At 40.2% G+C, this 144,179-nt stretch overlaps 2 protein-coding genes and 1 long non-coding RNA gene across 5 annotated transcripts in view; 1 reads left to right on the top strand and 2 right to left on the bottom strand.

Moving 5' to 3' along the window:
• The window catches only part of ABHD3 (abhydrolase domain containing 3, phospholipase), a 24,413-nt gene extending 11,491 nt beyond the window's left edge, over nucleotides 1–12,922 (bottom strand). For both annotated transcript variants that reach the window (XM_084220385.1, XM_084220386.1), the window contains exons 1-5: nucleotides 12,557–12,922; nucleotides 10,859–11,022; nucleotides 8,011–8,193; nucleotides 6,269–6,314; nucleotides 3,312–3,424 (exon numbers count right to left, since the gene is read on the bottom strand). In XM_084220385.1, coding sequence (XP_084076511.1) covers nucleotides 3,312–3,424; nucleotides 6,269–6,314; nucleotides 8,011–8,193; nucleotides 10,859–11,022; nucleotides 12,557–12,703 — 653 coding nt within the window. In that variant the 5' untranslated portion in view covers nucleotides 12,704–12,922. The remainder of the gene's footprint in view (nucleotides 1–3,311; nucleotides 3,425–6,268; nucleotides 6,315–8,010; nucleotides 8,194–10,858; nucleotides 11,023–12,556) is intronic.
• Nucleotides 12,923–24,284: 11,362 nt separating this feature from the next.
• Nucleotides 24,285–102,348, top strand: MIB1 (MIB E3 ubiquitin protein ligase 1). Of its 2 annotated transcripts, none has more exons than XM_084218407.1 (21): nucleotides 24,285–24,759; nucleotides 34,145–34,316; nucleotides 37,018–37,147; nucleotides 38,919–39,023; nucleotides 46,222–46,288; nucleotides 47,083–47,287; nucleotides 48,760–48,943; nucleotides 49,293–49,437; nucleotides 50,564–50,697; nucleotides 51,707–51,814; nucleotides 55,567–55,764; nucleotides 58,169–58,320; nucleotides 76,271–76,403; nucleotides 76,783–76,869; nucleotides 79,589–79,750; nucleotides 84,539–84,720; nucleotides 85,929–86,121; nucleotides 88,322–88,400; nucleotides 90,009–90,095; nucleotides 91,237–91,337; nucleotides 95,899–102,348. In XM_084218407.1, exons 1-21 carry the CDS (start codon nucleotides 24,531–24,533, stop codon nucleotides 96,037–96,039), a joined length of 2,994 nt encoding a protein of 997 aa, XP_084074533.1. In that variant the 5' UTR covers nucleotides 24,285–24,530; the 3' UTR covers nucleotides 96,040–102,348. The 2 variants fall into 2 exon arrangements, with proteins under 2 accessions (XP_084074533.1, XP_084074532.1); XM_084218406.1 differs by having other exon boundaries at nucleotides 90,009–90,122; nucleotides 95,899–102,347.
• On the bottom strand, nucleotides 61,917–68,575 carry LOC311163035. Its single transcript, XR_014616747.1, has 3 exons — nucleotides 67,881–68,575; nucleotides 66,255–66,502; nucleotides 61,917–62,117 (listed from the first exon to the last, which is right to left on the bottom strand). It is a non-coding gene; the product is annotated as an uncharacterized lncRNA (long non-coding RNA).
• Nucleotides 102,349–144,179: the final 41,831 nt, after the last annotated feature.

Genomic DNA, 144,179 nt, shown 5'->3' with positions numbered 1-144,179 from the left:
GTCCTACAGTTGTGCCTAGTACACCTAGAAGGTAGTCACCTAGTCAATGTATGACTCATGAAGTTTACTTTCTCCACTATCAGAGAGGAGCAGGGCGCACTGTGTAGGGTGTGAGTAGGAGTGCATTTAGAAACAGAAATGTACTAAAGGGAGGGAAAAGTCAAATGATGCTTACTCATGGAACAAGTATTCCCAAGTGTTAGTAAGTTTCACCATCTTACAAGCTCCTGGTCTTCCAGATGTGATAAATCTGATCAGAGTGCCTGACAAATGCAAGCTGCCCCTGGCACACCTGCCTTACTATGAAGAAATCTTCTGAGATTAAGGTAGTGCCATTACCTCACCTCACGCATAAGAAAGAACATAGCTCTTCTTTAACACAAAATATGTGAAGTCTTGGATAATGAAAAAATTAAAGAAACAAAATTATGACCCAAAATAATGGCTCAGGTCTTGTCTTTCTGACCAGTTGCAACTTACAGTCTCTACTGCTAATGTATACTTGAGTTGAAAATGGGGGGAGTTCACAAGTATCTACCCTTCAAATGTAGAAAAAATAAAACAGCCAAAGAGAGTAAAACAAAAATACTGGCAGAAAAGCTCCAAGTCTTACATTACTGCCTGAGACCATAAAGTTTACAACAAGCATTTTAACTCCAAATCTTCAACACAAACAACTTCAGTTGATTAGTAACATTAAGATAGCTCTCTAGATTACCACACTCTGTACCTTGGCTCACTGTACTTCAGGAGACAGCAACCTGTAGCAAAGACATTATGAACCAGCCTTCCATCACAGATACTTTATCCCTCTGCACTACCTACCACATCATAGGATGGCAGTCCAATAAACCAACCAAAAAAAGTTGCAGTAGCAGAAGCAGCACTTCTCTAACAGAATTCACAGAGAATATGCGGTAGAGAGAAGGCATGGGGATCTTTATGTTACAAAATGAAGTCCCTTTCCACAATAATACCTACAGAAGATAGTAGAATAGGTGGGTTTTCATTTACATTTATATGTCTGTGAAGTGAGCATCTGTTTTAATTCTTAACTGGGGCAAATCTGTCTTATATAGATTATCTGACTATTCAGAAAATTCTGTAAAGCAATAGAAGATAAAAAATTCCTGTAAGCTTAAGACAAGTGGATGATTTTTGCAGTATGTCCCTGTTGAGATCTTTGCTCCTGCTTAATTTTAAATGTGCAATGCTTCAATTAATTTTGAAGACAGGAAACAGTTCTCATGTAGATGATTATAGACTATTCCAGTGTTCTGTACAATTAAGCATATGCTTTCTGATTTTGGTTCAGGATTTTAAAAACATATTGGAAGGGGGAGGTGGAACACCTTGCCTAAAATTGCCCAGTGGTGCTGGTTACATATAAACCAGGTACACAACACAGATTCCCTGTGCCATTGTAACAGACTTTGCCAGAATTTTGGATAAGCCAAGGACAGAAATGACACTAAGGGCTGATGTGGCCTTTTGTACCAGTCATAGAACTGCCAGCTTCTACCACACTTTCAGCCCTTCATAATTGCCAGGCACAGGGAATTGTAGCCATCCCAGCATCAACTGCCACAGCAAGGCACAAGCAGACCAGATTTCTGGAGAGTGTTGACGACAATATTTTGATATACAATCAAGGACCTAAATAGGAAAAATATTCTGTGGATCTGCTATTTATATGTAAGGAAGAACTAGTCAGGTAGAGAAGATGCAGAACAGTCTTGGCCACTGAGATTATTTTATAGTAGATTTTTAAGATGAGAAGTAAGTGGGTAAGGTAAACAGCACAATTATAATACTGGAGAGAGCTGGCTTTCATTTACCCAGGGATCTGGTTGGCAAGATCTTACATTAGATGGCCCTGATGAGCAAAGGGGACTTTAAGGATAACCAAACATAAAGCAGAAGTGTGATACATTCTCATATGCAGGAAGTTGAGCAAGAGTAGCAGAAGACCACATGGAGGAAAAAAACTCTTCTGACTAATTTCAAGGAGGAAGCATCCTTAAGGTGGAAGACAGGTTGTCTACCTGGGAAGACAGTCATTGCCCAAGCATGTAGGAATGCACTTAGAAAAACTGAAGTTCAGCTGGAGCTGGAACAAGCAAGGGATGTGGAAGACGACAAGGAAAACATTTCTGCAGCAAGAACAGCTTCTGTAAATCTTTTGGTACAACTCAGAACAAACAACATTCCCTTCTTTCCCCTCATCAGTGAAGCCAGTCATCTCTTCATAGAATGCAATCAGATAACCTGGCCATGTTTTGTCCTTGATGAAAACAGTAACCATTATTCCCCATATGCTTGGAAATGGCTCCCAGAGGTTATTCCCAAAGAACTGAAGTTAGGCTGACTAGCCTTTTTCCCTCATGGAACCACTACTCAACAGAACAGGGAACCTAGTGACTAAAGATTTGTGAAAAAGCAAAAAATACCAGTCTTGAACAAATATGTATTTATCTCAAAGCTCCTACAAGTCATTTATAGATTCAAGTCAATATATAGTAATATATATTAATATCAATATATATGGGCTGTATCTGTCCATCCCCCACAAAATTTATCAGAGAAAAGGGAAGTCTAAGGAAGTTACCACTGTGTCTGCAGCATTCCTAAGGAAAATTCTCCTCTGCTAGGATTTTTGTTAAAGAGGCTGCTGGAATATTTCTGCTAGCTTCTAGCAATGTTGTTTTTTTTTCCTAAGAAACTGTGCTATCATTGTCTGTTCTTACTGTGCTTTCTGGAAAGAAGCCAGGACACAGCAAGTCTTAATACCACATGCTCTACCAATCCATATCAGTTTGAACAACAATACTACTTCTTGCTTCTGAGCCAGACAGAGCAGATATCCACACCTCTTCCAGCCTAACCTACCCACACACTGCAGAACACAGAGTGAAGACAAATGTTATTGCCAGAGGTTGCTATGAAACATGGTGTATTAGCTCAAGATCCAATTTTATATCCCTCTGTTCTGAAGACAGCCTCCTTAGTTTCCAAAGACTGTATTGCCTACCTGTTTGGCAGTCAATCTGCCTGTCATTTTTTCCTGTCTTTCTCCACCCCCCTCCCCCCAGTTTTAAAATGTTAGCCAATTTCAACCTGCCCTGACACAGAGGCAAAAGCCTCAATGATACAAAGTTTCTAAAAGTCTTCTGCATGTTAACTGTTGAAGAGAAACCCAACTTGCTTACAGGTCAATAAGCAATGCAAGTATTCCAGAGTAATAATTTACAATCAGGCTACACCAGTCTTATGATCACAGATAAGCTGAAGCTTGTGTTACACAACCTTACCCTCCCATAGAAACACCTGCTGCCATAAATGGAGCTGAGGGGTGCAAGCTGTGCACATGATGAATAACAGTCTCTAAGTCCTCTGTGTTAGCTGCACAGTAAGTCCTTGGTGTCTGTAAGGAATCAAGAGGGAAAAAAATGCCATCGTAAGCTTTTGTATTATCCTTTAAGGACAAAGCAAACTGAACAGTGGATCATTATATAAGAAGATAAATTTAGCATTTATTGTGAAGCTGCACTAAATGGCAAATAGAAATCCAGAACGTTTCACAAGAAGGTGAAGGAAGGAGTTATACTTGTTATCATTACAAAGTAAAAGCAGTGACAGGTATCTTCAGTATCTGCAACCTCCAGGTCATTAGACAAAATCTGAAGAGAGAACAATGTGCTAAACTAGACAGAACTAGATCAGAACTAGATAGACACTGATATTTTTAAAATACCCCAAGGAAATGGAAACATTATAAAGGCTGTAGTTTACAGAAAAGGAAGTTATAACAACAATTTTACTATATTCACCCACATTCAAATGCAAATTAAAGCATTAGATTTCAAGTTCTGTCAGCCAGCATTTGAAAACTAACCCATATTTAGATTTCACGTGCAACACAACCTAATAAACTGATAAATAAATCCCCCAGTGTGGTTTACCTGATTGAGCAAAGTATTCTATTAACTAAAGCAATGAAACATATATTATCTGTTCTTTATCCATCATTAGTGTCTCCTTAAATCCTGAATCAAGACTTGGAATGACTTCTGCTGGCATCAGGTTGGGTAACCTCTTAGGTAAGATTTGGTTAACCACTTCCCTGCTATTGAAGGAGAAACACAACTTTTGAGCCTCCCCTGCATAGATACCGAGAACAGTCCAACCTGAGGGACTATCTGGGGCAGTATGAGGGAGACAAGTCCATTTAAGCACCATAAAAATCAGTGACATGAGTTTTTTTCTAATAGTGTTGTCCAGACCTCATCTACAGAGAAATAAAGTTTTTAACTTTAGAGCTGCTAGGAACATGTTAGTGACCTGGACTTAACTATAGGTACTGACTGAACTGCCAAAATTCAGTGAGACATTAAAACTAAATATAAAAATACATAACTATGAGTGAATGGAACTTTTCTGTTGCCTGAAGGAACAATGGATTTCAAGGGTGTTTTTTTTAATTGCTTTCAGTTAAACTGCCTGGCTATTTGTGGGTGATTTTAACAACACTAGACTAATTACTTAGAACACATTTAACAAGAATATTGAAATGTTGACGTCAAAGATGAGGAAATGGAAAGAAAAGCTAAATCTAGATAATTAAAACTGAAGACATTTTTAATTTCCATTTATGTTGCATTTCCATTTCTCATCCACATTAATCACTCTTCGCTGTTTAACATCCTATTAATTATAAACAGTGTGAATGTGTTTTATTTTAATTAAATTGTCAACCTTACAAGGAAAAATAAATTATTTTTGGTAACTAGCATCTAATGCATTCTAAGTGAAAGTGTATTTGTTTAAAATTTATAAACCTAAAGATATATCATCCAAAGATATATCATCCATTTTAAATTCAGGTAATTCCAGACAGTTTAACGTTTAGCTATTTACACTTTGTATGAAGATATTTTAAAACACCATCTTAGCTCACAGTGGCTGGGGTCAATATGATATTTGATTATTCCAGAGCAATAATTCACAATAGCTTTCAATAATCAATGAGTACAGTATTCTTTAAGTAACTATTATTTGTTGCAAATTTGAATCTATCTTTAAAGTGACTAGAAAAAGAACTGCTTACATAACTAATTTCTACTGTAGTGCTTAACTATGCTTCAGACTCATTAAGTAGGGATTTTATACTAAAGTGCTGAAACCTCTTTGCAGAAAATGTGATAATTTTAGCTGGTTTGCTGCACCACAAGAACTTATAAAGCTTAAAGATGTAAATCCGATTACAGTAAAATACACACAATGTATCCAGACAAGGGATCTTTTCTCTAAATGATTCAGAAATTCATCAATAAGGACTTTGTGTGTGACAAAACTGCTTTGTAGATCCATCTCCAAAAGTATGCAGAAAACTACTCTTAACATGGCAATATTTGCATTGAAATACTTTATCTGATTATGGAAAAACATTCTGAGCTTTTTAAAGTTTGAAACCAGGGGATTAAAAAAATGCTAAACAATACCATGTATTATGCACATTCATTCCAGCTGCAGAATTGTCAACAGAACGCATATGAAAAAACAAAGCTTATTCAGCAATATTTCATCATGCCTTGTCCCTAAGCTGCAGAAAACGTTTAGCTTCAACATTTTTTCATCTGAGGAATGGCCAGTTATTTCTAAGCAAACATGATATGTCTGTCCCAAAAAAAAATGTCCTCTGTAGCTGGGTTTGTGTCATGATTGCTGAGAAAAATACAAGAACGCATTTAACTTTCAGGATACATATATCCATGTAAAGCTGGTTCATTAATTTACTATACATGTAGCATGGATCAATTTTAATGGCACACCTTTTTAATCATATCAAAAATATAGTTTAAACCGGGAAAGAAATTAAAGTGGATTATATTTGGGTATTTAAGTTAAATCAATGGGAGAAATTGCAATTATTGAGCAGAGATGTGCACATTTTAGATACTGTACTATTTTTGGAAAGAAAATATAAGGATTGTTCATTTTAGTGTTACAAATATTATTAATTGAATAATTTCCTAAAATGAAATGTTCAGAAAAAATTGTGTATTGACCAGCTGACCTTCTAGGTTTTCAAGATAAAAAATTAATACTGGCACATGATTGATCTACCAGACGGCTGAATTATCTTCTCTGCATTTTCAACCCATGTTCTGAGTTTCTCTCATTTAAATCCAACTGTACAAATAGGCACAAATTATTTCATAATTACCACTTATAAGTGAGAGATGTTTATCTTAGAAGTCATCCTTACCAAAAGTTCCTCGCCAGCAATTCCCCGATTGTTAAAAACCACGCATCTAAAAATTGAGACAGTAAATGCAATTGTGCACATTGTTAATTTCACCAAAAGCGATAATTTAGCACACAAAAAAATGAAAATGCATAAAGAAAAATAAGCCACCTCTATGAATAAGTTCAGCACATAAATATTTACAGACTTAGAGATCCTAGAGGCTGACCTGTGTGGAACAAACTTTATACCAAAATGGAGTTCACTGAGGTCAGTGGGACTATCAGAGCTCTGTGATTTGTCGAGGTCAGACTGCAGGATGAGAACCCCAAGGCTTAGCTGAAGGTGGTACAGACATGTCCTGCCTGCACTCTGCAATGAGCTCTGACAGTGCAGGGCCCAGCCTACAGCTGTGCTCTGAAAAAAGAACGTCAGAGATCCGTGTGTAGACATCCCCCAAAGCTACATAATTCTATTAAATTGGAAGAAATGAGCCAAGTCAAAATGATAATGACAGCTGGATCTAAGTTGCAGGTTCTTGAGAATGTTTTTTTTTTTAATCTGGTACAGCAGAAGTTTCTGGTCTCTCTCTGTTGGTGGGAGTCCCTGAATCTTCTAGCAGTATTACCATGATTTAAGATTCCATACTTTCTCCATAAATATTACTTTTCTATTGCTCTTCTACCATCTCACTGAAATAATTTTATTCAATAATATAAATAGTTAGATGGGTTAAAGGCATGAAAGAATATTTTTTAAATGTTTTTATCAAATGTTGCTATTTAAAAACAAAATTATAGCATTCTCTTGAAATCTGATCTAAAGCTCCACTTCTTAATATTCTACCTTCCTCCCTTAGGGGATGAAATGCAGATAAAACTTCCAGTGTAAAAATTAATAGTAACAAGTTGTTGAATTTCAAGGCTTTTCTCTGATATTTTTACTGCTAAGTTTTAAGGTGATTTAAAAAGTACTTTGAGCAATTAAATACTTTCCTAATATAGTAGTTTTCCAAATAGAGAAGAGACAGCAAAATATGTAGATAAAAGTTAATATATACATATTCAAAGAACTTAACTGGAGTCAGCACCAGAAGCCAATCTGCAAAGACAAAATCTAATATTCCAAATACAGATCCTGGAACAATGACAACTTATTTTAATGCGCAGCAGCAGCAATATGGTTACATAAAGGAGTCTACTCATCAACTAATCCACTTATTTTACCCAAATCTGACCAGAAGCTTTAAGAATGAAACGAAATTACACAGTGACAATGAAGAGGTGACAGACCCACTCAAACACCATCAGTAACTGTAGGCCAGCTCTCCTTTCTGCACCAGGAATTTGAGGCTGCTGAATCAAGCAATTTTGGCATTCAGAAGCTGACCTCCTCCAAGGCCTACTGCCAGCAACCCATCCACACAAGTCTTCTTGGAGCTGAATAAAAACCCTTTCTCTAGAAAGTGTAAAGATTACCACTTAATATAATATAATAACTTAAGCAGCAGCAGAAAAGCCCTGTGCAGACTTAGCTGGCGTTCACTGTAATCTCTGGGGCACATCTGTAGATATTAAAACAGCCCTTCCAAATGTACTGCCTGTTATATAATTCCACTATGATTATTATTGCTAATGATACTTTCTTACATAAACTACTGTATTCAGATCTTATTTGCCTTAGGAAGGCATCTGATACATATACATACTGATATTGGATCCTACCAGAGGTGGCAAATGAATAGCATTGAAAAACAACAGTACCTATATCCCAGTGTCTCGCTTTGATGGATCATATGAAGAATGTAGGATTCCTTGCTTGTTCCTGTCAGGCCAGGCAATAACAGGACAGTGGGTCTTGTGCTGGCATCCGGATAGTATGAGCTGTCATTATTATCAAACCAATCCAACGAAATCTGTCCTCCATCTGCTGTTTTAATGAGCTCACTGAAAGGTACATTTTAAGACAACACTGATTAGATTGAAAAATACATACATGCTATTAAGAGTGCTTGCAGTTTACAAATTAAGAGGTATGAATTCTGCATTTTTCATTATGTTTTAATACTCAAAGTGCCACCTGATTAGGCATGTCTGCCTTCAGAAAGAGTTACACCTACAGCTGACAAGAGTTAGAACAGTCAATTTGCAGGGTAATTCCCGTTCAGTAAATGAAGACAGTAAATGAAGACAGTAAATGAAGACATGGCTTTTCATAAATTGCTGCGGATGTACTGGAAGCTTGTAACTAATGGGATTTTTGGCACTGCCTTGAGTTTTGTACAGGCATTTTTGTGTACTGTAGATTTCCTTTGAATCATCTAAGAATCTTTTGATAGCACACTGGGTAATGTGATAAGCATTTATCACTTTTTTTTCCCCTCTTCATCTAAAGAAGTAGAATTTATAATGGATTGTTTTAAACATGCAGAACACAGACACACACTAACGCATCTTTCACCCCGTATCACTACAAACTGCTAGAATGCACTCTTATAGCATATATCTTAATAATGCAACAAATACTGTAATATCTCAGGAAGATATGCATGCATTAAACAATGACAAAAAAGTTTCATTTTTTTTTAGAAACATACAAATCTTCCCACTTCCTGGAAATTTGAACAATTAAAGTGCTACTTTACTTTCATAATTTAGAAAAGTAGTTATCCAAATAGAGAAGAGATAGCCAAATATGTAGATAAAAGCTAATATATTCATATTTGAATGGTTTGAGGAAGTTGGTGTGGAAACTGCTGAAATGTAAGCCTACCTAGCATTTGATTTTTCTTTTGAAATTCTTGGTAGTGACTATTGCAGATTTTAAAGGTGACCAGCCTAGTCGGACTCATTAGCTCAGCTTTGCCCTTTCTCAGTAATGGGAAGTAGATGCACTGCTAGTGAGTACTGCCAACACAATCTAAAATGGTGCAAAATAAGCACTGCTCCATGGAACTATGTTTCTTTTCTCAAAACCCTTGAAATAAAACTGTACAAGAAGGACTAGAAGAAGTGGACATGGCCATACCACTGAAATGTTTCCTAGTTACTAAAACTAATGGAAGCTGCTAAATGCTAAATCTATTCTACTGTGCAAGCAGAGCTGAAACAACTTGTGTTGCATCCAGGTTCCGGCGCATAAAAGTCCTTCTCCTTAGGTCTTGTGCCAAATGCCTCATTTGCCAGACTAAGTCTCATTTCTGTGTAAAAGAGATCAGCTGAGGACAAAAAATAAATATAAGGGATTTTTTCCCTCTTAGAATGAGGGAAATGTTGCCTCTTTAGGCATGCCTCTTAGGCATGAAAGAACACAACAAAAACTCCACAGGTAAAAGTTACCTGAAAATCCCAGAAGTTCTGTATATTCAAAACAAGGCTGAATGTGGCCATGCTATGGTTAAGGTACAACATGTTCGTTTAATGGACAGATACAGTGACTGCATGATCTTTGCAAAATTATGGCATTTGAACACCAGAATATTTGATAAGCCAAGTAACTGCTGCCATACAGAGGAGCGTCTACAGGCTGCAGAAATGTGTTGACAGGAACTTCACAAAGTTCCGTGAGGGGAAGTCCAAAGTCCTGGGCCTGGGAAGGAACAGCCCCATGTACCAAGAGAGGCTGCCCATCTGGAAAACAGCTTGGCAGAAAAGGACCCAAGGGTGCTCCTGGTGGACATCACATTGAACACGAGACAGTAATGTGCCTTTGCAGCAAAGATGGCCAAAAGTCTGGAGGCTGTGGAGGCTTAGGAGAACTATAGCCAGCAGATTGAGGGATATGATCCTGCCCCACTATGGTGCACTGGTGAAGCTGCACCCAGCCTCTGAGTCCACCACTGAGTCCAGCTCTGGGCTCCTCACTCCAAGGCAGACATGAACATACTGGAGATAATCCAGCAAAGGACCACAAAGATGATGAATAAATTGGAGCCTATCTCCTATGAGGAAAGGCTGAGACAACTGGGACTGCTCAGCATGAAGAAAAGGCTCAGGGGGAACTTAGCAATGTGTTTACATACCTGGAGGGAGGGTGCAAAGAGGATGGAGCCAAGCTCCTTTCAGTGTTGCCCACTGACAGAACAACAGGCAATGGGCCCAACCTGAAGCATGGGAGGTTCCCTCTGAATATCAGGAAACAAATTTTCAATGTGAGAGTGTGCCACCGAGCACTGGCACAATTTGCCCAGGGGTATTGTGCAGTCACTATCCTTATGGAAATCTAAAAGCTATTTTGACATGATCTGGGGCAACTGGCTCTGTGTGACCCTGCTTGAGCAGGGCAGTTGGAATAGCTGACCTCCAGAGGTCTTTTAAGACCTCATCCACTGTGTAATCCTGTGATGGAAACCTATATCATCACCTATATTTCAGTACTACAAAACTCTGAGCTAAAATAGGGCCATTTGGGAACACTGACTTCTCAAACCTACTTCATATTGAATGCATGATAAAGGTAGTTCCAAGTCTATGATGAAGTTGTAAAGGTGGGCATAAAGCAAAAAAAAAAAAAAAAACCAGGCACAAACTTGAGCAATGACAGGGGGTGTGACACAGAGTAAGAGAGCAGCTGGATATCAAATCCATCACTTTCCAGAATAAAGGCACTTACTTCCTGTACTGTACTTGGGGTCTAGATGTGATAAAGGGGCGCAGGAGCGTCTGTACCCGACCTTCCCAGCACCAAATCGTGGGATAGTAAGTTTCTGTCACAACAGGGCAATATTCCTCGAGAAAGCGGCAGAAACGGTCGTTGCTTGCCACCAACTGGGGTTTCTAGGAAAAGAGACTACAGTCAGACATGGGCATTGTTCTAAAACAAATTAAAAAAGAAAGAAATAAACTAATAAAGTTTTTTTAAATCCTCTCTCAATGAACTAATTTATTTCATATAATAATTTGCTCTTACCTTTAATGGTACAGAGAGAAGTAAACAAAAAACAAACAAAGTGCCAAAATGCCCAAGCGAAAAGTGAAACCCATTAAGCATAATGGATTCCTTACCCATTTCTAATAACATACTGATGTATCTCTAATTTTACCAGCATTGTATCTTCACTGACAAATTAAAATCACATTGTTTCTTAGTAAACAAGAAGGTTTTACCAAGTCTGTTTACTTGGACCACACAGAAATGACATTTAATTCATGCATGCACTTTGACCGCAGTAGCTTTTTTAACCTGGTAGGACGCTTTTCCTCCCATCTCATTTTCCAGTACACAAGTGCATCGGTTCCTCCTCTCTAATAATGCTCTGCATGCAGACAATTTGCTTACAGTTTCCATTTGTTTACCAATTAACATGGAAAAGTCCCTGTATTCCAAACATCTCAGCTTTTACCAACTATATTTCTTATACCTCTCCGTCACAATGACTCCTCAACATACAAGCATTAATAGGACAATAACACATGCTTTGAGGAAAACCATTCCACATAAACAGCTGTAATGGCACATCCTCCCTTCGTTTTTCTCCTCTGATCAAAATCAAGTACTCTCTTCTCTATGAAAAGGAAGGCTATGTTCCCAGCGGTTCTCTGAAGGACTGTGGCAACACTCAGGTACTCGACGGTCAAAACCCTTTTGATATGCGTATTTTCAATTGATTACGCATTCAAGGAGGCGCTCTCACCAGGGGGCCACTCCAGATCTCGTCAGGCTCACTGTATCCAAGTAATTTGCGATTGCCTAATTCATCGGTAAAAGTACTGCTGATGAGATGCCCAAGAGTGCTCCAGCCTCCACAACGCTGCCCTGGTGCCCCCAGAGGTACTTAAGACGGCACCGACGGGGACACAAGGGTAGCAAAACTACTTTATCGCTTGCACTGCTGGTGAACCAAGTAGGTCGGGTTTGTTGTGGAGAGCAGTCTCCTAAGCTCCCTTTCCAAAGCATGGCACCGGGCCAAGCTCTCCAACTGGTACAAATGCATTTTGGGGACTGCCGAGGCCGGAGCCCCTTCCCGTCCCAGAGCGAGCAGGACCGGGGGAGCCCTCCCTCACCGCAGGCCGGCGGCCTCCGGGGGTCACCGGCGGCCCCTGCGGAAGACGCAGCCCCGGCGGCCGGGGAGGCTGCGCTGCCGGGCCCGTGTGGGCTTCGAGCGGGGTTTCGGCCGACCGGGACCCCGGGGCGGCACCTCCAGGGGACGGACGAGGGATTTGAGGACAAGGCGGCCGCAGAGCCCTGCCCCCCCAGCCATTTCAGGTGCGATCCCCTCGCCTACGGGCGGTGGGTCGCGGTGACCTTCGGGACTGTCCCCATCGGCGGGACACCTGCGGAGCCCGCCCGCCCCGCCGCCCTCCCGCTCACCTTGGCGATGCTGTTGAGGTAGTAGCAGGCGTAGGCGACACCGAAACCCAGTACCAGGGACAAGCCCACGCCGGAGCCGAAGAACCCCACGCGGACCTGGCTCTCCAGGTAGAGGGAGAGCTCCCTGGTCAGCACCTGCCAGTCCATCGCACACGGGGGACGGCACGGCAGGACACCACACCCCGGCTGCCGCGGGCGAGCCCACCCCGGCGCCGAGGGAGGAGGAGGAAAGCGAGAAGGAGGAGCTGACGCCCGCCTCCCGCCGCCGCTGCCCGCGGCCCGCTCCGCGCTGCAGCGCCGCCCCGGGACCGCCCCCGCCGCGGCCACCGGGGCCTGGGCTTGGAGGGGCCGGGGCCGGGCTGGCTCGCAGCTTGTCCCGCCGCGGACGCAGTCCTGAGTCCGGCCCTCCCACGGCAGGTGGCATCTCGGTGCTCCTTTGGTGTCTCCTTGCCCTGTCGCTTTGCCGGAGGGCAGGGAGGGCATGTGGGGGTGAGATAGGAAAGGGATCCGTCCTAAACCAGTAAGGAGCAGCTGATGCAGGCGTGTGGGAACTCAGTCACTGCCGGGCAGGGAAGAGGGAACATGGGCTTCCAAATGCTGCAGTGGTTAAAAAGCAATCTCTCTCTAAATATTTTACATGAGACAGAAGTGTGCTACTGCTCTTCCACTTATCACTGCTGTTACAAGGCATTAGTGAAGACCAGAGAGGAGTAGAGGTATCTCCAATTCCCAAGAGAATTTCGGCCAGCTCCCTTTTCAGCTGTATGGATTGGAGGCCCTCGTGTTTGCTAACTCAGATGCTCCCCCCTTCAGCTTCATAAAAAGACGCACAGTATCTGCGTCTTTTCCTTGGCAAAATCCTAGGAGCACAGCTGATAACACGAAGATCCTGGAGCTGAGCATCTGCTATTTGAGATGCATCCATGCACCACAGTACACAGAAGTACTTTCCCTCTCCTTATTTTATGGCCCAGCTCCATGAACTGCTGAGAGAAGACAGACGTTGCTCAGTGAGACTCTTCACTTCTTACCTTATCTGTGTTTTCTTACTATATCCAAATTTCAAAATTTACAAAACAAAAAAAGAAGAAGAAAATGTAACCACAGAAAAGGAGATGTGGCCTTTTTCACTTACTCCTCCTAATTAAGACAGAGCTTACCAGAGAGATTCTGCTTTGACGTAAAGCATCTTGGTCCAAAATGTTCTTGTGCACCATGGAAAGACTAATAAGAGTCTATTGCAGAGATCTGAAGAAATTTTAAAATACCTATTCTTCCTATACAGTCAGCTGTCCAAAGCTGAAAAGAGTATGGGAATTGGTAAGCAGAGGCAGGGATGCTCTGGGGCTTAGTTTTTTTCCCCCAGAGCTGTTACAAAAACAGGAAATCGAATGGATGGAAACCTACTGTCATCAACACTGCACTTCCTCTGCTGATGGAGAATAACCATACCCAGGTTTTGGTCCTGACTTGCTGGGAGTGTATGCTGTACACCCCAGATAAAAGGATTTATCATGAAGGAACACTCCACTGGGAGAGCTGGAGTAGATAGCTCAGTTAGAGAACATGTTGGCTTCATCTGCAGTGTGAACTTAGGAATCTTCAGAGACAATAATTTGGCTGAACTGACAACTAGATTTTAGGATGCAGAGGAACCTGCTACATCTGAAGGGGGAACTAGTTTTGCTTGCAGCAGACTGTTCTGTATCTGAGTCCTGTCCTCATTAAGCTGAAGAATCCTTGAGTCACCCAAAATCTAGAGAAAAGAAAAATCCCAAATATCTGAGAAAGAAGAGTCCTTGGGTCTAGAAGGCTTCTAAATGCATTTCCACTCATTGACTGAAAACTGGAAGGTGTGGCTGTTGATAGTTAGAGAAGGCCTTTGAGTCATACAAATCCAGTAGTTTAATGACTTGATCAACAATCAAGAGAGATTGAATGCCTGAAAAAACATCCTGACTCAAAGGTTGATGAGATTTATCTGGTCTTGGACTTCGACCTACCCTGTGTTGGTTACTCATGGGAATATCAACAAGGTCAGGCACATGTGACTTGCTGCTGGCAAACTGAAACAAATGACATGTACTGAGAAGGGCTGCGGGGTTTGGGTTTTTTACTATGTAAACATGCTGCTACATTGACAACAGCAGAAATGTTAATAACTCCCTTCTGCTTCAAGCAATTCCCATCAGATCCTCCAGTTCTGGTGTTGGGCTTTTTAGGTCTTTAAAAGGTTGTCCTTTGTCCTACAATGCATTTTGCAGAGCTGATAAAGAAAAGGCTGTATTGTGCTCATATCACGACCACTTCCAAGTGATTGAGTCATTGCAAATTTTGCATGTGTGCATGTGTGAAAAAACTTTCAGTGAAAAAACTGAGGTCGTCACTATGGTGTTTTGAACACTTGCTGCATTTTTTTTTCAGAGAAGGAGAGTCCACATTCCCAGAGAGAGTTCCTGTTTGCAATATGCTCTCTTCTCTACAAGTGCTTCATAAAACGACTGCCTCAACCCACTACTAATGGATTATAGATTAAGCAGAAACGAAAGGGCGCAGGACTGTTCTTTCATATTGTCTCCCAATTTATCTTGCTTGAGCAATAGATAATAATTGACGGAAGCAATTGAAGAGTCACAGTCTGATTTGCTTTAATCACTAAAAGTCTGCACTACGTTTATGCTATCTTTTGTTTAGGGAGGTGGTTCTATGATCATCTGGGGCTTGGGACAGAATCATTATGTTCTTATTGACATTCCAATGGACAGTTGCAAGTTGGCCCCACTGCAGTTCTCTGGAATGGATTTCAGTGCAGTACCTCTGAGGAGGGGCAAAGTGACTTTTCACCTCAGAGCTCTAAATCCAAAGTTCTGTTTGATTATATTCTTTTAATGTTTGTTTAACTTTAGTATTCATCTAACAAAATGGGAAAAATATCTTTGTGTCAGCATAAACTATCTTGGGATACTTAAAAAGTGCAAAGCCCATGTATAAAATACCTGAAAAGTTTTCCATTAAGGAAAAGGCATCCAGTGTGGGTGATATTTATTATCAGCAAGGGAATGGGAGGAAAAAAGTGCATTTGAAAAATTCAATTCATCATTCCTCAAGACCTCCTCATGCATATTATTTATTTGTCTTTCCTTAAAATATGAATGAAGTCAGTGAAAATGCTCTGTGTTGGAGGCTCTTCAAATTTCAGATGGAAAAAGCCAGGCTGTGTTTCTACTCTCAGTGCTCATGAAAAAATCAATAATTGTGGCATTAGGAAGGGCTGCTTCTGTTGTCCCTTTCTTAAGCTTTGCTACTCTTACTATTATCTTCATATTCCAATGCATCCATATATTTTTCTTCCATGGTGGTTCTCTTCATTCCATCAAGGAGTATTTCTCCACCCTTCATGATGGTAAAATTGGAAGGAACAAAGGATTCAAAAAGAACTTATTAGGACATATTGGTGGATGAGAAACTCAACTTGACCTGGCAATTGCTTGCAGCCCAGAAGGCCAACAGCATCCTGGACAGTGTCAAAAGGAGTGTAGCCAGCGGGGAAGGGAGGTGATTCTCCCCCTCTAATTTTTCCTTGTGAGAATCTACCTGGAGTGCTGCATCCAGCTCTGGAGTCCTGAGCACAGGGAAGATGTGGACGTGTTGGAGGGTTGGAGGGCCACAAAAATGATCAGAGGCGTGGAGGTCCTTTGAAGACAGACTGAGAGAAACGAGTTGTTCATCCTGCAGAAGAGAAGGCCCTGGGGATACCTTAAGGAGCCTTTGAGTGCTTAATGGAGGGCTACAAGAGAGCTGGAGAGGGACTTTTTACGAGGGCTTGTAGTGGTAGGACAAGGGGGAATGGCTTTAAACTGGATGAGGGTAGATTCAGAGATTTCAGAGAAGCTGTGGATGTGCCATCTCTGGAGGTATTCAAGGGCAGGGTGGGTGAGGCTTTGAGCAGTCTGGCCAAGTGGAAGGCGTCCTAGCCTATGGCAGGGGGGTTGGAACTAGATAATATTTACGGTCCCTTCCAACCCAGACCATTCTATGATTCTATGATAATTTATCTTCTTCCCTTAACTATGTTTCCTTTAATTAAATGTATGTCAATTCATCAGGTGTAGCAGGTATTTACTCTCTGTTTGGGTGACTGAAGATACCTTCAACAGCTGCTGCAACAGGAAGACTGCTCAATATTTGTCTCCCTTGGGATGACTCTTGCAGGATCTGATTTACATCAAATCAGCTCCTTGCCTTTGACTACAGCTAGCAAACTGCTAAATACAAAATCATGGTTAATAGAGGACTGTTGAAAGTGAGCAACTATATTGAGGACATTTGTCTTATCAATTTTTTTCATTAAAAATATTAACGGAAGCTGCTACAGAACTTAGAGAATTTTTGAAAGAGCACAGTTGAACTGGATGTTGAATCCACATTAAATTTCTTCCTGTCTTCAAGGAAGATTTATTGCAGTAAAGCATTCTCAGTTTTATTTACCTACTTCATTCCTTCATAATCACTTCAAAGAAGTGATTATCACAAAAGGATAAATAGTTGTATTTCACACAAAAGACCAAAATATCTTAGAACACCTCCCTCCAAAATGAAATAACTTCCATATACATTTGGTAAACTCTTTTTCTATGTACATCAGCAGTATGGCACCAGCTGAATTCAGTGGAGTAAAATAAGCTGAATGAATCTTCTTCCTTTAGGCAATTTCTTAGATTTTCTTTAGCATGTTATGAGTGAAGATTATTTATAAGAATTGTATACAAATGTAATTTTTAATTTTTAAAAAATTTCTAGCCATGTTTTAGATAAATACAGATTTCAACAAGTCTGTCACAGTGTACTTCAAATATTACTTCTTAGAATTTAGGATTACATAATGTTGTGACTGGAACAAATTTTTTATGACAAAAAATATGACACAGAAAATTTCTTATGACATAGAAAATTTAGATTCTGCTTGAGTTTGTTACTATTTTGGAGGATTGTTAAAATTAAACAGAGGTATTTTTTGGTACTGAAGTAATTTTTCAGGCATTACTTAGTGCATATTGAATGCCTTTGTACTACAAGACAAACCTGTACTTGACACAGGACAGTATATGCACACGATTGGCCCCATTGATTGCAACAAAAATTATCATGCACATAAAGTAGGAACATTCTTAAAATATCTTGATGAGTTGTGGAGAGGGTTTATTTTCCTATCAGTCTAAAAATATGACCTAGCTGGTTCTGATTACATCTTAGAATTTCAAGTAAGTACTTTCTTTACAATCTTTGCAATCAGGAAATGTAACACCAGGAAGAAATTAATCCCTCCTTGCAATGCATCACCTAATTAAAAAATCATCTATAAATTAAACAACAATATTTGGCTAAACCCTTGGAAATATCAGGTAAGTATACGTTTTTGAATCCTCTAAGGTGTGCTAAAGTATGAGAATTTGTATAGATGTGCAAACATCAGTATGTGGTATTGTAGTGTGTATGCCCTAGATTGCTACATAATTTTTAGGTATTTTATTTTATTTTTGAGTATTTAAAACTTCAGGATTAACTTCGCAGGTTTCTTGTTTTCTCTCCACTCAAAAGAGCTCAGCACAGTAAAACTTAAACCCTTAACCAAGAAAGAAGAATCCAGATGCTCGTTATTATTATTATCCTAAAACACTTTTTTCAACATGTTGAGGTTTTTAGCTACATACATACAAAAAAAAAAAAAAGTCTTTTTTAGGAGATCTTCATAGGATTGCTTCTGTCTCACAGCAGGAAAATGAAATTATGTATTTTTATTCTATTCTTTTCTAAGCTGTTTTTCTTTTCTAGAAAATAAATAAAACTCCTTAGGAAAAAAATCCAGTGTCATAGACATTGTGGGTTAATACATCTGTTCTAATTAACAGTTTCATAGAGGATGTCACTAGCATAGTGAAAACCAAACCCACCAGAGCAATTTGCTCTGGTGCATGACAACTTGCTCACTACCTGACATTAAAAATATTTTAATCTACAGAAACTAGGAAAAAAAATCAATGCCAATTATTCATGACATTTTTGAAAATTGAGGAAGAATATTGGATTGTGACGGGGTAATGATACTGGTAAACAAAGCAGAGGAAATAAAGAGTGCGACAAGTGAAGACGACAGGCGAGTTTTAGCATTAATGAGATGGTTCATGGCCACGCGATGGCAGCAGAGGCTGCGGAATGAGGGTTGTTTTTCACTAAACCACGGATAAACAGGCTATGCCCTGCAGTTCCTAACTGATACTTCGGGTTCCAGAAAATATACATTATGTACATTTTCACGTGGCATGTTTATCAGACCAGAAGTTTCTGTGGACTGGGGCTACATACTTTTCATCACAAAAAAAAAAAGTTTGGGGCAATTTTTTTCCCAGTAAGACAGTATTTTTTATCTCATTTGCCAATATTTCTGTCTTCCTCAGTTACTTGATTTAGTTACACAAAGAATAGATAATTTCAATAAAAGCAAGACAATTGCTTCCTTTTTCCTCACTTTTTTCCTATTGCTTTTGTCCACAGGAAAGAACTGTGATAGAAAATCCCTTTTGGGCAAAATCAGCAAATTAAAATCTAGAATGCTTTCAGTTTTCAGGAGGAGGACTAAAAAAAACATGCTTGTCCTAAAATAAAATCTTGAACTAAGGAAGCAGAATTTTTTGACTCAGATCAGTATAAATTAATAAGCCCTACCTCTGTAATTTAAAAAGAAAACTTCAATCTGCTCATTGTATCCAAACTAGATGTACTTTCTCAATCCATAAGCAGCTATTTATATATATATCCTTCATATGACAAGTTCTAAGAACTCAAGATTTGTGCAAGATAGTAAAAAAAACCTCGCAACTCTACAAGTTAAAAAGTATCTTTCCAATAAGTTGAGATTTTTTTCTTCTGAAATGTATAAAAGCAAGACTTTCCTATAGGATTCTTTCCTGCAAAAGGCACAGTCCCCTTTCTGTGTTCCAGACACCACAGTTCCCTTTCTGTGGTCTGTTTCCATTATGTGTTCCAGATACTACACTGCAAGTTCAGCTTTAATCAAAGAAGACAGTCCAGGAAAACCTCCATCAAAGCCTCTCTTCAATCCAGGCAAATACTTATATTAGAATTTCCTGCTGGAGCATGACATTTTGCAGATCTGAAAGGCAGCCAGGCAGAGTTTGGACAAGCAGCTTTCTCTATGGCTTTGATGGACAGGAGCATGGGCTGGATGTTCTCCAAAGGAATATTTCCTGTGACTCTATGAGAGTTGTCTTGAGAGTTTCCCTACCCTTCAGAAGGGTGGCAGCTGCTCTTACAGAAAGTCACTCTTACAAAAGTGTTTGCTTTCCAACAAAACCAAGGAGGCTAGAGGGTATGCACAGCACTGAATTCTGCACAAGCCAGAGGTTTTCTCTCTTGGCCCCTTACTGGATTGCTCCAATATGGCAGAAAGTGGTGAGGAAGACCATAATCACCAGCTGGGGGATTGAGTCAGCAATATACAGAATTTTGGGTAGCCAGAAGAGAACTTGTTCACTAGCTCTCATTGCGCATCCAAACTCTTGCACTGGATGAATATGAATGAGTCTTTGCAATTAGAGAGTTGCCTAAAGCACTGTGGATTCCCTTCCTCCAATCTCTGATTCAACTGCTCTGCCATGACTATCTGAGGTGCTCAAAGCAAGCACTGTCTCACAGGGCCAGTAACTCTGCAAATAAGCCTTTCACAGATAAGCCTTGCTTGCTCATGATGCAGCACTTTAAGGCATTACTGCTCTGCCAGTCTGAATAGTGGAAAAAACCCCACAGTCCCATTCTTCTACTGGTCCTAGGTTGGATGGGGGGTATAATTTTTAGATTGTAGACCTGAAAAGCAAAGAAATAAATTATTTGACAACTCTAGTACTGACGGTTTAGATGGCATTTTCCCCCACAATCTGAGGACCGATAGATTAAATTACCTGCAGAGTGAGCACATGGATTTACAATTGTTAAACCAATTTGATCATGATACAGCCACACATCTATTGGCTGAAGGGAAGACAGTGAATGCAGTTTTTCTGGATTTTAGTAAGGCTTTTGATATTGTCCCTCACATCATCATTTTGGACAAGTTATCCAAGCATGGGATGAGCTGGTTCACAATGCACTGGGTGAAGAACTGGCTGACTGGCTGAAGGACCGGGCTCACACAGTTGTGGTGAATGAGGTCACATCTGGCTGGTTACTGGTCAGCAGCAGTGCTCCTCAGGGCTCAGTTCCTCTTCTCTCTCTTCTCTTCTCTTCTCTTCTCTTCTCTTCTCTTCTCTTCTCTTCTCTTCTCTTCTCTTCTCTTCTCTTCTCTTCTCTTCTCTTCTCTTCTCTTCTCTTCTCTTCTCTTCTCTTCTCTTCTCTTCTCTTCTCTTCTCTTCTCTTCTCTTCTCTTCTCTTCTCTTCTCTTCTCTTCTCTTCTCTTCTCTTCCTTTCTGTAAAATGGCTGTTCTGTGCAATTAGGGGCAAATGGAAGTTTAGGAGATATGAGATGCTCTCAGCATACATCAGGAGAAGAAAACAGTCCTATTGAGGGACCAGATACAAGCTAGAGACAACTGCAAATCTGTGTGCATTTATTCTGTGTACAACCAGCCAGCCAAGGAGCTAACTCCTTCTGCCCCACAAAAGGCCTCAAGCCTACAAGGGTTTTTTGCACCTGAAAAATGAATATGAGTTCTTTCCTTAAGGTGTTACAGTGGGTAGTTTCCCAGTTTCTAAAGAAAATGCTGACACATATCTGAAAATGCAGTGTCTGTCACTTTTCTTATCACAGTATGTTAATTGGATCCAACTTCCTATGGAATCTCTATCTTGTTTATACTTTTGCTTTTATTTCTTATCTTAGTTCAGCTTCTTTTCAAAACTCAAAGCTCTCTTCTTCCTCTTGCTATTACATTCTGATCCTTCTACCTACACCCTTCTGTGAGTCTCCAATAGTCTTCTGGTCCTTACTCAGAATTAGATTCTCTTGCTTATTATTCTAGCACTAATGCTGTTGTATAATCTTGTAGCTGATACCAGAAAAATATCAAGATAGGATCACTAACTGTCCAACTTAACTTGAAAATCTTTCCCTAAGGCTGTATCCTTTTTCTATGCCCTGATGTCACTTTTTAAATCTCCATCTGAAAACAGTATTTACTGCTTATTTTGAAGGCTAATTCAAATAAACTATTTAAGAGCTGAACAACTTTTTTTTCTTTACTAGTTGGTGAAACAGGTGCACAGAATATGGAATATAAAGTATGATTCAAAGAGATAATACAATAAAATATTTGGGATTCTGGAGAACCAAATCATGTAGCCAATGACAATTTTGCACCTTCCACAACTTTGTGACCATACAGGAGTACAAATGACAGGAGATTAGAGTGCAAAAATTAGTCATGTACTCATTGGCATGTGAATGCATCAGCCAGTCTATCCAGTCTTTATTTTCTACCACTCAAATAAAACAAGGCTCTGTATTTTGAGCTGGGAAAGACCTCCCTGTCAGCTATTGAGGGAGCAATCTCATTCAGTCCAATAGATACTGGGTTCCAGTTATTACTTATGTTCTTGTGTGTCTAAGACACCTCTGAAATGATCCAGGCATCCTTAGAGATTCTGGTTTTTGCAAGTAAGTCATCTGATAGAAAAAGCAGGTGAGTAGGAGGAAAGGCACGGGTTATTGTGATAGAAGAGCATGACTCGTCAGAAGGATGATTGGGAGAGAAAAAGCTCCAGGATAACATCTACCCACATGCATTGCTGCTGAACTGCAGCAGCAGCAGATTCTCTTAAGGTCTGTAATTTAGGATTTGGCCTTTGTGGAAAAAATAATGTAAGGGATGAACTTCTCAGATTCTCTCCAGAAGAACTAATTCTGATCTCAGACTTTATTAGTTATTTCTGGCATACCTTTCCTGATTACAAATAGCCTTTTAAATCTAACTGTACCAGAGAGTAATAGAAAAACATGCCCTGGGTTATCCTTAGGCATGTGTGAAATTTATATTTGTCCATAACTATCAAAGCACGAAAAAGTAGAATGAGGCAGATGGGCAAATTTTTCCCAAAAGAGCCCAGCTAGATCCTTTGACACATCAAGAAACCTCCAGAATTTCTGGGAAATCCTGCCATGTACCAATGTAATAAGCTAGTACAAGCTGAGGGTAGCTTTTGTTCAAGGAGGAGAAGCATCTGCTATAAAACCCACACTGCCTGGCAACTGTGCGGTATCTGTTGGGCTTCAAGGTTTCCACTGCAGGAGCAGAAATCAGACACTGCTTGGGATTGCCTATTGTCAGGACACATCATCATGTTTGAGGTAACATTCTTTAGCCTTAGCAGGGGTTGAGAAGGAATAAATTATGGAAGGAATGTGGTGGCCTGGTGGTTACATATTCATATTATTCTGCTGTGTTACACCTTCAGTAAAAAACTACACAAAAGAAGTCAGGAGATGACCTCATAGACTCTTCTAGCTGTATTAATAACCACAAAGGTGGAAGAAAGAACAGAAACAGTAAAAATACCCACAACATAAGGTAGCTGGGCTGCCTTTTTTCAGCCATATCCCTGTTAACTAAGAAATAGTTTTCTTTTGTCTGTTTCAGGCTTGTCTGTCATTTAGGATAGATGCTTTTAAAAAGACAACATAAAAAAAAAGAAGACACAAAAGCAATGGAGGACCATTTTTGAAATGAAGAATCATATTGTATAAAAGATTAGCAAGGGTGTGTGGAGTTAAAAGAAATCCTAGAGTGTCATGAGAGTGCTAACAAAGAGGGTCGTTCATAAAGAATTGCATTGCAGATATTGGCTAAAGTTTGAGCAGGTACATCCCCTGTGAAGGATCCTCCGAGGTGGGAAGGTGGAGGTACTGATTCCTCCCTTTGGCGGACTGGAGCACCTGAACACCAGCTTAAAATGCTCCTGGGTACAAAAGTATGGCCCCACCAACCTCACCTCGGTAGTACACAATCCTCACATCCACAGTTTGAAAAGAAAATGGGACGTGAGGACACAAAGTAAATCGAAAATGAGAAAACCAGTACGCAGGTTTAGAATCATAGAATTGTAGATTCATAAAATGCCCCATCCTTGGAAGTGCTCGAGGTTGCGTTGGGTGGGGATCTGAGCAACCTGGTCTATTGGAAGGTGTCCCTGCCCATGGCAGGGGGTTGGAACCAGATGATCATCAAAGACCTTTCCAACCCAAACCATTCAATAATTCTATGATTTACCTAATGTAGATCGCTTATGACTTAGTTGATACAATTGATTTGATAATCCCTCTGCCACTGAAGCATAGGCGATAGGAGCACCTTGTGGATGGAGAAAGACGCGGGCGGTTCGGCCACCGCATCATCACCTCAGGGCCGGGCGGGGCGGCGCCACAGCCCTCGGCGGCAGGACGCCGCGATTCCAGAAAGAAGGGCCGGGCTGAGGACCTGGCGGAGCCGGGGAAGAACAGCCCCGGTTGGCTCCTCTGCTCCCGGCCCTGCCCTCGGGCACAGCCCCGGGGCCGGGCCGGGGCAGGGCGACTGCGGCAGTGCCCGCCGCGGCTCCGTAGGGGGCGCTCGAGCGACGCGCCCGCCGCCGCGGCCGCGCATGCGCAGCGCGGCGGGGCGTGGGCGGGCACGCCGGTCTCCCTGGAGCCGGCGCAGTCGCGGCCGCAGGTCCCGGATGTAGCGGCGGGAGCGGGGCTGGCCGTGGGAGCGGGCGGGGGACGCCGCTGGGGCCGGGAATGGGCGCGTAGGGAGCGAGGAAGGAAGGGAGCGAGCAAGCAAGAAAGCAAGCAAGCAAGCAAGAAAGCAAGCAAGGAGAAGAGCCGGACGGAGATTGCCGCCCGGCGCCCGAGGTAGCCGCCCCCATCGGGGTCCCCCTCCGCCGCCTGCGGGCTGCGCGCCCCTTCCATCCGCCCCAGGGCTCCGCCGCCGGGATGAGCAGCTCGCGGAACAACCGGGTGATGGTGGAAGGAGTCGGGGCCCGGGTGGTCCGCGGCCCGGACTGGAAGTGGGGGAAGCAGGATGGCGGCGAGGGCCATGTGGGCACCGTGCGCAGCTTCGAGAGCCCCGAGGAGGTGGTCGTGGTGTGGGACAACGGCACCGCCGCCAACTACCGCTGCTCCGGGGCCTACGACCTCCGCATCCTCGACAGCGCGCCCACCGGTGAGCGGGGAGGGATGGAGGCAAGGCACCTCCACCCCCACGGCGCCGGGTCCGGGGGGCAGCACCCCGGGGTGCTGGGGGGTCCCGTCCTGGGGAGTGGATTGAGCCCTTCCTTCCCCTTTTAGAGGTGCGCCTTTGCCTTGGATTTGGGCGGGGGGAGCCAGGCTCCCTCCCACTCCCCGGGCGTGGGTGTCTGTGCGCGTCCGTGTGTGTGAGTGTGTGTGTGTGTACACGCAAACTTGGGACAAATCTACATCGCGGGGCCGCGGGGACAGAAGTTCTCCCGTGTGAAAAATGCATATTTTATGATTGGCTTTTCGCAGATATTAAAACGAATATTATATGTGTTAAGTTAGAAAGTAATGCTGTATTAATTCTTTTAAGTAGTGTGTTAAATATAGTTTTAGGCTATTAAAAAAAGTTAAAATAGAAACTATGCTATGTAGGATACTTTTTTTTTTTAAAGAAAGGACTTGCAGCGAGATAGCGGCCACAGGACACTTAAATCTTTCAGAGAAAAAGAATTTATTGCCCTCTTATCAGAAGAAACGAACTACTCTTCCCGCCTCGAAGGCGCTGTTAGGATTCAGAGGAAGATGACCAGACAGAATCCTGTATTTGAATGGAGTTTATGCATCATGTATGAAGTGTATGAATATGCAACGGACTATTGTTTTTAAGGGTTAATCCTTTGTTGACGGGTGTCCTTTTTCGGGCTTGTGCTGCCTAGAAAAAGATACCCGCACGTCTGTAACTCTTTGTTTCTATTGTCTCAAATTGTTCTAATACAAATTGTCCAAATTATTATTACTCTAATTGTGTTACTATTTTTATAACCATTTTATTCCTATTGAATTTTTAAAATTTTAAAAACAAGTGATTAGCGTTTTTCACATCCCGGGACTGCTAAATTGGGGTAGATAAAGCAAAAGTGATCTGCCACAAACAGCAGGCTCCTGTTGTGCTGGGGAGGAGGTGGAGAGAGGCAGCCGAGAAGGTGATATATCAAGGTTTGGGTTTGCTTTCACGCCCCGATCCCCACTTCTTGAATGTACATTTCGGAGCAGTTTTGTAAAATCCTGGCAGTCATCCTTGAATCAAGCATAGGGATAATTGCAGAAGAGATGTGTACTACCTTTTTTGTAAAGGTTATACTAAGCGGTTGAAATACTGTGGTTTTGTGCCTGTAATCTACACGTTGCCTTTTATCTGTATTGCCAGAGCTGCTGTAAAATAGTAAAGGTAGTGGGACGAAAAGAAGTGCATGAGTTCATTCTTTTAATTACTTAGCTGCTTGGTATTTATGCTTTAAATCCTGTCATTTTGGACAATAGAATTTGATCTGCACTGACATTATGCGGCAGCATTAGTGTTGCAAACACTGCAGAGAAATGTTCATTTTAGCACCTGTTTTTACAGTGAAAACTCATGCAGAAAAATACAGATATTGTTAAGTTTCATCAGAAATATTGTGAGGTGACTTGGGCCAGTCAGGATTGCCTCAGTAACAAGGTGTTTGCACTGATTTGTTGAGGCGCTTGAGCTGTATTCTTTTGTAATATGTCTTTCATTTAGAATGTGATGGAGAGACTGTCTTTGTGCCAGCTATGTGTAGTGTTACAGCAATGAAAATTATAGCAGTACTTAAAGCTAAAAGACTTTTGAGGAGACAGAATCATGGAATTAATTCTAACTAATTACAAAAAACTTTGCTAAGGAAAGAACCCCAAATATTGCATGGTTACCCTTTGAGATGGATTTAATGTTTCAGTGACTGGGTATCTTCCTCTCTGCTGGCATCATGATGATGATGGTTTTTTTGAAAATCCTTTTGTAATGGACTTTAAAACAAGAAAGAGGAGTCTTTCAAGTTGCCAGTCCTTGTCTTGCAGATGTTTATGCTTAGAAACTTTTACCTGTGTTTGATGTCCTGTAGAAACCAGTGGGACTGCTTCTGCTTAGAAGTGAAGCATATGCATAAATGTTGCATATGAGCCTTGAATGCTCATTGTTCAAGCCCTGCCTGACATATTTGCAAGCAGATGGTGTCCTCTTAACTGTTTCTGGAAGCCTAGACTCAATATTCAGTTTTAAAACTGTCATATTTTTATTTCCGTTTCTTGCTTGATTCCTTCTGATTTTAATTTCTGTTTATACTTTTGTGTTAGAATTTTAAGTTCTGTTCCAGATAAAACTGTGTATATTGTGTCACACACATTGCTGTTGTCAGGCTTAGAAAAATGGTATTTCTCTTCCTGAGGTTTCTGGCGAACATCATCCTCATCCTCATGGAGCTGTTGTGTGGAAGTACCCAGGGTTGCTTTTTGCTAGAGGGAATTACTTTTGAGGTCTTTATTCCCTGGAGCTAGGAAGAGTAGAATTCTGTAAAGTAGTTGTAACAAAAGGGCAAAGTTAATAGAGTTAAGGTGCTGTCAGTTTGGACAGAAGTCCTCCGTTTACTGCTGATTCACGCTGTAGTCTTGTCCAAGTCACTTCCCTTCTTCACCTTTTGGTAATAATTTGTTTTTTCTCCATGGTGGTGACTGTCCATTGTTTAGAGTAAGTGACTGACTTTGAATGATAGTTTGATACTTCTCTAGGGACATTACTATAAGTGAGATTAGGTAACAGGAATTTCTTGTGGTAGTATTAATGATGATGTTGAGCAAGGAAGTCTTACAAAGCATGGGGTGGCTTTTTGTTTGACGATACTTAGTGGAGTGTGTGTCATGGCTCTTATAGTTTAAAATGAAAAAAATTCTCTGGTTCATGAATTTACAGTCACAATGTAAGTCTGTAGGGAAAATAAATACAAAAGTAAAATAGTAAAAATAAAAATTGGTTATTGCTGGGAGTTCTTTCTATTACGTATTCAAAACTAGTCTTGGTTGTTAAGTTCTTAGAAGTGGTGCTTGCAGCTGGAGTTGCTGCTTTAGGTTTGAGGCCTGTGCAGCCAGGAACAGTAGTGGTCCATCAAGAACTTAAGAGTTTTATAAAAGTAATGTTAGAAGATCATTCTAAAAAAGGCAAGTTGAGTTTGATTAAGGTATGTGCATATATATGTATGCCAGAACTATGCTTCATACACTGAAAAGATAAACTGTTCTTGTCTTTCAGCTGTTGTAGGCTATTACCAGCATTGTGACATTATGTTAACATCTTAGAAAATTTTCTTAGCCTTAGTGCTAAGATACTAGGATGGTCTTCTTAAAATAAAAACTCATTTACATGAAGAATGTCTTATAGACTCTTTGCTCCAGATGTAGTCATCTGGGTCATGAGGGACTTGTGATACAGAGTTTGGGGTTGTTTTGGTTGTGTCTACCAGGCTTGCCATATTAGCTGCCCTTTCCTGTGGTGATATTTACATTGCCCACATGCTTTAAGTGAGACAGAGCACTTGAGAGGGATTGGTAAACCAGGGGTTTGGAAAGAATCAAAATTTCACATGGAAGTAAAACTTCAGGTAGGTCCTGCGTAGCTGGCTCCTCAATGGAGAAAGTGGTCAGATGTGATAGTCAGTATGCAGTGTGGTTGTTCAATTACTTGCAGATAAATCCCGTTTTTTCTATGAAGTAGACTTTTGCCAGGATCTACGAGTCTTGAGTGTCCCTTTTTTTGTCAGTGTTCTGGAAAAGAATCAGGCCTTGTTTTCTGAGTTGCTGAAGAGAAGCAAGAAAGTTATAAATCCAAGCTTTTTATTTAGAAAGGAAGGCAGCCTTTTACCTGAGTCAAAGGCTGGACAAGTAGCACGTTTGTAGAGAGCACATCTGGCTATGTTCACATAATAGCCATGAGCAATACAGAAACTTTTTCTGTTTATTCTCTTTCTGAAGATTAGCTTTCTATAGAGCAGAATTCATTTGTCATTCATTTCCTTTTTTATACAGTTGGTTCAAAGTAACAATATTATTTTCCTGCTGAAAGAATTTACCAAATTGTGTTTGAATAAGGGGAGGTGGCGGAGGGGTTGGAGTCAGGAAATGGAAATCTTGATACAGAATTATCCCCGAGCTGGAGTGTGCATCAGTGCAGTGTGAAAAACATAATGTGCTGTCTTTTGGTAATACTGAAAATCTTCTTCTGGTAATACTGAAAATCTGGGTGTTATCTGCAGGAGATGAGTGGCTTTCTGTATTGTATTATTAGGTTTTTATACCTGAAAAGGGGCATAATTGATCATGAAGTCAAACATGTCAAAACATTTTAAAAGACAGAGCACCCGTGATTTATCCTGCATATTTGTTTATTTGTTCTTGCTTTTAGAACATCAAATGTAATCTACAGCAAGTTGTCTTTGTCAAGATTTTTTTAGTGGCTACATGTAAATATCTACAGGAGCCCTCACAAATTTAAAAAATTAATAGCTTCCTGAGTAGTGGTACTTGGGAGGCCTGTTTTTTTAAATAAACGTGTTCTTTGTTCTCCCTGCCCTTCCCCCATGTCTCCTACACGATAATCCTCTCCCTTCCTGTGTATCTTGTGATTCCCTTACCAGATAGGACACATGCTTTAGCAAGTCTGGCATTTTGTATCTGTAATAATAATTGGTCAGCTGGCTACTTCCAGATGGTGTATTTAGTAGATGAGTTATTTTTGTGGGAACACTCATTGGAGTTTTCGTGCAGTTTTTCAGAATCTAACTGGTTATCGCTAAGTATTTTTTGGTTTCAATTTACCTGAAGTCTGGCTGTAATGTAAAAATGGTCTGGGGTGAAAGAATAGGAAGAACAAAACATTGTTACTGCTTTTTAAATTGGGGTGTATATAACTCAAAAATTTGAGTTGTTTATGGTATCCCTTACCTGATGGTAGTATTGTCATTATGGTATGAAGGGATTTTAGTTCATTACAGTTCTGTAGAGAGTAATGACTCCATTGGAAACCAGATTTTGTTTGTTCTGAGAAGTGAAGTCACTGCTGGTGTCTTCTGTTTAACAGTGAGTGAATCTGGATGCCCCTTGTACATCTGATTTAACTGTTAAAATCCTTTTATTGGACAGCTGTATATTGCCATCTAATTATTTGCAGTACAAAAAACCTATTTGTAACCAATTCAAGTAGTAATTTGAGCAACACCACTTTTATTTCCTTTCACAGCTGTAAGAGTGAGCATGGGTTTCAAAAACTTGGGAAGGGCTGTAAAATTGATGTATAAATGAGTGGTGACAGAGGAATGGTGGGCTAGGTAATCCAGGGAGGATTTGGGAAGAGATGAGAAAAGTGAAAATAAGGTATGGCTTTCATATTAGAAAACTTAAAGTCAAATAGTGAAAAGCATTAATGACAAGTGCACGTCAGGAATATTAGATTTTATGGTATACTAAAGGTGAAGGGACATGGGGAAACAGCCGTTATTTGAAAGTAACTAGGCATGGTCAAAGTACCCTTCTCATTACCTGGTTTGTTTTGGTTTTTAAAGTGTATATGACCCAAAATCTGTTTCATTTTGAAATAGCCTTGTTCTAGAAATTTTGAAGAATATTTAGAAGATTAATTTTTTCATTATCTCTTTCTAGAGAGCCAGAGTGCTCTTTTGGTGCACAGCTGGTCAGCTGTAGGCTGTTTTTTGAATTTTGAAGTTTTTATGGCACTTCAGTTTATTCCAGTAGTTTAATGAAGGCTTTCTTTCCTAATATAAACTTTGTAACATTTGTGTTTCTCAAGCTTTCTTAAACAGGAGGGGAAGAGTTTATGTGGCAGATTTTGTTTTTGTATTTTAGTCAGGATTTTACTTTTGCTCCAGAGCCTATGCTTGATGCAGTCTCCTGGTTGTTCTTCCGTACTGTGCTTTAATTTACATCATGGATGGCCTGGGAGTGCATGAACTGCTTTTGCTTTTTGAAACATGTTTTCCCAGTGCTGATGAGCCTTCAGTCCACTGGGGTAGAACCAAGCTAGTCTGAAACTCTGGACATTATGTCTCCTTCCTTCCCCCTGAGTATCTGTAGTGCCACTGTCAGGTCCTCAGTGCTGAGTTTTGGTGTGTGGATGGACACCTCAATGATGCAGGTTGTCCTCGTGCCACCCATGGAGGGCCACGGTGGAGCAGGGACCCTCACTGCAGCACGTGTGGGAGCCCATGCTCAAAGAGTGTTTTCCTGAAGGAATAAAGCTTGTGGAGAGGACCCATGATGGGGCAAAGGAAAAGCTGTTATGGACTGACCCTCTGTTCCCCATCTGCACCAAAAGGGTTGTCAGGCATTGGAACAGGCTGCCCGGAGGAGTGGTTGAATAACCATCCCTGCAAGTATTTAGAAGATGTGTAGCATGGTGCTTAGGAGTGTGATTTAGTGGTGGTCTTGGTGGTGTTAATGGCTGGACTCGATGGTCTTCAGGGCTTTTTCCAACCAAAAAGATTATGTGAGTTTAATCTGCCCTGAGAAGAAGCAGTGAGATAGAGGAGTTTGGAATGAAGGAATGCAGTTGTCTCTGCAAAGACTGTGAAGTGTAGGGAGAAGGTGTTTTAGTTTTTGTTTTCATCACCATCCTCTTTTTTTTTAAATTAGCTATAAATTTTCTCCAAGTCAAATCTCTTTTGCCTGTGATGGTGATTGGTAAATAATTTCACTTTTAGCTCGATCTAAGCTGTTTCATTTTGTTTTCACTCTTTATCCTGTTGAGGAGGTAGAGTGAGAGACTGGTTGGGTGGACACCTGACAGCCAGGCAAGGTCAACCTACTACCCATGTTGCACCTATAATATCTAGTTGAACTTAAATTGTTTCAATCTTCTTAAACACATACTATTGATCTAAATAATTTTGTTTGTATTATGACCATGAATAAGAGTTTAGTATCACATTATGTGATCAGTAGTAGTTCCTTGTTTTACCCTTTTTTTTAGCAGATGAAGTTCAAGGTCTCTTAGTCCACTGTCACCAGAAGCATACAAATCTGCTTCTTCCTCCAGATCTCTGGTGCAGTGGTTAGACATTCTGTAACAGGATTACTTGCCTGCTCCTGCCCTGCAGTTCTTTGTTTCTCATGGAAGTAGTGTTGAGCAGCACCTGAAAGAATGGGATTGGGAAACCAGTTCAGCTGAATATTTTTCCTCCTGGCTGTTTTCCAGCCTGGTATGTTTCTTGATGCAGTTTGCATCCCAGCTCTGCAAAAACTTTTTACTAGCATAATGGAAAAAATGGAGCAGCATGGTCAGGTGAGGCATGCACTGAAGTGGGTGTTGCTGCTGGAACCATGTGTCAGGGAATGCATGAAGAAAGGCCATATCTATTAGGATGGTGTTTAAGGATCTTAGGGATACAGAAATGTCCCTTTAGATCAGACACTTCAAGTACAGACATGCACTGTTCTTTTTCTAAGTCCCAGACACTGTGGTCAGTAAAATTACTTGAGTCAAATATCTGTACAATTTTTTTCTTGATCTTTCCTAAAAAAATTTGCTGAGTTTTGCATAGCTGTTTTTGCCTCACTGTCAAGAAGTGTTTAGTTTTTATTTAATTTTACAGTGAGATGACCAATTCTGTATCACATGATTCTTGATTATACCTCTCTTTTGCCATTTTCCCTGCTGTTTGGTCATGTGGAAGAATCCTACAGCACCCAATTCCTTAGTCCTTTCGCATCCAGAATAAATGTATTTCTTGGCCAAATGCCTTCCTAAAAGTTCAGCAGGCATTAAAAAAGAATATAATCAAGAGATGTGTAGCTTCTGTTTCTATGTGAAATACAAATTTTGCAAGCAGTTAGAAATAACACCAAAACAAATACTACCTCTCAACCCCAAGCACTGTAACTAGTTAGTCTTTTTAAACAAGGTGATAAAAACATTTGAAACCAAAAGAATAGTAAAATGCTTCAGTACAATCACTAGAGGAAGAGAGACCGTGGTCATACTGAGATTCAGATGATGGACTGCAAATGTGTTGCAAAGAATCTTAAGGGGATCTGGTGATGCTTAGTCTGGAGAAGAGAAGGCTCAGGGAGATCTAAAGAGTGTATATAAATACCTGATGAATGTTGGAAAGAGGATGGAGCCAGGCTCTTTGTAGTGATGTCACTTGACAAGGCAAGAGACAATGGGCACAAATTGAAATCCAGGAATATCCACTGAAACAGAAGAAACAGTTTTTTTCTAGGGATGGTTGTATGTGCTGTGTTGTGGAGTCTGTTCTTGGTAGTGCTCAAAACCTTGACTGGATATGGTCCTCGGCAGCCAGCTCTAGTTTGCCTTGCTTTGAGCAGTGGTTGTTGGAAGAGACAATTTCCAAATGTTACTTCTAACCTCAGCTATTACGTGTTTCTGTGAAATGATCAAACAAGAAGGCATTTCCTTCAGTTTTGCCTTTCCAACTGTTGATTTTTCTTTGCTACAGATGGCTCAGCTGTTGGGTGTAAGTGACTAATATCTTTATAGTGAATTTGGCATTCATTTCTCAAAGCATGTCTGCTGGAGGGGGCAAAATCCATTCTTTTTCCTCACTTAATTTCAAATTGATCTGGGATTTTTTTAAGGGGAACGAATTGGGAAAATTCTGTGTTACTCTAGCTTCTTAGTGCTCGTTTTTGTCTAGTGCTACAGATTAAATGCTAGTGCTTCTCTCTTCTATTGCTCAATTTTTTCCAAACGGCAGAATTTTTATTTTTTTAATAAACTTGTGGCTGTTCACTGTATTTAGAATGGGTGGATGGAAACTCTGTGACTGATCATTTTCACGCTGCTGTAGCTTGGCAGAGCTGTAAAGGCTAAAGTCTTGGGATCAGTTTTTGTGGAAGGCTTGGCAGAGGTCATGCTGGTGGGTTATATCTGGTCTGTCTCTGGCACATTCTTTTAAGAAACAAAACCAGAATAACAGTAAAATGCTTCAAAAATGGTAACAGATTTTCATAAAACTAATGGCATCTATCCAAGAGAGCTTAATTTTTTCCTGTATAAAAAAGAATAGAGACAAGTGCTTAAATTTTCCAGTGTACAAAGTGTGTAAGTCAAAGCAATAATTTTTAGGCTGCCACACACAGTAGCCTTTGTGATATAATGTGTGTTGATAGCTGTACTCCAGAGATAAAATTCTAGATTGCCCTGTGTATTTTGATAAACCCATTTCTGACCCTTTAACTTGTAGTTAAAAGATTTCTTATTCTCTTTTTCTCCTTTGTATAGATGGAAGGAAGCAGACATAACCTTCTCAGCTTTTTAAGCTGAGAGAAGATAGAATGTTTCAGGAACAGAGAGCCAACCAGAGATACGAGGCAAAGTCCACTATCTTTTCCCCTCAGTGATACGGGCTGATAGGGTATAAGCAGCAGCCTTTCTTTATCGTTGAATTTCTAGTATATGGTTTCGAGTTTTAATGATATGCAACAGAAGTCTGTGTAGTGATGGAGCAAAGTTTTTAGGTTTTTTTTCTTTTGTTTTCCTTCCACAGGTATCAAACATGATGGGACTATGTGTGATACTTGTCGACAGCAGCCTATCATTGGCATCCGATGGAAATGTGCTGAATGCACAAATTATGACTTGTGCACAGTTTGCTATCATGGGGACAAGCATCACTTGAGGCATCGTTTTTACAGAATTACCACACCGGGAAGTGAAAGGTAAAACCTAACTTTTTTCTCGTGAAATCAAGTAGAAACAGGTATTCATGGTTAACTTTGAGACTGAACATTTGGTTACTGAAATTTGGATTAAGTAAGAAAGTGGCTTGAGGTTAGATTCTGTTTCTTGCCCACAGATAGCTAGCATAAGTCTTTGATTCTTGGAAAACATGGAAATTTTAGGAAAAACGGAGTACAGAAAAAAGTTAGGATATGATTATTCAGTTTTGCTTAATCTCTATGAGGCTTTCCTAGCTTTTGTGTTCTCATATAGCAGCTTTAAAACAAAGGCAATTACCATTATACTATGTGTAATCACAAAAAGATTTGTCAATGAATTCCGAATGTGAAGGTTTAGTTAGGTTCAGTAATGGTGTGGACAGACTGAGGGAAAATACCCTCCTTGAAGGTTGTGGAAAACAGAATGATTTGGGAATAAGACCTTGGATTCCAGCTGCTTAAACTGCTCACTACAGGAAGCAGAGAAAAGATGCTATGAAAGGTTGTTCTACTCTTGCCTTGGTTTTCATGTTCTTAAGCATCTGTTATCATCTCTCAGCGGAGGACTCTGAACAAAATTGCATTTAGTGTGTCCTTGTATAGGTGTTCTTGACTTTAAATAACTTGTCTCAGTCCAAAGCCCCTCTTTGTCATGATTTATCTACCAGTTAAGTGAGAACAGTGATATTTGCCTGCTGCTAAATACTTGGAGAGCTATGGAAAAAGACTGTGTAAAGACTACACACTGTGGTGTCACCTCCATGATGTTTCCTGAATGGTCTTTCATTAAATCATCAAAACCTTTCTTTTTTTTTTTTTTTTTTTAAAGATATGGTGCTCATTTGAATGTGACATGTGTAAGACAACATTTATATCTTCTTGGAGAAGTTAGATTTACAAGTATGCTGTAAATTAGTGGTGTGCTTTAATCAGTTATTTTACAGTTAAGGGAAGTGGCTGGAGCACATAGCCTGAGGTCTCAAATTATGTCTTACAGGGTCTGTGTTTACATTCTCAAGTGCTTGCTTAAAGGTTTTAACTGTGCCTTAGATGCCCAAGTCAGTGGCTTAATCAAAACATAAGAACTTTTTGTTGGTTGTTTTGTTATGGTTTTTTTTTTGTTTGTTTGTTTTTGGAGACTCACACCAGTAGTTTTAGGTACCAAATGGCTGTCATAAACTTACTCTCAATTGCAATGTTGAATGCAGAACAAGAATTAGAGGTTGGACTTCGAGATGCTGTCTTAATGTACTTAAAGGGGAATAGGAGACAAAGAAGTCTTGTTGCTTTTGAGAATGCTTGCCAGACCTTTTTTCTTTCTTAAGCTGAGGTTTCCTTTGTAGTTTTAAGAGGTTGGTTATGGTGAATACAGTACAAATTTTAGTTAGTTTTAGTTTTGAAGATAGATTGTACACTGTGTAAAATATTGCTAGAATTTTTTTGCATCTTGTCACTTTCTTCCTTTCTTTGTTTACTCTCACTGAGCTCTTATCTAGAAAGTAGCTTCTTCTGCCAAGGAGCTGTTTCTATTGGATCAAGCTTAGCTGAGAAAAAATGATGTAAGTTAACTATTTTAGGAAGGAGAAAAGGGCAAAACAGCGCTGTTGAATTTGAGGGATGTCTCACTGGAAAAACGGCAAGAGACATGTAAGAACGTTTTGATGAAGGGAAGCATAAGCTCTTACTGTTTTATTTTCGGGTCTGGGATATTGTATGGGTGGCATAATAAAGTAATGTATGTAGCTTTTTGTCTCAGTTTTGTAGGGTTCAGAACTTCTTAAGAAGCTTCTCTAAACAAAATTACTTTGTGTTTTTGATAACTTTTATTTTTCTTAGGTTTTATTTTTCTTAGGAAAAAAAGACCAATATTTTAATGTGATCTTTGCATTGGTTGTAACAGTTGAACTTTTTCCTTGTGTGCCATCTGCTGGATGTTAAAAGTTAGCAGGACGCTGAGAAATTTCCTGAAGTGGTCAGGAGACATTCGGAATGTCAGCTGAAAAATTCTTTTGTCTGGCAACATGTTCCTGGCATGAAGTAAGAAGCCTCATTACAAGAAAATTGATAGTTTTGAGATGATTATTTCTATTATTTCTAGTTAAATAATCTTGACCCTTTCTGTTTAGGCTTATCTACTTCAGTCCTGTTGAAGTCAGAAGGAAAAGAAGAGGTGTGCTTTAAAAAAACAACATAATATGACTCAAAAAATGGATGCTACTATATTGACTTAAATTTGCTAAGAGATGCTATAAAAAATGTAGAAAAACTGAGAGAGGAGGGAAAAGAGATGCTCTTAATAACATAATTCTGAATAAAAGTGACAGAGCAGTTGTGGGACAGAAGTATTGGCTCAGAGTGCATCTAAGAGAAACAAAAATGTGTTTATATGGCTCTGCTTGTCCTTTAATGATTTTAATGCTATACGTACAGATCTATATGCAAGCATTTACAAGATGAATGCTGGTAGTAGGAAATCTGGAGAAAAATTGTTAGAATTAAAAAAACTAATTATAAACATTCAATAAATCAGATTTTTGAAGTTTGTGGATTTTTTTGTGTACTGCTTTTGTGATTCACGCACTGAAATCTGCACTTAGGAGTTATTTGTGTTTTAAGATGCTCTCCTTCCCATCCCCAAAGATTTGTTTTGGACTTGGTTTATTATGTTGACATTTGTGGGTTCTTCTTTTAATAACTTCAGGGTATTGTTGGAGTCTCGACGTAAATCAAAGAAAATTACAGCAAGAGGAATCTTTGCAGGTGCCAGGGTGGTGCGAGGAGTTGACTGGCAATGGGAAGATCAAGATGGTGGCAATGGGCGTAGAGGAAAGGTAAAAATAAAACTGGTTTAAATAAGAAGCTGCACCTCTTTTTGCTCATGTAATGGCCTCATTGGCCTTTTTAATTGTAGAGCAAAAATACAATCATGAAAGCTCGTGTTTGATTTGTCTGGGCACTTTTTAATCTTGTTTTGTAATACTTAAGCAGTTTGAAAGAGGAGGGTGTGTACACCATAGCCAGTTCTTTTACATTTTAATTTACAGTTTTTACAATATCAGCACAGAATTTTTTTAATTCCTAATTTTTTGTCATTGTTGTCTGTTTAAGATTGATTTGTAGCAACATTGAGATCTTGAGCATCTATCAGCATTACTAGAGAGCTGGTATAGAAACTATCAAGAGAGCTATAAAGAGCAGCCCTTTCTAGTCATCACTGCATTCTGTAATCTTACTGCTTGTGGGCCAGCACGTTTGTGTATCTCTTGCTCTTGGTTTTCAGCGCTGGGTTTTGTTTTTCACATAATCATTATGGGGATTTCTCCACTTTAAAATTAAAAAGCTTAGCAAGTTTTGTTACTGGCTTAGGACAGTCTAGGAGTGCTTTTTATGCAATGCTATAGTAAAAATATTTCTATTTATTGAAAATTGTATGGAATGATAAGTTACTAATCATAACATTTTTATATTTTACTTCTACAACTTCATTTACCTTGAAAACTGATGAAGGTTTGTTTTAAGTATGAAACTTACAACAGGTAGTCTAAAATACACTATGACTTTTATCACCAAATTTGAGAATTGGATGCCCTTGTATCTTGGCAACCTGGTGTTTGTTGTTGAATTTATTTTTAATGCACTTAAACAGCATTTAAAGAAAAGTGATATTTAGCCTATTTTATATTCTTGTTTAGCTTATTTTATATCCTAGGCATTTATGGAAGCCTTAGTACTTCTGGGGATTTAATTTTGAAATTTACTGAAAGGAAATAGTAAGTCTAAATCTCTTAAAACAAGAGATATTTAAGTACAGCTTTTTTTCATGTCGATTATTTACCCTTTCCCATGTCAAAATACATTGAAATCTCGGAAACTTTGCAAAGTAAGAATCTTATCCTGCAGTCTGCTTTGTGTACTAAATTTGTATTAGAGAGATTGTTTATCTGTACATCTGAAAATGTATATAAATGCATATAAACATCTTGAAATATGGAAAGGTAGGTCGTAGCTAGCAGAAACATTGTTTAAATAAATATAAATAAGAGTGAAAGCAAAATCTGTAAACTGATTTTTTTCCGTTTTTTAAATAATGGAAGTGTTTTCAGAATTTGGTCATGGCCTCCTGATTTCAGAAGTGTCAGGGAAAGACATTTTTACTCTCCTTTTGTACTGTTGTTAAACATACTGGGTCTGGAAATAAAACTTTGTCTCTTAACATAGTGCACAGCCGCCAGGCTAATGCAAGATAAACCAGACATATTGAAGCAATTAGGATAGTTTTCATTCTGTTTTTCTTAGTTAAATGCTGCTTCTGGTAAGAACGTATCAGGGCAGTTCAGATTTTGTTCCCTGCTTGTGTAGTTAGATAACCTCCAAATATACAAAAGAAAAATAGGCCTACAAAGTATACATTCAGACTACTGTCCTAGTACACCCAGGGAACATTTGCATCAAGCAGAAAACAGCTTCAGAACAAATTTTATGAGGTTTAGTAAAACTAGAATATCATTAATTATTTTGAAGAGATGAGTAAATTTTAAAGTTCAAATTGTGCTTCTGAGTGTTTGCTCTAGAAATAATTTTCTTATTTTCACAACTGAATAGGTAACTGAAATCCAAGACTGGAGTGCGTCGAGTCCACATAGTGCAGCATATGTTCTTTGGGACAATGGTGCTAAAAACCTTTACAGAGTTGGCTTTGAGGGCATGGTAAGTATAAAAGAACACAAAGGGTAAAATGCATGGTGGGGGAAGGGCAGTAAGAATAACTTGTGCTTTATGGTCCTGCTTTTGTAATATGCTTTGTCAGTTTGCATGCTGGTAGTCAGGTCATTGTGAATCCAGCTGTAAGGGTCATGCATATGTATTAGTAAGGAAGTCTGATCTGGGAATTTATTAAATTTGGATAACTACAAGTTAAGAGCTGCTTTCTGCCACAGTAAATATTTGCATCACACACATTTGTCTTTCTGTGCTACTGTTGTGTTTAGATTAAAATTCAGAAAAGAACAACAAGCATAGTTAAAAACTTTTTTAAAACCCCTGTTTTTCAACTCCTGAACTCTTCAGTTGACTTCAAATTTTGATGTGATTACTGCAAGATTTGCAGTTTTTAAATTACTGTCAATACTTGGAATGCTTTTGAGAGCAATTTTATTTTTGCAAATGGAAAGGTGTTGAATTAAATTACAACCTTAATTTGCTTTAGCACTAAATTTTTCTGTTTCCTTTTGAAGCTTTTCCAGCAGCTTCTTCAGCTTTAGAGAGAAAATGGGTCAGGCTCTAGCCTAAGTGCCTTCTGTTGCTGGGTTTTCTTATCCTAATGTGGGTCAAGGAAAGGTTACTTTGATTATCAGCTGCTTAAAACATCTTAATTAGCATTTTCTCTGCATGATTTTTGTTTGATTGTGAAGGGGAAAACCATGTTAATTTAACATTGAAGTGTCATCTTGTCAGATGTGTAACAGTAATAAAATGTTAAACGATGACCTGTTACTTTTTTGAATGTAAACTATTTGACCTTATAGCCTCAATTACAGCTAATTTTTATACTTTAAATGAAAATAAATACCACTTTTGCGGTAAATACGTATTTTAGTGTTACATTTAAAAAGAGTAAAGTAATTTAGTGTAGGTCAGCTTTTCTGATGCATAAAGGTCTTAGGGGTAAAATATGAGTCAGTATTAAGTTATGTGCTTCATGGTGTCCCCCACTTCTAAAGAAAAGTCTTTATATACTGGCAAAAACGAATGTATGTTGTATTTTGTAGTATAACATTAAATCAATGTTTGGTGTCTTCTCTCTTGTGATACATGGAAAGGTAATGGTTACAAAATCTAGATAGAACGAGATACAGATCAACTGAATTTTTTGTTGTTGTAGTTGCTATAACTTCAGTTGCTATGTTAAAATTTGTGGACTACGTATTAAAAGTGACTACATAATAAAAGTGCTGTGGAATCATTGAAGATTCCTTCTGGTCTCATGAAAAAAGTACATTTGAGATAAGTTACATTCTGCTTTGAAATAGTTATTCCCTTAAGAAAAAAAAGTTATTATTTTTAAATCAACTACACTGTGTTTCCCAACTTTTGCCACCTTTGAAAATGTTAAATATTTCTAGAAAACTCCATTAAGTACTGCAGCTGTAAATTTGGAGGGGTGTTGGTGGCCCTTCACACAAGTTTTGTAGAAATAGAAATATTTGGGTAATTTAAAAAAAAAGCCTGTTAAACTGTGTGTGAGACTATGTATATAGATGTTGTTTTTAGGATAATAGACAAAAAAATATGTACATGTGGATGTATAGAAAGCATAATTGGAGGCTGTGTAAGTAGTGCTTACCTGATTGTAATCCATTCCTATACTAATTTCATCTTTGGTGTTTTCAAAAAATGCAATTTTCACTTCAGACAGAATGGATTCTTGAATATCTATGAGAGTCATTTGAATGTAATGCTTAGTTTTAGAACTGATTAATAATTTGTTAAGTGTACAATTCATTATTATTGTTTACTACTATTTATGTAGTGTTATGTAAAGCTGAGACTGTCAGAAAGTTCGCATAAAGTTGGGGCAAACTTGTTTTGGTACTCGGAAATTGGTTTAAAATGTCCAGAGAATGTGGAATCAACTGTACTCAAGAGTGTGTAGCCATGTAAATACAGCTGGGAAGAGACCCTGACTTGCAGATGGGTAACACTTGACTCATGCTAATGGGGCTGATTAAAGAAACACAGCTCATTATTGTAAGTCAGTGCTCTTGTTTGATAGCTTATAGGCTGCATCTGGTCCTCAAAATTAATCTATCTGGCCTGCCAGCTTTGGAAAGATGAGGTTTGGCTAGTGGGGCAGCAGGTGCTGACTGAAAACATGCATTTATTTCTGGTCAGATACTTGGAGGTTTTATTTGTGTATGCTGTGTTTAAATATGAAGTGGCTGAGAAGTGCATCTTGCCTCTGTCTTTTTTTTTTTTTTTTTTTTTTTGAAAAGTCTGGCATTTAAGTCTGGGAGTTTCTGTTGCCACAGGTCACAAATTCCCAAATTGAAATCTGTATTTATGATGCTGTTAGGTCAGAGAAAATGTTTGCTACATCCTCTGTAAGAATGAACTACTGTTGGCTTATATGGTTTGTTATGCTACTCACATTTCTTACCTATATGTATTCAGAGTCCTGAGCCAAACTGACCTGTCAACCAAATAACCTGCTTTGGGCATTTTTTAATTTCTAAAAATGTGTGAACACATCCTTTTGCAAGAAAGAGAGGTCATATGAAATTAAAAAGTTAATGGGAAGATTGCAATTTTGCTTTTGGGACTTGTGGCTGGATTTTATTTCTTCATATGTGAGCTGAGGATGTAAAGCTGGCGACTTTCCTTGGTTTTCAGTGGAAAATAGTTCCAACTACAGGAGTGTCCTAAATCAATTTCGTCACTTAGGAATCTGTTCCTTTCAGAATTTCTTTTCTCTGTACTACTTGCCTTTTTTTGCTGCAATTAGCCCCTCCTAGTTTCTAGTTTTGGAGGACTGTGCTTTCATCTGCATAGCCTCTGAAAGAAGTATCTGTAGTTGTCATCCATCATTGTCACAGTGATACGTAAGCCATCTGTGTTGGTGTACTTTTTTCCACAAATTCCAAATAGTGAGTGCATAAGGGAAGTTGAGATTGCCTGCCTCTAGGTGATTGATAATTAATGTCTGTTCATCAACTTTTATTTGGATTACCCATGAAGTTATTATTTGAAAATGCTCTAGAGGATTTTAAGAATTTCTTGTTACCAATTCCTTTTTTTAAATAAAAGCAAAGTAAATATCTTGGTATACTAGGCATTGTATGTGAGTGTTATAAAATAAATGCTTTCCACTGTAGTTACAACTGTCGGACCTGTAATGTCAGTCAAGTCTCCAGTTCTCTGATCATTTATCTTGTGCATTTATTTGCATTTGTCAGCAGGCTTTGTTTTGCTTCCTTTTGATGTAGCCACATTTCTCCTGTAGTCTCAACCAAGTCAAGTTTTTCATCTTTCTGTGTTGCAAAGAAAAATATTTCTATTAAGGAGAAAGGTATTTACTGATCATTTTCTAATTTTATTTATAGTATTAACTGACAAGGAAGACTGTGTCTTCCTTTAAAAAAAAAGTTACACATGCAAAGCTTTTATAAGTGCCTATAATGAATAGTAAGTTTACAAACTTATTCACCCAGTATTCACCCAGTATTTGCCTGAGGTCTGGTTTCCTCTTTAAGAAACTGTTATTATTGCTTTTATGCCTCGCACCTTTTTGTCATTTCAGTCACTTTCTCTACCATCTTCTACCTTCTCCATTTGTTGCTTCACTTTTCCCAGCTTCTTGAAACTGAGAGGGATTTGGAGTTCATTAAATTTGAAACACGGCATTTCTTATAAACCTTTAGCTAAAACATACCAATTTATCCTGTCTCTTGTTGCCTGAATCTGGTGACCGAGCAGCATGCATTGAACTTTTTCCATTTGCCTCCAAAGTGCTGCTTTCCTTGCCAAAAGCTGTTGTGAGTTTAAAAGACTTAAAGTGACCTTTACTGTGTGTATTCAGTGCTACCTTGAACAACTGCAGTTGTGGCACTATTCCTGCTGGTGTATCTGTAAGATCAGTATTAATTTCTCCCCTGATACTTGCTCCTGATGTTAGATGCTGCATCAGTGCCTCTGGATCAAGCATTCCTCTTTCTCCCAGCAGCACAGCTTGTTTTATTACCAACTCTGTAGATCTTTCCTCCCTGGTATTGATGGATGGCATTCCATATTGATTGGAATAACTCAACAGTTATTTCTGTAGTCAGCTGCTCCTTCAGCTTTGTTTTCCTCCTCAAGGTCGGGGATAATGGTGCTTTTACACCATCTGGCAGCACTGCTGACTTTGGTCTACATTTTCTCATGCTCTGAAGTTTTATGAAGATGAAATTGCTGCTGTTTATTTCAATTGGTATAATTGTATGGTATGTCAAAGTAAATTTACTCTATTTCCTATTTGACCGGGCAAGTCGTGATCTCTGTGTAATAGAATCACATACTGGTGGAATGCAGATTTTTAGGAAGTTGAAGTGTGGGTGCTAGAAGACCAAAGTTCTCCATTGTAGGCCAAGACCATTATTACCCATTGCTCATGTGCATCAGCTGATCTGCAAGTGGTGCAGTGCAATGTCTGATCTGCATGCTTTTCCTTGAGTTCTGATTGATTGCCTGCTTAACCGGGCTTTCTGTCTCTAATTGTACGCAAATTCTGCAAGCTCTGGCTTATTTTTCTATTTCCTGAAAGAATCCTACTTGGGGTTTATGAAATGATTTCTCCCTCAAGTCATTGTTGAAAAGCTGATTTGTTCATCTCCACCATGTATTTACATTACACCCAGCCTCACAGTCGTTACTTCTTTTTCTGGTGGTGTCACTGTGAGTCTAAAACTTGTATTCTAACATCCATTGTTTTGGTACTTTCCCTTTTACACTTACACGTGCCGTCTCCAAACAATCTGCTATTTTGATTGATTTTGAAGTCTCAGGGAGACACATAACTTTTAGAAATCCCAGTGGGGTTCTCTGAAGTGCAAAGCCTGGTGCATCCAGACTCTATCCATGTGTGTTTTTGCTCCATGTGCACTAGGGGGGGGCCTCTTGCCATGCAGTACTCAGAGTAGTGTGACCAGGAGCTTACCATCATCCCTGATTTTTTACTTAAATTACTTGATCAGGAGAAAGCTTATTTTCCTTCTCTAAGAGGTATAACAGCTGAGTGGTAGAAGGAAAATTGTAGTTGCTTACCCAGCTTTTGTGGCATTGAAATACAGCTAACTACAGTTTTCTGCCTTAAAACTCCAGAATCTTGTTTGGGCTTGGTTATATTTCAAGGCATTTGCAGGCCTTTATCATGTTGATATAGTACTTTTCTTAGTAGTGCTGTTTGCCACGTTGCCAAAGGCACTCTGCTTATATACAGTATGTGTTTGTTTTGTACTATCTTAATATCTGTCAGTGTCTTATCTTTCTGTGTGTTTTGGGTCCTCCATTATGTTGTTGAAGGCTTCTGGGAAAGAAGAAAAAAAAAAGCCACATTCCCTTGCTTTTCTGCTATAGTTAGATCAGACTCTTGTTTTATTCTTTAGCAATATAACATTGACTACATCATGTAAGAGAAAGGAAGACAGTTGTGAAGCTGAGGTTGGACACCAGTCTACCATTTAGTTTTTCAACCAAGCATATAATTATACTCCACAAATAAACTGTGCGGGTCACAGTGCAGGCAGGGTAAAATACAAGTGCAGGTTTCTGAGTTTTGGGTTTTTTTTCTATAAAATTTAGGATACTGTAACAGGCTTCCTAGTAATGTCAGCTGCGAAATAGTAATTATCCTTTTAATGAACATTTTGTTTCTTCCGCTAGGTTTTAGCCGTCAGTCTGCTCAGTGCATTAACACTTGGTGTAACACAAGCAGTCTTTCACCCTGATTTTGCCTGGCAGGGAGGCGAGCCTTTGGACTCTCCTGTGCTCTATTCTTAGTGTTCTGAAGAATGTGACAGCAGCTCTTGCATGTGCACCCCTCCTTGTCTCCTTCACAGACAGCTGGTTGTTGCCTGACACGGAGGGCTTGTATTCAGTGGGTGATACGCAGTGCTCCCGGGCACGTTCAATCTCCCTCGTTCCGGGGAATGAATGAGTTTGCCATCTGGGATGGGCCGCCGAGCCCCTTTGTCTGCGGCCGAGCTTAACCCAGCACCTGCCCACCGGGTGGCAGCATCCTGCCGCAGGCCTGCTGCTGCTGTGCTGAGCAAGCTTTCTCTGCTTTCTCAGGGGATTTGAAGAGCGGCTAAAATCTCATTGTTTTCCTCTGGCTGTCTTCATCATTTTTCCAAAGTGATGGTGCATTCTTTGTAGATCAGGACATACGCTGAACTTTGTATTGTTTCTGCTTACCAGTTGCCAAGGGTGGTATTGTGCTCATCAGAGCCTTGATGATTTGGAAGAGTTCAGAGTTTTCATTTTAGTCCTTTGCAAGAGGCCAGTCTGTCAATAAATCTCGGGCAGGGGAAAAAGAATTGTTCAAGTATGTTTAGTTGTGGTTAATTATATCATTACTACCACCTGTCTCCTACTTCCTCCCCCATGCCATAGAATATTCTGACACATTTTGCAGTTCCTGATCTCCTTCCCAACTTATTTTGCACACAAAAATGCCCTTTGTTTAACGAGAATTGTTTCATAAGGAACAATGGCCGATGATAGCTATTTGGAATTAAATATTACACATAAAGGAAAGGAGAATTATAGAAAATCCGCCGGCTTTATGAGTAGGAGTTGGTTACCACACTTGAAGCTTCTCTTTCTCATAATATGAAACAGTTTTATGAAGGATGAGCTTTAAAACTTTTCTCTTTAAAAAGAACATGTTTAGTTCAGTGTAGTATTTTGTAGGCTTTTTTGAAGTAATACCCTTCTGCATATTCTTAATTAAGTTTTCATTTTATAAAATCTGAGTGACAAGTTTTCTTCCAAGTTAAACATGTTGGGAAGAGTGGGCAGCACTGGCAGGCATTAAATTATGTTTCCTTGCTTGTGTTCACAGAACTATTTTTTAAAAGGAAAAATAGCTAAATAGAACAATGCAAAGATGCTCTGTGTTAATTCCTGTCTTTGAACAAAAAGTTTCTCATCCTTTATAGCCTCTTGTATTTACAAAGATTATCACAGTCTTGAGAATGTCAAGGCTGATACAATGTCAAGTTTGGAAAGTATTTGACATTCTGTGCATCATGGGACATGTTTTTTGTACGCATAATTTTCAGCCTTTCTCAATTAAATATTTCAGTTCTAGTTTCACTGACCTGGAGACTCGGTCACTGAGGACTAAAGTTTTCTCAATCTCTCTCCGTAGTCTGACCTGAAATGTGTTCAAGATGCAAAAGGAGGCTCTTTCTACAGAGACCATTGTCCTGTGTTAGGTAAGCTGAAGTAAATTCATGTAAATTTATATTAATTAGACTCACTCTGGATTTCCCTTTCCTTTCTAAATGTCATCCAAAAGTACTGTCCTTACTAGTGAAATGTAAATAGTAACATTACTATGTACTAATGATAAATTGTCATGCTTTTCTAAATTGTATTTGGTATCAGTGCACCAGGGGGATGGCAAGGGAGCTTTTAAGTGTTCATTAAGTTATAAATTGTGTTGTGTCTTGTGCACTATATTTCTAAAAAGCCAAACATAGCTGTTCATTCTTACAGAACTGGCTTAAATACTAAGAGATGTAATAAATCTAACTCCTTGCACAAAAGCGCTGTTGTTTTATTGACACCAGAGCTTTTATGTGTCCTGATGTCTAATACCATATCATAGCTTGTAAGATCCTAGTTAGAGCCCATAGTGGAACTTGTCACAAGTATTTGGCATTTGCCAGTGTCACTGCTGTTTGCCATGAAAACTCAACAAGAAACACACAGTTCTGTTGCCAGAGGTTCCAAAGGGTTTTTTTTGCCTGTTGGCCACTATGGTTGCAGAGACATTGGTGTGGAGTCACCATCCCTGGAAGTGTGGAAAACATGTTGGTAGGGCACTTGGAACAGGGTTCAGTGGTGAACATGGTGGTGGTACTTGGTTGGTGGCTGGACTTGAAAATCTCAAAGGTCTTTTCCAACCTTAACAATTTTATGAGTCTCAGAAATTAACTTTTGTTCTTTAAATTGCTTGGAAAATTAGTATGCTGATGTAAACTTTTTTTTCCTTACTTCCTTTCAGGTGAGCAAAATGGTAACAGAAACCCTGGTGGGCTGCAAATAGGTGACCTGGTAAACATTGACCTTGACTTGGAAATTGTGCAGTCTTTGCAGCATGGTCATGGAGGATGGACTGATGGCATGTTTGAAACTTTAACAACAACCGGAACGGTTTGTGGCATCGATGAGGACCATGACATTGTAGTACAGTATCCAAGTGGCAACAGGTTTGTTCTATAGCCCTCATCACTGCTTCTCACAACCTTCCCTTGCCTTAAGTGATTGTGATTACTTGGTGCCAGAAGCTTTCTCTTCTTTTTTTGTCTGTTAAGATTTCCTTCCAGATGAGTAATGAGGACTTCACTTTGAGGATGCTTTAGGAATCTTGGAATTTTGCTGTGCCTCTCACTTGTGAAAATTTACGTTCAAAATAAGAAATTACGTTCTAGACTGTATTATTTGCAAAATGCAGTGTTTTAAGCAGTAGCTTCCTTTTTAATTAAAAACTATCTATCCCATGGTTTCAAGAGGCAAGGTAATAGCAATTCATTGTGGGTTTTCAGGAAAGTAGTTTAAGAGGACAGGTGACAAACTTCGGGGGGGATCTTGTCTAAACTAGAGTCACCCTGGCACAATCCATATCTAGCCTTTTATTATTCAAAGGAAACTTAGTTTATGTAAATACAGACCAAGAATAGGAGGTATTGGGGAAGCCAAAACTACTTTCTGCAAGCAGTTTAGGTTTGAACTGTGCTTAGCTCTGTCCATGTTAACAAGACTCAAACCCAGCTGTACAGTGGGGTTTGAATCTAATATGGCCGCATGATTTTCTGTTCTCTTGCTCTCAAGTATTGGACTTAGCTTTAAAAAGTAGCAGGCGAATGGAATATCATTTCAGTTGTATATGGACTTTGACCTGTTCAGTTTGTCCAGAAAGAATTAATATTGTTCTGTTCATTTGAGATATCCCTCAAGATACTGTTTGCTAATATTGCAGAGTAATGCAGAACAAAGTAATGCAGCTAAAAGGATGCAAGTGGCTTTTCTTCTGGCAGTCAGGTCAGCAGAGTCAGTGACAGGAGCTGCTCTGTCTTGTGGTCTCCTTCCTGATGAAACAGTATAGTCCTTCTAAATCAGTAAAATTTAAACTACCTATTGGATAGTTTGATTGAAAATTGAGGTATATCTGGGACATCCATTTAATTGAAAAGTATTGTTATAACTTAACGTTGCATCTTTTGACCTGTGGGGGGAAGGGCCAAAACTCTGTGTTCTTCTTATGTTGTTTCCTGACACTTCAATCCTTGTGAGACAACTTGGATCTGCTGCTTTTCAACCAGTTATTTCCAATCCCTGTAAAGATAAATTAACAGTATAGCTACTTTCAGGATTTCTATAGCAAATATATAAGATATATAAGCAAGCTGTCAGCTTGCTTCCCCTTAGGCAGGATATTTCTTAATTGCCTTTACAAATGTTTATCTCTGAAGCTTATCCTTGAAATTAATTAATGAGCCATAATTAATGAATTAATGAGGCAAGTTTATGGACAAAAAATGGATAACAACAAATATAGTATCTGTAGTATCCAGTTGCAGAAAGTTTGTAAGCATACAAGCAGAAAATTACCCAACAGATAATTTTTAAACATATTTCACTTTGTGTGTTTAATATCTTCTTTAAATGATTCATTGTTTAGGTGGACATTTAATCCAGCTGTTCTCACCAAGGCCAACGTTGTCCGAAGTGGAGATGCTGCTCAAGGTGCAGAAGGAGGAACCTCTCAATTCCAAGTGGGAGACCTTGTTCAAGTATGTTACGACCTGGAGCGAATCAAGCTTCTTCAGAGAGGTCACGGAGAGTGGGCCGAGGCAATGCTTCCAGTGAGTAGCTGTGTGTTTGCATTCACAGCATGGTCAAGCTTGTGCAGTATTTCTAGTAATGTACCTGTACATTATTGGTATGTACCTGTGTTATTGTATTGTACCTGTACAGTATTGGTAATGTACCTGGAGGCTGCAGCAGTCTAAAAGGGATTTTCTTCTAAGTTTTCGTCAAACTCAGTGTAATACTTTATCAGGTGCAGTAGTCTGCTTACCACATGAAGCCTATATAAAAGTAGTAGTGATTGTGCTGTCAAACAATAGACTTCATAAAATTTATATAATATTAAAAATAAAATATTTAGAAATCTGAATGTTTTATTTGCATTTGATGTTTTCTTTAATTCAGACTTTAGGTAAAGTTGGTCGTGTTCAGCAGATCTATTCAGACAGTGACTTAAAGGTAGAGGTTTGTGGGACATCTTGGACCTATAATCCAGCAGCTGTCTCGAAGGTGGCATCAGCAGGATCTGCTATAAGTAATGCATCTGGTGGTAAGTTTGAAGAATAACTAGTAATATTGCCATATGTATGGCAAGTAATTGTGTTAATTAAAAAATTGTTATTAGGTATTTAATACATTGATTATATGCAAGGTTAATAATAGCCTTGGAGTTTGGGTAATTGAAGTTTTATGTGAGAAAGATAGGAAAAAATCTTGCAGTCAATATGGAGATGTTATATTGATCAGGTGCTTCTGTTTGGTCACGGTGCAGGTGTGTCTGGAGGTCTACTTTAAAGACTTCAGAATGATTGGGGGGGACATCGGATTGAAATAGGGACTGAGGCATGCAGAGTGTCACTGGCAGTAGCAAGCAGCCTCCTTGTTTAATAGGTGGTTTAAGATGGCAGGCAAGGGATCTGTTGCAGGTGGTTATTTATTATAACTCAGGATATTTATTTCTTAAAATTTGTCTTTAAATTTAGTCAGACATCCTGTGACTAATTACAGTGGGATTTTTTGGTCTCTATGTAATCACACTTCAATTTTGTTGAACATGCTGACATTCATATAATAACAAGGCAGAAAGACTGTCCAGCGTGTTTTGTGTTCTGTTGGCACTTTTCAATTGAAACTAGAATTTTTCCTTTTTTTAGTCATAGCTAGTTATTCTTTCCTCTTCACATATTTGCTTTAATGCCAAGAAAACTTTTTACATAGTTTTCTAGATTTTTTCCCTAAGGAGGCATAGATGCCGTGAGTTTTCTCAATAAAGAACCGAGTACAGTGGCCATAAAACTATCTAGAAGAGTAATACAACTTAGTCTTCCAAATCACAGAAGACCAGCTATTCCTAATGTTAGAAAGTCTGTAATAGCAATACATAAGTTCACATTTTTACCTTGTCCCACACTTTTATATTTTGCAGAAGAAAAGCTATTTTTGGTTCAACCATCTTTGTTTTGAAGTGTCTAATGTGGTAGTCTCCACTGCCTAAAGGGTACTAGGGTGCAGCTCTTATTTCAAACTCAGTCATTTTACAGCTGCTATTTTATGGTAGTTTGTGTATTACTATGTACATGGCCTTAGAAACAAAACAAATGTAGCTGGGTTTTTTTTTTTCTGTTCTTGTGTAATTAGAATTGTAATCTTAGTCGTCCTTTGGTTAACAATTACAGAGAGATTGTCCCAGCTATTGAAAAAATTATTTGAAACCCAAGAATCTGGAGATCTCAATGAAGAATTGGTTAAAGCTGCTGCCAATGGAGACGTTGCTAAAGTGGAAGACTTGCTAAAGAGGCCAGACGTAGATGTGAGTGTTTGGTTTTGGGAGTATCTCTTTTGTGGGGCCTCTAGTACTAAAGGAAGTGCAACTGTTCTGAATACTCCTTGCCAGTAGGTAGTGTGTCATCTTAGAAGTAATACAGCTAGTTCCAGTATCTCTTCTCCCATTTTTTGTCCTGTGAAATGTGTGTGGGCTTTGTGAACACAGAGCTGCACATACTTTCTTCCTGGACAGATTTTGTAGTCTTTTGTCTGCCATAAATTAAGATACTTTTCAGCCTCTGGCTGCCAGGGTTGGTGCAGAGAACCAAATGTTCACAATTACTGAAGGGTCTTCAAATTCTTCTTTTTTCAAGAGGGATAGAAGGAAGGAGGGTAGATTTTTCAGGATGTTTTTGCTGTTGTTGTGAGTTTGTTTTGTTTTATTAAAACTCACAAGGTAGATCATCTGATCTGTGCTCTGTCATATTTCTTTTACCAACTTGTCCAATACTGAAAAGTCTAAAAGAAAATGCTTAGTAATTATAGGATTCCATTTATAGAACATATTTTAAAGTTACAGTCTTTCTCACTACAGTAGTAGTAATGCTTGCAGATAAGAGTCTGAACTTCTTTGGTTCTCAACACTGATTTTTAACATAAGATTTTACAAAACATGGGGTTTTGTTCAGATTCTCTCCTGCTGTTGCCATAAATTTGGCAAGGAAGTTGCATCGTAGAGCAGAGGACAGGTATAAATCTGAGACTTGTTCTCAAAAATCTTGCCTTTGCAGGAGTCACCCAAAGATGAATGTTTTTAATTCAAGTATCAATAATGTTTGTTATAAATCCATTTCTTCCTCTTTCCTTCAGTCTAGCTAATACGGAAATGAAATAGAGAAGCCCTAGGTGATCTATATATGCTAAGAAGGCATCTTAAAATTGTTCATTTGATTCAGTGTTATGTGTGCTGTTGCTTTAAGTTTTCTACTGCTAAACAGCCTCACAGGTGTGTACGTGTGTGTCTTGAAACTCACCTGCAAGTGTTGGCATTTCAGGTGAATGGGCAATGTGCTGGACACACAGCTATGCAAGCTGCAAGCCAGAACGGCCATGTCGACATTTTGAAGTTGCTTCTTAAACAGAACGTGGATGTAGAAGCAGAGGTAACATAAAAATTTCGAAATATGCTTTGTGTGTCCTTAAACTTTGTTACATGCATAACAATTCTACTTGACTTGCCTTCTTTCTAAATGCTAGAATGTAAAACCACTTTTATTACTGTGATTGTGACTACTACTCCTATTAAATTAGACTCCTACTAACAGTATTATAAAGGGTCAATATCTAATTCTTTAACACTTCTTATTAAGTGAAATATAACAACTAATAGGATAGAGCTATGTAAGCCAGCATATGATGAAGCCCCTTCTTTCTTTCCTTTGGTTTCATTTCAGTGGTAGAATGCAATGGGAACTCTGCCTGTGGCATTGAGGGGAGAAAGATGTTTATAGATGCTGCATCTCCAACTTCAGATGCTTGCCATGCTTCTTATATATACAAAGTTGAGTTAGGAGAAATCTTTCAATTCTTAACTAAAACAAGTTTAAGCAGAAGGTAATAGCAGTATCTTTGGGCGGAAGCTACCAGCTCTGTGTCCAGTTTTTCAGTGCCTTTTTTTTAAACCTCACTAAAAATGGAAGTTTAGGTTTAAATCTCTTCTTTAGGTTTTTTAGAATAATTTTTGTGAGAATTACCTATCAGCATACTGTGATATTTGCATTTTGATTTCATTTTTACTTAATTATTTGCACAGAATGCACTCTGATATTGCAACCGTTTCTTGTTTTGCACAAGGCAAGAGGCACGAGAAGGATCTGTCAAATTTGATTTATTAAGAATAAAAACTGAAGACTAGTGGAATGCTGAGAAATTAATTGTGCACCCGGTTGTTGTTTGCATAACAGAAAAATAAATTCACATGTGGGCATTAGCATTATATTGTGTTTGATATACAGAAATTAAAGAATATTAAAACATTAATTGGAATTAAAATTATTTTATATTTACAGACACACCATTCATTTATAAAGCTTTCATGCTGGTTTAGATTGATGCAATACATACTTGCTGCAGTCTGATTTCTGTGAAATAACTTCACGTTAGAAGTAGTGCTTTCACTGCAGTACAAAGTAAATACTGGTAAAATTAGGTTACACTGCTTTTCATCTGTACTGTGGTGTTCAGAGCTGCCATGTTAGTCGAGTGGTGGACTGAAGGGAGGGTTAGAAGCATTAAAGAGGTAGGTAGAAGCACCACTTAAACAGTTTGAAGACAATGCACCTGGTAATCCGTTAGCACTAGAATTGTGAAGAGTTTCATGTTTGCTCAGGCTACAGAAGCATCATTATGCTAGCATAAAAAAATTGTCAGGGATTTTACTTGACTTTTAAAGCCATCTTCACTTAACTGTGTTGCTGAAGTGAGGATGGTTTTCCCACTTGATTATAATTGCCTTGGTTATTATAATATTAATAATTTTCATAATATTAGATTTGTATTTATAGCTTTCAAACTTTAAAAATATACGCTGTTTATCAATATTTTTATATAGATACATACATACATATATATATAATGTTTATAAACATAATTGTTTATAAAATGCAAAGGTCAGCAGAGCCATCCCATTAAGCAGAGAGCAAAACTAGTAGTAGTCCATTAACTTCACTGTTGTGGTCTGAGGAATGGAAGCAATGAATAAAAATCCTTACTTTCCTTGCTTTATAGCTAAGCTGGGTATTTTTACACTTAAAGTCATTACTTCAGACTATATACTTTCGTGATGACATTTTCTGGGAATATCCTCATTGTTGTCTCCTTTGTTTTTCTCTGATGTCTTAATGTAGATAAAGTGGCCTCTGTTTAAGTCAGAGAACAGTTGGTTATTGGCATAGCTCAAAAACCCTGATGTAGATATTGCATAGTAAGAATATGTAACCTTTTAGGCTGAAGGCCTTAATGGTTGTCAGTTATTATATTAACAGTATTATATTATACTGTCAGCATGTATAGAAATGTAGTGCTTTTTATATTTAGATTTATATCTAAATGTAAATGTAAGTCTTAAGGACAGATGATTTACTAGCTGCTAGCTTTTTTTAGATTAATTATTGCTATTGGGTAGGATTTAGTTTCTGAGATGATTTGTTTTGATGCTGAGCTAAAAAAAGGCCTGCATGATGCTGGACCTCTGCTCATTGAAGTAGGAATTCTGTACATTAAGACTTAATAAAATCAGGCGGCTGTGTCTCAGAATTGAAATATGGTAAAACTAAAACATTCAATAATTATATGGGGTTTCATCCATAAATATTTTGGTGTACTTTTCAGACTGCAAATATGAAAAGACAAATTATCATGCCTCTGTGAAACCAAGTGCTCTGTAAATACAAGTCTTGAGCAGTTTAGGACTATTGACACACTCTTGATAAATTTTGCCTCATAATGATCCTTTTAATCAGATGAAAAAAATAGAGAAGGTCCCCTTTCTGATCCTTTCCCCTTCCAAATTGGCAAACTTTGGCTTGTTTTGACTGTTGGTTCATGTTAGATGAGCCTGAGAAGGAATCCTGCAATCTGAGAAGGCAATTTGGTAGCGTGAGTTGATTTGGAAGCAATAAAAGTATCTTTTCAGAAAGCTGTTGAAGCTGCTATGTAGTGCCCTGACATTTTTGAAAACCATATCCATATTTTCAAAAAGATACATTTGATAATTAGGGGATAAGTCTTCTTCCACCATTTTAAATGCTGTAACTAGTCTCATTGTGCAAATACAGTTTATGCTAAGAGCTATTAATTTTTGCATAGGTTTAAAATATTTTAGAAATGTGCGATATATAATAAAAAGTACTTTGAAGATGTTGCTGAAGAAGCAAATTGATGAGAAACCTAAGCTCACTCAGGAGAGGCAGTGAGCCCTTGATCAGTCATGACTTTATTTTACAATTTTCAGTGTTTCTCTGTTTTCAAAATTTAATCCTACAAATGTATGGTTACATTCAACTATGCAGAAATACCCAGCTAGAAACTAGCTTATGGAAGTTATTTCATCCTGTAAACTTCCATTCTACTTCTGTCTTTTGTATACTGTCATTCATGCTGAAATCACTTGATTGATATTTTAAAATGTTTCATGTTGTACAGTCAACTTCTATGAATGTTAAAGTAGCCTAAACTTCAAATTTGACTTTCACATTTTGATTCTCGATTTGTGTGAAACTGAAACAAACTGAATCAGAGTTTTAATGCTGTGAATCATCAACACAGAATCAGAACTTCTAGTTAATGTCAGCATCAGTCAAAAATTTCTTTTGGAAAAGGTTTATTAAGTGAAAACCAAGACAGATAATAAATTCTAATAAATACTAACCTAATTACATGAACAAGAAAATACTCATGTCTTGCTCTATGGTTTGGAATTCGTAACACTTCCCAGGTTACAGGAAGAAGTACCCTGGGATATTAAGTGTACTACTGTTTGGGCATTGGTTTTCATCTGTGGGGTTTTTTGGTTCTTTTGTTTTGGGTATTTTCTTAACAGTGGTTGTTTTGTAGTAGCAACCCAAATGAAGCCATTTGAGTTTGATTAACAAACCACACAAAGATTCAGGGCAATAGTTATATATGATATAGAATATCATATGTTTTAGAGCATGTGTCTTTATATATGAAGTGATTCTTCATCCTCTATTGCTGCAGTTTGAGCAGTTATTTAATTGGGTATTTTAATGGTGTCGTGGTAGTCTCATTTTTCTCATTACATCAAATATAGACAGTTGTTATTTGAAGTAATTTTCTTGTTTAAGTTCAAAGGAAATGTGAAATATACCAGGTTAAATGAATGTTTCCACTTCAGGACAAGGATGGAGACAGGGCTGTCCATCATGCAGCCTTTGGTGACGAGGGTGCTGTGATTGAGGTTTTGCACCGAGGCAGCGCAGATCTGAATGCTCGCAACAAGCGCAGGCAGACTCCGCTCCATATTGCTGTCAACAAAGGTCATCTGCAAGTTGTCAAGACTTTACTGGACTTTGGCTGCCACCCCAGTCTCCAGGTATAGTAAATTTTAATGGAGGGTCACTTTTCAGCTACTGAATTGTGTGATTTGCTGCATGTAGGTGATAGAAAAATTATGGTAAATGGGATTGAAAGGAACAGAGATTGTAAAGTTCTCTGTCTCAACCTTTACCCCACCATGTGATCAACTGTAACAAAAATGCTGTTCAGTCTGTTTGTTTTCTTGACAGCTGGATTGACACCTGGTTTGTTCTATAGTTGATGCTAATTGGTATTTTCGTAGTTTGTAGTTATTTCTAATTGTTAACTTTCCTTCCTGATTAGTTACTCCTGTATTGAACCCACAACTCTGTAGAGTTTAGCAGGCCGACAAGACTGTGGAATGTTTTGTTAAAAGAAGCCTTTTATTTTTTTTCCCAAAATAGATTTATCATTGATAGAGCTCTTTAGTCTGATTCACTTTCAAATATTCAGCTTTTTATCTAGAAAGCGCTCATGTGTAGGATCTCAAGTACCATAATTTCACAGGGAATTTCATTGTAATGAAGGTGATGGAAGCAATAGCATAAGTGCAATGTCCTGTTTAGAAGGTGGAGTGGAAATGTGCTGTCAGGTAACCAGGTGTCCCACTGCTGAATGCAGCTGCATGAACTGCATTAGTAAAACAAATGAGAATGGATAAGTTTGAAGAGATTGGCATCAGAAAAAGCTGTAGTGGCCTTGGCAAATCAAGATATTCAGTAACAAGACATTGCCTCCTTGCTTTGTCATGTCAATGATCAGATTTTTTTTGGGGCTGTATATCCACATTAAAGAAGATATATAAAAACTTTTTTTAAATTAATGAGCATTGTGATTGTTTATTTATCTCTTTCTACGTGACTTTTAAGGTACTGTCTTGATCTTGCTGAGGTTGAGCTGTTACATCCTTCCAGATCCTGTTTGGTGTTTCTTGAACAATAGGTATAATAAGCAGTCTGATGTGCTGAGACCAGTGAAAGGGTGATTGTGAGTCACACAGGAACCATGAGTAGCCAAAGTGGATTTGCCTGAGTCTAAATTACAGAATTTTGTTTCAGTTGAAAAAGTCAGTAGAATGGTGCAAGGATGTTCCATCTGGAAAATATAATTGGCTATTGAAAAAAATGAAGTTTCAGCTTCAGCACGTGTGCTGAGGAACTGCGATGTGCAAATGTGAGTAGGTGATTGATTTTGTCAATGAAAGCACAGGGGATTAAGACTGAGGCACGACTGGAATTTAACTGGCCAGCACTCTACTACTGTGGCCACTTCACTCTGTAAACAGAAATGTATATTAGTTTGTAAACGGGAAATATGATCATTTAAACCAAATAAAAGCTACATTATTTAGTTCTGGCAAATTGGTTCACACTGGTTCAAGTGCCATATTCTGGCACTTTTTGTTTGGCAGGTTTTGATTCTCACTGTAGAGATCTGTTTTCGTACTAGTGTATTGCTAAAATGTTCAGTTTCTGTGTTAGCTTGCAGTTGAGTCAGTGTTGGTGACAAGAGACTTCCTGACTTACATGGTGCAAGAATTTTACTGGAAGCATAAATCTGGAGATTTTGTCTATGTAGCTGCAAATAAGCTTAAATGGATGTGTGTTTTCTTGCTGTTAGTCTAGGGCATTTCTCTTCAATCCAACCATTTGAGTCCTTGAATAAGTAATGTACAAAATGCTTCTAGGAGTAAAAAGTATTTTTTCCTTATTTGGGATACTTGAAAAATAAAACATTAAGCTAAAAGTATAAATTCTTTGCCTGTTCAATTATGCTGTCAAGTATTATCATGTACCTTTTGTAATATAATCTTGTATTAACCATAACAACTTAAAAGCTTTATGGCATTTGCTTTTGCTTCATGGAAAATTATATGCTTCAGTTAAAACAACGGATATGCCTACTTTTAGTACCTGGACTGCATTTTATTTTGATTTGACTATGCTTTAATTTCACATCATCTTGGTATTGTCTTCTACATGGTTAATTGCTGGCTAAACTTAGCATTTATTACTCAAAATTCCATGCCTCCTTCTGCCTGTCTAGTCTTCCCTCTGTCACATTAGTTTTTGTTGCTGTCCTGTTATTCATAAATTGTGATTTGGGCATCCAACTCCCTCTGGATGGGCAGCATAGAGAAGTCATTATCTACCCCAGTGTCTTCAGTACTGTGGGGTACAAAGCATAGTTCTGGCAGTAGTGTCTGTACAATGGTAAAGCTCAGGGTGAGGCTTCCCACTGAAGCATTTGCAAAACTGGAGCAAGATGAGAAGCAGCTTGCTCTGAACTCTGCAATATAGCAGCACTCAGGTCTGGAAGAGCTGTTTTGTGTTTATGCAGTCAGTTTTCCGAGCGATATTTTAACATCTTTTTTAATGTGGATACATGCAAAAATTGATGTAAACTATTTCTGGTTTTAGGATTCTGAAGGAGACACTCCACTTCACGATGCAATAAGTAAAAAGCGTGATGATATCCTTGCTGTACTCTTAGAAGCTGGAGCAGATGTTACTATCACCAACAACAATGGGTTTAATGCTCTTCATCATGCTGCACTAAGAGGCAACCCTAGGTACAGATTTCTTTTTAAAGATTGTTTTTTATTGTATGTAAAAGGAAAATCAGTACATGTGAGGGTAGAACTATGGTATTCTTTCAGAAGATCCTTAAATCTGCATGTAGTTGTGTTTCTTGAATATTGGCGTTGCTTAGCTATGCATCTTTCTAATGTTTGGAAGCCCTTACTAGAATGAAGCTAGGAGTCTGCTCAGTTTAATGCCTGGATCCAGATAACTCCAAATTCCTGAGAAATTTCCTGTCATGGCAATAAAATTTTGCCAATAGAAGTTTTGACAAATATGTTAGTAAGATCTTGAAGATGAAATTGTGACATAGGATAAAAGTATTAAAAATACTGCTATGTTTCCCTTCTTGAGTATTGAAATTGATAAAGGAATTGGAGGTTTTTAGAAATACTTATTTGTGGATAATTATTAAGTAAACCATACAGTTCTAAAGCACTCAGGATTATTGCATTAGATTATTTTTGAAACAGTTAATTATATTTTCATAGAAGTATATCTAGAAGGAATTTTGTGTTTCAGCTTTTATATGGCAGCTCAACTGAAAAAATTAATTTTAAAGCATAGTTCGTTTTATACTAACTGCATTCTATATGTCTTCATTCCATTTTCAGTTAAGGTAGCTCTTGAAAAATCCTTCATAAATAGAACTTAGAAGAAAAGTTGTGTTGCTGATTCCTTATTACATTGTGGATAAATGGTATTTTTCGAAGCTGTCATGCCAACAAGACTTCAATAATACTTTATCCTCGGGTAGAGTATTTAGTATAGTTTACACAAAAGAAGAAATGTGCGTGTTTCCTTGTTTACTAGTAAATTTGGCTTTTCAGTTGAGAGAGGTTGGAAAAATAAGGCTGTAAATTTGTATAAATTCCACCCATTATTAATATATGGGATTAAAATCTAGGTTAGTCTCTTAGAACATAGCTATCAAGATTGATGGTTAAAAAGTAAACATAATTAATTATCTATGTTTGTGGAATGGAATAATTTCATGAGGTAAAAGTAGTGGCTGGAAATGTTGATAGGATGAATAAATGTTTACCATTTTCTACAGTACTCATAAAAGGTCTTTATGAGAGCATGTCAAGGACCAAGTGAAGGGAGCTTATTTTTGGCATTCAGAAGACAATTCTTCCAAGTCTCATTTGCTAACTTCTTCCTCTAAAGTGAATTCTTCCTACTTATATAACAGCATTAGCCTGGAGCACTCTTTCCTGTCTCAGTTACCCTGGTGGGGTATTTTTTTTTTCTGCAGTGCTTTTCCTCAGCTGTTGTGGTAGTTGGTTTGTGTGACCATAATCTCAAGATGAGATGTAGGGAAAGTATATTGGGGAAAAAAAATGTTTTTCATAGGCATGTGCTGAAGATTTTTCTGTGAGTGAATATTTTAGGAGTGACAGACCATTCATTTCATGGAGGGATCCGAGTTGTAGTTCAGACTGGATCAGTTTGATGGTTGGCAGAATGTGAAGTGTAGTGCAATTTTAACCAGAATCCTTCCTCCCTTACAAAAGTTTTTATTGAAGTATTGGAAAATGTTTCCAGTATTAGTGATTTTAATGCTGTGTGGGTTCCTTCCATGCAAGGGGTTTCACTAGTATCTGAAACAGATATTAAATATTCTTTTTTGGTTGCAGTTCCATCTGAGCACTTCTCAGGCATGCGGAAAAGGTCTCCCATCACAGAAGGACTAGTTTCATCTAAAATATCTAATGCTCATAGCTTAGATATTTTACCCATTAGCCTGAGAAGAAATAATTGAAAGTGAAACCAAAATAAATCTATTTTGATTTCTCCCCCGGCCAAAAATTGTCATAATAGTTTCATTCATCTAGGAGTTGAATTTTATATTCCTCAAGACTTCAGTGGTACTCCTTTGTTTCACTGCTGATTTTGTAGTTCTGCCACTTGCCTGTTTCTGAATGAAACCAAAGTTTTTGTAGTTCTGCCACTTTGTTTTTCTAATCTGATACAGAACAACAGCTATTACTGATCTGTTAAATGCACTAAGCACAAGCTCTTTAAAACACTGTTAAAAATAACTACTGTGGGTCACAGACAATATGTAATAGGTTCTGCTTGAAACCTTACTTTAAGACCTATCTTTCCTCATCTAAGCTTCCCTGCTCCACCTAAACGGGAGTTTTTGTTCAGGATGTGGTGCCTTATATTAATACTATGTATTAAATCCTCCTTATATTCAAATGTATCTATATATTATGTAATTTCTTTATTATTTTATAAAAGTTAAACACTTATTCATATGTGTATGTAAATCTGTATATCTGTATGCATTTGTGTGCATAGCTATAATTCTAAAAATTAAAAATGTGCTATGTATGCAAGAATTAATGAAGTTCACATGCATCGTCCTTCTTGAGGATAAGAAAATAAATGCATGTGTAAGTGCATGAGTACCACAATAAATAGAGGTGGATTTCTGTAGTATTTTTTCTAGTTGAGGTCAAATAGGTATTTGGAAACAATCTCATTTTCAGAGCAAAACTTCTTGTTTCTTGAGCTCTGACCTTTATAAATAATAGGGAGATAAATGTCCCAAGAAGAAACCTATGAATTATGCTGAGAAGAACATTCCAAAGTTTTTCATTTTATATATGAAAACAAATACATTCTATTTTAAATGTTTGAATATTGGATAAATAATATAAGAAAGCTAGCAATTTATGTCAAATACTGCTGAGGTTTTCTCAGCACTTTATCTTCCATGGCAGTTTGGCTGTGTTTTCCACAAGTCAAGGTACAGTGTGTTTCAGAGAGCATCCTATTCTTAGAGAATATTTTTCCTTTTCATGTTTTGCTTCTCTTTGTACCTTGTGAATTGGTACAGAAAGAACTTTTGGTTTTTGTGCTGATGTATAATATTGAAATGAGAATGAATGTTAGTTTATGCTGTAGGTAGCTTTAAACTTGTGCATGGGAGATAGAGCTGGAAAGAAATTTTAAATTAAGTATGGGGAAGTTAAATTTTTATTTAATACATGGTTTCTTGTTCGTGATTTTTAACTGAGTCAGTCATATTAAAAGTGCATTTATTTTGGACTTTTTTCAAAGTACTGTGAGCCTCAAAGCTTGGCAGACTTGGCCTCTTCCAGTGTTAATGAGATTTTTTTCAGACAGAAAAAAGGAGAGTAAAATTTGAAAATACTGTACAGATTGGTTATTTTTGCCATGTTATCATCTCTTGCTTATGTTTGATCTATTCGCATACCTGTGACTTCAGATTTTGAGCTGAAGACATGACTGTGAAGTGTAGGCGTATTTTATATCCGTTGCCCCAGTTAGTTTTAGATTTGCATTGTATCTTGTGAAGAGAGCTTTATTCACTCTGCAGCTAGCATCTTAAATAGAGGCTGCTCTTGGAGCTGACCTGACTTCACACACGTGTATGATTAGTTCTTCGGAGCAATAAATTCTGCTGGACTTTAAATCAAAAAATTAAAGTCCTGGAGTAAGATACAGATTTTAGGTATTGCTCTGCAGTAGCCAGAAGTATGTCATCTTTATGTTCCTAAACTGGCAAGCAGGAGATTGTGGTTTAAAATAGAATTGTAATTTTTCCCCATGGTTTTCTTATTATTTAGGAGATCTCAATTTTTTTTAGGTTTGCAGATGGTTTGAGCGGGTTGGCAGTGAAATTTCTGACTGTAGCAATTTAATTGAGAGGTGGAGTTTCTCACTTCTACGTTGTGTTAATGAGTGTCTCCAGGAAATGTCTGCAGGACTCACGGGCTGTGTTGTCGTGGAGGTCTCAGAGAGACAAGTTCTGAGGAAATGAGAGTGGTACAATTATTTTCTAAACCAGTCAAAGTAGTTTTTTGCTTTTGTATTTGCAGTTCTGACAGTAAATGTAGGTTAAGCTTAGTTGAAGCTGAGTGCAAAGAGAGTCTGTTTTTGAAACCTCTTATTAAAGTATTATGTCAGAAAATGCTTTGGAAGAATACTTTTGTTCAAGTTGGTTTGGAGGATGAGTATAATCTCCATGAGTAGACCTATTATTAGGTGGCAGATTAGCCTGTAACTGTTGAGGTCAGTAACAAATTTATTATCTTTAATTAGTAAATAAAGTGCTTGACAGATACAAAATACAGTTCCTGCCCTGTGGAGTTTCCTTCCTTGTAGAACATAAAAAAGGGGAGAGGGGTGCCCAGGAAGTAAACCTGCCCTGCCAGTACTGTTCATGATTGTTTCTTTTTGGGTTTTTGGTTTTTTGGTAAGTTCTGCTAGAAAGGGCACCAGCCTCGAGGAAGAATACAAGAGACAATAAATCATTGGGAAGTGTTTATTTCACTGCTTACCTATCTTCTTTATAAATGTTGTAAGAGATGATTTTTACTGCATGTGGACAAAATGTTAAATACCAGTAGCTATTTATTTACAAATACAAACTTGAAATTTTGGAATACAGAATTTGTTACACTCCTGGTTACCTTCCATCTTCAGGCTGCCTAGAAGTTGAGCTGGGCTGAAGAGAGGACTACATAATTGCTCTGAGCAGGTTTCGTGTCCAGTTCTAACAACATGAGAAATCCTGTAGTGATCAATGCATAGCTACAGCTGGTTGAAGGGGACCAAATCCATTGAAGAGGTGATTTGGTTCCATTTTACCAGCTTTAGCAAAGCATTGGAGTGCAGGAAGCTTATAATTCAGTAACACATTTTAAAGCACGTGAGCAGTGCGCAAGGAGCACGCGGCTGTCTTCTGTGTTACACAATTTGTTTCTTGTCAATGCAAATTTTTAACTCTTTCCTAATTTGGAGATGACACAATTAAAAGCTGTATACCAGAAAGGCCTGTACAGATTTGTTCTGTCCTTGAGTATTTCCTTGAGGATCTTTGGATGAGTCTCAAATCAAATCATAGTTACAGTTTAAACTTTTTCCTGCCTAGTGTAATCAAATTTTAGAATAGGTTAGAAACTGTAGTCTTAAAGTTTCTATCAGAAATAGATAGAGCTCCCTTACTCCTTTATGTTAAACTTCACTGGGGAAGAACATTTTAGTTTCCTTGTCACCCTCCTCCCCCCCTTCCCCTCATTCATTTTCTGGCAGGTTCCCTTTTGCAGCTGCTTTTATGCTGTAGTTGGTTAGCACAAATAAGTGCCAAGTGCTTTCAATTCCATTGCTATATCTCTGGTTAGTATTAACTTTTTAGGAATGATTATATAATATAGCAGAACAAATTTAATTTTTTTACCTTGATAGCATATGTGAAAATGTTCAATGCCAGAAAAAAAACAGCTTTTAAAGATTTATCTGGGGTTGCATCTGATTTCTTCTCAATTAAAGTCCTTAATACAAAATTGTACGAGCTCACAAAGCTTTTTTTATGTCATACTGAATTCTTTCTGAGCTTTGACTGCAGTGGAAATTAGGGGACAACCTTAGTTCAAACCATTCTCTAGAAATGAGTTTGTCAAGGATAGTCGATGTGTGCTTGTTGCAGTCTGATGATGGTGAGAAGATTTATGTAAATATATTCCCCAACACTATGTATCCTAATAGAAATGTAGCAGGTGTGTCACTTGGACTTAAGCATCAAGATGGCTATAAAATGAGTTTCTATTTTTACCAGTTATAGAGGAACTGTTTTACAGATACAGCTGCTCAAGTGCGCTTTTGGATGGCAATACAGTTTCATGTACTGGCCATATCGGGACAAAAAACGGCTGTGGAAAAAAAGCCGTGTAGCATTTGATAATGTCAGCATCTGTTATCCCTGTCAGTCACACAGTTGAAATGTTTGAGTTACAACTGTGTCAGCAGATGCCCAAAGTTCAACGTGTGCTCGGTTAAAATTGAACAGCTGATCTAAGTGATGGATGTGACATTTTAGAGTGACTGGGTATGTATTCTTAGAGATATGCTAACATGAACTAGCAGGAAGCAATGTCAACATATAATTTTAACTTTTGTATCACTCTGAACTGTCATTTTGTGTCAGAATAATATTGCAATGTTACACAGGGGAGAACACAGTATGATAAATTGTTACCAAAAACCTCTCGGATAAATTAAAGCTGTTAAAAAAATCTGTCCCATTTTATAGAAGAAACTAAATCAATTGGTGCTGGGCACAGGAACTCATCAGGAAAAGAAGAAAATGCTTAGCAATTAACCCCTCAGTGAAACTGCTAGTTATACCAAATTGCTTCTGTGAGCATGATTGAGTTTAGTAGCCTTGCTTTATTCAGAAAGCTACTGCAATTCGATTTGTTTCCCACTATAAATCAGGTTTTAATTTAGATGTTAAGATACTGTAGCCTTCGTGTCAAAATACCTGCTTGTAAGAGAAAGAACTTTAAAAAAAGTATTGAAACTTTGCTTTCTTAAGCAGGTAAAGTAATATTTCTGCTTGTATATATATATTAATATGTAGTCTCAGGTGTTAAAAATATCAGGCTGTGTATATTATTAGCTGTTTGAGAATTATGTGAGCATTTAAAAATAAGTTCTCCATCTAAAAATCGTATGTTGCCTTTGTTTATTTTCTTGTTTGTTTTGGTTGGAGTTTTTTTTCCTCACAGGCATTTTAGTAAGCAAAGGGCTACAGTTAGAATCTTTAATCTAAGCCAAACGTGCCTATTTATCATGGATATATCCTATTTAATAACTGCGTTTAGAAGGCTGCTGTCATGAATAGAAATGGCTGGATTGATGAGTGGGGAGTTCTTTCCTCACGTTTTTCCCTTGTTCTTGATTTGATGTTGAATATCTTTATTTAGGGATGGTATGCATCAGTGTATTTTTAATAATATCACTTTTAGGACTTGAAACTATTGCGGGACTATTTCTCATGTAATTCTTAAAAATATTTTTTTATGGCCAATTTTCTTAAACTTGGATTTTAAAAAAACCAGCTAATTTGAAAATAGTATTTATTATAATTTACCTTTTAGGCTGTAGTTGTCATTTGTGTTTTCATTTAGGAATCTGTCAATAGCTTTAATCCGCTGACTAGCGACTCTGGCCTAGAAATCTCTGTATTGTCACTTTCTGTGCATAAACCTGACACGGCACTTTGTATCGAAGAGCTCAGTGAGCATAATAAGTGCTGATTTGGAGAAAATTCTAACTTAAGTCTTATTAAATTGCAGAAGTTATACTCAATTATTTTGGCTGTCATTTTTTGTAGATCACACTATAATTTCTTAGCTGTTAATGCTTGTCTCAGTTGCAACCTGTGGATTAAATGTTCTATGGTAGGTGCAAATTTAAGTACTACCATCTGAAGAACACAGAACAGGCTGTGATTACTAGAACAGTGGCTTGTTTTTATGAGATGCATTTTGATAACTAGGCTTTTAAGTTTAGTTTAAGATCTATGAAGTGAGGAGTATGGGTAATGATGAATTTTGCAGCTATGCTGCAGTCTTAATTGGTGCGTTTCAAGGTTTCATTTCCAGCCTTGTTTTGAATTCTGTTTGCAACTAATATTCTGCTTATCAGCTGTTAACAATTCTTCCTACCCACTTTTATAGTCACTTAATTTAATGTTTTGTGATTTGTTACTAACAAGTATGAGTTATTTTGGCAATACCAGCTGACCCTTAGCAAGCCAATTTGTCACATGAATGTCATTCAAACAAGAGGGAAACCTGTTTCTTCCAGCAGCTGTTTAGTTTCCTCTTACTGGTCGTTCCTTGCCTGCCAAAAATACATACTTCTTTACATTCCATAGCATTGTATGTTCATATGGGTACATAAAGAAGTATGTGCTCTGAGCAGGTACACACAGAGTTGCTTGACTGCCTGTCAGATGAACCTAAAAAGTATTTTGCTGCTTTTTCTTGCTGTCATTAGGTAAAACTGGCTGACAGTTGTTTGGAAGGACAACAGTTCTGATAAACTGATGGTAGAAAATAAACTTACTATGCTAACTGAACTTTGCAATGCAATTTACCTGCACAGTGTCTTAAAGCTGGGCATAGTTCATTGGTTTGGGATGACACTGATGTTAGAAGTGCTTTTCCATATTTTTGCAGCCTCTTGCTCTTCTAAGGGACCGTATTTAAGTAGAAAGTTGAATTGCTGGTAGGTTTGCAATGTCTTTTCTTAGAATTTGTAGTTGTAGTCCACTGTAAAAACTTCAGCTTCCTCCCAGGTCTTCTAGCAGATTTTCATGCTGGGGTACAGTTTGCATCTAGTGTCCTGAAGGGAAGCATAAACTGGTATAAAATAGCAGTTATAAACTTATTTTCTTACCCCAAATCCCACTTCTATGCTTTTTCTATCCCGTCTATTATTCTGCAAACTCTTTGCAGGTTTATACTTATTTACACTGTATTTCAAAGTGATTTAAAAAACAAAACAAAACAAAAAATAAAGCAAAACAAACAAAAAAACCCCACAAAAAGCACAACCCAAACACAAAAGCACATGTCACCAGTGATCCTGCTTATCCTAAAGATGATGACATTGAATTAAGAAAACAACCTCTAACTGCTGTGACAGGATTTGGATTGTTAGGCCGAAGGTCACATGTGAAAGCTAATACCTATTCAACACTTCTGCAAGCAGCTTTTCTTGTTTTTTAAAACTGGCACTCACCTGCTTCAAAGTCTTGTCCACCCTTGAAATATTTATGACAGCTAAAATAATTAACTAAACAAAATTAATCTAAACCAAACAAAAAACCTCATAGAATCAAAGCCCAAGTTTAACCCTGTTTTGTAAGATTTTTGTGCGACTTGGTTTGGAACAGTGGTTAAATATTTGATGTGCAGTACAGCTTTGACTTCTGAAGGACTGTCAGATACAGCTTATGGTTGCTTTATATGTATTTCAGGAGTTGGTTTGGGTTACAGTAAAGAGTAAGCTTTGTCCGTATAGCATTAAAAGGTAAATTTGAAATAAGCTGAACAATTAGTAACTGTAATAGTTGTAAGGAAAGCTGAGAGCAGAGGAAGTAAGAATTTCTGCAGCTCATGACAAAAACCTAGTGCAGCTGATAGAGAGCAAATCAGAGTGTAGCAGTAGCTAGCACAGTAGTACAAGGAGAATCAGCAATGCAGCATTAGAATCACAGCAGTCACATTCTAGTTTTTAAGTAGGCTGTTTTCATGTACGTCTGATATAAAGCACCTTGAAAATTTTGCTGAGACCTATATGAGAACTCAGCATTGCACTACCACACTGTTTATTAGGTTTTCTTTTTCAAGTTTGTACATTTTTAGTTGTGCATAGGAAGATAAGAATATATTTCACTGAAATGAACAACCAGTTAATGGCATTGCAATTTACTAGTTTATCTTCTTTAAAAAGAATTCAGCCTGCTAAGCAAGTTGGGATTGGGTTTTTTTGTTTTTTTCCTTTTTTTTTTTTGCTATGAAATTTGGACTAACAGTTGTTTTCTTTCAACCTGCTCTTTACACTACAAATGCTTGGTACTTTAGCACACTCAAAATTAAGCTGTTCCCAGAGTAGAGGGATTAATACAACAATTAAAAAAACAGTCTAGTAAATAAGATATACATGCAGAAAGTCATAGGCATCCTTTAAACGTGCAGGTCTCCTGATGTTCTGTTACCTGTGAGCTTAGTATCATGCAGCATTTGCAGTTGGAAGAGAGGTAATGACCTAGAGACACATCAGCAGCAGCCATCTCATCCTGAGTGCTCTCACTCTATTCGCTGAATCAGCTCTTCGTTACATGGGAGGGGGAGGCAAGGGGGGGCGAATGTCGGTGCATACAGTACCTCACCACCTTAAATAGATAAAACTTAAAAGAAAAAAAAAAGGCATGAAGATGGGTGCCTAATTGACACCTTCTTCCTTTCTTTTGAATGCTAAAATATGGATGATGTTGTATAGAAATTATACCTTATGTCTGCTGGACTGAGAGTTAAGACTCCAAGGATAGATGCTAGGAAGCCAAGGGAAGGTGAACTTAGCCCACTGTCAGATGAAGATAATCACAGGCACAAAGAAAAATAAAAACCCAACAAAAGACCAAAACCAAGCCCCCAAAAGTTGGAGTTGCTTCCAAAAAAAAAAAATTAGAAAAAAGCACCAAAAAAATAGCGATCGTCTCCCCCCTCCCCCGGCAAATATTGGTTTCTTCTAGTTCCTTAGATATTGCACTGCATCTTTTCTTGCTTGAGGTTATGTTTCCAGGCTTAACTGTAGGCAGGTCTGTGTTGAAGCTACTTTCCATCTTCAGAGGTCAAGTCTGCTCGCGAGGTCAGGGCTCCCGCACACACACTACAGAAGACACCAACCGTATTTCCCACTTAGAGGGCACGAGCAAAACTGTTACGGCTTTATAGGCAGCTAAGCATTTGAAACATGCACTCCCAGGCAAACAGGCTCTCTTGTGCCTCTCTCTTCCCTGACCATATTTAGTCAACCATTGCAAAAAATAGTCTCTCAGCTGTCGATTGTCGATCCGGCAGCGAAGGGAGCCTCTATCCGGCTCTCTGCCTATTGATTGTGCAGCCTGCACTTCCACCGCCGCTTAGCCATTTGTCCCCAGGTTTTTTTAGCACTGCCAAATAAAGCTCTCTCTCATGTTTCCAGTTAGATTTCCCAGGTTTTCACTGAGCTTGCGCTGCTACTAGTAAACCCTGATGAGGTTGTCACTATACTTAGAAACGTTTGGGGCGGGGGGGTGGGGGGGAGGTGGGGGGAGGAGTGGGAGAGGGGAAAAAAAAAGGCAGCCCTGCTAGTAACAAGGCAGGGACTTCACACAGATATAGAACAATAAATATACTGCGCTGCCATGGCAGGTTGTGTAACCTGGTTTCTCGATCACTGAAAAATGCCGTGACTAACATGTCGATTAACCCAAGGTCTGAGCAGCCTCAGTCGAAGTTTTTAATTGCAAATCATACACTTATTTTATAAATAAGAAGTCAGTGCCCATTTGTAGCCCTGTATTTCCATATTCGAATCAAGTTAGAAATTATTTGAAAAAACTTTAATTAGTAAATTCATATAATTCCATACCGTTACGTTTAATAATGCTATAGTATTTTGTTTCTAATGCTTATCCATAGAATTGCATCTAAAGAAAATAAATGCACATGTAAATTAGGTGCTACTGTTCTTTTAAAAAATGGAATTGTTTTAGAGGAAAAGAAAAAAGAAATCAAGGGAACAGCTCATTGCATTAATCTTTCATGTTTACAAAATTGGCTCATGGCAAGACTAATAACTGCACATTCAAAATATGAAGAGGGATTTTCATATTCATGGGGAGTATATGCAATTTTTTTTTCTTTAAAAAAAATAACTAAAATTTAGTATTTAAATACAACAGTCAGGAACCCAAATACTTCAGGACTTTCTCTGTATTTTGCATACAAAGTCTTTGCTTGGGAGCAAGAAGGATGAAAAAGGTGAAAATATATCAGTCTAAAATGAAACAACATATTAAATCAAAATACCATTCAATTAATATTGATGTCATTAGTAGTTACAAAGTGCAGTATGGTAGGGTAGAGAGTGAATTGCAAAGTCCTGAGCAGACCAGTATCTTGGATTTCTATCTCCCTTGCTCCTTCTTTTTGTGTTGATTTTATCCTGTGCTTGGTAACTGCTTACCCTGTAATTTCTGTTGCTTTCTGGGTGAAGTCACATTTTTTCTTTTCTCTTTGTTTTCATAATTATTCACTGAAGAAGTGAAGTGTTGTGCAATACATTCTTGTGAATTCCATGTAAACGTATGTACCTCATTGTTTCTTTGGTTGCATGTATAATGAAATTGATTTTTCAAAAGCAAGAGATGCTTGAAAATCTGAGAAGCAAAAAGATGGAAACAGACTGCCTACTTAAACTTTTACTAACTAGACCATTGGTCAGATACAAATTCTGTCTGCAGCTCTAAATTCAAGTGTACAGTGTGCTCAGTAGTACCAGTCTAAGGTAATAATCTCTTCCTGTTGCTTGTTCCTGAGAGATAGACTTCCTTCTTCATTCTTCCAGTGGTTCTCTCTGTACTGCACAGTGAGTATGCTGTGAATCAGATCAGGGAGCCGATTTGGCTTGAAGTTGTGTGCTGACGTGCGCTTACGATCTTATGGTGGCCAAAAATAGTGCTGTCCTGCTCCTGTGTTACTTCTTGCACTATGTTGGTACAAATGCTTCTTAGGCTTCACAGTGAGCAGGCTTGGAGTACTATTCCATATGAGACATCATCCAGCAGAAGGGGATGACCTTTCAGATGCTGTGTTGGGACCACTTTTTGTGGGAGCTTTTTTTGAGAAGAGGTGGTAGTCAACAGGACAAGAAAGGGATTTAGTAAAACGTGGTTTTTCTTCTGTTATGTTGTAAAATCCATGTCAGACTACACAGTCTTGATAGGAAACTTTGCCATGAAAGCTGTCTTTAAATCTGAATTGTTCCTTCAGCTATTTGAGGCTCTAACAGGAGGCAGGTGAATGGGTTTAGCTGAGCCAGGGTTAGGAGTCTGGAGAGGAGTATGTGGAGGTGGAGGTGGTGTGTGTGTATGTGGAGAATACTTCAAGCCGGGATCACTGTAAAATGCATTCTGAAACCATGTCACACTGAGACAGTGGAAACCTGAGTTGAGGGAGGAGAATGGCATGAAAGTAGAAGAACCTGTAATAGAAAGTGCAATGAATCATTACAACCTCTGGTGATAGGATTGCTGATAAGTTTATGCTGATCTAAGACTTTGCATCTGCAAAGGGCGGTCTGCCCTCCCTGCAGCTCTGGCTTTGTCATTCCCTTACTCCTATTGCTTCTAGTGATCGTGAAGTTGCGGGGTGGGTTGGATTATCTCATTGATCTGTCTGAAAGCAAACTTGCCAATTCTGGAGTCTGACAGGTTGTTTCACTCGCTAGAAAATGATGTGTCTGTACAGGCAACGTAATGCAGGAACTGAAGTGAAGGGGAAAAAGTGGCATTGTGTCTTTCAGTAGCAATTTAAGTTAAATCTGCCTATGCAGATTGTGAAGTAGCCTTTCTAATTTTTTCTGCCCAAGTATTTGTTTCTATAAAACCTTAACAGACAAACCCTGAAAGGCCAAACAAACAAACCCACCCCACCACTATCCCACAAACCCTCAACCTTCTTCATTTACCTCATTCTGCAAATTGCAGTTGTTGGCAGAGAAGCTTCTCTAGTTTTTGTTAATTTTTTTTTAAAACAGGGTGCAAGGATGTTTCTTGCAGTTAAGACTGCTAAATCTGGAATTGTTTTTATATAGTGAGGTTATGGCTTCATCTTGTTAACAAGTACTTTTATCTTGTAGATTTTCCAAATAAATCTGTTATTGTATGTTGCATTCTCAGATAGTACTGATGAGCATCTGTAAAAATTCTGTGAGCAAAGTACTGCGTAAAACCCAACATTTTATATGTAGGTTGGTAATGAATAATACACCATATGCTAACTTTTCATCACAAGAATAATTTTATTTTATATGTCTAATATTGGCAACTGGTGTTGAAACAAGTGCTCTGTGTGGCTAAAAGTAAATTAGTGTATTGTTCAGATCTGTGACATATCTTATGTTGCAAATACATGGTTCATGCTGCTGAATTTCCATGACAAGGGTTGGAATGAGATGATCTGTAAGATCTCTTCTAACCCAAATGATTCTGTGGTCCTATATATGTTAAGCTGTGGTTTCAGACTCTCTAAAAACCTGAATTAAAAAGAAAAAAAGAAAGTAATACTTTTGTGGCAAGATCAAATAAAGATGCATGCAACAGCAGCATTTGTTGCTACTCTTCTTCATCTCAAATTAAATGTAGCACCATGTTAATGGCCGTTCCTTTGACCAAATCACTTGTAACTATTAGAGTCTGGGCTGTCATTTTATGGGGATGAGTTATGTTGGGCAGTATAAGGCAGCAGCTGTGTCTGGGAAAGCAGCAGATAACTCCATCTCAGCCCCCTATGCACACGGGAGCTTTCTCAGTCCTTTTTGACTGAGCACGTGTTTAGCTCCTAAAAAAGAAGCAATAGTTTACTTATCCCTATTAAAGCTTTAGAGATAACTCCTCAACAATTCTCACTGGGGTTTTTATCTTGTTGTTCGATTAGAAATTTTGAGAAGTTGCAAATGGGCATCCAGGTAAAAAATGCCCAAAATCTTACGAGCTTCCTGCTAAGCTGAAAATACTGCAGAGCAACAAATACCAAAGCTTGCCTGTTACAAAATTTTTTATTGGTGATGCTTTAGTAATAATGTACAAATAGCATAGTGATATCATAAGTTCAGTATTTCAATTAAGAGTTTTAAGTATTTCATCAGTAATCTTTGCAGCTCCTCAGACAGCCATGTAATCTCTTACAGTCGAATACTCTGAATATGATAGTTTTAAAAGTTTTCTTTAGGTGTTTTCATGATCAGGGTTACTAATAGATTTGCTGATTTCTTGATCTATGCAGTACAACTACAGTGAAAGCAGTCTGTGGTTTGTTTAATGTATACAAGATAAAAGATGTATTGTTTAATGTATACAAGATGTTGTGGTCTTCAAAACAGAGCAATACAACCCAGCTTCTTCTGTAATACTTCATGGGGAAGAGTGAATCATGAATTACTGTGTAATTGGCAACATTAATTCTCTAATGTGGCTTTTTATGATGTATGCCTGTTCCAGTGAGTGCTGCTGTGAATGGTAGCCACTTAGCTGTCAAAATTTTGGCAGTAGCTCTAGAAAATCCTGTAAAAATTGAAAGAAACTACCTCTCATCTAATGAGGAGGAGGATGTAGCCACTGAGCTGAATTTACCATTGTAGCATATTAATATCTTGCAGAATTTTAAGGTGTCATTCCATGAAACAGTCCTTCTAGCTGCTGTCCCATAATACAGCATGATCTGAAAGAGATATAGTCTTTTGCTGAATTAAAAGAAACAACTGAGTAGAGGTTCCTGACCCTTCGATGATTTGCTGTGAACAGTGAGATAAAAATCTGTTCCATACAGACGCCATTTGTTTGTTTTGGTGGTCCTTCTATTTTTCCTGTAAGACCAATGCATCTTAAAAGCATTCAGAAACGTAGCAGGCATTTCATTTCTCTGAAAGCAGGATACCTCCAAATATTTTTCATTCAAACTTAAGATAAAAATTTTTCTGCTGTAAGACAGCAAACTAAAGATTTGAAAGAGCATCTGGTAAGGATAACACTCACACAGATATTAAGATGAGTGATTTTTCTTCACAGCATACAAAATGCTGAGTCAGTTGGTTTCTTATTTTTGTTTCAAAGATGAGGTGTATTAAAAAAATGTCAGTAGTATTTCTGAAGTACATTTACATATTAAGGAATCTGATGAAGTTTGTCAGTGTATTTTACATTTTATTTATCTGTAGAATTGGCAATTTTCTTATTCCTTACTGAAGAAAAGGATATAAAATATCATTGAGTTGGTTAGGACAGTTTCTTGTTTAGTGACTAGAGCTACTTTGGAGACATGCTGCTGTAATTAGCATTGATGCCCTTCCACAGTGTTCCTCAAGTTATAGTTGCAGTTTTAAGAAAAATTTCTTGTTGGTTTTTTTTGTTTGTTTGTTTTGTTAGGTTATTGTTGCCCCACCTTTTCCTGATTGCTCACAGTCATATTGCTTCTGTCAGTCATAGGGAATTTTCAGGAATTTTTTATTGTGGTTTTTAGACTATCCACAGTAGGTAAGAGCTTTATGGGGTCTCTAGAAGCACTGAGCCTGGCAGGTGAAGATAAAGAGCTTACATGACATGATGCCCTGTGGGAAGCCACTATAAAAGGCTTGTTGTGCTGTTGGTACTGTGTGCTTTGTATCAGCCCAGCATTCTGAAGAGCTGGTGTGGTGGTGTGCCCAGATACCAAGCAAACCACAGTGCTCCAGATGTGCTCCCCTAAAGCAGCTAAACACAGTTCTGATGGTGCCAAGATTTGAAGCTAAGGCATCATTGCATTACAAAGTAGACTATGTTTATCAGGGCAACTGGTACTGGTTAATTTTGCCTCATTTTATAAAGCTTTGGTAACTTGAGTTTTACTAAATTGTGTCGTTAATTTTGGAAAAGCCTGCATAAATGAATCTCTCAAAGAATTAATGTTGCCATTGTTTGGTTTTTTTCTGAAGTATTCTAGTCTTTTCTTCCTAGCACATGAGAGAGCTGTAGAAGGTCTTATGAATAGAAACTGAGCAATGGCTCACAATGAGCAATGTACAGTCTGTTAAGTGTTGTTGTCTTATTCTGCTGTGCTATAAGTGATTTGGACTGTGAGGAAGTGAGAAGCAATCTGCTAGGAAAATAAAAAATCCTAAGAGACTGAGAATGGCTTCTGTCCACTCTGAGGAGGACAAACATCCAGAGCAGTCTGGCTATGGATGCTCTACATAGCAGTTGGTTTACTGTGGGTTTGTATGGCTTTGTGGCTTGAAAATGCAGTTGGTTAGTTTAGACACTCTGATTCTGGGGACAAAAAAGTGCCCCTTAATGCAGCATAAAAAAGTGCCCCTTAATGCAGCATAAGTGTGAAACCAGAGGTTTATGTTGCGCACTCAGTAGCAGGAGAACATGGAGATGCTTATTAAGCAGTGTCTTTTATGGGAGCATCTGAGCAGAGTGTAGGAAGGAGTACACTTCCTTACTGGTACAGTAGTCTACCTCACAGACTTCTCTGCTTCCAAGGACGGCTTATTAGGGTGTGCTATGCCCAAACACAGCTTTTAGGGTTTTTTGTAGGAAACTCACTGGTTTGTTTTAAAAGAGAGCTTAGGAGTGAATGCTACTTCACCTCAGTGTGGATGTTCAAGGCAACATATGATTGGAATGAACTGGGAGCTCAGTTATTACTTGACAGGGCAGTCATTCATACCTTATGAGGGTATTTTTAAGTAAAAGCTGAGAGGTTCAATTTATGAGGCTTTTTCTGTGGATTATTGAGATCCCACATTTTTGATACCAGAACTCTTGAAGAACTCTTTAATTTAGATACATTATCTGCATTGCAAGGCACTGTGTGGTTCCACTTGCATTAGCAAGGATTACTTGGATTTTTAAAGTTTGAATTTTGTGTAGAAGCCCTGTTTCTCCTGTAGATATCATGTTCCTTCAACAGTAGAGAAACATCAGATGACAGAAGAGGTTTCTTGGCACAGGATTGTAGCAGTTTCTGGTTTTGTGTTGTCTTTAAGGAACTGTCATAAGGGAGCTGCATATGCTGTTTATAAAGATAAGACAATAAGGGGTTTAAGTTTGGTAACTTATGTATTCCAAAAGCTAAGTGAAGACATGTAAGCTTAAGAAAACCGTATTTCTCAGAGAATACAAGATTGAGCAATTTGTTTATCTAGCATTGATTTGTTTATCTAGCAATTTTTATTGAGCAATTTGTTTATCTAGCATAACCTCCCTTAACTGGAGGTTAGCTTGGACTTCATGGGTTTTAGTCTGCTTTAACAGTTGTAGTAACCAAGTTGCTTTTCCCCACCCTACTCCCTGACTACCAGATGCTGCTTAAGAGATCTTCCTCCATTTTCTTTCTCAGAAACTGAGTTTTAACTGTTACAGCCCATGGCATCAGTTTATAAAGTGATGATTTTAAAGAAATCTAATGTAGTGCAACTTGGTCATTAAATACTTAAGTAAAGGACACTATAAAGATTTTGAGGGAGAAAATTCTTTGGTCTACATTTCAGAGTTTGTTTGAATACTTCTTTAATGTAATTTTTACTGCTAGATAGCATTCTTCTAAAAAACAAAGCTGATCCTCACACTGTTCCAGGCACTGTATGGTTTGTTTGTGTGCTTTAATGAGAAGGAAGTGAACATGAAATTATTCTGCTTTGGAACTGTTGGCATAGCTTTTCACCCATTCTCTCTGTTTGAAGAAAGATTAAAATTATTTTAGTCACTACTACATAGTTCTGAGAATTAACGTAGTTCTACTGTTGTCGTTCAGTATACATTGGAGGGGTGTTTATGCCATCTCCACTTATTTTTTTCAGCGCAATGCGTGTATTGTTGTCCAAGTTACCGCGACCGTGGATTGTTGATGAGAAAAAAGATGATGGTTACACAGCCTTACACCTGGCAGCTCTTAATAATCATGTGGAAGTGGCTGAACTTTTGGTGCATCAGGTAGGACTTTTCTCAGGAGGATTTAAATGTCATGCTTTGGTTAACCATCTGATGTGAAAATAGTTGGCTGCTTTACGCCCGCAGTCGCAAGGCAGAAGTAGTGGAGGAGGGAAGGACGTGTTGAGCTCTAAAGGTCAAATTTGCCTTTGAGATTGTTACAATAGCCTAATGGTGCAGAGGGACTGAAAAATTGGATACCTAGCTTCATTCAGTGGATCAACATCTGTACAGTGAATAATTGAAGTATTTAATCACTTCTGTTCTCAAATCCCCTAACTAGGAATTGTATTCAGGGTCCTAGTCCATGTCCTAATGGACTGCCTTGCCTGTAGATGAGTTGATGGGGTGGTAATGCTCTAATGTTTTGAATATCTTGCAGGGCAATGCTAACCTGGATATCCAGAATGTTAACCAGCAAACTGCTCTTCATCTTGCTGTTGAACGACAGCATACACAAATTGTTAGGGTAAGTATCTTATTTGCAGTAAGCCATATGGTTAATGGCATTTGACTAAAGCTGACGGTAGCTGTTAAAATATGAATACTTCATGAACATTCAGAAAATTATTTGACAACATATAGTCACTGCATGTTTGTTTGATTGGATTTTGTTTCATTCAGAAGCCTGCCAACTTGCACAGAAGGTCAGTCAGCAATATGAACGCTGCTTGAAGCTTGCTAAATTTTTGTACATGTACATTATGGTTTCCTCTGTGTGGTTGCCAATTCCAGCATCCCTTCTTGTTTAGTAAGGAAGAATGTGTTCGGCTGTTACTCGTCTGAATCTTGTGGTGCTGTAAGGGGATCTTCAAATAGCATTTCTGATGCCTCCTGCTGTATGAGTAATTGTTCTTGCTCATAGCTTTTGCAAATTGTAGCATGAAACATCTTTTATGACCATAACACCTTTTCAGTCTCTGAGTGTTTGACTTTCCCTGCTCTTAGCTTGGAAGACCTATAAGCAGTGAACAGTAGTACCTTATTGGTGAAAGGAATGCTGTCCTCGTTTTTTGATGCATGGTTGCAAAAGTAAATGCTTCAACTTAACAAAACTTTGTTGCTAGCACAGGAAGTGCGATGAGTCTGGCATAGCTTGCTGTTTCTGGCCTGTGTGCCCTGTCATACAGGACCTGTGTGACTGTTTGCCTTGCTGCTGTGGGCTTTTGAGGCTCAGAGGGAGCACTCACTGCTCTCAGAGTGAATGCATCATCCTGGCCTCGGCCTTTGATGTAACTTTTTTCTTTATAGAGTCATCTTGTACAGAAAACTGTCTCTTATTCAAGCCTACACAGAATTGTTCCCCCTATGCAGAGCTGCATTCTGTTAAGTGTTATTTAACCATAAGGTTTCTCCCTCTGAGGGCTGATGGGTGTGATCCCGTTACAGTGAAACATGTGATATGGCCCTATATCTGGAACTGCTTGCTACCAGAAGAATGGTTTCCTAGAGTCAGTGCCACTTGCATCCTGCAAGCTATTTGGCAGCTGTGTTTGGTGAACTCTTGTGCCCTTCTGGAATTTACAGAGTTACCTGAGAATACAATATTAATGTAGCAGATGAGCAGGAAGGTAGGCATGTAGGAGAACTAGCATGTGTGTTTCACTGACATGCTTATATCTGAGAATGTTTAAGTGAATGACCCTGTAGAGTATCCGTTTTTCAGAAATGGATTAACTTTAAGAAGTCCTAAAATAGCTCATGTAGCCATGCAAAGAGCATGTTGGCTCCATATTCCAAAACTAATTCCTATTGGATACCTTCCAGGGCTGGGTTTGTACCCTCAGGCATTTGTGGAATAGTGGTCAAAGGTATCATGGTGCTTTTAAAAGTCCTACTGCCATGACAAAGGGCAGTGGTTTGCTTTTTTTTTTTAAATTATTTTTTTAAACTTCTGCAAAGACTCTGAAATTCTGTGGTAGTCAAGGATTCCAGGAGAAACTCAAAGGAGTAAAGAGCTAGTGGCAAACACAAGATATGAATATGAGAAAAGAAATTGGTCCAGAATAAATCCATTTAGAGAGTGTAAGAAGTTGAGACTAGACTGTGTCAACTATTAGCTGGTTTTCTTGGTTTCATTTGTGGAAGAGAAGGTTGGGGGAAATGATAAGCTGCAAATAATTGCAGAAAGATACTTCCTTGAAAATTAGGCTTTGAATTCCTTTTAGCCTGTTCTGAAGTTTGAGGCTCTTTGATTCTGAGAAACTGAAACTCCTTGCAAGCATGTGGGTTCCAAAGAGGGAGATCCCTCTGGTATATTCCTGGTTTTGGATTATGCCTTTTGTCTCTACTGCTAATCCCAATTTTACAGAGTAGCAGAAGCTCAAAAACTGAAGTTAAAACCTCAGCTGCTGCCTTCAGGCTTCTGAATGGCAACAGTGATGGGGTTTAATTTTTAGGGGCAGTTGGTATTTTTTTGTCAGCATGTGTTGCTTTGTTTTGTTCAACAGTGCCTTTAAGAAAGTTCTGGTGGGTTGAATTATGGAAGGGCCGTATGCAAAGGCCGTAGGAATAGGAGGGCCTGTGCAGCCTTGTGCTTGTTTTGTGTCATGTGAATAGGAACGGGTGTCTAAAATTAGCCTTAGAGACAAGTCTTACAGTTCATTACTTTCCAGAGTGTTCTGAGAGAGTTTTTAATAGTGTCATTGGTTTTTATGTCTTCTCCTGAATTAGGGTTAACCAAAGTACATGCTTAACTACTTTGCTAATGCGAGGACATTGTAAATTAAGTTGTAAAATTTACAATGTATGCTGTGAAAGTGATGATTTTTGAGGTCATTGAAACCTAATAGTAAAGAATATATACCTATCTCAACTATTGTACATATTGCTGTAATAAATAACATTGTTTGTAGGCTGTTTTATAAGAATTAAAGTCTAAGGAAGTAGAAAGATTCCTCTTAAATTATGTCTTTTGTAGCATTCAGAGCACAGGCAAGCATTAGCCTTCTGCTGAAATAAGCTTGATATTTGAGACAGATAAATGCTTTGGTTGAGGGCTGAGCTTCAGATAAGGAAAATAAACTTACATTAATTCAAGTGTGAGTTGTAGTGAGATAGGAGTAGCCCTTTTGAACCTTGCAGAGAATCCTGAACCATAATTTTTTGAAATTAGTTCTAAAAGGGAGCTTTTTTGGTTTTTTGGTGTTTTATTTATTTTTTTTTATTTGGGTTCTCTCTCTTTTCAGCTCTTAGTCCGTGCAGGTGCTAAATTGGATATTCAGGATAAAGATGGGGATACTCCCCTGCATGAAGCCCTGAGACACCACACCCTGTCACAGCTCCGCCAACTCCAAGACATGCAAGATGTGGGCAAGGTAGATACTGCTTGGGAGCCATCAAAGAACACAGTAAATAAAACACATTTATTTATTCTTTTTCCCCCCCGTATATTTGTCTTTTTGTCTACTTCTGTACTGTTGGACTGGGTTTTGGCAGCATAAGTTTATGTAGACATTCTGCATTAAACTGCCGTGTAGGCAGAAATCATATTGTTCTATGTGGCTTTCCACATGAAGTCATTACCTTTTTTGAAGAAAAAGGGTTATGTAGCTCAAAAATATTTCTATGAATTTATCTTCTGTAGTGAACATGTATGGCTGCCAAAAAATCAAAGTAGCTTTTTTGGAAAGAGAATTCAACAGTATTGCAGTACAGAATAAGACTGAAACAGTTTTCTGTGATTCAATGTCTTGCATGTCTTTATAACCTTAGTTGCTTAGTCGTTTCTCTAACTTTCTGAAAGTATGTTCTGTTAGAACAAGGCAATCTTAATTTCGTATGTTTTTTCAGATTTATATTTTTGACAGAGTTCACTTCAGAAATTGTGCTCTAAGTAAGGCAATAGTCAAAAAGCCTCCAGGTAATAAAAGTCAAAATGTTTTACTGAAAAAAATAAACTCTCACACCCAAAAAGCTGTGTGAACCCCATATATAGAGGTGAAGTTTGTAGTTTACCTGAGAGACAAAGGAGAAATAAAATTATGGAGCAATTCAAATTGAGAGAAAGAAACAGTCTTTTTCTTCAGATATTAAAGATGCGCAACATAATGGTGTATCAGAGCTGCTGAACCATTACTTACCAGTATAATGTTTTTTCTAATTTTATCTGAGGGTTAAAATTAGAAATTTTTTGTTGTTGCTTTTGCATTTCATTAAGAAAAAACAGATACACCAACTTTATGAAAAGTCTTTGTTCAAAACAATAATTCCACTGTACAATTTTTTTTCAAATTGGTTACTGAATCTCACTGAAATACACTGGAGTAAGCCTTGAAAGAGATTTGAAATGTGACTAACGTGTGTAAGAAAATGTGTGTGTCCTTTAAAATGAGACAAGAAGAGCTGTGACAGCTCAGTTGTTTCTGTGATCTGAAATGGACTCTATGAGAGCTGTCTAGAATACTTTGTGTTCATGTGTTTAACTGTGAAATGAATGAAAGGGAATATTTTTTTTTTCTCAGATTTGGCATTTCATAAATTGGTTTCTCTGCCCAGTCTTATTAATGACTTCCACAATGAAACTAGAGCTGTGCATTGAGTTTTAAGGATTTTAACAGAAATGGGTTTTTTTCCATCACCTTTTAAACTTCTCTTTGAGGGGAGGGATTTTATATTTTACAGAATTAAGTTTTATGTCTAGTTTCATTTGACAAGTATTCTTGGTTTCAAACAAAAGTGTAATTTTTTTACATTTCTATTGAAGTAATAAGACAAAGAGCAGGCAAAAGATATGAGAAACAAAAAAATTTTCTCATCATTGTGTCTCTGGTCACCTAAAAATGTTTTAAAGTTTTAAAAAATCATGACCAACCAATACCTACTCTCCTTTATTAGCGTGATCAAACTACTGGTCATTTCTTTGCACTTTGTTTAGCTGCAGAGAACATTTTTGCCAAACTAACAAATTTGCGAGGTTTAAGTGGTGTGGAGAAGATAAGTTCTGGAAAAGAAAGAGGGTAACTTGCTGGTTTTTATTTTATGTGAAATGTAAAAGATGGAGTTAATATATCTGAAAACGCTTTAAGATGATCAGCAAATCAAATTATCTTGAAAACATTTTGTGAAAAACAGGAAATGAGAACAATACCTGTACCTATCTACTTTTATTTAAATGACAGTAAGGCAAAAATTCTATAAACTAGATTTTACCATTAAACAGGTCTAAATATTAAGCTGCCTTTGGCCCAAAATTGAGTATCATCAAAGACAGAATTGAAGCTGTGAAAATACGTGCAGGCATCTGGACCTTTAAAGCTATCCAAGGACATGTTGATAATTTGTCCTGTGTGGAATTGCAAATACAGGTGATGGATAATAGATGACAAATCAGGTTAATAATTTTGCCTGGGAATCAGTAGGGCTTTCTTTTTGTAAATGTGATGACTTAAATTGAGGGTTTGTTTTGAGAGATTTTTTTATTCTTCTTCATTAATTCCTTTAAAGGTTGGAAAACATGTCAGATTTCATTATGCTATGTGATAGCAACACATCTCTGCAAATATTTAGTTTTTAGAGCTTATTTTTTCTTGGCTAAGTTTTAATTAATTTTGGACTGCTGTCTTGGAGATTCCAACCTACTGAGGCCTGTAGGGTGCCTCTTTGTAGCACATATATTCATAATAGAAATAATTATTTCTATTTTTGTTTCAGTTGAATAAACTGAAAAGAAAAATCTCACTTGCAGGATTTTAGGGTTTTTTCATACTTGAACAAGTTGGTTAGACAGCAACTCATTGAAATGGTATGATTTGTTACTCTTTACCTTGACCACTGTTTAAAATATGAAACAATACTTTTTACTGATTATCATTCACTAAATTCATAAATGGAACTAAATTGAATGAATTCTTTAACATTCATTCTTTAACATTGTTGGGTTTTTTTTTAGTAGTAGTTCCTTCTGAATGCCAGTATTATGCCTGTTGGAGCAGGCTCCCCAGGGAAGTGGTCACAGCACCAAACCTGCCAAAGTTCAGGAAGCTTTTGGACAATGATCTCAGGGGCCTAGTGCGAATCTCGGGGCTGTCCTGTGCAGGGGAAGGAGCTTGATAATTCCTTCCAACTCAGGATATTTTATGTTATACATAAAACAATTATGGTCAGATTTCTTCAGCTGGTTTTTTGATAGATGTTTAAAATACATGTAGTGAGCAATCTTGATAGTACACAAAGCCCTACTCATTTTAGGGATCCTTCTGAAACATATTTCTGTGCTGAAGCGCTATGAGCAGTGAACTCCATTTCTTTAAATAATTTTTAAGTTTTCCATCCAGCATATTGTGGTGACTGTGCAGCTGGGAGGAGGAGAAATTTTCTGAAGTATAGTTTCCACCACCCCAAAAAAGTCATTTGAATTGCTTTATTACAAATGCACCGCTCTGGCCTAGAGTACTTTTTATCCTAAATAACTGTATTATTCCCAGGGTCATTTTGTGTAATTTATTTTAATATACAAGTGTCTTTAAGGTGTATTTCTGACTCTTAAAATGCTTTTAAGTGGTGCCACTGCCTAAATCCTAACTTAAAAGAAAGAAACTAATGGAAAGTGTTTACTGCTTCAAAGTTACCATTAGATGATATTTATACGGTTTTTGTGGATTGCACAGAGACTTCTCCCTCACTGCTGAATTGGCTGGGTTTGCCTGTGTGGATGCATTTCAGGGCTAGCCCCCTCCAGAGGTATGCTGCAGCCTTACTGGGCACTGAGGCATAATGGAGAGTATTTTGTGCCTGGGTTGTTTTGTGGTGTTCTCATTCTTTGTGCCTGAAAAGTTGCAGGCTTCCTGGAAATGTCATAGGATGCAACATTGTCCTGGTATTTTCAATTTGTACAGCATGCAGTGGCATTTTAGGACCTAGGGTTTTTGTGACTAATGTAGATGACTGTTTCACAATGACTCTGCCAGCCTTGGAGCAAATCAGTTTCCCTGGGTGTTGTGCTGCCTTGGCTGGATTAATAATAATGGTCCAAAGTACCAGGACTGAAGCTGGATCACATCTCTGCTTTGCTTCAGCCAGTGCTGCAATTGAAGTGCAGAAAAATGGTCTCAATTAATAGATGAAAATTTTCTGCTATCTGAACATCACAAAACAATTTGTTTCCATAACTTACTGATTTCCCTGGTTTAAAGCCTTTGGAGCTGTACTGTTCTTACCTAATCAAGAGGAAGAATGCAGGAGGAGTATCCGAATTCATTAAGTGACCTTCAAGAGTCTTGTAGCCTCAGTGACACATATTGATATAAGAACTTCTAATTTAAAAACAAACAAAAAAAAACATATGGACTGAGGTTGAAAAAAATGCTTCCCTAAGCAACTGGGTTTCCTTGAGTTGGAGCTGCCCTAGCTTTGCCAAAGCTCTTCCTTTGAATACAGTGTAGTGTAGTTTGCTGAGGGATTCTTAGTGATGCCAGCAGTTCTCTAGTCTGTGTTATAATTACTGCATTTCTTCTGATTGAGCTTTAATACAAAAAGATGTTGTGAGCCCAGAATGCTTTGGAGAATCCACTCCTTGCTGGGCTGTGGTAGTGAGCCTTCTTAGTGTTTCTAGCTGACCCTGTGAAGCAGTTACACAAGGATACAGTAACAGCTGTAAAAGGGCAGAGTAGCATTATGTGATTAGATGGGGACAGTGTGTGGGTTTTAATCCATCCAGGCTGAGAAAGACTGAAATTCAGTTACTTTCTTGGGCAGGTACTTTCTTACTGGACTAAAAGTAAATGTGCATTCATTTCTCTGCTCAACTGTGATTTCAATCCAAGTGCAGTGGTAGCATTTTGTCTGAACTGAGCAATTTGAATATATACTGAAGTGTGTTCTGAATATACCCACTGGAACTTTGCCCTTTACAGTGCTTACATAGAAGGACAGCCACTTCACACGTGAGTATAGGTATACAGGAGATTGAGTGCTTCAGTAGAACTATTCCTTGCTGAATTTTAGTTCCTTCAAGGAAAGCTGAATATAGCTGACTCAGAATGAAGCAATTGTTTTGATTTTAGTTCTAGAGACGCTTCCTTTGGCTTACACATTTATGTATATATGTGCATGTGTGCATGTCAAGTAGCTTTCCTTTGGCCAGATGATTCTTAACTGTTTAGAGAGTCTTTCCTGCTTACATATTTGTTTTCTTCCAGTTAATAATGGGACTTGGCACTCAAGGAGCAGAGAAGAAGAGTGCTGCATCTATTGCCTGCTTCCTGGCAGCCAACGGGGCTGACCTCGGCATTCGTAACAAGAAGGGTCAGTCCCCTCTCGATCTCTGCCCTGATCCAAGTCTCTGCAAAGCACTGGCTAAATGTCACAAAGAAAAAGTCAGGTTTGTTTATTCACAAAATACACACTTTCCAAATGTCTGCTTTCCACAGATTAACTGACTTTTTAAAAATGTTGAACCTTTAATTAAAACATACCAGTTTAGGGGTTTGGTGGGGTTTTTTGTGTGTGGTTTGTTGGGTTTTTTTTTACTTTTAATTCTTTAGGTTTTCATGGTACACTGAATGCTATTCACAAATACATTAATTGAAACTTACCCAAGTCTTAGAGGACTTTTGTGCATATTAGTATGGGAAAGGGGAGAATGGGACGGTGACAATCTTCGGGGGGGGATTGGTAGAACTTCACAAGGCAGTCGGGGGGAATTCACTGGAAAAATGGCTAAGCCTTGCAAACAGGTTGGCCTGGAAAGTTGTGAAATCTCTGTCCATACATCTTTTAATGACTGAAATGGGCAAAGCCTGGTATAAACTGATATGAATTCACTGTTGGTGCTGCTTTGAGAAGGTCACCTACTAAGTGCCTGTTAATCTGAACAACTGTGTGATTCTGTGAAAAGAGAACGAGGTGGGTACGTCTGATGTCTTTAGGAATCAGTTTCGGTGAAATACCGTGTTATCAGGTCCGTGCAGTATCCGAGGATTCACCTTGTCCTAGTTACGTTCCACCCGTTGCCGCAAATTATTCTCATCTTTAATTCCTGTATGGGAGTCAAAACTGTACTCTTAAAATGTGACGAAGAGAGGCTGTTTTTATTGATGTTGCCCTGGTAAAGAGTAAGGTGCTTCTTTCCTTTCGGAGTCTGTGTGTGTCCGTGCGTCCCGGCCCCATGCCGTGGCGGGAGTTGGGCACGCGCGCCCTCTGCGGGCCGGCGCAGCGCGGAGCTCCGGCCCCGGGTCCGGCACTGCGGGCATGGGCACGGATGGGCGAGGCCCGGGGGCTGCGTCTGCCCAGCACAGGGCGCGTCTCCGTTAGTAAAGCAAGCTCTTAGGGCGAGAGGAAGGGACTTTTTATGTTCACAGCATGACATCCTGACTTGTGTGTCCTGTTTCTGTACAATGCCTTATCCGAGTGTGTAACCTTGCACTGCAGGGTCAGCTGTACTTCTTGGGAAAGGCAGTTCAGATCGCTGTGTGATCATACATTGGTGCCTGAGTGCATAGGAGTATATAAACAGCCAGTGGATGTGCATTTTGATTTGAGTGAGGTGTTTTTAATTATTAAAAGTTTGACTGCAAGGTTTCTTTGTAGTGGCCAGGTTGGTTCCCGAAGTCCGTCTATGATCAACAATGATTCTGAAACCTTAGAAGAATGCATGGTGTGTTCAGACATGAAGAGAGACACGCTGTTTGGCCCTTGTGGCCACATTGCCACGTGCTCTTTGTGCTCTCCACGGGTGAAAAAATGCCTCATCTGTAAAGAACAAGTTCAGTCTAGGACAAAGGTAAAAACCTCTGAAATTTATTGGTTCTCTTTCTTTTGTAATGGAAAAGTAAAAAAAGGTCAAAGAAATATGCATCTTCTTTTATGTGGAATTATGACTTACACATGTCTCACTGGATGGAATTAATTTTCCATCATAATGATATCTTGCTCTTTTCTGTTTGCCTGTCATACCTACCTCTCCCTGCCTTGCAATGTCTTCATTGTTCAGGTCCTGATACAGTCACCTGAGGGTGCTTTATTGAAATAGACTGTTTCCTCCCTGCTATGGTATCTTTCTTTGTCTTAAGATAAATTGCTGCTTTTTCTGAAGTATAATTTCCCTCAATAATACTGAGCTCTTCTATTCCTTAGGGCTGCTTGAAAGATGATTTGCCAGTAAACTGAGTTAATATGTGCTTGTTTCTGTAGTGAATAATTACTTTCAGCTTTTACCTTCTTTTTCTTTGGGAGCATGAGTTTCATTACACTTTTTCCTTCAGAGAATCAACCAGTCATACCGTATTTTGGAGACCAAGGTTTCTCAAATGGTTGCTCACAGGTAGTTTTGACTATATGGATACCTCCCCATTGCTTTTCTGTTTGAGTATTCTTTTATTCCTTGTAATTACCAAGTCTTGTCCTGGTTTTTTTAGCTGTTAAAAAAGGAAATAATTTCTCATTTGGATTTATATTTGGTTTTGGATTGGCTTTAGGGGTTTTTTTTGTTTGGCTGGTTTCGTTTCTTTTTGGAAACCCAACTGTTGTTTTTTTTTGGTTTTTCTTTTACTTTTTCCAAACATATTTGATTAGTCTGCTTCTGTAGTATGTTGTTTTTTCTTCCATCTCAGAGTAAGTATAAGAATTGTAAATATAAAGTTGCATTCTTTTTACTACTTGCTCTCTTATTCTTCTTATACTAGTTGCTGTTCTGCATTGTGTATGTTCAAAAGCCAAATGTTAACATAGTGGGAGCTCCTTTTCTCTAGACTTTCTTTGCAGTCAGTGAAAGGGTCTGCCACTGGGTGATATGGAGTAGCAAAGTGAAGGTTCTGCCCCTACTCATCCATCTAAAGAAGGTACTCTGTGGAAATCAGCTTTCCCAGGTGAAAGCTAAGCTTTATGGATAGCCTTCCTTTGATTTCTTTTGCTGAATTAGTTTGAGAGATTGGAATATCTGGTCAATACTTCTCTTATACTTTTCTGTATAAAAACATACTGTAGTATCTGCAAGGCTAAGAAATGAATGAATCAGGACAACAGTTCTATGAACTGGAACAGATGGTCCAGGGCAGTATGAATGGAATTGTATGTGATGTCTATGATCATACTGTATATGCCCCATCCTTGGCGTGTTCAAGGCCAGCTTGGATGGGGCCCTGAGTAACCTCATCTAGTAGAAGGTGTTCCCTGCCCATGGCAGGGGTTGGAACTGGAGGATCTCTAAGGTCCTTTCCAACCCAAACCATTTGATGATTCTGTGATATATAAAGCTCTCACATAAAAGGACTTGAGAAACCCTAACCCAGAATATTAAAACATTTCTGTAAAAGTACCTTTTAAGTTAAATTTCATAGGATCATAGAATGTTGGAAAGGGCCTTTAAAATCAGTAATGTGACTGACATCTGATACCGTGCAATGAGCAGGGACATCTTCAACGAGATCATATTGCTTAGAGCCCTGTCCAGCCTGACCTTGAATGTTTCCAGGGGTGGATCATCTCTGGGTAGCCTGTTCCAGTATTTATGACCCTCATCATAAAAAATTTCTTTCTTATACCAAATTGGATTTCTTTTAGTATGAAACTATTACCCCCTCTACTACTGCAACAGGCCCAGCAAAAAAGTTTGCTCCCGTCTTTCTTATAAGCCCCTTTTGAGTACAGAAAGGCTGTAATAACATCTTCCTGGAGACTGTCTTCTGCAGCCTGATCAACCCTGATTTGAATATCTGTGATGGAATAAAGAAGGAGAAAAGAAAAAGAAATACATGGTGTTCTAAATGCTTCTCTGTGCCTGTCATTGTACTGAATGCGTAAAAATTGCCAGCAAATACCTGTTCTTAGAAGTTAGTGTGATAACTCATTTAAGTTGCATTTTAAGAATGCTGAATGAGTTAAAAACCCTACTAGATGGAGATTCTTGAGGCCCATGTGCCATGCAAATTAATGGAGAGAGCAGGCAATGCACTTTGCTCACGTGTGTGTGTTGCTCTTTACAGATTGAAGAATGCGTAGTGTGTTCAGACAAAAAGGCAGCAGTGCTCTTCCAGCCTTGTGGTCATATGTGTGCCTGTGAGAGTAAGTAACTTTACAAAGCCTCTTTTGGAAGTAATTGTGAAACAGAATGTTTTTAATCAGAGTGCTAAAAGCATTAGCAAGTGTGTGTGTGTGTGTATGTCATGTGTGTGTCTCAACAGTGACAATTAGTAATCTGATTTCAGGTTCAATTTACTTGGTAGTCTGGTGTGATCATCAGAATTTTGACATTATTTGTCATGCTGGTAATGATTGGAGGACAAAGTGGAGATTTTCAAATATTTAGAAAGCGTGTGCACTTTAATCTGAATAATTTAACTGTGAGTAGACTTTCTCACATTATAGAAGCCTACTGTGTATCATTAACACTTTGATAGTAATTAGAATTAATTTTGTTGTTTTGTTGCATCTTTTTGAAGGCATTCAGATATGCAAATGGTGTTTTGAAAAATATTGTCAATAAATACTTAGTATACTTCATTATTAATCTACAGATTTGCACAAAGGCTGTATTTTGCCCCAGAAGTCACATCATATATCTTTGCAAAGAGCACCAGTTATGGTTCATTTTGATTTATCTTGTGTAATGGTAAAATAGGTAGGCAAGCTCTAGAAATTTTTTGGTTTTGAGTAGAAGTGGATGAGAATGCAGCTATCACCTTGTCTCCAGACATTTCAGGGTTTTGTTGAAGGGTCATTTCCCTAGAGAAGAGCAGTCCTTATTGATGAGGATCTACACAAGAGGGAAGGTAATCGTTCCCATGGGTAGCTGCTTACTTGGACTTGCTAAAGAAGTCTGGTTTCTTCCTCTGTTCTGGCTGAGGCAGCTGACATCAAACCACTGACTATAGTTAGCCTGATCTGGCTTCTTTCACTGTCTGCAGTTGAAAGATGATGAGAGAAGTTGTTTTGAATCGTTTCCCAGGAAAGAAGACAACAAAAAGATTGATTACTGTGGGGAAGGATTTCAGCAGCACAGTACACGTCACCACGTCTAAGCTGTAACAAGGACAGCAGAAGGTTTAACAGTTGTAGATTGTTTCTTTCCAGATTTTTTTCTGGCCATCTTGTTCAAGCAAGATGAGAGAGTATTCAAGTTTGTGTATTTTGTTGGACCCACTCTCTTGATTCACAGTAACCTTTTAGCATTTGAGACAATAACTTGCCTTTAGTTGAAAAATTACAGCCCCCTTTCTAGGATTATATCAAAAGATACAGGTTTACTGTTAAGGGTAAAGAGCTGCATCTCTTTGCCCCTGGAGCATTTGGACAGTTAGTGAGATCCTTTGTTCTAAAGAAAAAGATAGCCAGATAGCCAGGACATTCTTGGAAGTTCTGGTCTAAAATGTGTGATTTACCTTTTAACTTCTGAAATTCTTGTGGACTAGACATCCATCTGGAGAAAGAGGAACCTGTTCACTTGAAATATCTTAAAAGGAGATAGAGAAGAGATTTACTTTGAGCAGCAAACAGGGCATTTTTTAGGTGTGATTTGCAGAAAATTATGTGAAGATAAACTCAAGTAGTTCTTTGTATTATAAGCATCTGTTAAGTCATTGCTGTATAGTTACTCTGAATAAACAAACTCATGGATAGGAAAAAAGAATAAGTGGGAAGATTCAGAGTTGATTTATTTCTCTGTTCCCTCAGATTGTGCAAGCTTGATGAAGAAATGTGTACAGTGTCGGGCAGTGGTTGAGAGAAGAGTGCCTTTCATAATGTGCTGCGGAGGGAAAGGTACAGAAGATACCAGTGATGATATTTGTGAGTGACTCCAGAGCCCATGCTCTTTCACGTTCCTCCACCAACCTATTCTCATTCTCTTAAATGATCTAAATATTTTTCTCCTTTCTGAAGAAAAGTTTAATGAAAACAGTGCTAACCTAGGTATCTCTTTGCTGTTTGCACTGCTTTCTGCATCAGTAGCAGCAAATGTGGTAACACCACTGGTCATTACACTGGAGAGTTGCTTCTGGCATTCGGAGTAGAGTCCAAAACATATGATGACTTGGCCACTTACTAATGCTCTAAGAAGTAAAAGCTGAAGATTTACTGTGATTGTGCAAATGAGCAAATAATTTTTTTTTTACCTCTGGTACTCTGAAGTAATGGTAAGTATTTTGTATCTAGGTACAAGCAACTTTCCTGAGAGAATGTCTAGTTTTACATCTCCTCCTTTGACTAGTTTTCAAACTTCTTGTGACTTATTTGAGTAATTTCTATGAGTTATTTGCATTTGCTCTGTGTGTGTATATTCGGTACACAGTATTTCAGTTGAGTTTATGAGAATTAGAATATTAGTTCATTCTTGTCATAATGTTTTGAAATAGATAAATATAAGAATAGTCATTAAAATCAGGTTTTCAGTATTCACACTGGAAATTCAAGACCTGACAATTTGTCTTTGATATAGTAGTATTGCTTCCCAGATCAGTCAGATAGAGGAATATTAATCTGAGCTTGTTCAAATTTTGAACAAACTGCTTCTAAGACACTTGGGCAATTTTGAACACCAAATAGAATCATCTCTGTAGATAAAAAAGTCATTTCAGTATGAAGGAACTTGGCTTTTTTTCCTTAAACATATGCAGAAAAGATTTGTCAGGAACTTCGCTGACAAATAAGAATTCTGAGAACATTAAGGGACTACAAGCATCATTATTATGGAAATACTTGTCAAAGAAGTGTTGCTGCTAAACTCAAATTCTTTGTTGAGCTGCAGTGAGGGTGTAGTGAATTTAATTAGATTATCAAAGATGGTTGACTAACATTTTTTCCAGATAATTGAAAAATTGTAGCTGTGACACTGGAAATAATTATTCCTGGGTCATTAGATTGCTGCGTAATCGTGTATCTTCATTTTCTTTTAATGTTACAGCAAGTGGAAACATTCCAGTTTTGCAGAAGGACAAAGACAACACTAATGTCAATGCAGATGTACAGAAGCTGCAGCAGCAGTTGCAAGACATCAAGGAACAGGTAAAAGTGCTGGATAAAAGTTGTAGAACCATTAAGCACGAGAACTACTTGATTGAAAAAACAATGCATCCTTTATTACTTAACGCAAAATGACATGTTGAAGTGCCTCAGGTCTTAAACTGTAGTTGGAGGACCAATATTTTTTGTGGGATGTGACTTTTATGTCCTCCATGTATGGGGTTAAAAGAAAAAATTGAGTGTCTGTGTTTGATAATCCATCTATTGGAGCATGTGTGTTGATGTGACTGAAAAAGGATGGTCTTCCCAGTCAGTATATTCTCTGACTGTTAAGCTGACCTGAATGTGTTGGTACAGCAGAAACTGTTTTCACAGAACAGTGATAAAAGTAGATCATCTTCATCATTCTGTATCTACCTTAATCTTGACTTGTCTGTTCATTAACTGCCTTGGAACAATAGCTGACAGTTACCTGTCTTATGAAGGTTATAGTGAACACACTCTTCAAAAAACTGTGTGGCTGCAAGGTTGAAACTGGGAAAATATTATACATGTAATTCAAATATTTGGAATTTAAATGTTAAGGTTAATCTTTGTAATTAGGTATAGTGTTTGCAGATCTTTCAGCAGTAAGGGCTCTGGAGCATCTGACTACTGAATGCGGTTACTCTCTTAGAACCCTGATAATGTGACTTTTTGTTTCTGTGTGTATAACACAATTGGAAGAAACTTTTCGTGGATACAGGAAACGGAGGTGTTCTAGCTTGCTTTTTCCTGTAGCAGGCTTACAGCATTCCATAATACTTCAGTGATGGCAGCATCACATCTAGTCCTGGTAGTTGTTGGATTCTGTTCATGTGCATGAAAGCCTGGGCTGGAACATTTAGATTGCCAATTTTAGGGCCTGTGTTTCAAAATGCCTTAAATTTGAGAGCTGATATGCTCAGCTGAATGTCTGTGAGAGGCTTTTCCTGTCATATGGTGACTCGGCCAGCACTCCAGTAGTAGAAATTCAAAAGAGTACTTTTTATCTGTAAAGAACGTTCAAGATTGAAAATTGTAATTTGAAAATGCATGTCTGTCTTACCTGGAAACTCCAGATGTTACTGTCATCTCTGATGGCTTGCATCTACTATATAGCTTCTGCTTTACTTTTTAGCATTGAATGGTAAGAATAAGGTTATTCTTTTGGCATTTGAAATGATACATGCACAAGATGCCAGATGCATGCTTAAATACAAGTAGTGTGTTTTCTTCAGATACATTTTTTCAGGGTACTTTAGGAGTTATAGAAGATCAGAGTTCTGTTTGGGTGTGCGGATATTCTTATGTATAGGCATGTGAAAAGAAAACTATTTTGTTGCAATTTTTCGTCTTGATTAGATGTGATCTCAGGGTTTTTTTGTCAGTTTTCCTTAGTATTCTCTCTGATTTTATCTAACCTTTGGGATTTTGCTAGCCAGCAGCCAGAATTGTTCAGTGCCTCTGACTAGAAGGAGATGGTTCTGATTATTCCTTCTGTACCTCTTGGCTTGAGACTCTTGTGTTTTCTTCAGTGTCTTTTGTGCTTAGTCTTGTGAAAGGGCTAATTGTGAGTAGCAAGTCGGATTTGATTGAAATGGATCATCTCATCTTTTAAATTTGTGCTTGAAGTTACGCACAACATTCCAGTATAGTTGTATATTCTTTTTATTTGTTCTGTAATAGTTCAATCTTCGTGTTCAATTGATATTTTTCTACTTAAAATTAATTTGTTCTCTTTCAGCAGGTATAAGCCTTTGTTTCAACTCATACCTTCAATGATAATCTAATATGTTAGTGCAGCAAGCTTTTAAAACTATTTCTGGTGCCAAGCAGAAGTGATGCTGATGTCAACAGACTCTCCCACATCTGATGACCACACCATTCTTCAGGGATTCCCTGAATGTGAACCCTTTTGACTGTAATTTCAATACCTTCACTCCACTTCATACATAATCATCATCATCATCCATCTAATATCTTACGTATGTTCCTTCACCATACTTACATCACCTTTTTCTTCCTTAAAAAATAAATTTATTTTGTCACTGTGCACCTGTATGTTGTTGTAAAAACTGTTTTTAGTAGTGAGGAATTTATACTTCAAGCAGTTTAAAACACCTTGTTAGTGTAAGAAAAATTATTTGAGTTACAAACCCAGTTATACTTAAGGTGCAGTGGGCACTTTCCCAGAGTACTTACCTGAAGAAGTAATTCTCATATAGAACAGGCATCGTGCCTTTTTGTACTATTTGTTTTCCTTCAGAAGATGGGAGTCAAATGTTGCAGGCAGATAAAAAATGGGATTTAATGCAGAGGATGTTCTAACAAATAGTACAATAGTTACAGGTAATATTTCACTTCTTATTTTCTGCTGCCCAAAAGGGGCATAAGGCTTGCAGTGAACTTTTACTGTACAATTATGTGTTAGATGGTAGTTAAATAAGGAATTCTCCTCCAGAGTTGGATACAACTCAGATATCTGGGCTTATATCCCACTGGGAAACTGCTGAACTAATTGAGAAGAACCTGTCAGAAGAGAATTGTGTAGCAAACAGGAAGCTTATTATTCTGCCAGCTGAGTCGTACTGTATGAAGTAACTTAAGTGTGTTAAGATAGTATCATGTTAAGAAATTAAACCTATTTTATATACTGTGCTTCTGTACTAAGCAGGAGAAATAGGGCAGTCTTCTAATACTGCATATCTATAAAATGAAAATGTTGGGATTTCTGTCCTTTACTGAATGAAAAAGTTCAAAGTAATGGTGTTTCAACAGATCTGATTTTTTATTATTTCTGTGTCCCTTAATGGATCTTTTCATTTTTAAATGAAGGTGTAGCATTTGGAGAGAAACAGACCCTTGTAACTTCAGTAATTCTGATATTATATTTAGACACAAAAGCAAATAATTAGCCAAAACATAGAATAAAGGCTACACACTGGGGATTTTCCCAAAGATGTGTGTTTGCTTTGTCAGTCCTCTGTGAAAGATCATCATGCCAGTGCTGCCAAGTTACAGATGCTTGTCACACAGCTGTGTATTCATTGCATTGGAAATAGCTGTTTCACTGAAACCTTAAGTCTGTGAGTTATTGAAGGAGGAATACTCTAAAGGTCCCATTGATGTGTAGGATGTAAAGGTGATGACTTCATGTGAATGGAAGAATGAGCAGGACTGATTGACAGTCAGTCTTCTGTAAATTTTTAGTTTGAGAATGTTTTGTTACAGTACTGTGGAAATTCTCGCAAAGCTGGAGCACATTCCCCTTCAGTGCTTTTTTTTTAAAAGTATAAAATGGCTTAAGGTTTCACCTGGAAGTTTTATTTTCCTGCTAGCCCATTATACTAGTATCCTGAAGATTAAAATAGTGATTTGGCCAGATTCCATGCCAATTTAAACTCTTAAGCAGAATTTTGGTGATTTTTTTTTTGTCTTCAGTTAATCGATCTACCCTAGGAAGTAATACCTATTGATTTCCTAGAAAATGTGCTTTAGGGTTTTTCTGAATAGGGTACCTTGGTATGGATTCTTTCTCATGCAATGAACAAACTGAAGTGAAGCCCCAGTGGTGAATACAGAAGCAAGTCACAGGTGCAAGATGGTGATAAAATGAATTTGTATTTGAAATACGAGCCTTGTCAGTATTTCATGTTATGTATGAGATCAATATTTATAATTGTTGGATATTTGTAGTATGTCTAAGATAAGAGGACCTCTTAGATTTGATTTGTTCCATAGAATGGTCTTAACAATTTTCATCTCTTGTAACATCTATTCATTTACTAACATTTGATAAACTGTTATAAACGAAATCCTAATATGGCTGCAATATATTTATGGTGAAGGAACATGCCTTATGAAAACTTCAGTTTCTGCACATGACAAAAGGCGAAGGACGTTGTTCCTTAGTGGCTTGGTGCAAAATGAACTTTGCTGTTGAAGAACTTTGGGCATTGACCATCACTTCATGTTCAGCAATTAAAACTGATTTTAAAAGTTTGCTGTGCTGCTGTTATGAGTGAAGGTTACAGATTTACTACACTGTTCTTCATTTGAAACTTGAGGTGTTCTTTTGGTTGAAAATGCAGATAACTTCCACAAAGTACTAAATTTTACATATCATATTGATTATGCAACATTTTTATTCCTTCTGTGGGTGTTGAGTGCTTGGTGTTTACAGGTAAGTTTATGAATGGCTAGGTGGCCTGAGAAGAAATTTGTAAATCATTACCCAAGCATTGCATACATCAAGCTGTTATGTTTTGTTCCCTGGAAGATTTCATGATATAAAGGAGAAGGTTTCTGAAGAGTGTTTTAATGTTGCAACATTATATTGAAAATATGTCAGCCTACTACTTTTGCCTTAATTAAAGAAATCATATTTAGAAAAAAATTTACATAGTTGTTTGTGTCATGATAGAGTAGGAAAAGCCCCACAATTTAGCTTAGAGGCTATGGCAGCTGTCTGCTATGCTCAGGGTGACATATTTGTTGTTAAATTTCAGCAGTTGAGATGTTGCACATTGAGTACTGTATAACTACTACCACTGACTACGTAACCTGTCCAAATCTTTTGCAGACGATGTGTCCTGTGTGTTTGGACCGCCTGAAGAACATGATCTTTCTGTGTGGCCACGGGACGTGCCAGCTCTGCGGAGACCGGATGAGCGAGTGCCCCATATGCCGCAAGGCCATTGAGCGGAGGATCCTTTTGTACTGAACAGGGGCCAGAGTCTTTTTTACTAGGTTTTAAAAGAGTATGGACATGTTGATGGTTTTAAACCTCTGTTAAGTTTGAAAGGTAGTAAAGGGTTCTGATGAAAACATTTCTAATACTGTAGCACAGGTTTGTTACGTAGTAATTGTTTAAAGACTGTGAACACACCAAATAAAAGAAACAGTATTTGAACAGTCAGCTTGTAGCTTTACTCTTAAAAAACATCTAAGCCTAATGCTAATTTAAAGCAGTCTTTTTTTCATTTTCTCTCTTCTTCTTCCCTTTAAAGTTTAAAGGGACAATCTTATTTTGGTTTTGTTCATGTGTATCATGTATGTATCAGATGTCAAGTGATGTAAGGGAATTTTTTTTATATTGTCAGTTACTACCAAACATAAATATTTAGGATTTTTTTTTTTTTGCTTTGTGCTTTTCTGGAGAGTGTCAACATTTCCTGTGACAGTTCTGATTCACAATTAATTTCTGTCTTGAAATACACAGTCATGAAAAATCAATACAAAATATATACACAGTAATAATAGATATACTATTCCCATAGGGTCATGCCTCAGAATGCAATGGTAGGGTAATTCGGACTTCATCATGCCCTTTGTTCCTGAGGATGGGTTGTGTAGGAAACAATAAAAAGAAAAATCTGTTTTAGAAGCATTATGTTTCCAAAACACTTTGAGCTAACAGGTTCAAGCTAAGTAACTTAAATAGCGAGCCTCATAATTCTGCCAATTACTTGACTTTGTATGGAATTGCTTTTAGCTTGAGTGGAAACGAGAACATTTGAGCAGTGGGTCAGTTATCCCTTTTAGATCAGTGAATTTGATCCATTGTGTAGAAACACATACATGCAGAGCCGTTTAGAAATTGTGGGTCTGTGAATTCAGAAGAAAGAGATTTTGCAAAATTTCCTTTTTTTTAAAGTGAGTTTTATTGTCTCCAGGCAGCAGTGTCAACAGCAAAAGAGAATATTTAATATTGATTATTCATCTAAGTGGGGTGTTAACGCCAGAACTTATCTGTAAGCATTACTGAATAATACTGCAAATGAAGATATTGCTGACAGAACAGTGAATTTTGTGAGCTGTGCCTATTTGAGCTGAATTTTGCTGAAGGAGTTTGTTGTCCCTGATATGATAAAGAGCTGTTCTCCTAACCCCCAAAATGCTACTGTTAGGGACTGCAAACTATTAACATTTTGAAAACTAATGTATCATTTTTGGTGGTAGAAAATGCACTGATTTAAGGATCTCTTGTAGCTAAAAGGAATCTGTGCTTGCTCCTAAGTGATTTGACTGTTTCCTGAGTGCATAGTTCATGTAGCCCATTGCCATTGTGCAGACTTCATTTGGACGTGCTCTTGCAGAACATAAAAGAAATCCATGCTGGAGTCACTTAGGTGCCTTACTTGCAGCTAAGATGAATTTATCATTGAATTCTCATTGCATATGTCTAAAACATGGATAAAAGGATAGTTCAGGGAAAGATCCAAGTAAGGATAATGTTGTAGTTGTGGTCTTTGCAGATAAATCCATCTGTCTTCTGAAACTTATGTTGATATGCCTGAACTGTGCAAATGTTGGCAAATGTCTCAGAAGACTGTTAGTAATAAACCATAAAGATAGACACACCTTGAAGCAATAAGATTTAAACACAGAATAAAGTTTTCCAGGAAACAAGTACAGTGATATATTGGAAAAGTGTATATAGGAGGGGCTTTTAACACTATGAAGTGGTGTAATACACAGCCTTACAATAGCCATCTTTAATCCTCATCCAGCATTCCAAGTGTTCCTCATTATTTTCAGCGTTCTTTCATTGGACACAATCACAGTCTGGAGTCACTGTAATAGTCTGTTTTATTTTGTATACTGTAGTCATCTGTTCTCACATAATCGGTATTCTTGACCAAATGAAGCAGGCTTCCCTTTTTTAGCTTCTTGATTCCTATTCAAAAATACCAAAATTTCAAGGATTTTTGGGAAGTTTTTGATGTAAGGCCTTTTTTCAGTTCAGCATTTTGGGTATCTCCACTTGAACTCTGCATGCATCTGAGTGTTCATTGCAATCTTCATTTGGACAATATGCCTGTTACAAAGCTTTTGGATTGGTTTTTTTTCTGCTAGCATGTTTTACAGCTGAACTTTATATAGTAGGCTTCAGTTTCTTGTCAGGCTTCCCCTAGAAATACTTCTATAATAGGATGTGCCATTTGATGATCCATTCCAAGTTTTAGCCTGTCGTGCATCAGATTTGTACCTTGATTTCCTCTGTCTCTGACAGACATATTTTGTCTTCTTAATTCTTTAAGGGAACCTCTGCAAATTTGGCTGTGCAGATGCAGGGTGGATCTCTTCTTGATAACACAACTCAAAACTGAAACCTCAGTATAGCAGTTCACATTTTCCTGATTTTTTGTTGCTGGAACAAGCCAGAATTACTTGAAAGTATTCCAGCTTAGCATCAGCTAAATAATTCAGCTGAGTTAGAACAGATCTGAAGCATCCTGGGTAGGAAACTGGATGTAAGATGTAAGTTACTGTTTAACACCCTCAGTGCTTGAATACCATCACGGTCCTATGGAAGTGGAGACATTGACTGAAGGTGTTGCTGTAGGAGCAGCTTTGGTGTTCTATACTGCACTCACAGCAGATGTATGTGACTGCATAGGAGTTTGCGATTGGACTCATCAGCAATGTTGGGTGCCAGTTGAGATGAGCTGTGTCAACTTGATGGTGACACAGAAAAAACAACTATTTTGGTGCCAAGAAACACAACTGAATTAGGAAAGCTAACCAAGATGCTTGAATTATTTACATAGGTCTCTTATTGACAGGAGGAAGAGCTGTATCTTGTCTGGAGATGGCGATACAGTTTGCCTTTCAAAAAACTTAATGAGGAAAAATGCTTGCAAATCCAGTATCATTTATGGAAATAAATATTTATATTCAGACTCTCTCTTTTCATTCAGGCGTAGAAGGTGAGCTAGTGTTGTTGAGGATCTCAGTAAGCTCATTCACTTTATTTTGTGGTTATCTGTGCACAGTGTGCATGTTTAATTGGATAGCACATATTTGAAGGATGAGAAGTTCACTTGAAAGCCAAAGGGGGTCGTAACAAGTAGTAGGGTTAAGGAAATATCACTGTGCATCTGTCTTCAGCAAAAGATTAAAGTCTGAATTTCACCTGAGCAAAGTGAAAATTAGAAAAATCAGTTAGGCATTTATCTCTTAATTTATTGTTAAGTCGTAGAATGTAAGGGTTGTAAGGTTTGTTATGTCTATTCCCCAGCATTTAATAACAATTTTGAAATTAAATGGAATGAAATATCTCCATTTGATTCTTGAAACAAGTAAGAAGACACCTAAAAATATGTATTGTTCAGTGTGAGGTATGCTCAGATGTTTAAGTAAAATACTTTCTTTTCCATTCATTAAGGGACATAAGCAGTCATATCACTATGCAGTGATTTAAAGTGTAAAGACAACCTAAGAGGTTAACAGAATAAACTTAATAGTTGTAGATTGTTAACTTTTGTATAACTACCTTTGACTTCTTTCCCCTCAAAACTTGTATCATCACTTATTGTGGCCCAAGCTTATATGGCACTTCTCAAAATCTGGGCTGCTACTGCCTACTTTCCATTTGTTGGATTACTGTGTATTTGTATGTTGGGGTTTGGAGAAATCCCCTTTTCCTGAAGTGGATAATAAAAGCTAGACTGGTGAGATAGCAAACAAGTTGCTTTGTAAATGTGAAAATTTGGTTAGAAGTTGGTGTTCCTAACTTGGACTGGGTGAGAATATAGCAAGATTTGCACAAGTACTTGTGCCTTGTTAGCATAATCTTATAATTGGTATTTTAGCTTCTTTTAAAGACCTGAAATGGTCTTTTAAAAATAATTAAGTACTTATTGTGTAGATATTTTCTAGAGATGAAGGTTTATGTACGTGTAATTATCCTTTGCAGTATTAATTGCAGTTAGTGTAAACACTAAATTGTTTGAAGAAGCTGCTTTCAGCTAGTGATCTGAGCTTCCTCTACAAAACTAATTGTCAGAAATTTAATTTTACTCTTCCAGTAGCAGCTGGTGAACCGAAGAGCCTATCCTGTTCTTTGTGCTGCATGGGTCAAGTTTTCACTTAAAAAAACCAAACCCCAACAACACTACAGTCTAACCTTTAGCAGTGCTACCTCCTTTCTGTCAAAGTGCTGAATTCTTCTCTAGCTGTTCATTGTCTTTGGGAGGGGTGGGGAACGCATCAGTTTTCTTTTGCTTTATCACTTTTGATGTCTGAATACATTTTAGAGGTTGTTTTACTTTAGAAAATGACTGTGTAAATTGCGTACAATAGCAGTGTGTGATTTGCAACAAAGCACATGGTATACCTGTGCAGAAGTTGCTGGAATTCATACTGTTGTCTTTTCTGTGCATTTCATACTTTGTTTGTGCTGACAAAGCTAAACTGTTGTCTGCAGAAGCTTTAGTGTGTGCCATTTTTATAGCTAAGCCTGTGGTAAATACACAAGTTCTGACTCAGGGCTTTTTAACAACTTAAACACATTCACAATATTCTTCAGCACATCTTGGAGAATATAGAGATTTAATGACTGTACAGTGCCTTGATAGAACTATTGAATGGGCAGCAGCCATAGGGTCTTCACAAGAAGGCAAGTGTCTTTTCAATCCAGTTAGTGAGTTGATGTTAATATAGTTGTAATGCCCTTGCCATGGATTTATAAACTTGTATATATTTTCTGTAAAGGAAAATTGGCAAATTTAGATATTGTTAAGCTTTCTGAAAGCTGTTTAATTGTTGCACTGGTCATGAAGATCTGAAGGGCGTAATATTCAAATTTAAGGAAGCAGCTTTTGTGTCAAAGACAGCTGAGAAAATTTTCTGTATGTGACATTTTTAGTACGAGGAACAGGTCGTTGTATAACATGTAAAAGTACCTGCTTTACTCTGATCTGGTAGATCTTCTGTAAGTGAGAGAGAAATAACCAACAACAAATCAGTATGTTTGCATGCCATTTCATAGTTAGAAAACTTTGTGTCGTTTTGAGCTTCTAGGAAGTACTTAATTTGTCCTAGCCTTAGTGTCTTTATGAACGCAAACTATTCATGTTAGAAAACAGGTTTTACTGAATCACAACAAACATTTTTGCTTTTGTTAAAACTAACTTTGTATTTTCTGTAAACTGTAGATTTTGACATGACTGTTTATTGGAGAAATTTAAGGTTGCCTGTGTGAATGTAGTGTATTTCTGTATGCAGATAGCATTATATAATTGCTTACTTTAAAACTGCTTAGCAAGGTCTAAGCTTTTCAAAGGAAATGCTGATGTACTGTATGGTTAGTAAAACTTGTCATATAAGATGTATACTGACTTTTTGAAGAGCTTTGATTTAAAAGTATAGTTGGACTGAATTAATACTGATTTTTTTGCACACAACATTGGAAAAGGGGTGGTGGCTCATTTGTCTTCCTCCTTCTGAGTTGTAATGATGTTAGATGTCACCATGGAATTTGAAAATTGGATACCTGAAAAAGTATTTGCAAACTTGGTTACTCGTTGGCATACAATGTTTAAAAGAGCACCAGATTTTATTGAGAAATTTTGCAGTCCAAAGTTCTTAAAAAAACTGGTTCTTTTATAATATATTCCTGAAGACTGAGTTTGTGAAAGCATCAGATGTGCTATGTGCCTTTGAATCTCCAAGGTACTCAAACGTTGTTAAAGCAGCACAGTAGAAGTTCGAAGGGTGGATTATGTTGTAACAACAGGTTGATTTAAAATTATCTCTGGATTATGTGCAAATTTTTCTGTAAATATGCAGTTCATAGTACTGTTCTACTGACCCGAGTTGCTGTTAAGTGTTTGTTAGACTCTGTGTTTACTTGTAATTGAATGGCCTTTACAGATCTGGCTACGTGAATGTGCTCGTTTAAACATCTCCTGCCAGATACAGTAACTTCCATATTCTGAGACAACAGATGCTGCATCATGGTTTGTACTTTTAGGATTCAATTTAATGGATGCATTTGTAAAAAAAAAAAAAAAAAAGTCTATGTAATCAAAGGCAACAAAACCAACTAGACTTAAATGGCTTAGTGTTTTTATTTGTCCTAGTGTACAGGTGAAAAAAGGAACTGACAGAATAAAAAGTTTGTTGCTCTCTTTCTCAGTTTCTTTTCATTTTTCAAGTTTCTTCAGCCTTGGTTTGTATGACAGGTCTGTATGAAAACAATGTTTTCAAATACTTTTGAAAAAACTATTTTAAAATGATTTATGCAAGTTGTTACAATACATTTGAAGTAGCCTCTTGTTCTTTGCTTTGGGATTTACAAGCTGTTCACATACTTCTCCTTACATGTTCATTGAACATGATAGGAGCAGTGCTGGCATTGGTTGAAGACTTCATGTCTGTGGTCTCAAGGGTTTCAGCCCCTGCTGTTGATTGCAGTGTAAGCTGCAGGTTTTGCTGTGTTTGGTTTTGATGGGTTTAGATTTTGAGAAGGCTGTTTCCTACTGTTCAATACAAATAACTGTAGTATTTTTATATATGTATGTAGTAGAGTTAATTTCTGTATAGTGCACTTAGCTGTTCTAAGTCATTCCAGCTATATCCCATATACAGTCGTCTGTTTTTGATGGGAGTACTGAAAGTGCATGGATATTTCCTTTGGATTTGACATGAATCAAATGCAGATTTCTTCATAGGTGTACTCTGTTTCATTTAGGGAATAAAGATTAGTGGCAGTATTGGAATAAAAAAGCATTAACCTTCCTTTTCAGACTTTGTTTTCCACCATAAGGAAAGGAAATATAAGTTGTCAGAAATAAAATTGTTGAAGTTCTTGTGCTTTGTGCAGCCCGGCTCATGATGGTGACATGCCTTGGAAGACTTTTGCTTTCAAGAATGAATCATACCAGCTTTTCTTGATACTTAAAAGAAGGTTTTGGCTGGAAAACACTTCAGAGTTTTAAATGGTTTGTTCCCTTTTCAGCAAAGTAGTATATCCTTGCTTTCCAGGAGATAGTAAGGTAGGGGGTTTTTGCAGTCTTTGAAAGTGATGCTATGATGGATTAAAATAATTTATATTAAAAACTGAGAACTGTGCCAACTGGCAATGTATAAATTTTAGTCAACAATGCGAGACTAAAGTTATGGGAAAGTCATTGCAGTATCTACTACAATTAGGATTTATTGACGTTTATGTGACTGCCCTTGAGAAGCTAAGAAACCTAATTTCTAAAATTTTTTAAATACACTTGTGTGACTATAGTGACCTCTTGCAAAACTAACACTGTTTCACGGAATTTTCCTTAGAAATAAATCTGTGGGAGGTAAGGAGACAAACTTAATTCTGAGCCGATTTCCCCATTGACGTGTCTGTATCCTAAAATGTGTGAGTATTTCTCCCACAAGGGGTCAGTAGCACCCTCCACTTGGCACCACTTTTTATTACAATATAAGCAGAAAGCAAACAAGGGATAAGGATAATGATGATTGCATTAATATGTGGGTGGACCAGACCTAACTTGTCTCCTTCTTCAGGCAGGCTAAGTATAATTAGGTTATTTGCTGACTTCAGTAAGCACCATATTCTATCCTCTGACTCTCATGTGACATGAACATTGCTACTATTGATTAGGGCAAAGTTCCAGTGGAGTGTTTGCCTTTAGCTCTAGTTGAAAGTATTCATTTAGTTAAGCTTTTTTTCAAAAGCATGCAGTTGGAGCAGATAAACTATATGAAAGAGCTTGTCCAGCAGGCAGGGGAAAAGAATTCTTGTAAGAGTGTCCCACATATTCTTAATGATAACCACAGTCTCCCTAGATGGCTAGAGCTGATTAATATTTTCCACTCTATAGTAACACAACTTACAGTTAAATATGCTTTGAAGCCTATCAGGCTACTCGGTGGAAGGAATGTTCAGCTTCTCAAGGCTTCTCTGAGTATGCAAGTTTCTTGAAGGCCAGAAGTTTGAAGTTGAAGTAACTCATAATCTTTCTCCCAAGAGGCTGAACAGACCAGAGAGCTATTCCTTCAACAAAAATTTCCATCCCCTGTAGCAAAGTCATGTTTCACAAATAGGAATCTTGAGATGCTCAGTGTCATTCAGGCACAGGTTCTTACATGCATTTAACAAGGAGCCTTCCTTACCTTTGTGTTTGCAACTCTTGTTATTCTCTCTGTCACATCTGTTGTGGGGCTTGTATTTCATGTCCTCAGTGCTTCTGTCCCCGCTACTGAAATCCTTCATTTCAATTCTTTGTCTGTACTTTTGATACCAGAACCATGTCCCTTCCTTCTTGGTATGTCTCTTCTGAATTTTACACTGTTTTCTTTTACATTTGAGGTTGGCATATGCATAGTGAAGCCTTGTCCTTGTGTCCCTAGCTCCACTGTGAATTTCTGTACTGACAGAAGGAATTCCTGAATTTGGTCTTGATATAATTTCACATTAATTTATTGACATCCCTTATTTCTCCCATTTGGTGATAAAAGAAAAAGATTTTGTCTACCACCTGAGGAAAGGATTGGGCCACTTCTGATCTCAACCATATGAGGAAATTCAGAAACAAGTAAATGTTTCAAGGTTTGGCTTGGGTGATGTCTCTTTGTCCTATAGGCCACCCGTAATTTTCATTCTTACTGTGTCCTGGCAGCCTAAGGGTTATTTTCCAAAGAAACTCACAAGCAACTAGAAGAGAGAAGTTTCCATCTGGAGAGTCTTGTGCACTTATGTTGCCTGGAGGGGAAGTTCAGTGGGATTGCTTGCAAAGAGTAGGGTTCTGGTTTTGGACTTCTTGCTGCCTCCATAAAGAATTAGGAAAAGAATTCCATCTCTTTGAATAAAGTAAATCTGAAACCAGGTTCCAGGTATTTCTTTTTTGCTCAGATTTCATAATCCCTACTGTGTATATACTTTACAGTTGAGAGGTAGTATGAGGTTCTGTATGAAAGCTATATAAACTAGATGCCAATTATATAGCATTCATTTCCAATGGCCATAGATTGTTGGCTTTGAAATACAGTATTATTATCCTTCTCTTTTTCTTCTGTGATGACACCTGTAAAATAAAGATCACTTCAGGTCTATCCAGATAAGGTGGCTTTTCCTAACACAGAGCCTTAGTCAAGCTGTTTGTGGTACAGCCATACAAAATATTCAAGTTTCTTGTCTGTTTTTCTGATTTATAGCACATGCCACTTAAAGCACTTAATTTATATTGATATTGGGTTTTGGTCAGGTGATTGTGATTCTGTGTAAGGCTGAGGAAGTCTTGATATTGTTATCCTCTGAAACTGCATTCTCCCACCTTTTCATGTAGAGGACATAGAGTCTGGAAGCATCATACTTTTTTGTTGAGATAGAAAAGTGGGCTAAAGTGAGGGTATGGGGAAACTTAAAGCTAAAATGCAGTCATAGACCTAGTTCTTCTGGCATTTATGAGGTGAGAAACTCAGATGGCAAATTTGACAGAGAGAAGAGTGGCCTACTAAAATTGAGTTTTAAATTCCTCTGTGCCCTCTCAGAGAGCCTGTAATGGATACATTGAGTCCTGCTGGAACCCTGCCATGTCCTGCGTGTCCCACCACCCTGGATAGGTTCCTCCACACCAAATCTCCTTGGAGGAATATGTCTTATACTGAAACTATTCCACCCATGAAGAAGGAAGGCATGAGAGTTATGAGCCAGTCCCTGGTGCAAAAGTTGTGGACTTGCTGTTTTATTTATCACAGTTTTCTTCCCATGGCACACACTGAGGATGTAAAAGAGTAAGTGATCTTGTATCTTGGATTTTCTCTGTGCTGTGGCTGTCTGCACCCAGGCAGCAGCATAAAGGAGCTGCTGCAAATCAACTGCTCAGTAATGAGCTGTGTGAGGTGCTTGCCCTGCAGTAAGCAGGAGTTGGGAGCACTTAAGCTTTTAAAGTGCTGCAGCCAAGTAGGGTTGAGTGGGCCAAGCCCTCTGGGCATCTACTTATCCTGAGCTGACATTGCTTTAATGGTAAGCATGGAAATGAAATAGATTTGAAAAGCATATCTTCGTTAACAAGATTGGGATACCAGACATTTAATTTTAGGCTTTATCTGCTGTGCTGAATCAAACGGTGACACCAAGATTTGGCAAGCAGTTGTTGAGCACTCCAGGAAAGGTTAGTCATAGGCTTTTGTAGGAGTTTCTCAACTTTGAAGATGTAGTCAAATAGTCCTCAGGAAATAAAAAAACCAACTTGCTAGCAAGAGTGTTTCAGAAGAAAGTTTTGGGGTTTTTTTGGTTGGTTGGCTTTTGGTTTGTTTTGGTTTTTTTTTTTTTGTTCTCACCCTCTACTGGATGGCAGCTGTGCCTGGTTTTTCGTTTCTCTTGCCCATTTTCATTTAGCCAAAAATGGTGCCATAACTGCTACTTGACATCTGGATTTGCTAAAATCAAACATCTATCCTCTATGTCTGTTCCAGCTATTCCTGACCATCATACTTCCTCTCCCCAGAACATTATTCCGAGGGTATGAGTGTGTGCTTGTGGGGTTATAGGAGAGCTAGTGTTATCCTCTGTAACTTTGCAGGACTAGGAAAGGAATTTAATGTTGATTTTGTCTGATCTTTTTCTTTCTGACCATCTTCAATTATCAAATGTTGGGATGCCCTTTTTTTCACGTGACGTTTAATTTTGAGAGGAAGTCAATGGGGGCATCATTGCTGTGCCTGGAGTTCTTGGGTTTGGCCTGTTCTTTACGACAAAAATAAGGCCTGTTGGCCTAAGATTGGTTGTTTTATGAGGTACAGGTATTTAAACACTAAGCTAGCCAGCACTGCTCATAGAAATATTCATATAGATGGCCTGGAGCTGGCAGGTTTTTCTAGGAAAGATAAGGAAGGGCTTAGCACATCCTAGGTCAAGCTCCTCCCTGTCACAGCTGAATGCTAAATGCTGTGTGACCTGCAGTGTCTGAGGGGTAGATAGAGATTAAGGCATCTTCATGGCACAGTGCTCTGTCCATAGGAACTAGCAGCGAGGGAAGTGCACTGCATCCATGATAACATAATATTTTTCATGAGTTGGTACATCTGGCTTTTCTGGAAGGGTAGGTAGCCTGAGATGAGGTCAGGAGGTACCCTAGGGAGCCTGGAGATAGAGCATTGAGTGGTGCTTGGTAGTTGTAGCCCAAAACTCTAGAATAAAATTTGCTCGTGTATCTGTGGATTGGCTGTCAGTGAATTAGAAACAAGAGAATCTATAAGGCACCAGCTTTCCATGTTTGCATGAAAAGTGGCCTTCCCTGTGCTTTATTAATTTGCTTCCTCCTCATATGGAAAGAACACAGGAAGCTAACAAGCCTAGCTTGTTTTGCTGCGAACTGTATATGCAGCATTGAACATCTCCTTAGATAGCTTTGAATGTGGACAGGCAAAGGAAAAAAAAAGGGAGGGGGGGAGGACAGAGAGGTCTTTAATGATGTGTTACATTATTGATGGAGTTTCTAACCCAGAGAACCGCCTGCCTGGGAGCTGTGGGCAGTGTTACCCACAGTTACTGCTTGCTTGTGCATAGTTCATTTTTGTTTTATTGTTCAGGGAAGATAAAGTGGTGTCTCTGCTAAGAGTGGTGACTGGCTGGGAAGAGCAGCCTGGTTCTGCTGAGCACAGCTGCCAAAACTGGAGCAAGCCAAGGCAGCGCGGTTCTTTTGTCAGGGACAGAAATGTGGTTGGACACAGCTTTCTTATCAAAGGGAAGGATTTTTCACTTCAGGAGGAAGTTTGGCTGGGAAGGCATTGGATAACTTTTTTTTTTTTTCAGCTCTGTGGGAAGTCCTGTATAAATGTGTTTTCCATGAATGTAATGGTTCTGCTTCTGACTCTCTGGAGAGAGCATTAGTGCCGCGTATGCGGGAAATAACACTAGGGTGACTAAAATATTTTTAATCTGAGTAAGTCAGCAAACATACCTTGTGTGCTCACAGCCAGGAGCCATTTGCTCTTGGCTTATGCTATGGAGAAGGCAAAAAGTAGGTCTCTTTTTTTTCTAATTTTTTATTCTAAGTATTTCTGAAATTTCCCTTGATCCGTTCCAAGCCATCATGTTGTAGTTAAATTAAAACTCAGCCTTTTCTTCTGGTAAATACCTTGTGTAACAGGAGTGATTTGTTTGTGTTTCAGCTTAAACTTGGATAATTTTGTTTAAACATTAAGAGCCTATGTGTATATAATATAGAGAAGTTTCTCTAATACAGTTGAAGAAACAAGTTATCCTCTAACTGAGGCCATTAGATTGTGATTTGTTAGGTTTGGTTTCCGTGGTTTTCCTGTGAGTCTTTACACGAGTCACTTAGTTTTGTGTTTTCTCTCTTTCTTAAGTGTGAAATGAGAAGTTACTGCTTGGGGGTACAAAAAGAAATCTGCTGGTGTATGCAGGGACTCCTACAACAGCCATAATGAGTAGATAAGATGCCTCCCCTGCCAGCCAGTCACACTGTGGTGTACTGGCTCAGTTCAGTGTTTTCCTGATGAAAAACTGAAACCAGGTACTAGTGCTACTTCAATCTTTCCACAGAACACATAGGCATAAAATGAACTAATACCTTCCACCACCCAAGCAATGGAAGTTATTAATTAACTAGTAATTATATACCAATGTGTATTTTATTATACTTAACACGTAACTGTTGATCATTATTTCGTTATTAAATCTGTTAATGAGAAATAGCTGTATTCGATACAGGTACTGAGTTATAACTAAGTGACCTGACAAAAGGCCAGCTTCTGTGTGGCAACATTTCTCTGAGGTTCTGTATCTGTGATCTTGTCAGTGCACTGAAGCATTTTAATAAGTGCTCTCTGGAACTCCACCTCCCGCAGCCAGTGGGTGTCACTGCAAGCATTGCAGTGATGCAAGAACAATTTTTGGGGAGAAAGAATAAAAGTTCAAGTGTATGCTGTATTTGTTTAAGCTAGAAATAATTGCAGAACAACAATTAAATCCTAAGTTACTAACCTAGCAATTTGAATAGATGTTTGTTGGAGATGCTTAAAGGTTTGAAATACTTATTAAAAAAGAAAAAACAATTAAGTATCCTAGATGGCCAAGGCTAGTCTTCTGATAGAAGTCATGTCACTGGCCACTTGTATAGCCATGCTGGCCCCAAATGCCAACTTGCTTCCTAGTGCTGAATGCTATGTGCCTCAGAGATGATGGTGGTTTAAAAAAGCCCCAACAGCAAAACAGCCAAAAACAAACACCAAAGAACCCCCAAATGCCTCTCCCTGAATTCTTTAAAGCCACTTATATGGAATTCTTGCTGTTTGCAGAGCTGAGTGCTAAAGGTCACTCTACTCAAAGCCCCCATCTTCCCTGGAGAACTGGGCATCCCCAAAAGCTGACTCAGATGCTCTTCCAAGCCACTGCTGGGAGAAGACATGGTTGTGCCATGCCAGGCAGCCCCAGCCCTCTGCCCCCAGCGTGGCACAGCCCAGGCAGCCGTGCAGGCTGGGGAGTGTTCACAGCACAGACATTGCCCAGCAGTGGGATGGGTGGCCCCTTCAGGAGGGGCCTCCCTCGTACAGGTCGTTGCTAAGGCCCGCGTTGTCTCTGCCTGCGTTATCGTGAGGATGACAGTTTAAACAGGCCTTATCACTGTGTATTCAATCAAGGTTTATGAGGGCTGATAAAGATGTCACCTAGTTGCTTTGTGTGTTCATTAAAACCCTATTCCCCAGTAGGACCTTGCTGTGTTATGTTTTTCTTTTTTTTCTCTCTTCACTGAATTTTAGGTGTCTTCAGAATAAAGAGGTGCGTGTTGGAAGGAAAGGAGTAATGCTTACTTGAATACTCCTGATATTTTGGTGGGAAAGCCCAACGCCCAAATTTAGTAGCTTGGTTGACACTACTTTATCTGGATTTAATATCTTATATTGTCATAATTGTTTATTTAATAGTTCAGTAAAGTTTCCTAAATGTAGCCTATGCAGGGCAGTAAAGTGACTTGTGTGCACTTCCCTGCTCTGTTGTGTTGGTGCTGAAGGTGGCTTGGGAGGGGCTTGGTGTTACTGAATTATGATGCAGGATGTTGTAGGTTGAGTTGCCATTGAGACTTTTCCTGATGGATGGAGACTGCATATTTCCAACCCAGAAATGTAAGCCTTGTTCACTTATTGTTCTGGTTGTATGTCTAAGCTGAAGAAATGGTTGCAATAAATAGGTAGTCATATAAAATGCATCCATAATTTTCAAGTCATCTGTCTGTGAACCATAATAGAAAGTAGGCAAAGATTAAGTCTGTCTTGTCCTGTAAACTTCTTCATTTCAAGGTGGTTTTTTTTTCCCCTCAACCCATGTCCTCCTTGCTAAAATTTAAAAACAAATACATTGTCTTAATTGTATCTGATGTCATGTCCAATTCTGCCAGTCTTCAGAAAAATTTCTACAGTAAGTTGCTCAGTTGCATTTTTTTGGTTAAGTAAAATTTGTTTTAAAACAAAACATATACAAAATCATAATGAAATATGATTAGTTGCAGCTGCTTGCTGTGTTATAAAAGAGAAAAATGTTAGGGAAGTGTATTGGCTAAAAAGATTTGAAAATATGTAACAGACTCAAGACGTTAGTTCAGGCACAAATCAATTGAGATGAAGCATGTGTGTTCAGGCTCTTTTAAAAAATGGGAAGAAACTGAATACTCAATTTGTTCCATAGATCCCCAGGTCATAGTAAATTCCTGTTATTTACACTAGCATATTGGCTCTCTGCATCCTCCAAACTTTGTGAATACTAATGGCTGTTGGCATTTCAGAAATGATTCTTTCACTTTGTTTACAGTTTTGCTGCTGCTGGCAAGCATTGGACTATCAAAGGCTTTAATGCTGTGCATGTGCATTTCATAATAGAATGTTATTCTATGAGGATAATAACACTTACTAGAGATCAGTAATAAAATGAAAAACAGCCTCTCCAGCATCACTTGTTAACACTTCTAATGATTGTTTGCCTATTAACACTAATTGGTTATATGCTTCCATTTTAGCCCTGTGCAGGCTGGCATAAGCATGAGGCACTCGTGTATGTACAGTACTTATGAATAGCTGTGCTGGCCTACTGATCTCTGCAATAAAAGTTACTGTACCATGATCTGAGTCTGCTTTTTTAAAAAATGTTTTATATCAGAACCACTTGTTGACCTCTGCCTTATCAATTCACTCTATCTGTTTGCCTTTAAACAGTAGTCACAGTATTCTCTAGAATATTTGCCTGGTACAGTGGTGTCCATTTAGCCTTGACCATGGAATACTCTGTGGTCACCCAGTAGTACAGTATTTTTTGAAGCTTGCATTAAAACTAGAATGTGTTTTTAAACCTTTGTTTGACTTCAAACAGTTGACTGTGGGCAGTCTAAAGTCATAACTGATTTGCCTTCTGATGTTCCTGGAGCTAAGCTAGAAAGTGCTGTGGTTGCAGCCACTCACTGGGTTCAGGAAACCACCTTCACTCAGTGAGCACTTTTGGCAGGGTGAGGAAGGGGAATCTGAAGCGTGGCAATGGAAAGGTACCTTTGGAGGCTGAAGTCTCACCCCAGACACGGGTGCTAACATGCTAAATTGCCAGAACGTGGTTGCCATGAAAAAGCTTGTCTGGCTTCAAATGTATATTGATTTCTGTTTTCTCATTTAAATCCAGAAAGCTCATGGCAACAGAATATTAGGCTGAAAATCTGGGGATAATTTGATACAGAGAAATGAAGTGGTTCAAATATTAACAATACCAGGAGATCCCGGGCCTGTTTCTAGCCAGCTGAATGGGAAAGCACTCTCAGTGCAGAGCAATTGGCTTTTCCTTTCTAGTCTTGTTTGGACGAGGCCATATATTCCGTTGTATCCATACCAGGGACATTTCAGCCATGCCTCACGGTAGTTCACCTGTACTATCCAACCTTAGACATTGAGCTGAACCAAAACTACACTTCAGTACAGTTCTTGGCATCAGCAGTTTTCTTCACAGATCTTAGGCTGCTATCACCAGCCTTCAGAGTAGTGTCAAGAAGTACCAGAGAAGTATCTGCTTCCATACTGAGAGGGGAGTTGTGGTAAATCGGGAGCAGGAGAGAGCCCTGCTATGGGAAGAGCCATGAATAATTGTGTTTGCCAGTGCCACCCCTTCGCAGAGCAGGCTGCTGCCTTGTGGAGGGAGGCAGAGCGTGCAGCGCCGATAAAGGGCGGCGATGGTGCCAGTGCTGCCGTGGCTTTGCTGCGGCGTGTTGTGCCGTAGCCATGGCACCTGGGGAGTGATGAATGTCTGTGGGCTGGTGCTGTGCTGAGGTGTGATTAGATATTTATTGCTAACAGCCACGCTAGTCTAGTCTAAGAGATGACTTGAGGCTTCTGCAGGTCTGTTGAGAAGACTTGCTCCCAAGGTGAGGCATCTGTATGTAGGTCAGTGTTTACGGACAGCCCAGGGCTCACCAGAAGTCTGCCTGGTTAATCCAGCTCCTATGGAGAGGTCAGTAGCTCCATGTACTGGGAGATTGCCAGCCCCTGTCCATGAGGATGTGGTAATTGATTTTCTCAGTTGAGTAAAGAGAGCAAGAAATCCTCTCCATGTGTCATTCTGGAGCAATTGCTTACAATATCACCTGATTTGTTCTGTTGTGCCCACCAGCATTTCTCAGAGATATACAGTGAATGTAAGTTTAGGAAATAGGTTTGTTTCTTCTTGAGGTACATTTCATTTATCTTCAAAGCAGACCTCAAAGGCTAATGATTTAAAACCATTTCTCCAGAGAGTAGAATGGCTAAATCCAATCAAAGAGTGTATCCCACAGGTATTTGTGTACCTCCCTCAAATCAGTCAATAGGACTGATTTATTAACTAGAAACTTCATTTTTTCTAATTAGTGAAATTACAGTGCAGGCCAGCCACAAAATTTTGTTGTTGTAACCCTCACCCACCTTCCCTGCAATGTTGCTTCTTCTTGTGCTAATCTAAATGTAAATTGTAAGCCCTGTGGGACAGGGTCTGTTCCTTAAATTCTCTCCCTTCCTTTTCTCTGTATTTAATTTAATTTACTTTTATTTTATTTTATGTTTGCCCATAATCCTCAGGCCAGAGTAGCTGTTGCTTGCCTTGCATGCTCCTTGATGATTCCTAAATTCATGTCTTTAATCGAGTCCACTCATGGCCTCTCTTTTCCGCCATGAATCAGAGTATCTGCAATAAGCCAGCAGCACAGAGCGTATTTTAAGATCTTAACAGCTCCCGCTGGACCCTCCTCACTTCCCCCATGACCACGAAAAATGAATTGCCTGTGTGAGATGCTTGATCAACAAACTAGAATTGTTTGGGAAAAGAAAAAGAAGTGGATGTGAGGAAGGAGTTACAAAAAGCCAGAGAACACCCTGTGGTTTCTTCTCCCTCTCTCACAGATGGGGATCCTGCTCCTGCACAGCTGTGGTGGTGGAGCCCAGGCTGGGAGAAGGCTTTGGGATGTGTAGGCCCCCAGCCACAGAAGGGGTTTATGGGTCAAAATCAATACCTGTATGTTAGTCCATGTAAATAAATCATACGCCTGTAAAATACATGCTGTAGTTTGCTGCTGGGTCCTGCGGGAGCAGAAAAATAATTTAGCACAGCTGGATTCTTGTTCGTCTTCCAAACTGTTTTTATGGTCTCAAAGAATAGCTTCCTAAATCGCCGTCTCATGGAAAGCAGAGTGTGGGGCTGCACCAGAGTGCAGAGGCACTGGTGTCATTTTAATTAAAAACTCTGCTCTCTCACTTACCTTCCAGAGCACCCCTGTTCCCTCTGACCAAGGAATTTTTACCTAATCCAAGCGAGCAGCTGGTGCCTGCCGAACAGCCAGCCTGTGCTCCTGGTGGAGCCGGCTGGGTAGCAGCATTCCTGCTCTCCATGCTGCCAAGGGCTCGGTGTGAAACCTCTTCCCTCAGCTTGAACTCCAGCGAGGAGTCCCTGTGGTGGAGACCAAACCCGTCCTTGCAGCAGCAAAGGCTCCCAAAGACTCTGTAAGCGCCCAACACCACTGAAGCTGGGGGCCCATTGGAGATGCTGGGATGCCAAGAAATGATGTTTGATGCTAACCTCTGTGCTTAATGGACCGAGTAATTTCTTCACTACCCTTGCCAGTGAAAAACCAGGCTTTAGTGAGCCCAGTGGAAGCTATAGGAATTATTTGAGGAGCTTTGAAGACCTCAAGTGTGGAATCGGTGCTAACTACAGAGGTGCTCCATTGCTTTGGTGCCTTCAATCCGTGTGAGGGAAGAACCTGGCATAGGTTTCCATGTCCTTAGAAACTGTGGTGAATGGGCTGTAAATATCTTTGCATTCAGCTCAGGTCTCTGAGGAAAAGTGGGAAGACAGTTCTGGTGTTTGATCTGCGTGGCTGGCAGCACCCAGCATTTGCTCTCAGCTGAAAGATGGAGGAATGCCTGCTGGCCCAACAAAATGCTGTGTGAGCAGCAGCGGTGCCAAACTCTTGGTTTCTTCTTGATTTCTGGTCTACAAAATGCTCTGGTAAGTTCTGTAATGGGGAGTTGGGAGGAAATGGTGTGGCCCGGGGTACATGGAAAACTCGGGCCCTCATCAGATATATTCCCCCTTTTAAAAATGCAAATTGATAAATAAACACTGAAACAATAGGGCTGCGCTAATCCTTTTACAAAGGGTAAATTGCTAATCTAACTCCCCAGCCAGGATGGCTGCTTCACCTTAACAATAGCTGCATTTATACCTTATGTTTTACTTGTAAACTGACATCTAGTGAATTGGAAAGGGTTTCAGCTCACCTGCTTGCTGGGGGAGGGCGGCTAATCCTTTCATGCCCTTCACACTAGGTGAGCAATGCTGCCATTTGATCACGCTGAAGCAAAAAGGCCAGCCAAATTTTCAGCCAGTTTAGACTTGGTTGTGCTTGTGCTCTAACAATGCTGCCAGTGTCTCCAGTGAGGGCAGAGAGAAAGGTTTATTCATGTCTTCATAGAGCGAGTACCCGAGGGCCTGATCTTCAAAGGCGCTGGGCACCCCCAAGAAAGGATGCTGAGCTCGCTGACGTTCAGTGACCCCAGTTTTCCTCACTTTTCAAGCATGTTGAGCCCTTGCTAATGGATATTGGCAGCAGGGAATGTGTGTGCCTGTCTTCAGTGGCCTGCTCCTGGGTGATGAGGTCATTATGGAAAACCAGCTGGAAGAGAGAAGGATCTGAGCACCCTGGTCCCTCACATTGCTGCGATAGGGGACTGGGAGCTTGAAACAGGTGTGGTGGGTTACCAGGGAGGGGGAGTGGTGCCAATGAGTTGATTGAGAGGTCGTGTGTGTCTTTGCCTTGCCTGGCATTGATGCAGATTTTATAAGTTTGACAGAATTGCTTGTGATCATGTTGGGTAAGTCCTGCCTTGGAGTTTTGTCCTCAGCTGCTGCAGCTTCTTGTCCTCTCCTACCACTTGGGTTTCTGTTTGGTTTTTTTCCCCCTTTTCTTCTATATTAGTCTCCAGCATAAGATCTGATCCAAAGAGATGGAAATAAGATTTTTCTTCCTGTATTTGTTCACTAAGGTGTCTACAAACCCATGAGCCTGTTTGGGAATGAAGGAAACATGGATATTTCATAGCTGTAGAGTCACAAATTCAGGGCAGTTTGATTCAGAATGAGTATTGAACAAAGTATTTTGGTAGATGAGACCTATGGGGTTCTATCTTCCATGTAACCAGATTTATATGAGCACAGAAGAGGAAAATCAGGATGATTTCTATTTTTTTATCCCTGGAGGAAATATAATCTCCCCATGTCATGTGAGATTAACATCAACGTGCATTTTTCCTTAGAGAAATCATATCAGACATCTGGCAAAGCAATTCATGTCACTTATATTTAAGGGATTCTTTAGAGAGGGAGGCAGAAGCAGTCATGGACCAAACATGCCAGAAAAGTTCTGTGGAAGACTTGGAGAATCTTGGTTTGACTTTGCTGGCCATAGGTTTTCCCACTGCCTGGAGAGGAATGTTAATGCAAAATCAGCTCTGAGGAGAATCTAGCCAAGTAAGGGATGCTGCAGTAGATTAGTGGGAAATGGATAATTAGAACTTAAAACCCACTAGCTTGTAAAGACCTAAAAGTTTCATTATTTTTTTAATATGAATTTTTACCACACTTAGCTTGAATTAAGAGTGCTCATTCTTTTTGCTTTGCTTAACAAAGGCAGAGCTAGCCCAAGTAACACCCATGGAAGAGTTACAGGAAAAAACTTTTTCATCTCCATTTCGGTCTCACAAAGCTAAGAAAAATTCACATGTTTAATAATCGGTCATGATTTTTATTTGAACTCTGATAAAAACTATTGGCATTAAGAATTCAATGTGTGGTTAACAGACAACAAATTTAAGAGATTTACCTGTTAAAAAGGTATAATAGATTTGAGTGAGTTTTCTTGGCAGAGTTTCATAAAATTAAATTTGACTACTAAGTTGCATTAGTATTTTCACCAAGTGTCAGTGTAGGAGTATGCTGATGACCTGGAGTTGGGAAGCATTTTACATAAAGAGTGGAATTTAGATCTCCACAAGGAGAACGGAATAATCACATAGCAGAAGAGGTGTGAAATTTAATGCTGCAGGAGATAAGATCTCATAGTATTTAGGGAAAAATAATAAAACATTTTGGCAATGAACTGGAGCCGGAGGGTTCAGAGAAGGTGAAAACCAGGGTGCTGTAGTGAGTCACAGGAAGTGTAAGTTGGATGCAGTGTCAGTGCAAGTCTTTCCAGGGAAGAGGGGAGCATTGTAGCTGAACTGCTGAGCCAGGGGCTGAGGAGAGACCTCATGTGAAATGCTGTCTATGGCTCTGGGCAGCTGCCTTTGCAGGAAGAACTGGAAAAAAGAAACAGACCATGCTAGAAGTATTGGGCTAGCATAACAACCAGGAGGCTGGAAACCTTTGTCTTGTGAGAGGGCAAATCAGCTTCACTCACAACCTACAGAATGGGAAAGGTGCAAAGAAGGACAGTGACTATAAAGAGTATACATGAGTAAAAAATAGTAGAGAGAACAGTTAAGAGTAGATTTAAGAATAAAGGCCACAGGTTTAAGATAAGATTCCCACAGTTTGAGCTATGAGATTCTGGATGAGCCTTCCAAGATGAGGAGTTAAGAAAACCTGGTGAGTGTGTAAGTGTTCAGTATGTGCATTATTAGATTGGCAAAGACAGATGATCAAGCCAGCAGCAGGGAGGGTAATGTTCATTATAATACTGGCCTAGTGTGAAGGATCTGTAGGAAAGAAGGGCAGGGACAGACCTCAGCCAAGCAAACCGTGCTGGAAAGACAGAAAAATTGTGGAGGCTTTAGATCAAATGGCATTGTCCTAGGTCTTGTCTTCTCTGCCAATACAGTGGTATTAGGCATCTCAGAATAAAAGTATTTGATTTTGGTAAATGGTAACTGCTTAACCTGGTGGTGGAGCAGAGACTCATTCTGGTGGATGTGGGAAGGGATGAAGGAGGACAATGGATTTTCTTTCTATATTCTTTCTATATTATTTTATACACACACACGTGCACAGATATATATGTAGTTTTCATGAAAAGCCTCAAAGGAAGGTATTCCTGTTTCAGTATGCTGCCTTAAATTTCTTGTAGCAATCCTTGCTTGTGGTAGGTAGGGGCAGGAATGGGCTCTTTGAGTTAATGAGAGCAGCAGCCCCCGAACAGTCTGTTGGGAGGTGTAAATCTCTGTGTGGAATAAGGTGACCAAGCAGTGTTTGAGCCTGAGCTTCCAGCTCTGAGACTTTCAATCTGCCCAGCTAAGTTCCCTTTCAGACTGGAAGCACAAGTGTGTTGAAACCTGCTGTGAGACCTTCAAGACTCTTGTTTAAAAAGCAACTGGACAAAGGTCAAACCCGGAAAGGGAGAAAAAAAATCCCCAAAACAAGAAACTAAAACCTGTGGGAACAATCATGGAAGGAGAGGAAGGAAGAATGTTTCCTGGAAAATAAAGAACTTTGCTGAACTTTAAATCTAGCCCAGACACCCAGAGTCAGCCCAGTTATGTTGGAAAAGCTTAGTCCAGCAGAAACAGGGAAGGAAAACGAGTTAAAATGCTGGAGAAGTGAATGATAACAAGTTGCCCTTGTGTCATGATCCTTCATAACCTGGCTGTACTGCAGACCACAGAGGGATGTTCTGTGCATCCCTCTGTTCAGGCTGCTTTGTTACTAGATGGAAGAGAGAGGGGAAATGGGTGCAGGTAGAGAGTGTCATGTTCTGGATCATCCAGAAGAGGAGGAATGTCACTGTGGACACGCAGCTCAAACCAGCCTACAAAAAACACTGCGCAGAAGGACACCCGCTCCGCAGCCCTAAGCACACACTGCGTAAAAGTTCAAAGCAATCACAAGAGGATTTTAATGCCATATCAAATGTTGATTCATGTGTGGCTGGAGCCACAGTGACCTGGAAGGCTGGTGCTTGATCCAGCTCCGAAGTGATAAATTGATCTGTAATTGATGCCAGTTTCCGTGCGTGGCAAAAGTCATCCGATAGGGACCAGTGGTGAAGGGTGTGACTCGGAGCTGGAGCCAGGAGCTGTGTCCTCCTGGAGTGGGTGTGCACCTGGCAGGCTGAGTCACCAACTGCCTTTGGGAACAGCCCTCTGCACAGGAATGTTATCATCACCTCCCCTGCTGGAGCAGACCCCAATCGCATCACTGGTCCCTCACTGCCCAGATGCAGGTGCGCCGTGTTCAGGCTCTTCCGCTTGAGAAAGGAGCAGCTGAAGGGTTTTAGAAAGGAATTACTCCCAATCTGGTCCACACCAATGGTAAACAGCTTTTCCCCTGATCACAAATGGCATCCAAAAAAGACTACCCTATTGCCTTTTTTTACTGTTATCGTTTGGTTTTGATCACTCAAAATAAAAAGACTATTTTTTAGGAAATAGATGGAATTTCAAATATATATCAGATGTTTAGGCCAGATGCTTATTAAGTCAATGAATCACTCACAATTGAGAAATATTTGCTGTCTCCACATGTTACTGACATGAGGAGTGCTTTTTTTATGTAGCATATGGAGGAACAAGTCTCTCTCTGATTAAGGGAGTGAACTGAATCGGATTTTCATCAGCTTTCACTGGAGCAGATTCTCTGAGCTCCGGCTGTGAACCATGCTGTTTTCTCTGGGTCTCGCTCTCTCTCCCCTTCCCTCCCACTTGTTCTTCCCTTTTATGCAGTTGTCTATTTTTCTCAGGCTTTGTTGAAGTTCAGTTTGTGAAATTTGGTTTGCCCAAGGTTTGGTTCCATAGGATGCTGAGCTAAATGCAAACTGGTTTGAATCTGGCAGCCAATTTGTGATCACTTAGACAAATAAAGGGAATTGTCTTGAAGAGTGTGAACATTGATGAATTGGGACATCTGTGTCATCTTCTCACCAGCAACAGTTCTTGTGAGTATTCAATAATCATTGTCTGCCTTGTTTTCCCATAACTCTGAATCAAAGGGAGCATCTACAGAAAACTGCAAGCTGTGTTATAAAATACCTTCAGGCGAAAGTTATACTTCATGAGTGTGTTATTATTGCCCAAGCCAGGGCTGCAGAGAAAAAGAACAATTTTGGAAAGATACAGATAGTGGTATTTGTCACAAAGTAATGTTGGCTATTGAAAAGGTAAAAAGTCTTAAAGTAGCACTTGTGGAGATTAATGGGCTATCCACATAGGTTTGACCTGTGAGAAGCAAATAGACTTATGTGCTGCACCCTGAATGAAATATCATTATACTTCTTTATTTCTAATTAACCTGTTTATTGGTATTGTGTGTGTATATATTTATATATATATGGTGTATATGTGTGTATTTTATATATACATATATGGTTGTATATTAATGGACTTTAGAAGTCACTACTAGGGCCTGATCTATTGTGTCACCTACCTAACTGATATTAGCTATAAAGTTTTGGCCAAAATATGTGTTTGGATTATGAAGAATCCAGCAGCCTTTAGGACTCTGGCAGGGAAGAGAGGAACAAGCGTCACATTTATCTAAGCTTGCTTATTTATTTCTGTGCATAGTTCTTTGGTGCTGTTTGGGCAGTAGGTCATATAACTGTTTCCCCAGAGCTATCTGTCCAACAGGAAACCATGAAAGCATTAGACATGTGCCAGCTGAAAATCCCCTTGCTGAAACACTGTAGGTTTTGCTATATTTCTGCAGTAGGTACTTTTTCTCTGAGCTCATGCATGAACAAACCTCCCAGACTGGAGCTGAACCAGAAAAGAGAAGCTAGACAATGTGGCAAAGTTGACGTTTTGAAACTATTTCCACTTATTTAAACAAATCTATTACCTGCTTGAATACCTGGAAGTACTCCAGGACTTCAAGAGTTTATAATTTTCTCTTGTCTAGTTCCCCTGGTTTATTTTCCCAGGCCTAGTAGCTGCTGTCTTGAAATGTTCTCACTAAGGAGGCAGAGAAGTCCCTGTTTTCACGCTCTCTTCATCCCTGAAGTTGCAGGACTTGGTATTACAGTGCTGCTGTGTTTAGCCTCCATCCCAAAAGCCTCAGAACATTCAGGAATCACATCTGCAGGCTAGTAACAAAGGCTCTGGGTGGGTGGTGAGCAGTAGTAATGTTCCTTGCCTTGAGGAAAGGCTTTCAAATCTGACTACAGTGGGTGGCTATCAGCACAAGGGACTGCAGGAACCTGGCTGCCTTTCCTGGGACATGGGACTGAGGAACTGCTTGAGGGGTCTCCCTCCTGGCTTTCAGAATGGATAAAACCCAAGGCTTTTCTAAAGCAGTGGCTGGGCAGACTAAGGTTTTGGCCACAGGGGGAAATTGCCAAGGCCTGTGGTGCTTAGAAGGATTTAAAAGCAGCTCGATCTACACACACAAATGCTCTGTGGCACAAGCAGCAGTACTGGTCTAATGTGTTAAAAAAAATAACAAACCACTGCAGGGTTGACAGTTCCCCTTCCTTCAGGCTATAAACCAATTTCTTATTGTACTTTTAATTCCTCTTCTCTCTCAATAAAAACGACCTTGTTGGCCAGGTGCAGTGTCAGAAAGTAGTCCCTGTCAAGCAAAGGCATTGGCCAGTTTCTTTGGGACTTTATTAAATAATGGAGTACCACAGCAAAATATGACAGAAGTCCAGCATTCCTGACCGCAAATAAATAAAACACCGGTCTTTGACCATGGAAAAACTCAACTTATTTTGCACACAAATCTCTGGCACTTGAAGAGGCTGGGGGAAGGGAAATTTAGTTCTTTTCATAATTTTAACCAGACCTGCTTTCCTAGTCAGAGCTGAGCTTGCCATTTTCTCTGCTTGGAGTGTTTTTCCTGAAAGTGGGAAGTAGGACTCCAGCTGCATGGGTCTAATTTGCAATGGAGCAGGTCAGGAAACACTTTCCTTTCACTCTTCAGTATATAAGGTTTGTTCAGTTTTCCCCTTTGCTCATTTGCTGCCTATACTTGTCATACCTTCAGAGCAAAGCTCAGCATCAGAATCCTGCAGCCTGTATTTCCAAGTCTGTCTGGATTAATAAAATTACTTTTGACAGGCTTCCTGTTCAAGTCACTTTACTAGTGATGTCTCTCATAACTTCTACGAGGTGAGAAGGGCTTTGTCACTTCTAGTTTTCTTGGCTTTTTAGGATTTTTTTGTTTTCAAAGAAGAAATCTTGTGTGTGGGCAGATGTTTCCAAAGAAGCCAGTGGACTGGAGTAGATCTTTACTGAGAGACCAGGGCAGACATTTTGCAACAGATTATTCAGGGGCATACATGGTGGGGGCAGAGGTGCTTCAATGGGCTCTGGTGAAATTAAGAAGCTCAATCACCACCTACTTTTGAATGAAGACTGTATGAGAATGGCTGAATGATACTGTTGTAAGTCCTAATTCCTACTCTGCCTTCACCTCCATCTCAGACTGATTTCTGGTGATTTTTGCACCTACATATATTCTATAATCTGTGTTTGTGAGTTTGCACCTTGCAGTGACTGAGGAAGACCGATATGTGCCTCAGGGACACTTTCCTGCTGTGTCTTAGCTTGTCATTCCTTCTCTCAGCATGCTCTTTCATCTAGTTTCTGTGTATGAGGAGACACATTCCTGCAGAGGAACAGCTTCCTCTGCAGATTGAGCCATGCCTGCAAGATGGACACCCATCACTCAGTTTGAGCACAGCCCCATTCAGGTGATGCTGGCAGACCAACACAGCTATTTTCTTTCCATTGATCACAGCTGGATGCCACGCTATGATGGTCCCAATCTCAGTCATGTTTCTGATGTGCTTGCCTGCCCCATTTTGCTAGTCCCTGACTTCACAATCCTTGAAGAATGGCAGTCACCATTTGTCACTGTAAATGTAGTCCCCGTGGGTCCATGTTCCTTTATGTCCATCTGTATTCTTGCTCTTTATTTAGAACAAAATGTGCTTTATCATATGCCCTTGCCCACATCAGAGGCTTCGTGCATGAGATGTGTGAAAGGAGTTAACGGCTTGCAAAATACATGGAGACCTGCCAGCATAAGCAAAAAATAGTTATTGGCAATCAGAGTTTGATTTTCCTGCTTAGAACTCCATTCCCTTTCCTTCCTAAGCCTCTTGGCTATGGCTCTTGATCTTCCCTTCCTGACCAGTCACTGTAGAACTCATAAAGGTTTGTAGAGGCCACTCTGTAGAAGAAATCTTGTTCTGTTTGAAAACCACTTTTATTTGCATTTTCTTTTGAATGGTATGTAGAAAATTGGTCAGTCATGTGTGAGCAGAGAAGCTGACATCCCTGGTAACCAAGCAGTTGAAGGCTCTGTATACCTAGACAAGCAGGCTGCAGAAGCTGCAATTAACCACCTCTGACTGTGTAGTAACTTCAAATTTTCAGCTTTGATGGCCACTCATTGGTGTTTGCAGAGCATTCCTACGGCATATGGTAACCTTTAGCCCAGCACAGACCTTTGGGAGTAAGAGCAAAACCTCTGTCATTCCTGTATGGGGCATATGGTTAATATTAGAGAATGGCTCAGCTCTTGTTTGTTTGTTTGTTTGTTTTTGCTTTGAGTACATCTGAGTCCATCAGCTCCCATTCAATATCACCTCTAGGGCTGCTTGAAAGACTACATCAATGCTAAAATACAAAGCATCTCATTTGCAGGACAGTCATAGAGAGGCACGAAGCAATCTGGAGGTGACTTGAGTGACGTGACACAGCTGACAAGAGATGAGACCAGGAACAGGACCCAGAAGTCCTCAGCTGTGTTGCCTCTCTCACCCACTATGTTCCCAAAGCAGATTGTTATTTTACAGATGTTTGTGAAACATCTGCATGCATAAAAGAACAAATCACAAACCAGTTGTAGTTCTCTGCTTTTCTTTTCTGTCAGAAACATTGTTTTAGAACCAAGGAAGAGAGACAGAAAGATTTGTTAAGCAACATCCCACAAGAAATATAAATCTCCTGAGAAAATAATGCAGCTTCTTCATTCTATCTGATTTCTGAAAGGCTTTCTTCCCTTGTAGGGCACTATAGGCTTGGTGTCCCAACATATTCCCGAGGAGAAATGCTGTGCTGGGCAGGCAGCGGAGCCCAGCTGGGATTCTGGCAGAGCATGAGAGGGGGGGTGAAAGACAGTGGGTGTCCTAGCTGGCTTTCTAGAGTTTGGACACTGTCCCTTCTTTTCCTGCAGCTTAAAAGAGAAAAGAGCAGCTGTAGGAGAAGTTAAGGTTCTCTCTCACGTCCTGAGCCTTGAAGGGATGTGTTGCCGTAGCTGCGCCTCCCCATTTAAATTGTTGGCAAGCAGCGGAGATGGCAGAGGGTGGTGTCTGCCCCACCCATCTCACCCGGGGGCAGAGACAGGGCTGCATCTCAGTCAAAGCAGTCCACAGCTTGTTGTATCAGAGCAGCCTCCTTTTGTCAGCAGCTGGAGCCGTCGGGGATGTTCTGGGTTGGGAGAGCTCATGTTCTGCTGCTGCAACAGATGATTGTGCTCTGAAATGCAATTGATCTGCTCAGGTACTCGGACAGGACCTTCTGTCTGCAGGTCTCTCAGATCCTTGGGAGCACTCGTGAATTGCCCGTAGAATTCCCACAGACCTGACACAAGTGGGAGCTCTGGGCACCTCAGACAGCCGAAGCCACACGCTTTCAAAATTATGCTCCCGAATGGCGAACCACCCAGGTTTAAAAGCCTCTTTTCAAAAATCTCAATTCTAACAACACTCCCCACAGTTACAGTGGGAGAGTCACCCTGCTCAGTGGTGCCTAAAAACTGGTGGCTGCATGAGAGAGAAAAAGTCAATCCTTTCAATCCGCGATAACCTAAGCATTGAAAAATTGACTGTTTTTGAAAATACGTGTCCAAAAATATTTCATGCAGGGGTGCCAGCTCTTTGAGTGCAGATTGAAGAACTGTTGGGAGAGGAACTACAAAAATCAGGGCATCTTTTTTCCCTCTCCTCCCCTCCAGCATCTGTTTAGGTTAGGATAAAAGCTGGGATATTGCCTTTTCTGGGACATTTTTCTGTGAAGACACAGATATGAGAGAGGGGTAAATAGTGGAAAAGTACATCATCTGAGAGATTGCTGAAGGGGCTAAGGTGTGGGGACGTGAAGGAAGACAAACTGTCATTGACTGATGAATTTTTTGTAATTTCTAAGTCATGGGGAACACAAAGGTTTCCCTGATTGTGACTGCACTAATTGAAAACATTAAAATGAATGGTTAAAAAATTGGTGCCTGAAACTAAACCCTTCAAATCCATAGTTAAGCATTTAAGTCAAGATGCTTCTGGACTCTGTGGCAGAAGAGCCCTTTGCTGCAGTGCATTTAGTGGAATTTTGCTGGACTTTTGCAAAAGCTCTGAACATCCAGCAGCTACTGCTGAAGTCCCACATAAAATATATTTCCATTTCCTTAAAGTGCTGAATTATGGACTTAAAAACCCAACTCTAGGCACCATTTTTCTCTGTGTGAATGATCTGGTTACAAGTATAATATAATAAATTGTAATAAAATAGATTTATGGCTTTTTTTCCTTTTTTTTTTGCTAGTGAATAGATGGAAAAAATCAGATTTTTTTTTAAGGCTTCTCAGTCAGTAGGGATTGTACTGGGAATTGTGCTAGGAGTTCTTGGCTCCCAAGCTATTCTCTAAACAAGGCTGTTTTGCCACAACTGGCTGAGCTGGTGGGCCCACTCAAGCGTGGGCACTCCTGGCTCTGAGCATGCACCAGGGCTGCACAGGAGCCTGGTGCTCTGTGCCAGTAGGAAGTGGTACTGAGCCACTCCAGCCCTCTGAGATGAAGGACAAGTTGAAATCTCCTGAAATCTCCCTCCTCACATCCTCTTCTTTTCAGTTTCCAATGTTTCCCATCTGAATTGTGCCTGGAGTGCCTCAGCTTTGCCCGCAATGAATACCACTTGAGAAGGAAAAAAGGAAGACAAAATGCAGAAAAAAAATCCCCTGACCGTGGCAGATCTGTGCAATCTTAAGGCAACTTCTGTGACACCAAAACTTCTGCAACTTAGGCAGGCGGCTCTGGTCCCCCTGGCTGGAGAGGCGCGTTGTGCTATTTCTAATTAATAGCAAGTCGAGGGGCGAGTCACCCAGTAGGTGCCAAAATGAAAATATACAAAAGGATGCTCCTTCTCCCGACGCATCCCCCCCACTCCCCGCTTTCTCCCGCCTGCCACTTTGTCCCACCTTTTGTCACCATCTGTACATGGTTAGCCGGAGAATGTTTATTATATAATTTAGTTAACTTTCGAGCTGCGAGCCTGCCCGTTTGATGTGCCCTCCTGTTAATGCAAAGCACACCATTACTAGTTAATGATCATGAACTGTCATCGCAGTCACTTTGAAAAGGTGACAGTGATGAATGGAGCCGGTGGCTCCCAGGGAGGTTGATCACTGAATGGACAGTAAAGTTTATTTAAGCCCTGGCCTGATAATGGCTCCGCATATTTCAGATGGGTTGTTTCCACTCAGTTCTGGGATAGCAGACATTCCCGAAATGATGCGTGCCGCTGCCGGCCCTGCCCCCTGCATTCTGCTGTCTTATGGGAAGAGAAAATCCCCCCCTGCTTTTGCATCTGCTGCCCTAACTGCTTCCCGGTCCGCACGGCAGCTCTCTAGCCAAAAGAGAGGAAACCCTTGGGCAAAATTTCCTCCAAGTTTTGATGAAAGGAAAAGCCCCTCTTGGAGCTGTTTCCTGAGTGAATGCCCACAGCTGCTCCACAGGCCAGGGAAGGGGCTCGCACTCCAGTTTGCCTTGCAGGGCTTTTCTAGCACGATCGCGGCCGCTTGCCTGGTGTGAGGCCGGGGGGATGGGACTGAAAATAAAATCTGCCTCTCACTGGGCGATCCTCATGGGGGCTGGCAGCCAGCACTGGCAGGCCTTGGAGCTGGGAGCCCAGCCGGTGCTTTCAGGTTGGGCGGTTCGAGGTCCCAAGATAAACAAATCTTCTGGTGAGAGTGACCAGCGTTAGGTCAGGCTAAGGGTCGCCCGAGGGTCACGCCGCCCTGCAGCTTGGATATTTTGGTTGTGTATTTACCTTCCCAAAATGCATGTGCGCTGGAAGGCTGCGGCTCCGGGCCCTGGAGCTGGGATCCCTCTGCCAGTCGGTCCCGGGAGGGGACATCCCTGGGATGAGCAGGGGCTTGGTGGTGTGATGGAGAGAGGGCTCTGGAGGGCCACAGGGCTTGGGGTAGGAAAAGTCTCCGTGAGCAGGCAGAAGGTGCACGGGGTGATTTATGTCACCTCTTGGCTTTCGTTCTAACATATGCCGTGTGGGAAACACTGGTGGTAAAAACCAGACGCTTTTGTCAAGCTGTGTAAAACCTGGATCTTCATCACCTGACAGGCTGGCAGATTGCACTGGCAGAGACTCACACATGCAGCAGTCAGGTCTGGCTTAAGGAGCTGGAGACTCTTGTAAGCCTGAAGAGACAGAAAAACCCAAGACACTCTTCATTTTTCTCTTTCTGGCTTTTGAATCTTTGGGAGACCTGTCTGTCAAGGTTTGGTGTGCAGCCAGGAAAGCTAGAAATGCCTCTCTTTTTTTCTCTTTTTTTTTTTTTTTCTTTTTTTCTAAGGCAAGAAAGTAGTGATATTTGTTTAAAAGACTCTGATTAAAGTTTCAGGAAAGTTCACAATTCAGGACCTTTTCCTTGTCAGAAGGATAGGAAGGAACCTGTCACCTAACAGTGGCTTCTAGATGATCTGCTGCTACGTAGGATTTCTATGGCATTGTCAAAAGCAGGGGGTGTCTCAGCTGCACGAGAAAATCATATCACTTTCATAAGTAATGGTTTGTCTACAGTTCAAACCGTATCAAGCTTTACTGTCAAAGCAAAATAAGGACACTGTCACAAGGGAGCCACTTAACCAGCCTGTTTATAAACTGACATGGCTTTTCCTGGTAGACAAGTCTATAAGCCATATGCTGGTATCTCAAATGGCAAGTTATCATGCACATTTAGGGAATAACAATGGGCTTTTAGGAAAAATAAATCGCTGGGTGGAATTAACGATCGCTTTCATTGTCGAAATAAATGTTTTACGTGAGCCGCAGAAAGGGAGGCAAATTCTTCTCACGAAGTTCTGAGGTTTGGGGGCACTGCCAGGGAGCTGCTGGTGGCAGGGGGCTGTCGAGCAGGATTGCGGAGCAGAGCCGCGTCCTTCGGAGAGAGAGCTCCGGGCCGGCGCGGGTCGCGGCATCAGCAGGAGCGCGGAGCTTCCCCGCCTGCAGACGCCTTCCCCGGCCTTGCCGGCACAGGGGCAGGCATGGAGGAAAGCCACCTTCGCCTCCCGCTGCCTCTCCCGCCCCACGCACCGCGGGGAGGTGACTGTCCTTATAAATTTGGGCTGAGACATTTTACCCGAGCGTCTGCAAACATTTAGACACAGAGCTGCTGCTGCTGACTGCCAGCCCATTGTCTGCCGGTGACACTTTTCTCTGAAAGTCACTTACCAGGGGGCGAATGTTGATTGAGCAAATGAACACAAAGCGCTGAAGCCGCTGGCTGCGAATTGTGCTGCTGTTAGTTTAAACAACTGGAACAGAAATGCCATTATCCGGGTGAGTTGAGGGAGCCGGGTGGAATATTCGCAGCGAGAAAATTTGCTGGCAGTGACTAGCACAGCGAGATGGATGGAATGCTTGGCCTTGATTGATATGTCACCCTGGGTCCAGCTTTTTGTACCCACACTCCACTCCTTCCAGAGGGATGGAATCCGAGGCTTCTCCCTCACTCTCTCTCTCTGGCAGAATTGAACCTGCGCTCCCTGGTGCTGGCACAGCCCAGCCAAACCACGCACAGCCAGCGGATCTGCTCCAGTCCCAGCCTGCACATTCCCAGCCCTCCATGTTCTGCCTGCTTATTCCCCTCTCTGTTCTGTGGGTTGGTTTGTACCTTCTGTGGTAGGTGGGCAGGCCAGCACAGTTGGCTGGTCAGAGGAGCTTGCTGAGCTCTTGCGGAGATGGAGCTCCAGCTCAAATGTGGCTGGGGAAGGCCATTGCCTTACTGGTGTGTTAACACCAAAAAAATTGCCTTCAAGCTGGGGATCAAAGGGTCTCTCCTCCAAGCAGAGCACTCAATGAATCCCTCTGGCTGGTGGAAGGGCCTTGGGAATGCCACAGCTTGGCCTCTGACATGGCACAGGGAACAGGAAAGAGGAGTAAGAGAAGTCTCTGAGGTCTGACTCACTATGCAATTAGCACTACAGACCTCACGTAAGAGCAGCTCCACCTTGGGTGTGTTTGCCACATCCTTTTCCCAAGGCCTTTTCCAGCCTCTGCCACCATACTCACTGCCATGTGTGCAGCATCATCCCTGGGCACAGAAATCTGTCCCCACCAGGGGTACAGAAGACTCAGAGAGAATGGCTGTGCCTGGACCAGGAGAGCTCTTTGGCTGACAAAGTGGAAGAGAGCAATGAAAGCCCTGAGCATTCCAAAGGGTGGGGAAACAGCAAACCGAATGAAAGACATGGATGTTGTCTGATCCAACAGCAGGGAAATGAACATTTAAGAGAGATGAAACACCTGATAAATTAACATTAGTGCAAAATGGGATCTGGTCTGATTACCAGGGCTGGGTAATCTGCGAGTGTGAGGAGTCGCAGCTGTAGACTGAGGTGAGTAGGACACATTATTCAGATTATTTTCTCACTTGAATTTGCTCAGGAGACAGGGGATCTTCCTGCTTTGCAGCCTCATGGGTTGGGTGCCTGGTGTCTGAGCTTCACAGGGAGCAGGATATTTGATTACTAGAGGCAGACACTGGTAGCTGATGGTGTTAGTGCTCTTCTCCCAAGCTGGTGTGAATGCAGGAAAGCAAATACAGCCTAAAAGTGAAAGTCTTCAGTGCTTCCCAGCTGCAGGGCACATCAGTTGGGCCTGCTGTGAGAGGAATGTACCATCCCACCGTTTGTAGCTCCATACCAGCAGAACAGGAGCTGCTGGGCTCCTTGTGGAGGCAAGAAGTGAATTGTACCTCATGCAAAGTAAGGTCTAGCCACCAAGACCCTCAAGCCCTGGTTTAATTAATTTCTCCCACCACACTCTTTGCTCTGCCATCCACAGACCCACACCAAAGCCAGATCTTCAGTGAGCAATCAGAGTCCTGGTGTGAGGGAGCCAGAGATATCTTCGTGGGTGCTGCTGTGCAGCCCCAACCTCCATGCAGAGCAGGTCTGCTCACCAGGCGGGGTGGGGAGAAGAAGTTCTCCATTCTGGGATAACAGATGTCACCAGGGACACCTCGTGAGCCCCCTGGGCTGCCAGGGGACTGCCATTTGTTCCAGCAGCACAGCTTAGCCACAGGGCACAGCCTGCTGAGGCTTGATGTGGGCCCAGGTAAAATCCTGCTCCCTTGTAACACCTCCCTGCCAAGTGTCACCGCCAGCCCTGGAACCAGGGGCTTGCCGCTCTTCAAGGGTGCGTGCTGCCCCTCTGCTTGCTCTGAGCCCAATTCCTCCCACAGCATGGTCCCAATGCCCAGCTGATGGGAGGGACTCTGACCCTCTGCCTTCCACCAAAGCAGTTTGCCAGACTAAGCTGATCTTTCCAGCACCTTGTCTCCTATGGCTGCTGCAATGAGGGATCAGGGCAGCAGAGCCTGTCTGAGTGGGAGTGAAGGTCTGTGTGCTTTGGCTGGTGACTCTGGACATAGAAAGCATAGCTCAGGGCGCCTCCGGTCTGGGCTGTTGCCCACACAGAAAGAATCAAAAAGGAAAGAGGATTCCATGTCATCAGCCACACCTATGTCAATAAATTAAATTAGGCCAGGATGTAGCTGTTCTGTATCACTGAATTGTTAGCACAAGTACCTGCATGAGCTTGGCCCATGCCAGTTACTGCCACCCTGAGATTTGGTTGCTAAGCCACTCTCCATCATCCTTGAAAAATCATGGGAGGTGCCCAGTGATTAGAGAAAAGCCAATGTTACTCCCGTATTCAAAGAGGGCAAGAAGGAGGATGCATGAAACTACTGGACAGTGAGAAAAGTGGCAGAAAGAGATCATTCTGGAGGTCATCACCAAGCATGTAGAAGTAAAATTAATCAGGAGTAATCAGTATGGAATTATGAAGCAGAAATCATGCTTAATCAATCTGAGGACATCCCAACTATGATGGTGTGGCAGGGTGGACAATAAGAGGAGAGCAGTGGATGTTGTCTGCCTCAACTTCAGCAAGGCTTTTGACGTGTCTCCCAGAACATCCTTGTAGGTAAGCTCAGGAAATGTGGGTCAGATGAATGCCCAGTGAGGTGGATCAAGAACTGGCTGCATGGCAGAGCCCAGAGGGCTGTGATCAGTGGAGCTGAAGCTGGAGGCCTGTAGTCAGTAGCATTCCCCAGGGATCAAGACCCAGTCTTATTCAACTTGTTAATTACATGTTTATAATTATTTACCTGGATGAAAGTAAATAATTATGGACTGGATTGTACCCTCAGCAAGGTTGCTGATGATACAAAACCGGGGGCAGTGGCTGATACACCTGAAGGCTCCGCTGCCATTCAGTGGGATCTTGATAGGCTGGAGGATTGGGTGGAAATAAACCTGATGGGGTTCAACAAGGGCAAGTGCAGGGTCCTGCACCTGGGGAGGAATAACCCCAAGTACCAACACAGGCTGGGGGCTGACCTGCTGGAGAGCAGATCTGAAGAGAGGGACCTGGGAATCTCAGTGGCTAACAAGTTGACCATGAGCTGGCAGTACCTTGTGCTCAGGAGGGCCAGTGATATCCTGAGGTGCTTTGGAAAGAGTGTGGCCAACCCTAATAATTCTGTGATTCTGTGGTTGGAGTGTTTCAGGTGTTTGCAGCAGCTGTGACTACTGAGCACATTAATTGTGACAAGTCTGTTTTTAGAGACGTGTTAATGGGCCACATGTGTGTGACCTGCACTGCGCTAGCAGGCTTTGAGGCCAGGGGACATCCCTGGATGATTTTATTCTCTTAGAAAGATGTAACTACATTTCCCTGCTGCAATTTGCATTTGGCACTTGCACAGCTTGGTCCCCGGGGTGATCCTGCAGCAGGTAGGCTGGAAGAGAGCCCTGGCTTCAGGAAAACTCTTTTGGGCTCCACACCCTTTGGTTTTGCACCGTGCTGTGCATTGCCCCTTTTCCCAGAGCAGTCCTTCCCTCTCTGCACAGCTCTGTGCTGCCCACATCCTGGAAGCTGGTGCTCAACCCTTCCAGTGCCTGTGCTCCCCTCTCCTGCATCCCACACTTCATCCTTCTCCCGACTGACTGTCCACACCTACTCTTGTATCACCTCTTTATGAAAACACATCCCCTGCACTTCTTTTCTGCTCACGAGAGCCACACACAGAGTCGTGTCTTCACTTTGCATTGGCTGGCACCGCCACGCTGACTTCTGGGGCAGGGGACACACGCTGTCATGGAGGTGTCACCCTTCACCACCCGCACCGGCACCGAGATGGACAATGCAAAGTGAACTTAATGCCGTTTTCGTAGCAAGGTCTTCATTTACACCTCAGCCGGTATAAATGACGCCAGATTTTAGCAGTCAATTTAATCCTTTTTCTTCTGGTGTGAAAGAATGCGTGCTGGACGGCTGGGACTGCCCCACACAGACCCATCCTCAGCCTCCTCCTTTTCCCCTGGAGGTAAAAAGTTCAGCTGGACCCTGCGTTGAAAGGTTTTCAGCATAGCCAGGGAAGCGATCGGCGTGCGGCAGAGCATCCTTGGGCACCGGGATGCGAGCGCGTCTGCCCCGGGCTGGGCGGGCACGGGCTATACATAGCTCAGCTCCGGGCCCGGCAGACAAAGGGAGCCTGTGAGGCTGCTGGGATTTGCGGTTATCAGCGGCCAGGGCAGGAAACGTCCCACACCACAATAACCTCAACTCCACCTTATGTCAGCAAGCCCTACAAACAGAGGGACCGGCCGCGGGCTCTCGCTCGGGCTGGTACTGTACACCGGAGCTGGCTTCCACGGGGAACGGACGGAAAAACAACACGGCTGGGCTGTTCTGATGGCAGGCAGATAAACCCTCGCTCCGCTCAGACGGGTATTGTTTCCTTGCCACAGGCCTCCTTGCTGCCACCGCCGAGCGCACGATAAAGCCCTGGCTTTTTATAGGGCTTCTGTTTGAGTTTGTGCCGATTTCAATGCAGTCATTCAAAGTGAACATGCTTGGTGAATTGTTAATTCAAGTGTCCTGGAACACAGCAGTTAAGAAAAAATGGAAGGATTGTTATTAACCAGTTAATTCTGGACAAGAATTCCCTACCTCTACTTGCAGTAGAGTTAGAGCTTCTTCAGCTTTACATAGCAGTTGACTTTGGAGCCAGGGCTGGCAAGGAGAGCAGGAAATATGTACATATGTCTGTAAGAGCTGTGCCACAGTTTTGGTCAAACTCTGCCAATGTTGCTGTTTCCCTGTCTGCCACCTGAGGTGGCTGTGGCTGGAGTCACTGCCTGGATTCCAGCAGAAATAAAACCAGACTCCATACGGGCTCTACATCCCAGCACACCCACACATGGCTAGGGACAGGAAAGACCTATGGGGCTTTTTAGACCTGCATCCTCATGTTTCTTGTTCTGGAAAGTACTGACTGTGAATTCAGATATTCTGTCAGATACTTGATGAGTTACAGCAGCACCTTGGGGTCCCTGTTCTGGGCCACCTGATGATATCCTTTCCCCATGCTGCAGCACCTGGCTGGCAGCCACACACCCAGGCACGCTCAGGCAGGAAGGGAAGGTGGGAAAACACCCAGGGTGCTTGGGCAGAAGTTTAGGTTTTCAACGGGATGGTTTAACACAACAATCTTTGGGAGAATACCTAGTGGAGGTACTCTAGCTGCTGACAGCCCATCTCCTGGAACTGCAGGAGCGAGGGCATTTGCCTCAATCAGTGCTTCCTACACTATTTTAAGGCTGAATGCTCTTTCAGGAAAAATAAATGGATAACAGGCCCTTTGCAACACAAGCATGTATTATTAAATCCTCCTCTCACATGTGCAACTCATCCACAGCCATTTCCCTTGCTATGTCCTCCACGCCCTTGCCCCTCACACACAAGAAAACATTGTCTTCATTTAAATATTTCACGAGAAGGTTGACTTCTATCTCTGCCATGGTAAGTGGTACTTACCAGCCACTACCAACTGGCTCTATGCACCTAGAAGGATGTGACTCTCTAATCCTTCAAACTGCTTTGGGTTTTCTTCTTTCATGTACTGCACAGGCTGTTTCATCTTTTTTTTCCAGCTCAGGTAGCTCTCTGCAGCTGGCCCACGTTTTTGTTTTTTGTTGTTGTTTTTTTTTTTTTTTTAAATTGGATTATCTGCAGCAGTTTTTTTGTTTCCTCTCTTTGTGAATTGATCTGTTTCTTCTCTATTCCTCCTTGTCGCATCCACTACACTCCCTGTAATCCCGCCTGCACTGAATCCTCATCTCCCATGAAGAGGTTCATTTTGCTTGACTGAAATATGCAGTGGGACCATGGGAGAATCTCCCATATCCTCTCAAGTCATGGGGTTTCTCCTCTTTTCCAAAGCCAAACAATACAGCACAATTGGAAAAAGCTCACCAGCCTGGGCTCTGATAAGGGATGAAGATTTTGGTTGCTGCTGCTGCTCCTGCTGCCACTGCTTGGAGTGGGGGAAACAACTTCACTGCCCTGGGAATATGCAAAACCCCAGGGAGAAGCAGCCCCTGGCCTGAGAAACTTGCAGTCCTCTTAGGCAAGACAGATAGTGGCAGGGAGATGGGTGCTGGGACAAGGAGCAAATAAATCAGGTTCCTGCTCAGGAAGGGCTCTTCAGGGCTCCAAGTCACCTGCTGAATTGTACAGCCCCTTTTACTCGATCAGTGAATATTCGCATCTTTACGACTTTTATATCATTCTGTGTGTTTCTGGTAAATTGGTGGTTTTTGTTTGGGTGTTGATGTTTGTTTCTTTTTTCTTTTTTCTTTTTTTTTTTTTCTGCAACACTAACTCAATAAGCAGGTAATTTCAAGCTGATATGATGTCTCCTGTTGTAAGGTCGTTCTTTGGACACACTGTGATCCTCCAGAAGAATGGCTTTTGCCTGGTGTCATCTGCAGCTCTCAGGCTGGCATATGCAGCTTGTGAAAGATGCCTACAGTCTTTTTCTTAAGAGACAAATAAAATTAAACACTGTGGCAATTTCTGTGGTCAGAGCAACATCTGCTCCCTCTGACATATCACAAGTGTGGAACATACCAGGCCAGAAGGGACAGAACTGGGAGAGAAAAGCATCTTGAAAAATGAAAAAGAAAATACCCTTCAGCAGCTACAGCATGTCAGTGCTGTGCCCTGGCACTGAGGCTGGCCCAGTGTGGCATGTCTGTCCAGGAATGCCATCCTGGCTGGCACTGAGCCTCCCAGGGGCCACATGTGGTCCTTGTGGACCCAGCTACTGCCTTGTGTCCTTCCTTATCCCCGTGCAGGGTCTCCTCCGGCTGCTGGGGCAGAAGAAACCCTGGCCAAGGAGAGGATCCTTGTCCCTCAGGTCCTCCACTGTCACATGAATGTCATGGGTGTGTGTGGCAGGACCTAAAGCACAGGGCAGTGACCAGCAACAAAAACCCCTGGGATTATGTTTGTTACGGCCATATGGACAAATAAATACAATAAAAGTGCAGGCAGGCTCCGGTCTCTGGTTGGATTAACTCCTTACAGTGAGGTTGTGCCCTCTGGATATTTCTGTATCTCTTGCACTTTTGTTCCCTGCCACAGGAGGCCCACAGTGATTCCAATCCTCTGCATATCCAATCCTTCCCCATGCCACAGGAAAGAAACATTTGGAAAGGTTTTCAGTCAGATCCTCCTCCTCGTTAAATTTAGCACGAGCCTGTAAAGCGCCACCACGAACAGCAATTAGGGAGCTGCACATTTTGGTTCATGGTTATCTGCAAGGTCAGAGAGAAGTACAGGCTGTGTTAGCGAAGGTTTGTCAGTTCTCATGCAGTTTAAACAGAGAGGTAAATGTTAAAAAATAATAAGAAAAGCAAAATGGGTTGGTCAGTCCTGACTTTCAAAAACCTAAGCTCCTTCCTTACTGCTCCCCCCCCACAACTGCTACTTCCATTTGCAATATTGATAAAGCACAATCAGCTATATTTAATGAAAGCCAGCTTTGTTGGAGGCCAGGAAAGTCAATGAACTACTGGTCACTGTGCAGGGCTCCCAAAATAGGGATCTGCCCAAGGATCTTCTAGCTAATGGCACCCTGCTTGAGAGAGAGTGAGGCCAGAGGATCTTCATGCTAAGAGTGCTTTACCATCCCTTGTTCCTTTTAACTCTTTTTAATTTTTATCTTTTCCTCTCCCTTTCTCCTGTCACCCACCCAGCATCACCTACCCTTTGCTTTTAGTCTTTCCCCAAGCTCTGTACCCACTGCTGACCCATTTTTTTCCTTTTCTTTCCCTCCTTTTCCACACCAGACTGCCTTTATCCCGTGTGTCTAGGCTCCCTTTGGTCTCTTGGGCTCCCTCCTGCCCTCCCACCCTGGTCCCTCTCTCCCTTATGCCAGGTCCCTGCCTATTCTGAGCACTGCTGGGGGACATCCCAGTGGGTGCTCCCTCTTTTCCTGCCGTGCTGGTGGCATCACAGGAAGCACGACAAGGACAAGCATTTTCTGCAGTGGGATGGGACACCAGTGATGTCACTCAGCACCCCCAGGGACAACCAATTCTTCCTTCGGGCTCAGCCTGGCTTTAACTCGCCGTGGGCAGCGCTCCAGCCTTCTTGCCACCTCATTCTCCCTGTCTCCCCTTTTTCTCTTCCCCTGCCTCATTCCACGTCACTTCCATTGCAACCAAAATAGGCTCACTCTCTTTTCTCCAAGGAGCCCGGTCTGAAATGTGTCTGAGGGGTATTTTTAGTGGAAGCTTGGCAGCCTGGCAGTCCTGGGCGTTTTGCCACCTTGAGCGAAAAATGTGCCTGGGGCCGATAAGGATTACAATGGTGCTGGGGCTGCGGGCGGGGCCAGCCTGGGGCTGCCTACAATCTCCGTGGGGCTGCCTGCCTGCTCCGTGGGGCTGCCTACCTGCTCCGTGGGGCTGCCTTACCTGCTCCGTGGGGCTGCCTTACCTGCTCCGTGGGGCTGCCTCTTACCTGCTCCGTGGGGCTGCCTACCTGCTCCGTGGGGCTGCCTTACCTGCTCCGTAGGGCTGCCTACCTGCTCCGTGGGGCTGCCTACCTGCTCCGTGGGGCTGCCTACCTGCTCCGTGGGGCTGCCCCAGCCCACCCTGTGCCCTGCCCGCGCCCCACACCGGTCTCCAAAATGGGGTCAAAGGGATAAAAGGGGGAGTTGCTGGGAAAGCTATGGGAGTTGAGTGAAAGAAAGCCATTGTACGGCTGGAATTTTGTGTTTCCTGGCTGCTGTGTTTCTGCAGGTGATGTGCACACAGCATCTTGTCCCAGAAAGTTGCCTTGAGAATGTAGCTGCCTCATAGTGATGGGCACAGGCACAGCTCCCAGCATCATAGCCTTAGGCTTGCTGCTTTTCTTCTGCTTTGTCCTTTTGGGAGTGCCATGGCCCAGGGCGAGGTGTCAGCCCTCACAGGCGCAGGGTGAGCTCTGGGAGAGGGCACTGTTTGTCCCAGAGCTGTGGCTGGCACAGCTTGCTTGGAACTGTTGTTCCCTGACGTGTAAGGCAAAGTATTTGCAAGTGGGAATGGCCTGCCGGGTTGACTTCCAGCTGCAATCAATAAAGAACTGTGCTGTGGGTTTTTAATTTGAAAAATAAATATCATGTCCTGCTAATATTTTTTAATATCTAGTTTCCCCCTCACAGTTCAAGGGTCTAGATCATAGAGAAATAATGACAATGTGATTAAATGTCTTCTGAAATGTGTGCAAAAATGCCACTTTTTGCGAGCAGGCCATTTTGGGGAAGAGGGAGATCGTATAAGCCGATGCACCAAGTTTGCTTATCTAGCCTCCTGATCATCTTAGCTACCTCTAGAGTTGAGGAGGGGAGAGAAATTCCCTGAGGAAGTATTTTCAGGGGTAACACAGATGCTCTAAATACTCTTCAAACAGGCCTATCTTTCCTGTCGACGCCTCAGGGAAGAGCTGGCTGGCCAGTCAGGGACCCTCAGCTGTGACAAACCCTTCCAATCCACACCACTCCGGCCGCACCTGCGCCGAATGGTCGAGGCAAGGGTGACCTCTGACTCCAGACAAATGGCTCCACAGTCCTTCTGTGCCAAGTGGAATAATTTCAAAGGGAACTGTGCCTCAAGGCTGGTGGTGAGGATGTTTATTTGGTGCTGGATATGTATGGATGACTGCCTACCTGCAAGTGAGGGATCCCATGCCTGGAGCACAGAAATGGATGGAGGGATTGGAAAGGGTCTCCAAAAGTGTGTCTCTGCGCAAGAAGAGACCAACTATACATGCACTGCGTGTGAAAGGTGTTCTTACATCATTCTGAAGGGTCTCCCTTACCATTTGAAAGGTTCTTCTCCCTGTTCACTAAGAACAGGGGAGCAGACATTTCCCTTCTTTGTCTCTGAGGTGTTTTATGTTGCTGAGGATTATTACTGCATCCCCCTCAGCTTTGTTTTTGTTTGTTTTTGATCTAAGCCATCCAGTTCTTTCAGCTCTCCTCTGCAGGATGCGTTTCCCAGACTTCTGGTGTTCCTGGATTCTCCCCAAAAGGCCAACATCTTCCCTGAAATGCATTGCACAAAACTGGCCGCCCTATAAGTGCAGTAGCATAGCTCATCCACACTGAACAAAAGGCCCATTTCTTTGTACAGGCAGTACTGCTTGTTATTCTTTCCAAAATGACATTTGCTTTATTGGTTTTGGTTTTTGGTTTTGGTATTGTGTGATTTAGAGTATTTTCCCCAGAACAGTTTCTTAACCAGCCATTCCTGCCTGGCCATTTCTGCCTGACTGCAGTTCCTTGCACACCGCTCTGCTGAGTTTGTCACGCGCTTTCTCTAAATTGTCAACACAATGTCTCTTTCCCCCATTTTTCCTCTTTTTTAAGATTTTAAATTCTGATCCTCTCTGTCAGGTTTGCCATCACAGTCTGTGTTCTCTTGTGCTCTGACAGATGATGCCAGGCAGAGGTGGGTACAAGCCTCCTCTACCCACCCCTGCTGCTTCTCGGACTGCATTATCCAGTCAGTTTTGTATTGAAGCTGTGTTTTCCTGGTTAACCTGGAGGCACAGCAGCAACCCCGTGCCCAGACAGTGCTCAGAAGAGAAGATGCTGCTGGCAAGACATTTGGGAGGACGCCCTGGCACAGCCACCTGTGGGGTTTAGGCGTTTTGCCACTTAGCTTGACCATGTTTTAAGAAACCAGGTACATCTCAGGTGTCTGAAGGCACCTGAGCAGAGAAGCTTAGGACCAAACCTTTGTACTCAGGTGCCTCTGGGGCCATTGAGGTTTGGTTTAGGCACCTCTGGCTGTTTGCTGGCTCCAGCTCTCGCAGTGCAGCTCCCTGCGAGGCCAAAGGGCACAAACGCACGTCAAACTGAAATGTTTTACTCAGTCCTGGTCACATGTTTGGAGATGGTGCTCCGTCTGAAAAAGACTCCCAGTGTTCATGAACTGGTATTTTTCTTTTGGAAAACTTCTCTGTCTGGGAAAACACTGGATCTTATATCCCAACTTTCTGAGGAGAAGAAATATCCAGGTGCTGGAGAGGGCTACAGCCTACAAGGCCACAGCTCGCAAGCAGCGAGTTTTGGGTTTTGGTTGTTCCTAGTGCCTTGTATTAAAAGCCAGGAGTTGCTCCACGAACCAGGGGTTTGAGGTACAGTGAAACCTGCATTCTGCCCTCCCCTCACCTCTTCCTGCCATTAAAACCTTGAAGAGCTGCAGCACACACAACAAAGGAGAAAGCAACAGGAGAGCAGCAAGGTCACACATCTGCTGCTTTCCACACTTTCTTATCTCTGACATCACGGGCCTCAAGGTCTTTCTTCTCATTAAAACAGCTGAATAATTGCAAACTGTACACAAACTGACTAAACCTGTGGCCTTCTGCCTTAGTCATAATATGGGATGTCTGGCTAGGGAGGATGTTTCTTGGCGAGGGAGGGTGAAAGGACTGAAGAAATGAGCAGCTCTGTGCAGAAGCAGCGGGAAGCTGCTGCCGCTGCCCCTTGGGCTGACAAGCTGCAGGACATCCAGCCAGGTGAGTCTGGTGTCATCGATGGTGGCACTGAAAGCACCGGGCTGTGACCCCACCCCACCCTCAGGAAATGCAGAGCCAGCACCAAAATTACTTTGTGGAGGGCTGATTTGCAATGATCCCACCAGCGCTGCCTGTGCTTGAGGTTTGCTTTGTTAGCAGTGGAGAGAGAAATAACAGGTCAGGGGTGGGAAGGGGAACTATGGACTGAAAGAATGGTGGAAAATCAAAGGATAAGACGTGTTGTGGATGCAAAGGCATTAAAAAATGATGGCAGGAAAGGCAAAAAAGTACTAAATCATCAAGTTTGTTCAAGCAATACCAGCCTAAGCTGACCTCAGCCCCCACTGTCTCTTGCATCTCTTCACATCTCCGTGGTTTGGACAGTCACTTTTCAGGTCTGACCATTGCATGCACTCCTGCTGATGCCTCTGGGGCTGCTGCACCTCAAACAGCTGCTACTGAGATTTCTGAAAACCACACCTGCATCCCCCACCCTGCTAGTCCCGATGAAATTAATTAATGGCAAGTCATTTGTCATGACCTAATGTGGGATGTAAAAGATCTATTCCTGGTGGTTGCACACACCTCCCTGCTTGCTGATTAGTGTTTAGCATCTGGGAGTGCAACAATCTGGGAAAGCTAAGGCATTAGCAAGTGGACGGGGGTGGTCTGCTCTGGGAAAAATTATATGTGTACTGAAGTAAGTGGATAAAGATGCTTTCGAGGCTCCAAACATTTTCCTGCAGGAATAGAATTGATTGTGAAGAATGAAAATCATGAAAAATTGTGTAACAGGTGGCTACTGACATCAGCAGCTAAACACAAGTGCTAGTGGTTTTAGTCCTTCCAGTGTCATTTGTGAAGGTCTGAAGGTGCCAGAACATAGCTCTGTGGGTCTCCTGCCTAACGCTGGCCACACAGTTCCTCCCTGCATTTTGTCCCCCTGGTGAGCCCAGCAGCTTGCTGGCATTCTGCTCATGCTTCACTGTAAAGAATGTAGTTGTAAGTTCTCACATCAGTTTTTGGTTTTGGTTTCTTTGTTTTTTTTAATCTGGCTTCAAATTCCACTTCTTTGTATTGTGTCTTTCCCTACCAAAAGTAAGGGGGGTTTGCTGTGTGACGCAGTTTCCTTCTGAGTGGATTTGTACCACCAGCAAAAAAAAGCTGGACACTGACTGAGAGATGATGCCTCTGATCTGTGTTTTCCTGCACATTCTCCACTTTTTGGATGGTTTTGGAAGTCTTGACCCCAGAACAAGAGCCATAGTCCACTAGTGCTGTCTTCACTTCCCTGAGACTTGGTGAGACCCCATTACAACCTTCTCATCCTACAAAAGCAGTAGGGGCAGAGGCAGAGATCTCTCCTGTTACAAGAATGCACAATTCTACAGGTGCATTATGGGTTTATTTTTACAGCCTTTTTTTCTTTAAAGACTGGGTCTTGACCGCTGCTGGAAGGAAAGTTTCAAACAGATCGAGTTTTCCTTGGAAATGAGCTATCTAGTAAATTTTCTCTTTGTGACAAGTTCTTAGATCAACATGCTGCTTATCTGATAAAACTCTTATCAGAGACAATTTGTGGCATGTTGCCCCAGTACCATGGCACAGTCCTTTTAGCTTTACTCAACTGCGTGAAGACAATAGAAGATGACACTGCAAATAGTAGAGAGCAAATGCTCCCTGTGTGTAGGTATCTTCAGACTATCATTCCATGGTTTGAACAAACAGTCAAATATCTACAGACAAACAAGCAAAAGTTGGCAGGAATTAATGGTCCTCTGGAATAACAATGTGCTGTGGGAGTACTGTTAAGCATCCTGAGTTGGACAACTGTGGCAAAATTTATGGTTTCTCCTACAAGAAATAGTTTATTCATGGATTACTGACTCTTTTGAATTATCTTCCCCTGGGCCCTGCCTCTTGGCTAATGCCCACAGGCAAAGTACAAAGAGAATAAAAAATATGCAAACTAGCAAGAGTAATGTTTGGTATAACTGCAGGATATATTAAAGTTTGAGTAGAACAGTTATTCCTTTTGAAATTTCTAAACATTTCATACAAAAAAGAATTCCAGTTCTGATGGGACCAAATATATTGAAACAAGTCACTAAGTCTTCTGGATTTCATGTAGAGGATGAAATTAAAATCTGTTATTTCAACATTTTAAGTAAATGATTCAACTAATGAATAATTATCCTTGGCAAAGTTTCCTGGAATTATCCAAACAAAGCCCTCCTGAATATCAATTTTTTAATTCAAAATTAGGTAGCAATTCAGGCTAATACTTTGATGTCAAAATGCCAAAAAGTTTTGTAATGGTAAAATAATCTGCAGAATAAAAATTATCATTCCTAACCACTACTAATGAGAAAGAAAAATAATTAAAGTCTATGAGCTGTTGCACACAGAATATCCTTTAGATAGCCCTATGGCTAATGTATATCTGCTGATATGGGTACAGACACATCTCTCTTACATATGTATAGCTTCAAACCCATGGAGGAAAAGCCACTCAAGAGCTAGAAAATACAGCCAGATGAAGCATGATAATGTCAGGGATAAATGGCATTAGGAAGTACAAACTTACTGGTAGGTCTTCCCTAATGATCAAGGTGGGATTTCCACAAAATTTTGAAAGGTATCCCCATGCTCAGGCCATTCATGTTTGACAGCATTTCCTCAGCACCCGGCCTGAGGCACTCAGCCTGAATGCACTGCCCTCCCACCTCCAGACCCTCGTCCTCCACTAACAAAAAATGATCAGCATTTATTCCAATGTTGTCCAGAATGGATTTCAGCTGCTGGTGTCCCAGGGAAGCAGGGCTCCATGGTCTCTCGCTCCTCCCCTTGCCAGGATCGTTCATGTTGCTGCAGTACCTTGGGATCTGGGGATCTCTTGGTCATTGCACACACACACACACGTGCACACACAAAAGAAGGCAACACCGTGATCACTAAGATACTTATCTAAGTATTATCTAAGTAGACGCCATAGCACAGGGGCAAGTGAGCTCATGTGGAGTCCACATGGCAGGGGGAGACCTGATCTCTTGGTTGCTTCCTCCTCTGGAAGTGACCCTCAGATCTTCCCCTCTTAGCGTTGCCTGAGACATTTGTAACTGGGCTCACCTTTCAGGTGGCATCAGACACCAGCTGAGACAGATGCTGTGTCCACCCTCTGCCCCGGTGCCAGCCCTTCTCATCTCTCCCTCAACAGCGTGCGCAGCTCCTCAACAACAGTGGCTGGAAAGTGGCCCAGTGGAAAAGGACCTGGAGATGCTGGATGGCAGCTGAACAGGAGCCAGCATGTGCCCAGGTGGCCAAGAAACCAGTGGCATCCTGCCTGTATCATCGACAGTGTGGCCAGCAGGAGCAGGGCAGTGATTGTCCCCTGTGCTCTGCAATGGTGAGGCCACTCCTCCAGTTCCCGGCCCCTCAATTCAGGAAGGACACTGAGGTGATGGAGTGTGTTCAGAGAAGGGCAGCAGAGCTGGGGAAGGGTTAGAGGGTAAATCCCATGAGATGCAGCTGAAGAAGCTGAGGTTGTTTGGCCTTGAGAAAAGGAGGCTCACAGGTGACCTTATCCCTCTCTATGACCACCTGAAAGGAGACTAGCCAAAGGGGGACTGACCCCTTCTCCCAGGCAACCAGTGGCAGGATAAGAGGACATGGCCTCAAGCTGCACCTGGGGAGGTTCAAGTTGGACATGAGGACGAATTTCCTCACAGAAAGGGTTGTTAAACATTGTAACAGGCTGCCCAGGGAGGTGGTGGAGTCACCATACCTGGAGGCATTCAGGAAATGGCTGGATGTGTCATGGTCTAGTTGACAAAACGGTGTTTAGTCAAAGGTTAGAGTCGATGATCTCAGAGGTCTTTCCCAAACTACTTGAATTTGCAATTTTGTGATACATTCCTGATCCTAAAGTTCATCTAGGGTCTCAGGACATCAACTGGCGCAGTATTTACACTCTTCCAAAGAGAACTGGACCCTAAACTGGAACTCTAAACAGCTATGACTTGGTTCTAATTTAACTGCAGCAGTTTCTACTAACCTTATGCTGCATTTTGTACTGATTTAAACTGAGAAAGTAGATCTGAGTACGTCTGGACCATGTTACTAACCCAGGGGCTAGGCATCTTTAGCAGGGGTTGGCACCTTGGACCCAAGGTGGCTTGAACTACTCCTGCAGTCAAGTGGTTCTTGTCAGTCAGCTGTGGAATTTCTGCTCTGCAGTCTCCTCTGCTTTGGGGTACATGTCTGGAAGTCACTACATCTAGGATGTAAAGTCACCCGTGTCTAAAATGTTTAAATACAGGCTATGTTGAGGCCTTTCCATGCAGGAGAGTTTTTCAGAGCAAAATATTGCTGATGAACTCATCAGCTTCCAGAACAGGAGGTCTGTTGATAAATTAATGTAATCTGCTTTAGAGCTGACCCAGAGGTTTCCTG

Source organism: Fringilla coelebs (genome assembly GCF_963513975.1).
Source record: "Fringilla coelebs genome assembly, chromosome: 1".
Lineage (NCBI taxonomy): Eukaryota > Metazoa > Chordata > Aves > Passeriformes > Fringillidae > Fringilla > Fringilla coelebs.
The sequence above is the reverse complement of the archived record's forward strand: the minus strand, read 5'-3'. Positions and strand labels throughout refer to the sequence as shown.

Coding starts and splice junctions, on each gene's coding strand:
- MIB1 (XM_084218406.1), top strand. CDS start 24,531: ATGAGCAGCTCGCGGAACAACCGGGTGATGGTGGAAGGAGTCGGGGCC. Junction 51,815..55,566: donor ACGTGGATGTAGAAGCAGAG/GTAACATAAAAA, acceptor TTTCCACTTCAG/GACAAGGATGGAGACAGGGC. Junction 86,122..88,321: donor AAGTTCAGTCTAGGACAAAG/GTAAAAACCTCT, acceptor TGCTCTTTACAG/ATTGAAGAATGCGTAGTGTG.